General features: G+C 45.4%; 6 protein-coding genes and 2 long non-coding RNA genes across 22 annotated transcripts; 5 read left to right on the top strand and 3 right to left on the bottom strand.

Moving 5' to 3' along the window:
* Positions 1 to 483: 483 nt before the first annotated feature.
* MSRB1 (methionine sulfoxide reductase B1) lies at positions 484 to 9,961 on the top strand. The gene is made up of 4 exons (XM_080981635.1): positions 484 to 640; positions 4,272 to 4,414; positions 5,153 to 5,267; positions 5,373 to 9,961. Exons 1-4 carry the CDS (start codon positions 586 to 588, stop codon positions 5,399 to 5,401), a joined length of 342 nt encoding a protein of 113 aa, XP_080837761.1. The 5' UTR covers positions 484 to 585; the 3' UTR covers positions 5,402 to 9,961.
* A 1,313-nt stretch (positions 9,962 to 11,274) lies between these two features.
* LOC308463340 (uncharacterized protein) lies at positions 11,275 to 28,741 on the top strand. Of its 3 annotated transcripts, none has more exons than XM_080981625.1 (12): positions 11,275 to 11,671; positions 13,046 to 13,197; positions 14,379 to 14,502; positions 15,279 to 15,372; positions 16,213 to 16,363; positions 21,463 to 21,625; positions 22,543 to 22,668; positions 23,150 to 23,212; positions 24,524 to 24,646; positions 25,412 to 25,567; positions 27,346 to 27,399; positions 28,366 to 28,741. In XM_080981625.1, the coding sequence occupies exons 2-12, from the start codon at positions 13,098 to 13,100 to the stop codon at positions 28,637 to 28,639; spliced, it is 1,428 nt and encodes a 475-aa protein (XP_080837751.1). In that variant the 5' UTR covers positions 11,275 to 11,671; positions 13,046 to 13,097; the 3' UTR covers positions 28,640 to 28,741. The 3 variants fall into 3 exon arrangements, with proteins under 3 accessions (XP_080837751.1, XP_080837753.1, XP_080837752.1); XM_080981627.1 differs by lacking the exon at positions 11,275 to 11,671 and adding an exon at positions 11,681 to 11,738; XM_080981626.1 differs by lacking the exon at positions 11,275 to 11,671 and adding an exon at positions 11,778 to 11,928.
* Positions 28,742 to 28,835: 94 nt separating this feature from the next.
* On the top strand, positions 28,836 to 39,701 carry LOC308463345 (uncharacterized protein). Its single transcript, XM_080981633.1, has 8 exons — positions 28,836 to 29,924; positions 31,116 to 31,226; positions 33,222 to 33,311; positions 34,195 to 34,302; positions 34,568 to 34,689; positions 35,771 to 35,893; positions 36,767 to 36,809; positions 38,335 to 39,701. The coding sequence occupies exons 1-8, from the start codon at positions 29,883 to 29,885 to the stop codon at positions 38,470 to 38,472; spliced, it is 777 nt and encodes a 258-aa protein (XP_080837759.1). The 5' UTR covers positions 28,836 to 29,882; the 3' UTR covers positions 38,473 to 39,701.
* LOC308463351 lies at positions 34,556 to 44,364 on the bottom strand. The gene is made up of 3 exons (XR_013979561.1): positions 44,275 to 44,364; positions 40,383 to 41,519; positions 34,556 to 34,659 (listed from the first exon to the last, which is right to left on the bottom strand). It is a non-coding gene; the product is annotated as an uncharacterized lncRNA (long non-coding RNA).
* Positions 43,822 to 55,540, top strand: GNG13 (G protein subunit gamma 13). Of its 11 annotated transcripts, none has more exons than XM_080981639.1 (4): positions 44,414 to 44,521; positions 44,726 to 44,815; positions 53,327 to 53,442; positions 54,380 to 55,540. In XM_080981639.1, the coding sequence occupies exons 2-4, from the start codon at positions 44,783 to 44,785 to the stop codon at positions 54,483 to 54,485; spliced, it is 255 nt and encodes an 84-aa protein (XP_080837765.1). In that variant the 5' UTR covers positions 44,414 to 44,521; positions 44,726 to 44,782; the 3' UTR covers positions 54,486 to 55,540. The 11 variants fall into 11 exon arrangements, with proteins under 11 accessions (XP_080837770.1, XP_080837771.1, XP_080837765.1 ...); XM_080981636.1 differs by having other exon boundaries at positions 44,419 to 44,521; positions 44,680 to 44,815; XM_080981638.1 differs by lacking the exon at positions 44,414 to 44,521 and adding an exon at positions 46,611 to 46,810 and having other exon boundaries at positions 44,554 to 44,815.
* On the bottom strand, positions 51,015 to 102,847 carry LOC308463352. The gene is made up of 2 exons (XR_013979562.1): positions 102,799 to 102,847; positions 51,015 to 51,848 (listed from the first exon to the last, which is right to left on the bottom strand). It is a non-coding gene; the product is annotated as an uncharacterized lncRNA (long non-coding RNA).
* CHTF18 (chromosome transmission fidelity factor 18) lies at positions 55,536 to 95,679 on the bottom strand. 2 transcript variants are annotated; one of them, XM_080981624.1, is made up of 23 exons: positions 95,579 to 95,679; positions 95,309 to 95,418; positions 93,305 to 93,568; positions 92,643 to 92,790; positions 90,896 to 91,094; positions 90,652 to 90,741; positions 90,009 to 90,061; positions 88,535 to 88,691; positions 87,658 to 87,870; positions 86,265 to 86,362; positions 85,294 to 85,417; positions 85,027 to 85,172; positions 82,707 to 82,800; positions 82,118 to 82,216; positions 81,332 to 81,462; positions 80,133 to 80,304; positions 78,395 to 78,619; positions 76,562 to 76,711; positions 74,346 to 74,476; positions 65,478 to 65,622; positions 58,821 to 58,955; positions 56,337 to 56,394; positions 55,536 to 55,821 (listed from the first exon to the last, which is right to left on the bottom strand). In XM_080981624.1, exons 2-23 carry the CDS (start codon positions 95,397 to 95,399, stop codon positions 55,685 to 55,687), a joined length of 3,060 nt encoding a protein of 1,019 aa, XP_080837750.1. In that variant the 5' UTR covers positions 95,400 to 95,418; positions 95,579 to 95,679; the 3' UTR covers positions 55,536 to 55,684. The 2 variants fall into 2 exon arrangements, with proteins under 2 accessions (XP_080837750.1, XP_080837749.1); XM_080981623.1 differs by having other exon boundaries at positions 93,305 to 93,571; positions 95,579 to 95,677.
* Positions 95,699 to 107,232, top strand: RPUSD1 (RNA pseudouridine synthase domain containing 1). Of its 2 annotated transcripts, XM_080981631.1 has the most exons (7): positions 95,729 to 95,806; positions 97,319 to 97,540; positions 98,126 to 98,318; positions 99,441 to 99,564; positions 105,168 to 105,270; positions 105,415 to 105,516; positions 106,552 to 107,232. In XM_080981631.1, the coding sequence occupies exons 3-7, from the start codon at positions 98,137 to 98,139 to the stop codon at positions 106,956 to 106,958; spliced, it is 918 nt and encodes a 305-aa protein (XP_080837757.1). In that variant the 5' UTR covers positions 95,729 to 95,806; positions 97,319 to 97,540; positions 98,126 to 98,136; the 3' UTR covers positions 106,959 to 107,232. The 2 variants fall into 2 exon arrangements, with proteins under 2 accessions (XP_080837756.1, XP_080837757.1); XM_080981630.1 differs by lacking the exon at positions 97,319 to 97,540 and having other exon boundaries at positions 95,699 to 95,806.
* Positions 107,233 to 118,891: the final 11,659 nt, after the last annotated feature.

Raw genomic sequence — 118,891 nt, 5'->3', positions numbered from 1 at the left:
GGCTGCCCTTTACAAAGAGAGAGAGAAAGAGAAAGAGAAAGAGAGAGAGAGAGAAGTCTCTCCATGCCCATCTCCACTCTCCCATCCGTGTGAGCCAGCAGGGCTTTGAAAGTGGTGGCCCCACTACAGATCACATCCTTCCTTCAAAATGTGGCTACTACTCCTTCTGGTGACTGGGGCCCTGGAAGCCACCCCTCACAAAAGGACACAACTGCCCCCTGCATCTGGTAGGCCACTAGGAGGAACGGAAAAAGGAACTAAAGAGGCCCGTTTTGACTTGCTCCAGCGAGGCAGTTAAGCCTGATCTGGGCCCGATCCTACGCCAGCTCTTCCGGGAATCCCCTGAGCGCCCCTTCTCCTCCCCCCCCCCCCGGCCCGTGCCTCTCCGCGCGTGGGCTAACGTTGTGCGCTCGGTTTCCGCGGGCGGCCGAGTGTTGCCCGGCAGCGCCCCCTGGCGCCACTCCCGCTGGAACTGCAGGCGACGGAGCACACAGAGCCAGGAGGAGGAGGGACGGAGGGCGGCCGCTTATATAACCGGGAAGCGGCCGGAGCGGCGTCAGGGGCCGGGAGAGAGCGATCGCTGCCATGTCCTTCTGCGTCTTTAGAGGAGGCGAGATCTATCAGGACCACTTCGAACCCGGTAAGGAGAAATCATCCCACGGGGAAGGATCGAATCCACCCTGCGCGGGGCTGGATCTAGCCCGCAGAACCTCCACCCCACTCACTACCCGCGGCAGGCGCCGGCAAGCGGGGAACTGATTTCCCCTCCACATCCCGTGGGTGGATGGATCGGGAGGATCCACGATGTGGGCCACACGGCGCGGGGATTGCAATCTCTGGGGTAGCGGCGCAGTCAATAAAACTCTGGTCATGGTCGTCTTCTTACATCAGTCTTCGCCAACCTTGTGCCTTCCAGATACGGTTGGACTACAACTCCCATCAGCCCCCGGAGGGCACCAGGTTGGAGACGCCTGTCTCAAAGGGACACCCCCATCCTTCAGTTGTGTTTTTGTTTGGTCACATATTCATAGAACATCTGGGTGGGACAACTAACTTGGAGAAAGCTGGTTGCCCCCATGATTTATAGGGGGTTATGCACCCCCCTCTCTATAGAGGGTAGATTGTTGGGGGCACAGACTCAGCTGGCCCCCAATATTGTACAAAGAAAAATGTTTGTATAAGCACGAAGAACCTTAAGCGCCCTCCCTGTTATTTATGGAAATTTATACTCCCAGAAGGTAGATAGAAGGCACAGCATCAGAGTGAGAAAAGGGACTGCTTTTGTTGTTGTTAAAATTTATATACAGTACCATCCTTCATCCAAAGATATCAGGGTGGTTTAGAAAATAAACAGTACTTGGTACCTGTTGGGGTTATGATGGGGCTAATCAATTAATTCTATTGTCTTAAAATTATTTATAAGATTTCTTACTAACCTTTCCCAATAAGGTCCCAGGGTGGTTTAAAATAATAAAATATACAGTTATAAAAACAGATGATAACATTATGAGGATAATATGAAATGAGTGACAGTGTGGTTAGAGTGTCCGGCTAAGACCCGGGAGACCAGGGTTCGAATCCCCACTCTGCCATGAAGCTCACTATGTGTGGTCTTGGCCAGTTACGGCTTCTCAGCCTAACCTACCTCACAGGGTTATTGTGAGGATTAAATGAGGACAGGGAGAACCATGTACACCACTTTGGAGCTCCCTGGAGAAAAAGGTGGGATAGAAATGCAAATAAATAAATGAATGAAAATAAAACCGTTCCAAATGGAACGGTAGTGCATAAATTGTGCAAAAAGCTGTCAAAGGCTGAGGCAAAAAGAGGTGTATGTTCTGCGTATGGCGAAAGTCATACGATTAAGGTTCTTAGATATACCTCTGTAGGGAGAGAGTCCCACAAATTGGGGGCTGCTACCACAGAGAAAATTGTCTCTGGGACCGCCATTGCAGCAAATACTTTTACCGTTTTTCAAGGTCACATTTTGCTTCCCCATTCCCTTTCAAAAATAAAACTAGCACGGTGATGAAACTTATTGCTGTGGTTTCAAAAGCATCCTGTGGAAGGAATTAATTTCTCCTCCATTACCCAATGCAATTGTGTCAGGTGGATCACACAAGCCAGCCGACAGAAGTTTACTGGCCCATGAAAATAATAATTAGCTGTCTCACAATTTAGGGACCCTTCCGGACTGGTGTTTTATGGTCGGTGTTTTGTGTGACATGTAATGGACACGATAATCCTGCATCAGTGGTAGGTTTATTCTGCTCGATTGGCTGTTCTGCAAGGCTTCCCTTTTGCGATTGCATTATTGTCATCTATTGTCACTACAGTACGGTGCAGCAAAAATAGGAAACTTATGGAAATGTTCAGAAAAGGGCAACCAAAATGATCAAGGGGACAGAGCAACTCTCTAATGAGGAAAAGTTGCAGCATTTTGGGCTTTTTAGTTTGGAGAAAAAGTGAGTAAGAGGTGCATGATAGGGAGTTTATAAAATTATGCAAGGCACAGAGAAAGCAAAAGTCTAGAACTTGTGGATATCCAATGAAAGTGGATGTTGGAAGATTCAGGATGGAGAAAAGGAAGTCCGTATTTACAACAGCATATATTTAAACTACGGAACTTGCTTTCAAAGAGGATTGGAGAAATTCATGGAGGAGAGGGCTATCAGTGGCTACTAACCATGGTGGCTATGCTCTGCCTCCACAATCAGAGACAGTATACAGTGGTGCCTTGCAAGACGAAATTAATCCGTTCCGCGAGTCTCTTCATCTTGCGGTTTTTTCGTCTTGCGAAGCACGGCTATTAGTGGCTATTAGTGGCTTAGCGGCTATTAACGGCTTAGCGGCTTAGCGTCTTTAAGAAAAAGGAAACAAACTCTCGCAAGAACTTGCAAGACGTTTCGTCTTGCGAAGCAAGCCCATAGGGAAATTCGTCTTGCGGAACGACTCAAAAAACGGAAAACTCTTTCGTCTAGCAAGTTTTTTGTCCTGTGAGGCATTTGTCTTGCGGGGCACCACTGTACTTTGGAATCTCAGTTGCTGGAAACCACAGGAGGGCAAAGGGCTCTTGTGCTCAGATTCTCTTTGAGGGTTTCCCCACAGGCATGTGGTTGGCCACTGTGAGAACAGGATGCTGGACCATTGGCCTCATCCATCAAACTCTTCTTGTGTTCTAAGCAATTCTCACTTGCTCCAGGCCTGTAGGTGAGCGGCTATTTGCAAGCCTAATAGAATCACATCTTGCCACCCTTCCAGTGCCTGCTGAGTTGTGAAAGAGGTTTATTCAGTGTCAGCAGTTGTAAAGATGGAATTGGCACAGAAGTGGATAATGTCTATTCATTGATACAGAGAATAGTACAATACAGTAAAAATAAAATAAAAAATAATTGGTTTAGCTGTAAGCCATGACAAAATATTAAAAGGCATTCAGAGTTGAGGCACAAATTGGGCTCAATTTCCTGGCTCCAGTTAGGAGACGTGCAGTGTAACATAATTTTCCTTGTCTAACAGCCAAAAGCACACAAATGCACTGGTGTCATAAAATGCCTCTGGTGGTTATGCTCAGCCATATATTTTCCATGGGGATCTTTACGATACAGGACACTGGGTAAGGTAGTGAACAATGTCATGTTATAGCCATTTTACAAAACATACAGAAAAGCTGTTTCAAAGGTAATTTCTTACACCAGCCATCTGGAAAAGACAGAGGCCATAACATTAAGTCTTAATTCTGGAAAAGCAATTCTCTGTGGAGCTCTGGTAATTACCTCTGATGCATTATGATGAACACAGAGAATTGGGGTTGAGGTAACTCCTAGGGATGCAGGAAGCGGCCTTACACTTAGACAGACACAGTGGTCCTTCCAGCACAGTACCGTTGACACTTACTGAAAGTGGCTCTCCTTTTAGGCAGGGGACATTCCCAGTTCTACCTGCAAGTGCCATTGAGGATTGAACCTGGGACCACTCAGCTATTGCCCTTCCCACAGGTTTGATTGCCTATGAAGGCAGCATTGAGGGGAGAAAGCATCTCTGCCCCATAAGTGACCGATACCCTGATCCTATTTCAAGCAGGAGGGGAAGGGGTTTGGCATGGAGAGATGCTTGCATAGTTTGGACTGGATGCTGCATTGAGATGAGCTTCTGTAAGCACTCTTGCTTTGAGTCAACTTGGGTATGGCTTTGTTCAGCAGATAAATCACGGCCAGTTTGAATGTATATCTTCCTCATTCCCTTCTTCTTCCTGCTCCCATCTTTGTGCACAGGTATATATGCTTGCTCCAAATGTGGCTACGAGCTGTTCTCGAGCAGGTCCAAGTATGCTCACTCATCTCCATGGCCGGCTTTCACCGAAACTCTCCACGAAGATAGCATCTCCAAGTACTTAGAACGGCCAGGAGCCTTCAAGGTGAGTACTGAGGAACTGTTGCTGGGTTGAAATGGAGCCCAAGGTGAGCAAAGGGTCCAGCCCTTCAATCTGCTTTCAGTGCCTAAGAGAGGAATGTTCCTCAACGTCTTCCAGAGAATTCAGCCAACATTGTTGTCAGTGCATTGCGTTCTCGTAGGTTTCTTTTGTCCTGCCATCCTCTTTTATACCTGATCTATGGCACTGCCTCCACCAAACCCCCCACCCCACTCCCAAACCAAAAATATCAGTTGCAGCAACAGGCTGTCCAAAGTGACCTGGCAAAGCACTGTTGCGGCATTGAGGGGCTACTGTGCATCTAATTAGAAGTTTCCTTGCAGCAGCTATTTTGCAGTTTTAAAAACAACCACATTTTAAAAGCAAACAGGAACTGATTGGTTAAGAAGCTATTCATGAGGGATACTATGTAGCACTACCCAGAAAGATGTTAGGGGCAGACGACACCGAGGAAGCTTCTAATTAAAGTTGCAAGGGGGCTGTGCTGAGAGAGACTTCTTAGTGAATGTTAGAGAAGGGTCTTCACTATGGGGATGGTCAGTGCTAGGTAAATAATGTGCTCTATTAAGTCACATGTGTGAACACCATTTTAATTCTGCTTTCAACCGGCTGTGGAAAAGCAGTGCTAAGACTCTAGTGTGCAAGCAGCCATGTACAGGGGAGTGTTGAGGGCTCTGGAGTTTTGTCTCTTTATTCCCTTTGCTTCATATGCTTCCCTTCTAGGTCTCATGTGGCAAGTGTGGCAACGGTCTGGGCCACGAGTTCATCGACGACGGCCCCAAAAGGGGTCAGTCTCGCTTCTGAATATTTAGCAGCTCTCTCAAGTTCATCCCTAAAGGTGAGCTTAATTAACTGTGCATCTATTTGCAACTTTGCCCATTGACAAAAAGCCCTTTTGAAATGGCAGCTGTTGGATCCGCATTTCTCTTTCTGTGTTTTCTAGACAAGAAGGACAAGGACCTGAGGGAGTAAATAGGCTGGAACACCCAGCCAATCAGATGCTGCTTCTAGCTGACCAATCCAACTCCACACCAGCCATCTAGGAGCTGTTGAGCACAACCCTTCTCTGTTGGCTGGGAATCTTTTACCTTTGGTCTGGCAGGATGGACGCTGGCAAATACGAAGAGAGAAATGAAGACTCTTTTCTTCTGGCTTTCATTTCTGATTGATACTCCCTGCATTTGCTACCTCCTGCTTTGAGGTCTTCCATTTCAACCTGTATCTTAGATCGAGTCTAGTTTGGAATGTTCTTCCCATCACCCAGATGCTTTTCTTCTCCTCTTCTTCTTCTTTTTCCTTAGGTGTGACCACCTTGCACCTGTGACCCCCTACCAAAGTCTGGGTTTTTCCTCCACTCAAGAGCAGAGTGCTTGTCTGGCTCTGGAATGAGTTGCCCCAGAAGATGGTGTGATTCTGAGCAGGACTCTAATCATATCAATCCAGATTCACTCTGCCCAAACTAGCGTTGGATCCAAGGTGCATTTCAGATGCTACAAACCCCAGGGTAGCTATGACCCTCCTTAAAAAAACCAAACCATTTTGAGATAGGAGTAAAGAGTGGTGGTAGAAGCCTCCATTTCCCCCAAGCAGCCTGCTGGCAAATTCTGTTGCCACAGCTGCTGTTTTGACTTCACTGCAGGGGCTTCTAGAAGCCCAGGTTTAGCTTACTGGCCTCCAGTTCCTAACCCCTCTTACAGGCTGTTGTGAATGTTAAGTTGTAACAGCTCATAGCCAGGGCTCCAAAAGGCCTTACAAAGCCCTATTTGGCCTAGCTGCGACTTTACCTGCCTCACACCTGATGTGGTATATGGCGCCAAGTGTTGGGCAAGTAAACATCCTTTGGCCAAACTGACTTGGTGGAGGAAATGGGGAGGCCTGAGCTTCCCCACCCTTAATGTAAACAGTTATCCAACAGCCCAGGATCTTTTGAAACAGCAACTACAGTTCAGTAGCTGTGTTCTCCAGTATGAAAGCCTTCTTCAACCTTGGGTCCTCAGCTGCAGCAGCACTACAACTCCCATCATTGACTATTTGTTAAGGTGGCTGGGGATGATGAGAGTTGTATTCCAACACTACCTCAGAATCCAAGGTTGGAGAATTCGGAACTAGGACATGGTCTCCTGGAGCAAACCTTTCAGCATCACAATGCTGCTTGGTTTATGCCCCATAGAACTGCTAGGGTTGCTTCCGTGATTGGGTCACTGCGATTACATCCTCAGAAATGTCCTCACACTGTTGTGTGTCCATTCTTGCCCTTCCCTTGGATCAAACTCTACCATTTCCTGGCCTCTTCAGAAGAAAGTCTTTGTGGCATCTGAAACCAGAGCCTAGCTTTGGGTTGTGCCCTGCCCCACATTGCCTTGGGGCATTTTCTGGTGTGGTGTCATTATATGAATTGCCCCATGTAAACCCGTCTTGGAGAGCAGGGGTGAGGACAGTTTTTCTGAGCTACCCAGAAAATGCTCCAGGTAATTAATATTGGATTCCCAATATTTCCTCCCCAGGCAGGGTCCTTGTGCTTTTAATGCTGCCATTAAACTCAACCCCCCCACCCCAGTTATTTTCATGGCCACAAAAGTTTCGCCTGCTAAATTTACCTCTTTGCAGTCACTGTTAAAGCAGGCGAGGGGAACGTGGTCCTCAGGATTTGCTGGGAATCAGCCCCAGCCAGCATGGCAGTGGTCAGGGAAAATGAGAGCAACATCGGGAGGGCCACAGTGTTCCCACCCCTGTGCTAAAGGCACAAGAGCTCTCTCAGGAAACAGAAGCTGGCAACCTAGTTGTCCTATAATTTTTGCATATAATAGAAGTGATTCTCTCTCTAGCAGAGAAATAGATCAATTGAGCATCATTCTGACACCAGTTTGCATCTTTGCTGTTGCGCTAAGATTTTGTATGTTTGTTATAAGCAAAGGCCACAGAAGGGCTAAGGAGTCATATTTCCGAGTGCTTCATTTTTGAAGTGATGGATGGATTTGTCCAAATTTTTGGTGGTGCAGTCTAAATGCAAGAGGTAATCTGCAGTCCCTGAATTGCATTTCAGGTGAGACCTAAGAACCTCCAGTTTGGAAATACGAAGCTAATACGTTCCTTGCTCTTTTGAAGCCCTTGTTTGTTGTAAATGTACCAACAAATTTTATGCCTTGACATCTGAATTTCTCTGGGTGCTCCAGAAGTCAGAATGAAGCCTCTTGCCTAACACTGCATATCACTCAGGCTTTAGAAACAAACATTAGAAACCAAGATTACCTCTCAGTGCTCAAAGGGCTAATGCATAAGATTCATCTGAATCGGCACATTTCCTTCTTCCTCTTTGCCTTGTATCACAACAAGCTTCCTTCCTGCACTGGGAAGGAGGACTTGCAAAACTTGCACCTCTTTGATTGGCTATTCAGCTGGAAACAGAAACTATGAATGTCCATCCAAGGCAAGGATGGAGGACCTGTGGCCCTCCTGAAGCTGCTGGGTTCCAGCTCCCATCATCCCCAGCCAGCATAGTGAATGGTCAGTGATGGTAGAAGCTGAAGTTCATCAGTATTTGGAGGGCCACTCCTTCCTCACCCCTGACTTCAGACCACATCTACAGACTTAGGTTAGAGTCGGACAAAGAGGATTTTTAAAAAAGAGCTCAAAGTGAGTAAATGAGAGTGTAGACCAGTGCTTCCCAAACTTGGGTCTCCAGATGTTTTTGGACTACAATTCCCATCATGCCTAACCACTGGTCCTGCTATCTGATGGGAGTTGTAGTCCAAAAACAGCTGGAGAAATCCCAGTGTTTGCTTTAGGGAAACAGTGACAGTAGAGTTTAGACGGTATATGGTGCCATTTGTATCAGTATCAGTTGGTTTCTGCTTAATCTTCTGTTGTTAACATGAATAGGGTGTTGTGCTGCTGCTGGACATGCAGTTCAAGCAGGATGGCACTCATCCATATTTGCACTGGTTGCTTGGCCTAATGATGGTTCCATGCTTGCCTACATCCAAAGCTGAGAACTTCAGAACAGGTGGTCCATTGTGTCTTGATGTAGCATAACAGGGGGTCTGCTTTATGAGGCGATCTGTCGAGCAAATGCTTCATGTGCTTTGCAAATCATGGTCAAGGAGCGTGACAATTCGCCACCTGGATGTACCCTTAGAACCATTTTGCACACTCCACAGTGGAGAAGCTTTTCCTGGTTTCTGAAACGGTGTAAGAGGTTTATGGAGGAAAGTGGCAAAGGTTGTTTTAGCTGAGGCAAAAGTGGGCTGAATGTACATACTGTGAACAATGACCTCTCACACCTCAAGTATCTCCGCACAGCAGTTTGGAACGCACACATGTTTTCCAAGGTACCAACACAATCTCATTAAAATGCATCTCATATCCCCCCCCCCATTCAATCCAGATTTACTCTTTCTGTGGAAAATCCATTAATTAAAAAAACAAGCAGTACAACAGAAACAGTAAAATTGTTGGGGGGAAATTAAGGGATAGCATTTTGATGACAATGAGTCTGTGTGGACACTGCATTCAACTTGCAGGTGTGATCAGCACAAAGATCACAATCACCTGCTGCTTATTGGAAGTGTTCCTCAACTCTCTGAAAAGAACCACCTGATGTCTGCCTTCAGCCTGGTCTTATGAGCCTCAGGTACATAATCACACCCTGTATGTTTTCAAGACGGTTATGCAAGCTGCACTGTAGAAGTGAAGCTTTCCACTTCAGTGGTATCAAAATCAAAGTCCAAGAAGACAAGGTTTCATGCAGAGCCCCGTGAATATTTGCAGGGAATGACCTCACGCACACTCATACTCAAAAGTAGCAGTATTATTGGGTAATCTGCCCTCTGAGAGCACTTGATCAACTCTTCTGTGCCTGTTTTGCCTCCCCTGGGAGACACAAGAGGGTGTATTAGTGATTTTTTAAAAATCAACTCTGAATGTAATGTTCCAGCTTAGCAACTTGGCTATGCTGCTGTTCACCTGTATAAATATGGATTAGATGATAATAAAAATATTTTTCTTGGAGACAAGAATGTGTTTTGTTCAATTTTGTGTTATGATAAGTGAAATTTGCTTAACTAGTTGAAAGGCTGTGGCAGACTGGGAAAGGCTTGCCACACCTTGTATTGGAGTAAAAGAGAGTCTGAGTCACTTGAGGGGTAGGGGATCTGTTGGATTCTCTCTCTCTCTCTCTCTCTCTCTCTCTCTCTGTGTGTGTGTGTGTGTGTGTAAGATTCATTCATTCCAGAAACAGAAGAAGAATCAAGAAGATTCAAGAAGTGGCAGAAAGCTTAGATTGTTTTGACTATGCAGAATATGCAATGATACTTTCTGTGGGAACTGCTCTTTGGACATTTGCAGTTTCTACAGGAAGAAGACTGCTTAACAGCATTCCGTGTAACTTGTTTTTTCTCTTGCTTGTGACCTGCTGTAGAAAGAGAGGCTTGAACTCTTGTTGGACTCTTTAAGTATGCCTTTCCACAGCTTGTGGAATTTGCTACCAGTTATGCTTTTATAACCTGTCCAAGTAAAACTCTGCACTTGATTGAATATTTTATGGTGTTCATGAGTGTTTATTGTTTTGTGTGTGTAACTTCTGATAATGTTTTACTGATTGCATTTCCTGGTCAGTCTGGACCATTCTTTTGAGATGGTAAATACCTTAGTTCCTGAATCCAGGTCAGAGGCCCACCCAATTCACACATAAGACATGCCCTTAAGACAGGATTTGCAAGTGAAAAGAATGACTGGGAAAGGTTTTTCCAAGGTATTTCCTTCTGCAGAGGAAATATTTGGGGTCATTAAGATGGCTTCAGGATTGCTCTCCTCTACTATTTCAGACATGTGGTTTATGCACTTGTGTTTTGTGTTTACCTTCTGCACTTATGAACGTTCATTTTATTCATGATGCCTTAGAATTCTTATAACAATTGGAAATGAAATTGTCAATGAGGCAACTGAGGAATTTGTTGGACCTAACATTCTTGGCAGTGTTTTAGTTCCAACAGATATCAGAGTACTGTAGTGAAGTTTCCCATGACTACTATAGTGCTCCTTTTTGAATGTTTGGTAATCCATATACTGTCAATCTGCCTTCAGTGCTCCAAATCATGGACCACTTCACAGGTACAAACTAAAACATGGTAAAAACTGTAATGTTTCTGTATCCGACAACAGACATCAATAATGAGTAGCTTTATAAAACAGGCTTCATTCATAGGAATCTCTTCTAGAACTGAAACTCAAGGCCTAAAAAACTACCAGGTCATGTAACTCCAAGAGCAGTCCTCAAATATACAAATCTTTAACATTAAGGGAGTGTCAGCAAATTACAGGCTCAATCATTACACTGTCTCTACAGGTACAAGTGCTTATGTTAAGTGAGTGTACACCAGTTGGTTTTTACAGCTCAGTTTTGTATAGAAATGGCATATCTAACGGCTGCTGCTTTTCTCCCGTCTGCAACTAGAGATGCTGCACTTAGAGGACAATCACAGCATCACTGAGCTGAAAGGGACCCCAAGGGTCATCTAGGCGAGCCCCCTGCAATGCAGCAATCACAGTTCAAGAATCCTTAACAGACGGTCATCCAGCCTCTGTTTAAAAACCTCCAAAGGAGAGTCCACCATCTTCTGAGAGAGTCTGTTCTACTGTCAAACAGCTCTTCCCATCAGAAAGGTATTCCTAATCCTATACATTGAATTGGATTTACCTGTGTGTAAGCCCCACTGAATGCAAAGAAGCTTACTACTGAGTAGAGATGTATAGCCTTACACTGTAAGATATTTACTCTCAGTTAAAAATTAACGCCACCACTGGCCAGAATTCTTTATGGGCCCCAACAAACTTAACTAAAAAAACTATCTCCCCTCCTCTCCACGCCCCCGATCTGTGTGCGTTTAGAAAAAAAGGCATGAAATCCTCTTTTGGCAGCAGCCTTTTTTTTTGCTTACGAGTGCCCTCCTCGGCCGCCCAACCCACAGACTGCTGAGCTAAAATTCTCGACGCCCGCATCTATTTCCAAAGGCAACTCCGCCTTTTGCCAATCTCCGACCCTTTGCCCCGCCGCGTCCAGGGATTCCTAAAACACACCCGGAAACACCCTCTCCAAGTGGCGAGATGTGCCGCTCTACCATTCTTATCTCTGTGTGTCTTTCCCAGGCTTAAATCCTGGAGACGGAGATTGTCGCTGGGTGGGCCGGAAGTGACGCCAATTGAAAAGCTGGGCGCGGGAATCGAAGCGGGCGGAGGCGGCTGCAGGTGGGCGAGAGCGAGGCTTGTTGCTGTGTGTTTGTGGCTTGTTTTGTCTTGCAGTTCTAGCCCGGCGGTGGTTTTGGGATGTGCAGAAAGAGTGGGGGCGGGGGGGGGAACAATAGGAAGGAAAGAGCTAATGGGAGGGAGCTGAAGACTCACCCAGTTTGCGGAATAGCAGCGAAATGTGGTGTGCGTGTGTTTGATGAGACTGAATTGCTTTGCGGGGGTTTGGGGTGCTGCCAAGTCAGAGTTTGAGGCACAAGGTGAGGGGAAAGAAGGTTGGGGGCATGACTAGGTGGGGGCTTTAGTCGGGTGGTGATTGAGGCGCGAAAACAAACTGCTGGGGTGAAGGGTTGGGGGCAGTTGCATCAAGGCAAAGTTGGGGGGGGGGCGCCAGTGTAAAGTTTGGCGTCACTTTAATTCTTGGTGAAGTCAGCAACGCTTGTAATGTACTAAAAACTAAGGTAAAATGGATTATTTAAGAAAAATAGAGAAAATATGTGACGCAGTTGAAAAAGATTGAAAATGGTAACCATGCAAGGGTGGAGGGGACTCTAAGAATTCAGGGAATCCTAAGTATATAATAATAATAATGAATAAAATAAATTTATTTATTACAGTCATACCTCGGGTTGAAGTGGCTTCAGGTTGAGCGTTTTTGGGTTGTGGTCTGCGGCGACCTGGAAGCAATGGAACTTGTTACTTCCAGGTTTCGCCGCATGTGCAGACGCTCAAAATGATGTCACGCGTGTGTGCAGAAGCGGCGAATCGCGATCCGCGCAGACGCGGGTTGCGTTCTGCTCTGGGTGTGAACGGGGCTCTGAAACGGATCCCGTTCGCATCCAGAGATACCCTGTATTTATACACCGCCCATCTGGCTGGGTTTCCCCAGCCCAGCCACTCTGGGTGGCTTCCAGCAAAATATTAAAACACAATAATTAATAAAATACAATAATAAATGATGGTGATGATCTTTAATGTTTGAATTTAAATGTGCAATGTAAAACTCAATAAAAAAGATTATAAAAAAAATGTTGGTGAAGTCATGTCTTCCCTGAGTTTCCATTTCCCCCCATGCATGTTAGGAACATAGGAAGTGCACTGCCTTATACTGAGCTGGACCATTTGTCCATCTCGCTCAATATTGTCTACACTGACTAGCGATGGCTCTCCAGGGTTTAGGCAGGAGTCCCGTCCCCCCCCAACCCTGCCTGGTGATGCAAAGGACTGAACATGGAACTTTCTGCATGCAAAGCAGATGTGCTACTGCTGAGTTAGAGCACATGATGATTGAAGCTGGTTAAAAATGGGCAGGTCGTTTTCATCGTAGAGGCATCAATGGCAAATGCCCTCTCCCCCCCCCCCCTTTCCTCTTTCTAGCCTTTGACAGCCTTGACAAGTTGCACGCTTTGGGAGTTACCCTTCAACAGTCATGGAGAAGAAGAGGGAAGAAGAGGGAAGTGTCATCTGGATTGATGAAGATGAAGCTGAGAGTTCCTTGGGGAGTTGTATTTTGTTGGCTGATGATGCAGGTAACTGCTTTTTATATATAGATATAATTCTCTCAGTAGAGTCTGAAAAGTTTCTTGTTTTGTCCTTTTGAACTGTGGGTGGGCTCCTTGTTCTTTGTATTGCTATACAGTGCATGGGATAAAAAGAAGCAGAATAAGAAAGTGAGTGTTCATTTGAAAAACAAACTGTCTTCTAAAAGCCCCATATCTAGGTGCTTGTGGCAGGCCAGGAAGATTTGGACTATTTGGAAAGAATTTGTGATTTTTGTCTTACTGTTACTTTTCTTCTCTTGCACCATCAAGAACTTGAAAAGGGAAACAAAACACACCAGGAGCATTTGTGGTCTTATTTGCAAAGCTGTATTAAACACTAAGGAGGTAGGGTCAGTGTAGAGTAGCAGATTGTACCTGTAAAGGATTCTTAAATCCTCCAAGCAAGTAGGTAACTAACTAACTAACTAACTAACTAACTAACTACAAGCCTGTGTTGTTTTCTGAAATATTTTGGGCACCATCTAGTTCTTAGCTGTTGCAAAATTTAACTGTCAAATAATCAAATATTTATTACCAACCGCTAAAGAAAGTACAAAATATATAAAACGTACAAAATCAGATCCTCAGAAGAACACAGGTAATAAGAGCTAACAATCATAGCAGGTCTAAGAGTGATTACATATTTGATATTTGTTGCCTGATCTTTGTTAATGAATTGTTGCTATTTTACTATTGGGGCCACTGGTGAAAAGCTAAACAGAGCTGCAAAGGAAGGTGTCTTTTAAATATAAAGTGATTCTTATTGAAATTTAGTCCTGACATTCTTTGTTGATGTACAAAAAAAATAAATTCAAGCAACCCAAAGAAACAATAACGGATAAGGCATAGAAACAACAATCTGGAAGACGAAAGGAAGTAATTTATACATTTTTAAGCTAAAGACCAAAACGAAGATGTCTTAAAAGAATGATGTTTCTACAGATTCTATATATTGCAATTACTACTACTACTATTAATGTTAATATTATAATTTCCAGTGAATGAATCAGTCTTTTTTTGATCAGCCTGTTTTATAACTGACCAAAATGTGGTTTATGAATTTGCCCTAACCCTCAACGCGCGCTCCTTTTTCTTTTAAAGCCTGTGGTCTGGGCAATGCCTTTCTAGAATTGCAGTGAAATGGTATTCAGTATTTTTTCCTTTTACAGAAGAGATTCCCTTGAAAAGGGAGAATACAGAAGAAGCTCTGGATGAGGAGGTGATAGTTACTTTCTGCAAGAGAGCAAAAGTGATGCCCCATGCGAGATATGACTGCCCGACCCACCCCTTTGAGTATGTATCATGCCACAGAGGAGAACAAAAGGGAATTCCACAAACACACCTTCCACTGGGGAAAAACCACCCACATTGTGCTTAAGCACAGTTGCATTGGTACAGATCTAGTGGCAATATTAGCAGCCGAGAAGAGGGGATGGGGGACTTTTGGTGCTTCCAAAGTTGCTGGACAACAGATCCTGTTGGCCTAAGTAAGTATGACCAGTCATCTGGGGTGATGGGAGTTGTAGTCTAGCAACATCTGGAGGGTCAAAGGTCCCTGCACTTGGTCCAGAAGACTGAGGGTTCTTGACTCCCAAGCATTCATTATGTCCCTCCTTCAAATAGCTCCTGTAGCAAAGAGGCCAGACGTAGTCCTCCATATATCTCTGGCCCATGGAGCAGAGTTCAACTAAGAATGGCCCCATGGCCAGTCCCATGGGCCTTTCTTAGTCCCGCTCTGCTCCATGCTCTCCTTGAGTGCTTTTGCCTGTTTCAAGGTCTTGCTAAACTGGAAGTGTGGGTGAGTGATTGTGTGTGTAGAATTGTTTTTACTTTTGTGGGGCCAGAATCTATTGCAAAGAGTGACTTTTGCCTATGGCTCCTGCCACCAATGGCACGCAGCCCCCAGAAGCCACGAGGAAATTCAGGCTTTGACTTGAAAAAAGATTCCCCATCCCTCTCATAGGGACATTTTATAACGAGGGACATAACAGAAGTTGTTATGTGCAGTGCATTGAAACCCTTTTATGATCTGCTATCACAACTTGGAGCTGTTTCTTTTCTGCTTTTAGGCAAGGGGAATGTGAAACATCTTGCCCCCTTGGGAGAAACGCAGAGACATGCAGCGAGTGCTACTGCTACATTTGTGATAAGGTTGCTGCAGAGGTAAGGACAGCTTTGGGGATGCGGAACTCCTATTTCTGCAGAGAGACCTTTGTCTCTCTAGAGTGGTTGGGTTACACCACAGGTTCCGATGTACCTGCAGACTCCTTCCTGGTGCCCACAGGATCCTGCGCTCTTGCTGCTGAAACTGGGCTTGAAAGCAGCCTTCTATTCCAGCTGATAGAAGTTACTTTCAATCCTAATTGCAGTGCTGGTGGACAGTTTCAGTGTGTATGTGTTACACACTGATAGTGGTTAATTCCTCCCTCCAGTTGTGACTTGCCTCTCACACCCTGAAAATGCCCCTGTGTCACAATTAGGTTTGCAGGGGGAAGGGAAGAGCCTTCTGTTGGCTCCATCTAAAGCAGGGCTAACATTTGGCCCTTTGGATGTTGCCGGACTACAGCTTTGTCCATCCCTGTCCATTGGTCATGTGGGCTGGGTTGATGGTTGTTGAAGTCCCACAACATTGGAAAGCCACAGGCTCTCCGTCCCTGAGTTGCCGAGTATTAAAAGTTAGAGACAAACACAAGAGACAAGAACAGCTTCCTTCTGTTCTGGATGTCAATATCCAGGGGCATCTACGTATATGGCTGCTTCTGGGAGTAGATGCTGGCTTTTGCTTTTCCCCCAGCAGGGTTGCACTTACATTATTCTCCCAAGGAAACTATCAAATACTGTTCCATTCTCTGCAGTTTCCTGTCTCTGCTTATGTCGTTCTTTAATATGCTGAGGAAATGGTAGGGGCCCTCAGAGTGGGAACCATTTGCAGGCTGCAAAGAACTTACAGATATTGTGGATTTGATAAAGTCCAACCTTCCTTTCTCCTTTTCCTTCCTCCAGTGTAAAGATTGGGTGACGCCTTCGTTTTGCCATTGCAATGCACACAACAAAAGCAAATTCTGGAAGGATCAGTGGAATTCTGCTCTCACTGGCAGTCTCTCTCAGTTCAACTTGGAGCTCTCAGAAATTGATGCCGATATCCAGCACGGGGGTGAGTGGAGGCACATCAGTGCCACCAAGAATTGATGTGTTAAGAATAGGGGCAGTTTATTGATTACATTTCTACCCCATCCTCCTCGCAAGGACCACAAGAAAGTAGGTAAGATTCCCAGGTGTTCTCCACCTGGGCAGTGACCAGATCCAAAGGCCCAACGTCACACCATTTGCAGGAGAGGGTGGAGATGCCCTCCACAGTTAAAAGGCGAGTTGTAAAGATGTTATATCTTTACTCAGTTACTTAATGCCGGTGTGGAGAGCCTTTGGCCCTGTGAATGTTGCTGAACAACAACTCCCAACATCTATTGCCATTGGCCTTGGTTGCCAATGTTGTCTGGAGCTGTAGTTCCCCCAGGCTTGACTTATGAAAGAGAAATGTCTCAATTCAGAAAATCTGAAGATGAACAAACAATGATTTCCTCGTGGGGCCATACACCATTATATAGAGCAGGGATCGCCAGATTTTGAATAGCTGAGGAACTTCTCTGCCCTGTGGGATGGAGGCATCCAGACAATGGCTTATGTCTACCCGCTGCCTGGGACAGGCAGGGTCATACTAGATTTGTAGACCATTGCTGGTTGAAGAGGCTCCTTCTCAGTTCCTTCCCTGTGTACCTCTCTCAGCTCTTTGAATAGCATCGCCATCTATCGTGGATCCTTTTTCTGGTTGCTGTGCTCTATTTCCAAGTGTCTTCTTCCACTTCACAGCTTCTGTCGAACAAGGGCCCTTACGGAACAACGCAATGCAGGAAATTGCTGAGCTTTTTTATACTTATTACCGCCCGAACTATGGAACACCGTCCTCTGGGTATGAGGCCAGCACTGCCACCTGCCATGACCACCAGGGGGCAAGCACATCCCGCATTAGGGGCAGGGAGGCTGAATATAATGCATTTCCCAGCACTTCTGCGTCTTGGTCCTTCCAAGCCTCTAATGCATCTGCTGCTCACCGGGTTCCCACTTCCACGGTAGCCTCTACCTCGGTTCTGGCTCCAGGCATCGCTCAGGATCTCTACCAAAGCATTAAACAGCCAGTGATGGGAGTGCTTGAGCAGCTGAAGGCTGCAGTGGGTCGCATGCGCCATAGGTCAGCAAATGGCGCGAGGTCAAGCAGATGGCACTCTTCTTCTGAGCCCTCTTCAGAATCCTCACCCAGAAACCACAAAAGGGCTAAGAGGAAGGCAACTGATGCGCCCGGGAAGGTTGCTGAGCAAAGGGACACCAGACGTTGCCATAAAATTCTGGGAAAAGACAAGAGGAATAGTTGTAAGCCTGCAGGCAATTTGGAGAAGGGAGCAGAGGGAGGACATTCGGACCAAAGTCCTTCCGACCTCTAAGCTTTTCAATCCCAATGACTATGAACCTCTTTTGGACAGAGTACTTTCCACCTTAGACCTTCAGGATCCAGTTCCAGTGCCTCCGCAGCAGCCCAAGAGAGCTGACTTTGGGAAGCTCACCCTCAGAGAAATTCCTTTACTTCCTGAATTTAAGGAGATGGGCAGCGCCTTCACAGCAGAAGAGCAACACAAGTGTGGCAGAGCATTTATATCCTTTCCCACCGGCGTTCATGGAGATGTTGAAGGTGCCCCTGGTAAACATTCCAGCAGGGGTGCTTCTCCCAGGTGATATTGTTCATCGGGATGGAAAGATGACCCTTCAAGACCGATTTCACGGCTCATCTGACAAAGCTTTCTGTAAGGCCCACAAATCAAAGGCATTGGCCCTTCGAGCGGCCATGGCTGCCTCCATTATGGCTCGGACTTCCTTGGTTTGGCTGCATGATTGGCTGATGAAGAATTGGAAAGCGCTACCCTTAAAAGTTCTCTCGGTTGACAATACAAAGCAGCTGCTTTGATTGCGGATGCAACTTGGGATGCCGTTCAGTGTTTGTCCAGGGCCATCGCGGATGCAGTTGTGGCACGCAGGTATCTCTGGGTGGTGCATTCTTCAGTGGACTTGGCTTTTTGGGACACCTTTCAGTGACATCCACCTCTTTGATGAAGAGTTGCCGAAAGATGTATTGAGGAAAACCAAAAGCAAGAAAACAGCCGTGCCTTCAGTTCAAAAGAAGCAGGAGTAAAGGCAACCTTGCAGGGGTGCCTCTTCCTCCTCCTCTCATTCTAACACAGTTCTGTCCTGTACTGAAGTTCAAATTGGGCAAGCCCTTCTGTCTGGGTCCAGGTTTCAAACAAAAGGGCAAGGCTCAATATCCTCCTGGGGGAGTTTGTCCCACACCTCTAGGAGAAATGGACAGTGGTTTTGATGCCACCTCTCCTGCAGTGGGAGGTCAGCCTCAGCTGTTTTCTCCCATGTGGGAAAGGTGAACAAAGAATCTCTGTATTGAGGACAATAAACACCATATAATTTTCCATCAATACCCAGAGATACATTCCAGCCATCTCCCGCATCAAAAGTCTCCCTTAGAACGGTGACCTGCCATCTCCTTGACATCCATGCAACTGAGTTCATTCCCCAGGGGGAGAGAAACTAGGGGGTTCTGTCATCTTTGCAGTGTTGAAGAAGTGGTGTGTGGCAAACCATAGTGGACCTGAAGTATATCAGGTTTAGAATGGAGGCCCAGTTTCGACAGGGGAAACCCTTTGTCTTGGAGATTTCTCAAGTTCCATAGACTTACCTGAAACCTCTCCATTTGCTGATAACAGAACCATGCAAGAAGTTTGTCCATTTCTGTTATCCGAATAAGCATTAGCAGTATCCCCTGTTTCCCTTTGTCCTGGTGTTCCCCTCCGCTCCCCCTGGATAATTCTCACAACTCATGGTCTCAGTGGTGGTCTCCTTGGCCAGGTCGTCTTGTCAGCAGGCATCTCTGGGCTAAGCAGGCCATCATCAACACCTTCCAGTCACAGGGATTTTTAAATTGAGCCCTCTCCAGCCTTCCCAGTCCATCAAGTACTTAGGAACTCAGACTGACGCTGTCATTAGTCAGTTGAGAGAAAACAGATGCTGTGGCAGGATTTCACCAGTATCTGTTCCAAAAGGTCAGACAATGTCATTATTATCCCCCCCCCCAATAAACCTGGCCTGTTAGGCTTCATGATATCCTGTACTATGGTTGTCGCATGAACCAGATTTTACATGCACCCCTTTCAGTGGCTCCTGTTGCTATTTCAGTTCACAGCAGTGGGAGGCAATCTTTCCCGTGGTGGCTCAGGCTGCAAAACCTCAATGGGGGGTGGTGGGGGTGGTGATGACAGTCGATGCCATGTTGGATGGGAAGGCACAGTGTTGGGGACAAGTATTCCCAGGATACTGTTCTCTTGCAGAGGCCCTTCACAGCATAAACTGGCTGGACTGCAGAGCTGTAGGCTTGGAACTGCAATCCTTCTCCAGCCTGGTCCATCAAGCTTACAGGCTTGTCAAGACGAATAACATGGCGGTGAAAGATGTTGGAGGCGGCGTGAGATCAAGAGCCCTCCAACCTCAAACGGAACTTGCCCTGGTGTGTGCAGGGCACCATCTGCAATAGCTCTTGGTGGAACACATCAAGGGCTCTTTGAAATCAGACAGCAGATTTTCTGAGACCCAGAAGAGTGAAGTCTGTCAGTCTCTGCGTTCAAGACTCTGACATAAAGGTTTGAACTACTTTGTAACCTCAGTGTTTTCACTCTCTCATGTCATGCTTATTGCATGGCATAGAAGACACAGCTGTTGTCAACAGCCTTGGCCTCTGGGCTGCTATAAAGTACATATTTATGCCAATGCCAATCCTACCTATGATTCTACCAAAAGAAGAAAATCCAGGTCGCACAAGCAACAGTGAGATTGGTAGACCTTTTTCGGCCATGGAGGCTGTGGTTTTGTTTTTGTTTTGTTCTGGGTTTTTTTTTTTAAGCTTGAGGTCCTTGGTTCCTGCCTCCATTCAGGATTCCTCTGTTGCAAGCGACCTCATTTTATCTGAAACCAGAGTGGCTCTGATTAGCTGGCTGGCACCTGAGCAGGTGACCCTTGCAAAATTAGACTACTCCAAGTTGGTCATCCAGAACACACTCGTCACCCTTTTACTATTAGAATGCATGAGTCTTTGTAGGGAGCATTTCCTGCACTGGTCCAAGCGCAGCGGCAGAGGAGACAGGTCAGCGGGTGTTAGAAGTGTGACTGCATTTACTCTAAGAGGGTCTGGACCTTGCACTCAGGCCAGCAATGTGCATAGGCATGAGGTGCCCCCTCACCTTGATATTGTTGCAGCCAGGCTGTCATCAGATCAACACTCATCTGCACATCAGGAGGATCCTCAAGGGGGCATCACTGATCAGCCTGACCCCTGTCCACACGCTCCCAATTTGGAGCTTGCATGTAGTTCTCGGGGCGCTTATGAATGAGTCATTTCAGCCACTGCGTTTGTCTCAACATCATTGAGGTGTGTCTCTGAACTGCAGGCTTTCTCCATCAAGGACCATTTTGTGCATTTATGAAGAGGGTGTAGTAATCCTAAGGTAAAGATCTGCCCTGTAATTCCCAAGTTATTTCTTGGTTTTGGGGTTCACAATAGGCCAGAACATTCAGAGACACAGTGGGCATACTCTGTGGGTGAATGTGGAAGCAAATAGGAGTTAATTTTTTTATTATTTCTTGTGCTCCACATTTTGGGAATTGGTGCGTGAGACTCTTTGAGACTCCTAGTGGGTGGGGAGCAGCAGGTTCCTTAATCTGTGATCTCTAACTCAGGGGTGGCTCATCTGTGCCCCCCCCCCCCGATTTTGCTGGACTCCCAAGTTCCCACTATCCCCAGCTAGCATGGCCAGTGGTCAAGGATAATGGGAGCTGGAGTGCAGCAATGCCTAAAAGGACTACAGGTAATCCACCCCTGTGTTATTTTAATCTAATTTTTATTTAATGTTAATTGCATTTGATTGCTCTTCCTCCCAAAAGATGCCCAGGGCAGGTCACAAGAGTTTAAAGTGGTTTAAAACAAATTATAATTGCAAGAGTCGGGTGGGTCCTATCAATATAGCATTGCCAGAAGCACAGGAGAACGGTGTGGGATATCAGCCTCTTTCTGAGGGACACAGCATGTATTGGGAAGAAATAAGCATTTTTGTTTTCTGCCACCCCCACCCTAATTCTCTGCTATAGGGGTACTCCTGCAGAAATTCGTGCATGATGTTTCTGTGGAATATAACAAGTATCTGTCTGGAAATAGAATTGCTCCAGACTTCCCCAAATGCCTTTGCCATCGGAATTTGCGTCCTGGGAAGTGTGAAAAATGCAGCTCCTTCCCTTTGTATACTGTGCACAGGTAATGTAGGAAACACTGTCAATACATGTTTACAAATGTATATACCTTCGTGTCTGTTGTGGATATTAAGGCTGTTGCCCTACAGCAGTGTTAGAAACTCAGATATGTAAGCTAATCACCTAATGGCACCTTAAACCTAGGTTACGTTTGGCACAATGGATTGTCTAGGCGCCTTTCTTTTTTAAGCAATGAAATTTATTATTATCATTAATTTCATTTCTGTCCTGCTTTATATTTCAGAGAAAAAGAATCTCAAACTGGTTTACAGCACATTAAAATATCCAATAAAACATTCCAGAATAAAACAAATTCAAGCCTCAAGGAAAATATTTCAAATCTTTCTCTAAGCGACATTTTGACCTATTTGTTTACCTACTTAATTTATATAGCTGCCCCATAGAAGTACTCTAGGAAGTCAGTGTGGTGTAGTGGTTAGCAGTGGCGGAGCTTCATGCTCTGGAACTGGGGGGCAGAGAGCAGGCGGGGGCGGGGCTGGCATACATCCTGGGGGCATGACGCACGTCCTGGGGGTGTGACGTGCTGCCTGCAGGGGCGTGGTGCCCAGCGCAGCAGGAGCGGTGGCAGCTGCCAGGGGTGGTGCGCTCCCCCCGTGCTCCTCTTCCTCTGCCAGTGGTGCTTAGAGTGTCAGACTAGGACCTGGGAGATCAGGGCTCAAATCCCCATTCAGTCATGAAACTCACTGGTCACCTTGGGGCGTTCCTGGACGATGTATGGATACATTGCCTAGGCCTAGTCTACAGGCAGATTTGCCTACATTTGCCCGTAAAGTGTGTTGATTTGTCAATTTAAGATTTCCAATGGTAATAGTCCCCCCCCCACCTCCATGATCAAGTGACAACTGTTGCAAAAACCTGCTCCATCTGTGACTCAGAAGCTTTTGGGTTTCATTTTTCTAGTTATGCTTCTGTTTCTGAACTCGTAACAGCCTTTCTAAATCTGGCTGAGAAAGAGAGACCCAAAACAGAGGTCATCATGCTTATGGGAGCAACCAGGGAAATCGCACTCCACAAGGACCTCACTCCGTAAGTAACCCAGGCAGATTTGCCTGGCGACCCTTGCTTGTATCTCACTGCTATTGCAACTCTTGACTTAACATACGTTGAAGATTGTTGGCTGAAGAGGTGGAAATGGAGTAAAGGGATAGGTGATGCTGCTCCCTTGGGTTTCTTTAGGGGGGGAGATTTGCAAACTAGTCTGCGAGCTTCATTCAAGTGGTTGAAGATGGGAGACCTCATATCCATTGCATTTGCTATTCATGCTGATTTTTAAATTGTATTTTTATTGCCATTTTTATTTCTTAGATGTTTCATTGTATTAGTTTGAACTCTATGGAGGGAAAACTCTGCAGAGGACAGAGACATGTTGGGAAGGGCTGGGGCCAGCTCTACTCTTGAGCAAAGCAAAGAACCAAACTTTTTCAAAGGAAAAGTTTCCCATTTTACAAAAATGCTGGCAAAAACTGAGTAATGGAGCTTGGTGTTCCTGTCTTCCTTTCTTTGTCAGCTTTGCGCAAAATGTTGGTCACTTGGTGTCGCTGAGCCAGGCTGTGCCTTGTCTAATGTCCAGGTAAGGCAATCAGGGTGCTTAGTGCCTGGCTGCTGCAAAAAGCTCTAAATCAGCCATCCCCCAACCTGGGGCCCTGCAACTCCCATCAGCTCCAGCCAGCACAGGCAGTAGTCAAGGCTGAAGAGTGTTGCTGTCCCAAACAACTGGAGGTCATCCAGGTTGGGGGAAAAGGAATAGATGTTAGACGGAATCAAGGAGGGGTGGGGAACAGAATTGAATCCATCAAACTTTTCACAACTCTATAGAATAAAAGCATTGCCATGCTTGACCTTGGCTTTGCTTTAATCTCTACAATTTTGGGGGGGGTGGTGGTGGTGGTAATTATCTCCTCTTTCCTTACTCCCTGGAGTCTCATTAATGAGGGCATTGAAATATGTGATGCCTCATGTAATCTCCCCCAGCTTGTCTTTTCCATTCACTTTCATAACACAAAATGGAATTGTAGCAAAGGTTAATGAAGAACAGACACGAACCCCTTTTGGGGAAACCTGTTCCCTTTTTTTTCTTTTAAATTAATCATCACTTTCACCTATCCTTATTTTAAGCGATTCTACCCTCCAGGAACTTTGAAACAGTGTATCGGGCATTTCACTGCATAAAGCTACTCTTGTCATTACTGAATAGAATTATTCAGAATGTAAGATCTTCATCCCAGTGGTCTGTTTAGGTGTAGACACTTTCTGGTGCAAAAAAAAATAGTTTGGGGTACGATGGTTAGTCCCACATTTGGAAAGGGTCTCCTGTGGCAGAGATCCCCTTCTGCAGAAAAATAGTGGGAGAGCCAGCTCATGGCCTCTCAACACCTCTTAGGATAAATTTAAATAAATGTGTTAGCTGCAGACACATCCCAGGCACTAGCCATAAGCTGGTTTCGCACGTGGGGTGTGTGTGTGTCTGTGAGAGAGAGAGAGAGAGAGCGCATGGATGTCTGGTGTGCAACCAGTCCCCTTTATCGCTGAGTTTTCCTGCTGTACGGAAAAGGAATTCTGGAAAGCTGTCGTGCCTAGAAATCTTTCCAAAGTCAGTGGCCTCACAGCAGCTGATGTTGGGTCATCCTGCTACGCTAGCTGATACTAAGAGAGTTTGCAGGCTGCCCCTTATCTCAGTCTTGGTAGAGCATCTGCCTTGCATACAGAATATTCCAGGTTCAATCTCCAGGTAGGGATAGCAAAGAGCCCGATCTGAAATTCTGGAGAGCTGCTGGGCTGGATAGGGGCTGGTGGGAGTTGTCCAAAACTTCTGAAGGGCAGCAGACTAGGGACAGTTGCTTCAAAGGTTCTTCTTTTGTTCTAATTAGTCATTACCTTTCAGGATCACAAGACGACTTCAGAGGCTGCTGGTGCTGAATGACTTTCCGAAGCCTTTGTATAACAAGCTCACCGCGTTTTACCACTCCATTCCTTTCCCGGTTCACTGCCATATCTTCTCAAATAGGTATGCTTCCATGCTTGAACTGTGTGTTTGGATCTGAAAGGAATATATTCTCAAGATTTTTGGTTTCCCACCATGCATATTTATTTATTTCACAAAATGTATATACCACATGATTGGAAAAAGCCAGACAAACCTCAAGGCGGTGTACGAAAAGAATAAAACAGTAACACTATCAATAAAAACAGTTTAAAAGAGCTGTTTAAAACATTTTTTATTTTTAAAAAATCAGTGATAAGCTAAAAACAGTTTAAAACACATGTCAGCATTCCTCATACTTGGGTAGGATTGCCTGAATAAAAATGTTTTTAGCAGGTGCTAAAAGAGCACAGAGATGGCACTTGCCTGATGTCAACAGGCAGGGGCTTCCAAAGTGTAGGAACAAGTATTGTGTGGCACCAGTAAATAGTGCCAGTTCTGCAGATCGAAGCAGTTGAGTGGGCATATATGGGTAAGGCAATCTTGCAGGTGAATAGTTCCTAAGCTGTTAAGAACTTTATATACTAATCATAACACCTTGAACTTGGCTCAGTATCACATCAGAAGCCAGTGCAAGTCTATGAACAAAGTCCCCCCCCCAAAAAAAACCCCACACACTCTCATTGCCGCAGTATTAGCTGCCATTGCCCTGTTGCCAGTGTGATCTCTTGAGAGCACACTCACGGCAGTTAGCCTGTGACTTGAAGCAAGGGTGACAATATTCCTGGCACATTGCTCTCTCTGATTTGATCCTAAGCCCGCATAAACACGGCCTCGTTTTCATTTCAGCCTGAATTTCGCTCCCTGGGATCACTGTTTGCTGATCTCCGTCTTGAAAGGACAAAATGTTACTGGCCAACGGACGCTGAAAGGGAAGAAAGAATGCCTTTGTGAAACAGTTGCCGTAGTAGAGGCACGAATTGAAAGGATGGAAGGCTGCAGGCAGTAAGTACCTATGGAACAGAGGGAGCATAAGAAATGACTCCAAAAAGCAAGACTAGCCCAGCGTTTGATCTCCAACTACAGTTGTTCAGTTCCCCCTGAGAAAAGCTCACAGGCAGATAAAAGAACCTAGCAAATTGGCTTGCACCAAGGTAGACCCTTGATCCATATAGCTGAATATTGCCTTCACTGGTTGTCAGTGGCTCTCCAGGGTTTTATTATTATTTATTAAATTTGTATACCGGCCTTCATCTGAAGATCGCGGTGCAGTAAAGGGGACAGTTCCATTCCAACCTGAATATGTTGTTGGAGATCAAGCTTGAGATCCTCTGCCTGCAAAGCAGTTGCTCCATCACTGAGCCACAGCCCTTTCCCTTGATGGGATATCACCCTCCCTGGTTACCTGTACGTGCCATCTGCTTGTTTCCAGTTTCTGCAGGGTCTTGTCTCAAAGGTGTTTTCCATAAACTTTCATAAACTTGCCTGATTTTGGTGGCTCTTGCTAAATCATCCATAGCAATAAAGCTTGTTGTGAGTGGAAATGTGCTCTCGGGTTGAATATTTAGTACTGTAACCACAAGCGCTAGCAATATTTTCACAGTAAAACCCAGTGATTATAAAAACAGCTAACAAAAAGGAGTAAAAAACAAACTTCAGGAAAGGAGGGGTGGAAAGTCAAGAAGAAACTATGTATGACTGATAAATGCTTTGCAATCTCTTTAGAGAATTGAAAATTATATTTTTAAAAATTAAAGCCCTAGAGGAACATGACCATCTTGGGGGAGGGGATCTCTTTGGCCCTGTGTGTTGAAAACATTATTCCTTTTGCTAGTGTGGCCTGATTCACACATCATGGTAAGCCAAAGTATGATTTTCTGGGACCATTCAGACGTGTTGACTGCCATAGGGGAGCTCCCTGGTCCTTTTAGCTCAATGTAGCAGGTTAGCTAAACCAAGGGTCTTCTCCGAACCCAGATATCTCATAAGAATATTAAGAAGAACCCACTGGATTAGGCCAGTGGCCTATCTAGCATCTAGTCCAGCATCCTGTTCTTAGAGTATCCACCTGGATGACTGTGGCAAACCCTTAAGCAGGACCTGAGCCAAGAGCCTTTTCCCCAGCACCACCGTGGATGGCTCAGTTGGTAGAGCATGAGACTCTTAATCTGAGGGTTGTGGGCTTGAGCCCCATGTTGGGCAAAAGATTCCTGCATTGCAGGGTGTTGGCCTAGGTGACCCTCATGGACCCTTCCAGCTCTACAATCCTACGATTCTATGAACCATTACTGCCACTGGCTGTGGAGGAAGAGCAGGGTCATGATGGCCGGCAGCCATTAGCCTCCACAAATTCATCCAGTTCTTTTTTGGAAGCCTTTTATGTTGGCGGCTGTCACTGCCTCATGCGGGAGCAGGTTCCACAGTTTCCTTCTTAACCACAACATGTAGCCAAGAACAAATCTTGACTATTGATCATGTTTGAGGAGGGAGCTTAAGGATTTCAGGTTCAGATGACACACTCAGCCAAGCCTGGCTTAGCTACACCACCCTGAGCCTGAAAGCTGTGAGGGTGATGAGGAGGGAATAAATCTCTTCCTTGGCAGCCAGTGCTTTTGCACTAAGCCATGGTTTAGCTTTCCTGACATGTAAATGCAGCCTGTATCAAATCTTCCTATGGCGTTACTCCATGCCCTTTGGAGTAGTCTCTTGCAACCACTTGGGGAGCCTTCATCACTGGGTCATCGCCCTCCATTCCTGTCCTAATGCCTTTCATTCTTCCCCAGATACAAGGAGCTGATCCGTTATTTGAAGGTGGTGAAATGCAATGATTCCAAGTGGTAAGCGATTTGAAATTGCTCACAACTCTCCGTGGAGGGTTTATTTTAATCTTCTGTTTACTGGTGGGATTTTGTTTAAAGCTTGCACACCTAAAATCTTTAAAACCAGGGGAATCATAGCTTGGGGCTCTCGATAAACAATAGTGGCCCTGTCTTTACTGAATTAGGAAGTGAGGAGATCAGATTTTAGTGAGTCCCAAGTGTTTCCAGGCCTAGTTAATGTAGGGCTGGGACATTGCCCACTGACACCCTCTACTGAAACAGAAAAGGGTGTGCAAAATGGACCCTTCGCTAATTTGAAAGGCTCTTGGCTGCTTACATTTCCTTTTTTCTTTACGGTTACATATTTCCACGTAGCAGTTTAGGACGCCTCTTTAGGTGGACTGTAGTCTTAAAGGAATGTAGGAAGCTGCTTTGTAGCGAGTCAGACTGTTGCTCCATCTAACTCAGAGTTGTCTACACTGACTGGCAGTGGCTCTCCAAGGTTTCAGGCAGGAGTCTCTCAGCCCTACCTGGAGATGGCATCAGGGATCAAACCTGGGATTTTCTGCACACCAGGCAGATGCTCTGTTGAGAGCCAGTGTGGTGTAGTGGTTAAGAGCGGAAGACTCGTAATCTGGTGAACCGGGTTCGCTTCCCCGCTCCTCCACATGCAGCTGCTGGGTGACCTTGGGCCAGTCACACTTCTTTGAAGTCTCTCAGCCCCACTGACCTCACAGAGTGTTTGTTGTGGGGGAGGAAGGGAAAGGAGAATGTTAGCCGCTTTGAGACTCCTTCGGGTAGTGATAAAGCGGGATATCAAATCCAAACTCTTCTTCTCTTCTTCTGTTGTTTGGCTATGACTTTTCCCCTTAATGCAACAATAAATATTGTTCATATGCCACTGGATCCCTCTCTGTGTGTCTGCATTTTGCTGCAATCAGTTTGCCTGTAGTATTTGCTGCCTCTCATTTGCCCAACTTCTAGGTTGCAGAAGTGGCAGGACAAGGTCCCCTTCTACCTGTGCAAAAGTGGAGATTTTGTGGGCGCTGCACAGGCACTGTTTATCGTCTACCCCAGAAGCTGCTGTGCGGCCTGCCGCCTTTCGCTGCTCCAATTCGAGGTCTACCTGAAGATGTTCCGATCAGGACAGGCTCCCTTTGGAAATGACATGGAGGGCTCTGTGCTGTGGGGTCCAGCGGGCAAGTATCCTTCGATCTCGTTATTGCTTCTGCTGGCTGTCTATGGAGCATCTCGCTGAGTGTTGTTTGTGAAGGGTGGCCAATGTTTTTGAGCCGGTGATCACATTTTATGATGTTTTTATATATGCTGGAAGCCACCCAGAATGGATGAGGCAAACCAGTCAGATGGGTGGGGATACTCCTCCTCCTCCTCCTCCTCTTCTTCTTCTTCTTCTTCTTCTTCTTCTTCTTCTTCTTCTTCTTCTTTCTTTTGCTTCTTAGGGGCAGGGGAGATAACACAAAATGTCTGATACATCTAAAAAGAGCAGAAAAGTAGACAGGACTACCAAATAGCGCCCCACCAGCCTCTCACCTGCATTACCGGGGGGGGGGGGGGAAGCACCTATATCAGCTACTGCCACAGTTTCTCTTACAGAAGCTTTTTGCATCCTTCCTCTGCCCAGAAGAGATGGGAGGATGAGAGTCCAGTCCATCTAGTGAAATGTGGGCTTGTTTTAGGGTAGTGGTGGTTTTTCAGTGTAGGACAGGTTGAGGCAGGGCAAACAGCCGCTCGTGTTTTATGGAGATGTGAGTGGGTATTTACCTCTAAAGTAATTTCTAAAGTCTTTAAAAACTGTTACTCACCTTTGTTCTGGGTCCTTAAAGGTAAAGGTACCCCTGACCATTAGGTCCAGTCGCAAACGACTCTGGGGTTGCGGCGCTCATCTCGCTCTAAAGGCCGAGGGAGCCAGCGTTTGTCTGCAGGCAGTTTCCGAGTCATGTGGCTAGCGCTTATGGCGAACCAGAGCAGCGCACAGAAACGCCATTTACCTTGCCACCGGAGCGGTACCTATTTATCTACTTGCACTTTGACGTGCTTTTGAACTGCTAGGTGGGCAGGAGCTGGGACCGAACAATGGGAGCTCACCCTGTCTCGGGGATTTGAACTGCCGACCTTCTGATTGGCAAGCCCTAGGCTCTGTGGTTTAGACCACTCCTTACCTCCTACCAAAGGCTGGGTGGGGGATTTCTGTTGCAAATAAAAGGAAATAAAGATCTGCCTTACTTTCACTGCCTCCAGCCATTAAGCTCTGACTAATAATGGACACTGAGTCCCTTGTTGGGGAGTTGGGCTTCCAAAGCCAACCCCAATTCTTTCTATAACTCTGATACTGTGATCATCTAGTCTAATCCCTGCAATGTAGGGGAGGTAGCGACAAGCATGCTGTCACGAAGTTGGCAGCTGTTGCTTTACAGGGTGTGATTTTTAGCTGTCCCCTCTTTCTAGGCACTCCTGTGAAACTACCTGTTCTGCTCAAACAGATGTTCAAGCTGTTCTACTGCAACATATCGTTGTATACAAGTGTGAGTACCAGTTTTATTAGTTTTGTGGCAGTTAACCTTTCCCCTCCCCAAATGCCTTGGCCCAATATTGAGCCTGTTGGCGAAGGTGGCCTATGGGTCTCTTCTAGAGCCGGGTGATATATTGACCCAAGCCCTAAGCGGGTTTGTAATCCATATTGTGTCATTGGTTTCATAATTTTTGACCTGGCAATATATCGCGAATCATTGTGCGTGTGCTGTGCGAAAATCACAACATGAAGCCAACCAGTGCCTCTACATAGCTCCATCCTTATTTCAGACACTGTGATATATTGGTATATCACGATGTTGAAAGCCAGCTATTGCCCAGCCCTGGCTTCTTCCGCCCTGCTGGTTGTCATCCAGTGGTCCAGAACTTCATGTACATGTGTGCTTCCCTCTCCATCCAGAAGATGGCAGACTCATTTGAAAACAGAAGTGCTTTCCACTTACAATAATAATAATAATTTATTATTTATACCCCACCCATCTGGCTGGGTTTCCCCAGCCACTCTGGGCGGCTTCCAACAAAATATTAAAATATAATAGTCTGTCAAACATTAAAAGCTTCCCTAAACAGGGCTGCCTTCAGATGTCCACTTCCACTCTGAAGCCTATCTTCTGCTTCTACAGTGAATGGATGTGGTCTTTTGGATATGATTTACTTCGCAGGGCAGACTGTGGGTCCCCCCCCCCAAAAAAAAAAGTGAAGAAAGAAGTCTGTAAGTGGAGAGGTCATCAGGGTTAGCTGCAGCTCCTTGCTCCTAAGGGGACCTGGACCCAGCCTCTCAACAACCCTGTGTAGTTGAGGTTAGGCTGAGAGAATGGAGAATTGGCAAACCTGTGAATTAGCCCACTTAATTTGCCATCCAGCAACCAAGAGGGGAGGAGGGGATGGCCAGTTGCCTACCTCAATTCTTTGGAGGAAGGGGAGGGATTTAAAAGGAGAGTAATAAGGCTCTGGAAAGAGTACAGCAAAGGTGCCTGCATGGTCAATTGGCAGGGAGTTTCCAAGTGTAGGTCCTGCCATGCTAAAAGGTATATTCCTTACAAATAAATAAACTAGCTGTGAAATAAATGCCATTGCTCAACCCTGTGCTCTTCTGTCTTAAAAGAGTGATTACTTTTGAACAACTTCTGGGAAATCCTATTTTGATTTCTGGTACCAAATGAGCCCCAATTTGTGTTTTTCAGCCCAAATGCTGGAGTTCTATGATCAAAATTTTTGCCAGCCACCCTGTTGTGGGAGCAGATGGCAGCCTGACAGCCATCACTTTAAAAGAACCATCCCAGGAATTCCAGCAGGTAACACCATTGACTCGGGGATATTATTCCTCGATGGGGGGGCTTGTATCTCGCTGTCATGTCAGAGGGGATGATTCCTGGGCTGCCATAAACTCACCAGGTACCTTTAATGACCCACCCTTTCTAGTCCTCAGTACAACTACATCATTCCAATTATTATTATTTTAAATTTATTAGTCACTTTTTTTTTACCAAGGTACCAAAAAGTGACTTACAATATATAAGCAATCAAACCCATATGCATTAAAACTGACATGAAAGAAAAATCTAAAAGACAATCCTGTTATTAAATGGCCGGAATAAAGCATCCCCATCCACTAAAGGAAGCCATAGATAAAAGCCTAAGGCCTAGAGAAAAAGAAATGCTTTTGCCTGTAATGATGGTGACAGGTGAGCTTCCCTGGGGAGAGCATTTCACAACTGGGAAGCTGCTGCTGAAAAGGCCTGTTCTTGTGTTGCTACCTTCCCTGATAACCTGTTGAGAGGGCACACGGAAGAAGCGTCTCAGACGATGATTGCAGGGTCCGGGTCACTTTTATAGGGGGAGAGGTGGTCCTTGAGGTATTGTGGTTCTGAGCCACGTGAGGCTTTATAGGTCAAAACCAGCACTTTGAATTGGATGCAGAATTGAAATAGTAGCCAGATGCTTGCATAAAACAGATAATGTCTGGGGAGTGCTTTGAACTTGCTATACAAAGGCTTTTAAAAATATATTATTTATTTAATGTAATGCATATGCTGCTTGATTGCAAAGAGAACCTTTAAGCTGTTTACCAAAAATCTAGCAAACGTTAAAATGGTCGATAAAAGGTGAATTTAAAAACGGGTATATAAAATCAAAATAAAATTAAAATCAACAGTTAAGCTAAAAACAGATTAAAACACATGTCAGCTTCTTCATGTCTTGATACACGTGCCTGAGCAAAAATGTTTTTATCAGGTGCTTAGAAGAGTACAGTGAAAGGGGCTTCATGGTGAAAGGGAGTTCCAAGGTGTAGGTGCATATCTATCTATCTATCTACCCAGTCTGACACACTTAAACAGTGTCAGACTGGGTATATGTATATATGCCAAGACGATCCCTCAAATAAACTTATCCCAAGCTGCTAAGGACCCTATATACTAAAACAGTGGGCCTGAAACTTATGCACAATTTGCTTACATGATTAGGACTTCAGGCGCACGGCTGAAAAATGAATGAATGGAAGCTGGGGTAAACCTGTCACGTAAATAACTTTTTATGCTCTCTGCCTTGCTTACTGGCCTCTGGGATGGATGCATGAGGCCTCTGGGACGCTCCCGGGGCCCTCGTGTGACCTTCCCAGTAACTAGTAAGCAAGGTGCAGAGCAAGGCCTGCTCTGGACAGGTAGGGGCAGTTGCATTGGGGTGGGGCTGGTTCCAGGGCTTTCCTGGCTCCACACATTTTTGCCTTTGCATGTGGACCCCCAGAACTCAACCATCACATAAGCTGCGGGCCCAGTGTAGAAAGACTTGGAATTTGGCTCAGTAATGAAGCAGAAACCAGTGCCGATCTCTGAGCAGGGGTGTTACATGCGAATGGGGGTCTCACGCCTGTCAGCAATTTTGCATTAACTGCGGTTTCTGGCTCAAGTGCAAGAGAAGCCCCACCTGGAGTGCATTGCCGTAATCCACTCTTGGAAGTCAAAAGTGACTGAACTGACCTCTGCCAGTCCAGGAATGGCTGTAGGTGTCACACCAGTTGCAGATGGTAAAAGGCAATTCTAGCCACCGAGGCTACCTGGGTCTGCAGGAAGAAATCTGGATGTAGAAGCATCCGCAGACTGCATGCCTGCTTGTTTGGTAGGAAATCAGCCCCATCCAGGGCAGACAAATTGTCAGACATTATTGCATGTTGAAAGTGCACATGGCTGCTTGTTGCTGCTGTTGTCCTCTGGCACGCAGGAGGGAAAGACTGGGAGCTGCTCTGGGTATCGAGGCTCTTCTTTTGATTATTGCGGTGACTTCACTTGCAGGTGGTCTCTGAAGAGTCACGCTACGTTGTTGAACAACTCACCCAAACCCCCCACTCTAATGTTACCTTCTCAAAACACTTTGGCCAAGATGTAAGTATACACTTGAAGTATACACTTCCTTTTGGGAAGCCTAGATTCTGGGCTTCTTTACGCCAAAGGGTGTGAGCCCAACCTTCATGCCTGTCAAATCTACTTTGTTTTGTGCTAATACCCTGATCTGCCAGCCAGAACAAGCTGCGAAAGGCATATAATTTGCATTAAAGACCAGGGCGTCCCTGAGTCTGGGAATTCTAAACTCTCCATCCTTCACACAGATGTTCCCTGCTTAGTTCTTTTTACTTCAGCAGCCTCCTTTAGGTGGAGAAAGGTCATTTTGTAGTCAAAAACCCTGGTCAGTCTATTGCAAATCCCCATCCACACCTGGCCCAAGGCAATGTACAAAATGCAATAACAGCAGTTAAACACGACATAGAAAATAATAGCCGATAAATTTTAAAAAGCCATACAAAGTGTAGACACCGCTGGCAGATACTTGTTCATGCTGCTGGCAAAGCTTGTCAGAACAGAAATGTCTTCAATTGTACCTCTCATAGCATGATGGAGATGCTGTTCTACAGAACAGGGGCAGCCATGCTGAAAGCCCTGTTCTGAGTTATTGCAGAGCAGCTTCTAGTTTGGGGAACCACTTGTTTAGCTCTTGCTGGGGAAGACTGTGTCTTATAATGAAGTATGCTCTTCCAGGTGGTAGAGAAGGAGAGATGCCTCTTCTAAAATGGCAGCTGCAATCTGCAGTTTTTTACCGGTAAATTGAAAAACAAATTCAATTTTTTAAAAATATGCTGCCCGGTTTAATCAGCAGGCATCTTTTTAATCAAAAGGATTTTGATCGTCTCATCTAGCAAATTCATCCATTCAACAGTTCATCCTTGTTTCTGACTGTTTCCTTTCTACCCTTCTATTTGTCTCCTTCCAGTCATCCTTGGAAGCTGGGCTCATTTTTGTGGTCCAGGCAGTTCGGCATATGATCCTGATGGAACACAACTCCCTGTGCTCCTTCCTAGAAATTGTGCTGGCTTTCGGGGTAAGCTTTTTTGTGTGTTCATTATCTTCCATCATAAGTTATTCTGCATATTTCTTACTACAGCAGTGCTTCTGTGGGTTTATATGTGTGTATGGATATATGTTTGTGTGTATGTACACACACGTGTACGTATATATATGTAATTCTTAATTTTTACAGCTCAAGAAAGCTTCCTTTTACAATGAAACCTGGGGCGTTCAGCCTCAGTTATGTGCTGTTAAGTTGCTGAGTTGTCCCTGCATTTCTCTCTTCTCCCTTTCTGCAGAATAACCTCTGGGCTCTGAAGCTTCTGCTGGAGTCTCTGGCTTATCACGAGAAGGCTGTCCGTAACATCGTTTCCTTGCTTCTTGCAGACCTCTGTTGCCACAAAACAGAAATGTTGGGATTGTAAGTTGGCATTTATTAAGCCCCCTCTGTTTTGTTCTTGGGATCTGTCCTGAAAGGCTGAGCCACTTCAAGAGCAGACATAGATGAGAAATCACTGCATCCCCTCCCCTCTCCTTCCTGCCTGCTTTCTTAGTTCTAGGCCGGCAGCTTTTGAGACTTACGGCAGACCTCAGCAAGGCCTCATTGACTGCCTAGGCAGACCCTGTGCTGCTTTTTGATGGCCTCTGGACACCTGTTTATAGAGCATCCATGCTCGTTTGTTTTCTCAAAGGTTACATGGAAATCAGACTGTCCGGTCCTTACTGAGCATCCTTTCAGGCCTTTTTTGCAGCAAGCTCATATAATATTGATCATCCTACTGATTGGCCTGTGAGATGTTCATGTGTCTTCCTGTGGATCATTCATTCATGCCAAACATTTTAGTGCATTTCCCTCTTCCTCTCCTTGCCTCTAAAAGTCTGTGAGTATGGAAAGGTGGATTTGCTGAGAACCTTCATCCACTTCTATTACCCAAGGCCAGATTTTTGGTCTGCACTTGATTGCTCACTATTGTAACGGCCAACTTCGGTGTTGTTTTCCTGGGCCAGCAGAAAAAAGTGCTCAAAGCTTCAGGGCATGAAAGGAAATGGTGGATTCATCCCTTCTCATCAGCCATTGCTGACTTATGTGAGCTGCACTTACTGATCACATAGAGGAGTGTCTGTTTATCAAAAGAGCTGGGTCTTTTCTCTCTCTGTCAGCCTTCACCAACCTGGTGCCCTCCAAGTGTAGAACTCCCATCAGCCCCAGCCAAAATGGTTGCACTGGCTGAGGCTGATGCAAATGGTAGTCCAAAACATGGCTGTGCTGGCTGGGAGCTGTAGTCCCAAACACCTGGAGGGCATGAGTTGGCGAAGGCTGCTCTGTGCCACTCGCTCTGCAATGACATGTGAGCTGGCATGCTCAGGACCTATTGCAAAACCAGCATGCATCACCTGTGGGACCTCTGGTACAAGTTGAAAAATGGCTTTGGCTAAGCTGCCAGTTTGGCAGATGCTGCCAAGGACCTTCGTTTTCTCTGATTCCTTTCCTTTCCCCTCAGGTGGCAACACTGGGGTGCTCAGTATGTGGGGGAGCTGCTGTGCCTCTTCCTGACATCCAGGGATAGAAACCTACCATCAGTCGGCATCTCCATCATCAATATTATTGTGGAAAACCTGCCAATGTGAGTGTCACAGTGTATGAGGGTCACAGCTACATTCCTCCCATCCCAGCAACCCAGTTTTCCAAGAGGAAAAATCAGAGTGCCAATTACAAAAGCCCTGAATCAGGAGTGGGGAGCATTTTTCAACCTGAATGCCACATTCCCTTCCGGGGGTAGGCAGGACCAGGGGCAATGCTTATGCACAGGAATGAATGTAAATGTTATCTTTGTATAGGTGCCTAGTTTCTACACACAAACGTACCTCTATTTTCCATATAGGTAGGTGTTTTGATTGTACATGCATAGAAATGCTTTTATTGTTATTAGAGTTTGTAGATGTGTTTTTTAAAGCTTTTGGGGAGCATTTCATCTAATTTTGTACTTTGCTTCAATGGCTTCAGGCTGTGAAGCAGTTTAAATAACTTCGTAAAACAAGTAAATAAACGGGAGCCACCATCAGGGTTCAAGAACGCATTCCAGGCAGGCAGAAACACTCCAGGAGGTATGTAGCTGAAGAGGGGGTGTGGCTTGGGACTGAGTCCTGCAGGCTAAATAAAGAGGCTTGGGGGGGGGGGGCTGGCTTTGGCCAAAGGTTCTCCATCCCTGCCCTCAGTAGCTTGGGACTCAGACATGGGATCTCTCCCTATATCAGCTGCCCTGTGTGTTAAGAAGCCCTCTTCAAGGTCCTGCTGTTGGGGTAAGCACCATGCGCATTGACACAGGACCTGAACTTATCTGTGGTGGCTCTTGTGGGCATCTTTGAGACTCCCATGTGTTGCGTTGTTGGTACGCAGCATCTTTGGGTGATGTAAATGGAATGCTAAAAATGAGAAGGTGGTTTTGCTTCAAGACGAGGGGGACCTGCATCTTACCACCCCCTTCCCTTTCTTTCAGGTGTCCGTGGGCAAAGGAGGTTAGCAAATTCCTTCAAAAATCAGTAAGTATGTGATTCTTTTTCTGCAGTGGAGGTTATTTAATTATTATTATTTATTTATTTATCTAATTTCTATTCTGTTTGCCTAATTTCATCTGAGGATCACAGGACGGTTCACAATATGAAAACACAAAAATACACAACATAGTATCAAAGAAAAACAATAACTCCCCGCCCCCCAGTTTAATAGGCCATAGGTTGTTTAATTAGCCAGAGGCCTCGGAGAAGAGAGATGCAACGAAGGCACCAGGCGAGTCTCCCTGGGGGGAGAGCATTTGACAAACGGGGAGACATCACAGAAAAGGCCATTCTCGTGTTGCCACCCTCCAGACCTCTCATGGAGGAGGCACATGAAAAAGCTTATCCAGGAATTGGTTGCTCCTCCCACTTGCCTTGGAGGCAGTGCAGTGCAAATGTTAGCCCTGCCGGCTCTTTAAGACTGTTGCAAGAGATGCAGTTGCCGTTAACATAGAGGGAGTTGGGGGCAGTTAAGAGCAAAAGCAGCAAGAGTGTGGCTTGCATCTAGTTCGAAGCTAAAACCAGGGATGGTGAACTGTATTCTTTGGTGTGGGGGGCGCGACCCACTTTTATTTTTGTGGAACTAGATGTCCATTGCCACACAATGAGGTCTCCCCCAAGAGCGGTCAAACTGTTGGTAACAGAGGATTTCCCAGTTATAGGTAGTATAACTCAGGGTGGGTTCAAGGACCCTGGTGATGCGGAAGAGGCAGTGAGGAATGAGCAGGCACCCCAAAAGTTCCTCCCAGGAGGCAGATTGTACAGTTCGTTTTCTGCATGAGCAGGAGTCAAGACACCATTTATTTTCACAGAATGATGGCATTCCCCACATGCCCTGTGCACTGGCTGCCCATATGCTACCAGTTCAGGTACAAGGCTGTTGTGTTGATATACAAAGGCTCAAACAATCTGAGGTCTAGGATATCCCAAAGGCTGTCCCTGAGATCATCCAGAAGAGTGCTGTTAGTTCTGTGCCATCTTGCAGAATCCCTGCTAGGCTCAAGTAGAAGTCTGGTGTTGAGTGTGGCTGGTCCCATGCTGTGGAAGACCCTTCCAGCGGATATTTAGCAGAGGGCCTCTCTTGTTTTGACTTCCAGGCCTCTCCTGAATACCATTTAATGTCTACAGGCCTATGCAGCCGCTTAAATTTCCTTGATTCGCTTTAATGATTTTTTTGTACTGGTTGTATGGGGTTTTATGGTTTATTGTATACATTGTGCACCACCTTGATGCTTCACATGAGTTGGCATATGTAAATACTCTTATAATTAATTAGATTGCTTTTGAAGCACTGGATATTCCCCCGTGGTTGTGTGTTGTGAGGGAACATCAGTTGTGTCAAGAAAGCTGTATTCATTTTGGACAGCTTGCCCACTCTGACTTATCTTATTATCAAGGACCAAAGGGTGTACTTTGAAAGCCACTGGCCAGAATGAGCCACCATTCCGCTTTTATTCCTGTTCTTAAATTCCATTTTTTTTACACCCCCCCTTTTTTCTCTCCTACACAGACAAAACCATTTGGCTGGGCAGATTATGAAGTTTCCACCTTTATAGCCATTTCACAGTCTTCCTTATGCCTGAGACTCCCTAGGGTCTGCCAGCTTCCCTCACCTCTGGCTACTTCTGAGCAGCAAAGCTCTGGATGACGTGCACCACCCCGCTCCTTGATCAAGGCACCTTGAAGCCACATTGCGCAGTGCAGTTCTGGAGGAAACGTGTGTTTGGGAGTTGTGGTTGAATTTCCCTGTGGAGCTCTCCAGGATCAAAAACAGGCAAAAACTGGGGCCCTCCTGATGCTGATGACCTCCAGCTCCCATAATCCCTGGCGGTAGCCTGTGCTCGCTGGGGCTGATGGGAGGTGGAATCCACCAGCAGCTGGAGGACCACAGGTTTCCCACTCCTGATCTGGAAGGTTTAGAGCAGTGATGGCCAAACTTGGCCCTCCAGTTGTTTTCGGACTACAACTCCCATCATCCCTAGCTAACAGGACCTGTGGTCAGGGCCATCAAGTTTGGCCATCACTGGTTTAGAGAATACAGAGGTTTATTGCTGAGAGGAGAAAGCAACATGAAACTTCTTCCTGCAAGAGTTGTTATAGACCTGTGCTATCTATGCCCAGCCTACATGAACTCCTCTCTGTCCATATGTGATGAATCTCAAGAAAGTCTCACCCGTGAAGACCATATGAAGCCGCCCAGTTTGATGCATGAGACCTCTGCCCTGTGTTTGGCGCAGGTAGTCACACAGCACATGCATAGATTTTTGCCATGGTGTGTCCTCTTCTTGAATCTGGGTTTGCTGGGTTAACCCAGAGCACAGCACCTGCCCCCCACCTTATTTTTTTCAGTCCTTCTCAAGCAAATGAGGGCGAAGGTGTTGCATGGTGCCTGTGGTACCAAATGTCAAAGCAGAAGCTGCTTCTTCATGTCACACTTTAAGGCCTTTTTCTGCAGTTGTGTTTTGCAAGCCAATGAAATGCACACAAGAGGAAATGTGCCCTCCCAGCAAATTGTTCTGGTTCTATGGAATTCACTTGGTTTCCTTCTGCTCTTTTCTTTTTGAAAGCAAAACTCAAGTTTGGCCTGGTTAGGAAAGTTGTTTTGCAAACACTGTTTTGTCTCCCCCTTTATTATTTTTCAAGACTTTCTTGTTCTATATTTAAAATGGGGGGCGGGGCTGGGGAATCAGTAAAGTTTCCTGCATTTTTTTATGCTTCTGCTGGAGTTTTTTGGACATGGAGCAAACATATTTACACTGTGTAGAACTTTAAGGACATGTCAAACTGTTGTACCTTTGATCCAGAAATGTATATAGTAGAACCACCTGTGTTCTGTCTAATTGAAATGAATTATTATTAAAATAAGGATGTGCCTTTCTTGTCTGGATTTCTGGAAAAACAGCATTTCATGCTTTGATTAGAGCTACCCCCGGTAGGACGCGGGTGGTGTTGTGGGTTAAACCACAGAGCCTAGGGCTTGGCAATCAGAAGGTCGGCGGTTCGAATCCCTTCGACGGGGTGAGCTCCCGTTGCTCGGTGCCTGCTCCTGCCCACCTAGCCGTTTGAAAGCACGTCCAAGGGCAAGTAGATAAATAGGTACCACTCCAGTGGGAAGGTAAACGGTGTTTCTGTGCGCTGCTCTGGTTCGCCAGAAGCGGCTTAGTCATGCTGGCCACATGACCCAGAAGCTGTACGCTGGCTCCCTCGGCCAGTAAAGCGAGATGAGCGCCGCAACTCCAGAGTTGTCCGTGACTGGACCTAATGGTCAGGAGTCCCTTTACCTTTACCCCCGGTGTGCTCCTCTGGTGAGCCAGATGTGCCCCCCAAGGCGTCTCTGGTCCTTGGAACTATCTTGGAACATCCCCTCACAAGCCTTCCCTTACACCCTCCCTGAGTGTTCTTGCCTGGCTGCAATGTGTCCTTAAGCTCCAGTGATACCTATTGTTTGCCTGGGTGGAGGATGGCTAATGAGTATAGAACCTAACCTACTGTTCAAAGGTAAAATTTGGATTCATTGCTCCATCTTTGTTCCTGGAGCAATTGTGGTATGGTGCTAACCTGCTGTCTTCATTCATCTCTTCCATACACCACTATGACTCCTCTTCAAGAACAGACTGGACAAAACAAATGCATTTTGCCTCGTGCTCATTTTGCCTTCAGAAGCTTACAGAATCCTCTCCAACTGTGGCTAACAATATCACAGGAGCTGGTGTGGTGAAGTGGTCTCTATGCAACATCAGTTGGCAAATGCTCTTTATTTTCTGCTTGAGTTGGTGGTTTCGGTTTTGCTCATCCTGGGAAGGAGGCAAAGGCCTGTATAAAGTCCAAAACTTCAGGTTAGGCTGCTGCAGTGTTTTGTATGTGGGGCTGCCTTTGAAGACGTTTCAGAACCAGCAGCATGTGTGGCAACTAGATTGTTAACTGGCGACAAGAAAGTTTCTAATCCAACTGCACTGGCTGCCAATTTGTTTCCAGGCCCAATTCAGAATGCTGGTTTTCACTTTTAAAGTCTTTTAAAGCATTTCACCCTTTGCTACCATGAAATCTTTCCTGGCTCGTTCATTCTCCCTTGTCCTTAGCTCTCCTTGGTGTGTCTTTAAACAGAGAATTGCTTTCTGAATGTCTTGGGAGAGAAAGAGACTATTAAAGTTGCCGAGTTTTGGCTTGTAAGAACCAGTAGGAGTCTGTGTTTGAAAAGGGCTTTTAGGATTATGGCTTCTATGTTGTTAAAGAAAGTGATGGGAAGGTTTAGCCACAATGGATGGGGACAGCAATTTGATACGATTAATCTCTTCCCACTTTATGAGTTTATGAAGGCAGCTCTGTTGCTTTCAGCTGTTTTTTCAGTAGGATCTGAATCAACAAATTGGTCCCACATGAAGCAGCTGTCAAGGAGGTTGCGTAGCCAAGCCCCTAAATGAGAGGTCACGTTTTTGTTGTTGCAAATTGTGCCTGATTAGAAAGCCCATCTTCCACTAATTCTTGATGAGTGGGAATTGGTCAGACAGACACTTGACACATGCTCAGAACCCCCTTCTTGGTTATTAGTTTACTACGTGCCGAGCCTCTGATCACTCTGCCTGCCAACCCGCCTGGAGCTCCTCCTTTCCACCCCATGCAACCACTCTTGAATGTGGGAAGGTACTGTGGAACATCTGAGGGCTCCACATCCTTTATCTCTGCAACATGATGCACCTGAGGAATGGAAGAGGGAGAAGTTTAAAATAGCCATTCCCTGCTTCTTCAATGTTTCTCCCTTCTTGCTATAGTCAGACAATGGCAAAAGTCTGAGTTAAATGGAAGTGGAGAGACACAGACGAAAATCGTGGTTTTAAATAATGGCAGAGGTTTGAGTAAAGCAGGGGTGGAGATACATCCTTTTAATGAGTTGTAATAAGGAGAAATAACTTCTTCACCAAACCTTTATTAGTCATTACAAATATAGGCCATCATAAAACATCTGCATATAAAACTTTAAAATACGGTATATACAAATAAACAGCCATGTAAAATATATAATAATGAGAATTCTTGTGATTTCTCCCTGCTAAATAGTGCCATTCATAGGGATACTATTGACAAAAACTTATTAACCTGGAAGTAACTGCAAGGGTGGGACACGGGTGGCGCTGTGGGTTAAACCACGGAGCCTAGGACTTGCCGATCAGAAGGTTGGCTGTTCAAATCCCTCCGACGGGGTGAGCTCCCATTGCTTGGTCCCAGCTCCTGCCCACCTAGCAGTTCGAAAGCACATCAAAGTGCAAGTAGATAAATAGGTACCACTCTGGCAGGAAGGTAAACGGCGTTTCTGTGCGCTGCTCTGGTTCCCCAGAAGCGGCTTAGTCATGCTGGCCACATGACCCAGAAGCTGTACGCCGGCTCCCTTGGCCAATAAAGCGAGATGAGCGCCGCAACCCCAGAGTCGGCCACGACTGGACTCAAATGGTCAGGAGTCCCTTAAACTGCAAGGGTGGCAAACAGAGAAGGCTACAATGCAAGCTAACACAACCAAGCCTTTCCCAACTCCCTTCTTGCTGTACTCAAACCTTGTTTTACACTGCTGCTTCCCCCACAGTGTCACTGCCTTCTCACTCTAGTCAAATCTCTGCTTGTTTAAAATTGCCACTTTTCTCCTTTCAGTTTTTGTCCATCCCTGAATCATAGACTCAGAGTTGGAAGGTACCCTGAGGATCATCTACAGTACTCCCTTACAGGGATCCAACTTGCAACCTTTGTGTTATCAGCACCACTCTGTAACCGACTCAGCTATCCTGCTTTCCGCAAACCTCTGCTGTTATTTTAAACCACCTCTTTCCCCTCTGTGCCAATTCCTTCTCACTCCCATGCTATGACCCACTGGTATTGTGCAACTTGTCTACCCCACCCTAAACATACAAATCCAGGACTGAGATCAGGCACTGACTTCATTCAAATCCAAGGTTATGATGACATGCTACAAATCCTCCAGTGGGAGCTGTGTGATGATAGCCTTACACTTTCTTTGTATATAGGAAGAAATACATGTTTTAATTTTGAAGGGTTCCCTCCCCCATTCATCTTTTCCAAATAAACATACCAAAACAAATTATATTTATGAACTATGTTGCCAAGCGATTAAGAGCCAACTTTGCAACTGGCTGGCAGATTAACAGATGGCTGGCAGTCATTGTATTACACACACAACGTGTATTAACACACAAATGCAGTTCATCATTCCTTAATCTGCCATGCATAACCCAAAAGCTGGTGTATAAAAGCCTTTCGGGGGATGGTTCTTTGTTAATAGAGATGCTCCATCTTCTAAGGTAAATTAACAAAAGGATGATTGTGGATTTTTGGTCTGTTTTGAATTTTACTCTTATTTTCAAGTGTGTGTGTGTATGTATGAGTTATACTCTGATATATGGCTATGATCTGCCTTCACGGTCAGAAGCAGCAATGCTTCTGAATACCAGTTGCTAGAAACCACAAGCAGGGAGAGTTGCTCTTGTGCCCGGGTCCTGCTTTCAACTGGGGCATCTGGTTGGCCACTGTGAGAATAGGATGCTGGACTAGATGTGCCACTGGCCTGATCCTGCAGACTCTTATTTTCTTGTTAGCTAGAGCTATGAGCATATTCATGGAAATGGTAAACACCCTCCCATTTAGATAAACAATCGATTCATCTAGCTCATTGTTTTTGACACTGACTCGCAGCAACTTTCTGGGCTTTCAGATAAATGACCTTGGGGATTGAACCCGGGCCATTTGCATGGCAAAACATGTGCTTCGGGCCCTGGAGTAGACTGCGGCCCTCCAAACATCTGTATCTGGCCCTCAGGGCTTTCCCCAAGCCACACTTCTCATGGGGTGCCTCAAGCACTTTCCTGTGGCTGGAATGTGCCCTAGAATTCCCTCGGGCCTCAAAAGTCTTATACGGAAATATCCAAAGCCTTTGGGTACCTGTGGTAGGAAGTTCCACTTGGTAAAAAAAAATACTTGACAAACATTTACCACACTTTAACGGTGCCCACATTTTATCATCTGAAGCTGCCACCTCTGCCTGCCGCCCGTGAGATAGATACCAGGTTGTTTTTCAGTGTGCAGAAAATCGCACTCAACAAACCCTCCGTGAGTGAGCAGCCCAGAGGCCATTTTGTTGATTGTCATTCCCATTTAAGAGGATGAAGACAGGGAGCCCTGTGGCAGCCGGCCCAACGAGAATGACGTCTTTCTCCAGAATGACGTCTTTCTCTGGGCAGCTACGTGGGGAGTTTGTGTGTGTTTTGCTGTCCCACTATAGTAAGATCTCCCAAAATCCAATAACCCACATCCCAACGTCACTTTGCTGCCACCAAAGCCCCACTCCCCAATCCCTTCTGATAATTGTTTTGAAAAGGCAGCGCTCGGAGATTATGCTGATGTCAAAACAGCTTGATAATCTGGTCTTTGGGGATCCGCTATCACTGACCTCTTTACCATAATAGCCACGTGGTGTCCCTGGGGGTGGGGAATGAGTTTTGACCTGCAGGGTGGAAGGCTCTGGAAGGAAGGTTTTGTTCTGGTGGAGGGGTGAGTGATGTTCGGGTCATGACCTACCAGCAAAAGTGTACCAGCAAAAAGCCTTTGCCATCTTGCTTTTTAATTTTTTTGCTTTATTTATTGTTCTTATACTCTTAAGATCCTCAAAGGATGTGCATTCCTCTGTGTCCCCACGGGTGAGCATGCCTTCTCCCTTAGAACAGGCTGGGGAATCTTTTTCAGCCCAAGGGCCACATTACCTCCTAGGCAGCCTCCCAAGGGCCACATGGTTGTGGTGGGTGGGGCCAGAAGCGAAAGTGGCATAGCAACAAATGAACATTTTGCCTTTGTACAGCAAGTGAGATTCTGCATGCACCACTTTCCTCCATCCTGACAAACAGGAGCCTTTATCCAAATTCAAGGACATGAATTTCAATCTTGACAGAATATGCTCTTGAATGGGAAGCTGGGCAAATAGGAGGCTTGCTCAGGTAAAGAGGTCCAGAACTATCTTATTTATTAACTTTTGTCTTTCCCGAGGGAGCTATGGATGGCAAACAGGAAAGCAGTAAAACAATACGATTACAAATGAAATATTTAAAAATGTTAATGCATAGAAATATTTTAAAACAAACCATTACTGTTAGTAATTTCAAGGTCACAAAGAACAATAATGTTTAGCCATCAAATGCCTCAGTAAACAGGAATATTTTAAAATTCCTGCTAAATGTTAGTAATGAGGGAGAGAAGCACACTCAGCTGGGAGGATGTTCTGGAAATGGGGAGCCACCACCAAGGAGGTCTTTTCATGGTCTGACAGGCTTGATAATACTGGAGGCACTCTTTCAGGTATTTTGGTCCCCAGCTGTTTAGGACTTTTGTACACCAGTACTAACACTTTGAAAAGGGCTTGGTAGCTTGCTACCCAGTTAGTGAGGCATTCTCAGAAGAACCAGTGGCCCATGATCCCACTGGGCCAAGCCCCTCACCAACTCAGCAGCCACATTCTGCATTAGCTGCAGCCTCAAGACCGTCTTCAAGGGCAGCCCGATGCACAGGGGGTAATCTTTCATAATAGGGCGCCCTGTGTGAGGCCAAAATTTGTTGCTCCCACATGGATCTCTGCAATTTTGTGCCCCCTTGGTCCGGTGCCCTGTGTGAGGGAGTCACTCGGACCACCCTAAATCTGGTGCTGGCCATGTCAAACACATTATATAAATCCTATAGGAGGGGGTGATGTTCTTCTGATGCTCCCAGAGGTTAAGATCAGCAAAGAGGACCCTCTTGACAGTTCCTCTGCCCTCATAAGTAGTCTGGGAGAGGGACTTCTCTGTGGCTGCCCCAGGTTGCAGAATTCCCCATAGAGCTGTGTCTGGCACTTCATTGTACAACTTTTGGTGAATGCTGAAAATGCACCTCAGATCAGGCCAGAACAGAGTGGAGTGGCCAGATAGACATGGGACTATGATTTTGAGAGGGGTCTACTCCAGGTCCTCCTGATAGAGGCAAAGGGGGGACCTTTTGGTAAAGATTATTGAAACTGGGCTTACATTTCCTATCCTGGCTGGGCCTATTGGTACTAGCTTTGCATGACCCTGCCTGAGATGTATGTTTTCAGAGCCCGTCCTATTCCCGTGACTGTGATCTGTTTTAACTTTTTAATTCTGGATTTTAAATTGCTGTAACCCACCCAGGAAAGTTCTAGTGAAGGACGAGCAATCTAGTAGTAGTAGTAGTAGTAGTAATAATAATAATAATAATAATAATAAATCAATCGGCCTACAGAGCCTTTTGGTAACTTCCCTGCTACGATGGCGATTGGTTTTATTTATTTATTTGCTAGGCCTAAGCAAGTGCACCAGAAATAGTGATATATAACACACTTGTTTTGCTTTTGCACACAGTGTGCATCTTTAGGTGTTCCTCACCCATCCCTCCAGGCCCCAGGGATGCAATTAAGGTGCTGTTCTTAAGAGAGGGGAAGAGGTATCTATGGCAGCCCAAGCATCCTTTGCCTCCATCCCAATCCCTCTAATGAGACAGCCGCCTCAGCACCTTATCCCCATGGCTTTGTTTCAGCAGAACCTGTTGTAAGAGGGCATTTGGAGCAATTGCTACCCGCGGAAGACAAAGGGTGCACTTTCTCTTTCTCAGCTTATCTGGGCTCCAAGCTGCTAAACAGAGCACCCGCGGGAGGGAGGAGGCTGGGGGGGGGGGGATTTCTCATTATCCCTGTTCTTTCCCTTTTGGGAGGCAGCTGGGCAGACTTTAATAGATTACATTCAGGATTTCAGATTGTTAACAGCAACGGAGGGTTCTGCTTGGAGAGGCAAACGTACGGCTGAAAGTCCTGGGAAGCTGTTTTGAGCCTTTCTGTAGGTGGACACAATCTTCTTCAGTGGGGAAAATCTTCCTTTCAAAAAGAAAAAGAACAAACACACAACTTTCCCCCTTTGGTCTTTTAAGCCCATACTGCTTCTTCCAAGGTAGGTTGCTGGTTTTGACTTTTTTTATTAATAAAACATCATGCCAAATAGATGGGGTGAATATTTCTGGTTACAAAAAAATGGGATTGGTTTTGACCTCCAGACCAAGGCCTTTCCCCATCTCTGCTCTTACAAATTTCTGACTTTTTATCATCGTTTCGCTGAATCCAACCATGTTTTACTCGGAGTCATTACATTGAAATGAATGAATCCAAGCTAGTTGTGTATTAATTTCAGTGGATCTACTCTGAGTAGGGATAACATTGGATGTGGCCCATTGACTGGAAATTAATGATAATTAAAGGAAACTTCCATGTCTGGGAATAGTATACCTTTTGAATATCAAGATGCTGGAGGAGGGGGCAAGCAAAAGCAGGTAGCTGCCACCTTCATGCTCCCAGAGACATCTGGTAGTTGGAATGTGGGAAGCTGCCTTATACCAAGTCAGATGGTTGGTTCATCTAGTGTTTTCTACACTGACCGGCAGTGGCTCTCCATGAATTTAGACAGGAGTGTTTTCACAGCCCTCCCTGGAGATGCTGAGGATTGAACCTGGGACCATCTGATGCTCTACCATTGAGCTAAAGGATGCAGCACTAGATAACCCCTTAAATCTCACCTGTAGGTTGCTTCCTGCGAGAGAGAAATGTATGTGTATAGCTGGCCTGGTTAACAGAGAGGGATGTTACTATTGAAAAAGGAATTTGTTTCTGCTTGGCATCTTCTAAGCAATGCTGACAATTATTTTTACTTTAAAATATGTATCATCTTTTCCAACAACAAAATGATGCTCATTCCTATGCCTTTTGGTGTTTAGCAGCAGAAGCAATCCCCATTTTTATCCTTGTAGACATGATGGTGTTATGATTTTTTAAGTGAGTTTAAAATGAAAAATTGCACATATTTCTCAGGGTTGGCAAATGCTCCTTTTCCATTTTTTGTGTGTGTTCCGGCATATCAGCAATGTAGAAGCAGTTGTAAAGCATGGTATTATGGGTGAATGATGAAATGTTAAGTGTGTGCACATGGCTGTCTTACAGGGAGGCCCAGTGAAACCAGTAAGTCCAGGTTAGAAAACTCCCTAGATGCACTGCTGTTCTAGAGCAAGATCTAGACTCCTCCGCCATGCCACACAACCAGAGACTGGATCCCGGGATGTGCCCCAGGATCTACTGCAGCCCCAGAGAATGGCATCTGGGGAGGGCGTCTGAAATTTGCTGTCCTGTGTGGATTCATTTGAGCTCTTAAAGCTTGTTTGTTTTTCAACTGTGCCTTCACCCAGAGGGAGATGAAATGCAATGGACTAGCTGCGTTGGCACGGCCGACTGATGCACTCAAGGTCCCCGATGCTCTGGTGTGTTTGTTATGGAGGATGTTGTGCTGGGCATGGTTCTGCTAATCTTGGGTTAGCTCAACACTTGGGTGGAGTCTGGACTCCTGTTTTGGGCATAAAGCATTTGATTGCAACTGGGAACCTCTGCATGTGCAGAGCTGGTGCTGTACTACTGATCTAAGATCCCAGTCCTCATGGTTCTGAAGAAAGGGACAATTTAAATAGGAACATAGGAAGTCACTGAATACTGAGTTGCACCATCTTGCTCAGTTTTGTGAACACTGACTGGCAGAGGTCCTCCAGGACCTTGGCCTGGAGCCTTACCTCAGCCTTCCCCAGAGATGCCAGGGATTAAATCGGGGACCCTCTGCATGTAAAATTGCAGTCCTCATGGACCTGCGACCTTCTGCATGCAAAGCACCCGTTCCACCACTGAGTTTACCACCCTTTCCCAGAATAAATGGGCTTGGCTGTGCCTAATGGGGAGTTGTAGTCCAAAATCATTTGGAGGGCACCAGGTTGGGGAAGACTGCAATAGATGGTTGGGCTTATATCCACCTAAGTTAGGCACAGCATAGACCCATTGAAATTACTGAACTTGCTAGTCATGGCCAGTAATTTCAGTGGGGCTACACTGCTTAGAAATAAGTTTGGGTACAACCTGATGTCCTTCTCCTTAGCAGATGTGATGCAGCATCTCTCTTGACCCGATAGCTTTTCATACTATTCAAATTGCAATCAAATCAGACCCGGAGATTGCTTAGTTAAATGGCAATGTGTGTGATGCATGCAAAGTGGCAGCCTTTTCAAGCCCTGGTGTGAGAGGGCTGAGTTTCTACAGGGCAGGAGCTGGACTGCTAAGGTAGGTGTTTGTTCTTGTTTACCCCTGCCATCTAGCCATTGAGACAGTCCATAATTGTCCAGAATCAGGTTCTTATAAAATTTATGATCTGTTTATTTCATAAGATAGTTTCTCATTTGTCTAGTCTTAAGTTTGGTTTGAGATTTTTTTTTAAAGCGTGTTTAAAACGTTTGGCATTTTAGTGCAAATTTCTCTCAATATGCATGTTTGTATGCAATTTGGCTGAAATATACACATTTTGAAAAGCATTTCCCCCTCATGTATATCCTTTGCATGCTGTATGCATTGTTATGTACACTTTAGCTGAGCTAGGGAATCAGGATTGTTTTCAAATTCTTCCTGAAAGTTGATAACGATGGAGACGGTCACACCTCATTAGGGTGGGAAGTTCATAACCGGAGAATTGCCATTGAAAAGACCCTGTCATGGGTCAAATATGAAAGACATATTTGCAGAAACAGATAGCAAGGAGACCTTAGCTGCAATATTGCTGGCATAGGCTGTCTCCTCTCCTCTCCTTGCTTGTTCCCACCCCCACCCTGTGCCAGTGAAAACTCTGGGGTTGGGAAAACAGCAGCTGTGCTTGAATGTAATATGTGGCCTTTCAGATTTAATGATGACTCTGTGTGGTTTTAGATATCAAACATACGTCGGTGTCATTTGCCCCTTCCTCTTTGGAGGCTTCCTGGCCAATACATTAGTTAGAAAGAAATTAATTTCTGGTGGTTCCCTTCAGATGTTTTGAGCTAGAGCAATGAGTCCCATATGCTGGCTGGAACAGATGGGTTTTGTGATCCAGAACTTCTGGAAGGTATCAAGTTGGATAAGACCTCAATGGATTCAATAGTTGGCCCCTCAGTTGAAAGACAGGTATAGAATTGTAGAGTTGGAAGGGACCCTCATGATCAACTAGTCCACCCCCCTGCAATGCAGGAATAAGCAGCTGTCCCATACGGGGATCAAACCTGTGACCTTGGCATTATCAGCACCACACTCTAACCAACTGTTACTTGATTCAGTAATATAAATGTGAACGACAGTAATATGAACAGATGCCCTTTGGGAGATAGCTCTGGTGTGTTATACCCAACTCAGAGCTGACCCATTAAAATATCGGTACATAGACCTAGGCTAGCCATGCCCATTATTTGAATGGGTCTACTCTGAGTAACTTCAAAACTGGTGACAACCCATTCTTAGCAGGAAATGGCACCCCAAAGGATTTATTTTTCATCCCCTAATCACAGAGCCAAAACCATCTTAAAAATAATAATGAAATATGGGTGGCATCCAGTGCCAGTCCTTCACAGGGTAGACCCAGGGTAGACTAACATTCATTTCAGTGGGTCTGCTCTGAGTAGGATTCCTTAATGTACAGCCTCCCATTGATTAAGGAAGTAGTAAACCAATGAATCAAATTTCCATTGATAAACCAACCAACAAAAGCTGCTCAGGCAGAACTGTTTGGCCAACAACTTGCAGTGTGTGGCTGTGTTAAACTGCGCCCCCTGGAAACAATCTGGCAATATGTTGGTTTTGTGGAGCATAACCCCTACCTCCCCCCCCTTCGTTCACCATCAACCACAGTCCTGCCAAACAGTGATTTGCTTAGGGATTTAATCTCTCATTTCCATCAAGCCAGCAACAGCTGCTTGCTCTCTTCCCCTCCCCTTCCTCAGACTTTCCTGCGGGAGACAGCATTTAGAAGGATTTGTTAGTTAAATGCTAATGCCACCAGATAAAACTATGCAAATCATAGGATGGGGGGGGGGGGAAGCATCACTTTCCCATAAGCCTGTCCCCACAGCCTACTTTGAAATACTGCGTATGCTGGGGTCATCCCCAGATAGAGAGCGCCAACCTCAAAGGGCTTCCCAGCTCTGGATTTCAGAGTCATCACCAGGGACTCTCACACTCACCCCACAGAATTATTTGCAAAGGAGACATAGACTCCTTGTCTAATAGTGACTGCCAGTCTCTGCAAGGGCAGCAAAATAACACACTTCGGCTTCCAGAGAAAACTTTGCTTTGACTTTTATTTTTAACAGATCCATTTTCCTAGACCTTATGAAAACTGGTTTCTCAAATTCCATTTGCTTGTGTCCACAGCCAATGAGAGGCTGTGAGAGCCTTTGCTGAATGAGGATCCCAGTGGAGGTGTAGAGGGTGGCTTTCAGGGACCAAGGCAGTTCCTTACCCCATAACTAAACTAACTTTTGCCATTTAACACTATGCAAACAATGTCTAGTTTACTAAATGTATTCAGGACACAGCAGTCACTCTAGGGAGGCAGATTATGTTGTTTTAAAATACACATAGTCCTGCCTTTACTCTGGGACAAAAGGCTCATGCTAGCTTTCCCCAGGAGTTCCTTTGTTTTTTGAGTTGAGGGCCCTGGAAAATCTCCTCTCTGTACAATTTAAAGCAGGAGTGGGGAACGTCAGGCCCAGGAATCAAATCTGGCCCTTCAGATTTCTCTTTCCGGCCCTTTGGACTCTCTCCAGGCCACACCCCTCACTTTCCTTTCTTCACATCCTCCTTGAGTGTTTTTGCCTGGCTGGAACATGCCCTTGAACTCTTCCGACAGTATCTCTGGCTTGTCTGGATTGAGAAGAGAGATGTATTTGATCCCCACTCCCGGTTTAAAGGCATAGGAACTCTTTTTTTGCTGGGCATTTGCCCACCCTCTCAAAGAGCCCCTCCACCAAATCCAACAGGCATAGGATGGCAACCTCTGACCTGAAACAAACCCACTTAGCACCATTAGACTTTGTGTGATTAGCAGAAATGTAATAGGTGAGATCATGGGAAATAATGTGGTGATGGGGGAAGAGCTTGACCTGCTGAGGTTATAGTGCCAAAGGCTTGTGGAGATGCAGAACCAGGGTAACCGGAGGCTCAAAGGGAGATTGATCATTACACCAAAGTTTGTCACCAGATGCACCGGCTACATCTGTCGTATTTCCACTTGTCAGCTTGCCCACAGCAACAGGCACTGACTCCTGTGGTTACCATATATACGGTCATGAAAGATGACGTAGAATAATAGAATGGCAGAGTTGGAGGGGGACCCAAGAGTCATCTAGTCCAACCCCCTGCAATGCAGAACTTAAGGCAGCCTGTACCAACTTGATGCCCTCCAGAAGTTCTGTACTACCACTGCAACATCTTTTGCCCCTCCCAATTTTATTTTATTTTTAAATTTAGTTTTTGAGCTTTTAATTTTTGCTTTGGGTAGTTGCTTCCTCTTTTTGTCTGTGTTTTTGTGGGATGGTAGATTCCCCCCCCCCCCCCCGCTTTTGTGGGTGTGATGGCGGAGGATCTGAGCATCACTAGTTTTTCCTTTTGTGAAATGGGTAATTTGTGATGGATTCAGGGGCACTGAGCTCAGACGGCTGACTGGAAAGAAATTCCATCTCAGAGGGGGGAAGGTTCCTTCCTAGGGCCAAGGTTTCAACCTGCGGTTGTGTTGGAAGCAGCAGATGTTTTAGGATGGTTTTGCAAACTGACCCACATCCAGTCCTTCCCCATCAGTGCTTGGGGAAACAAAGTATATGCAAAGGCGCAAGATCCAACATGGCCATTAGTCCCAATTTCCCTGATGCATCAATTGTGGGTGTTAACACCTCCTGTTCCCTCTCTAGAGCTGTCCTTTGAGAAGTTTTGCTTGATGCAAAGTCAGGCTATTTTACTTGATCAGCAGGCAGCCCGCCCTAGAGACAACTTGGACCAATTTTTATTTTTAGTTCAATCTTTCTTTAACCGACATTAGTCCCTTTGTAGCAAACTCGGGTGCCAAGAGTCAACAGGATGCTGGGAAACGTGTGTGCACTGGTGTATTGTTGTGGGTTCAGGATTTATCTCATTTTTAGGACATATTATTGAATGCTGTTGGTATGTTTGTTTTTATGTAACCCGTATATTTTATCCTCTCTCTCAAATACAAGCTCTGAGGTTTGCAATATCTATAAACAATCTTAAAAAAATAAAACTTGGGAGTGAGGGAAGGGGAGACTCAAAACACCACAAAGTCCCGGGAGGGTTGAGTATGCTCAGGAGCCATGCAATGTTTAGTGTTAGTTGGAAAGGAAAGCATGGTTCAAAATCTCTGCCATGAAGCTTGCTGACCAACCTTAGCTCAGTCACTACTTCTTATCCTCACAACAGTCCTGCTAAATAGGTTAGGGTAATTTCGTGTGTGTGTGTGTATGCGCCTCCAGCATGCACTCCTTGGAAGAGGGACAAACAAGCCCATTAAAATCTACTCACCATTTTTAATTTTCTGCCTAGGTTGACGCTTCTCCTTCTCTGACCCGAACAGCCACCAAGCCACATCCCCATGGATGAATGGGAAGCCCCTCAGTGGAAGAAGGAAGTCGAAAGCCTTAAGTACCAGCTGGCTTACAAGAGGGAGATGTCCTCAAAAACGATCCCCGAGTGAGTCCACAAACAGCTTCCTTTCTTGCTGTTTCTCCTTCCTACCACCTTATACACACACGGCTAAGTGCATTCCACATAAGTGGAATCCAGCATACTAAGAACATCAGGCTTACTTTAAACCTCCCTCTCATGTTTCCAGTCCGAGTAGTGACAAAGATGGGCTTGAAATGGAGTGGGGGAAAAACCTAAAGTTGGGCACCTGCTTTGAATGCAGATGGTCCTGGGTTCAATCCCCAATGGCATCTCTGGGTAGGGCTGGGGCTCTGGCCTGAAACCCTGGAGAGCTGCTGCCAGTCAGTGTGGACAATACTGAGCTGCCAGCACCATTGTGCATTGCATCCTTCTCTCTTGAGAAATCCTGGGGGCTGCTGTCCTATGAGAAAGTGGAGGCTTTTGAGGGCAGAGACACTCTGCCACCCTCAGAATCCTCTAGCTGTGTTTCCTGCTAGCAAATGTATTTCAAAGCTACTCAGGAACATGAATCTTAAGAATGAAGAGCTTTCCCTGAGATATTTGGCTCTAGAAATATACATCACAGCAACAGAAATAGATGCAGGCTTGGGATCTTTCTAGGTACCCGAGAAGCTTCAGTTCACAGGCCCACAAGTTTTCATCCATGTACAGAGTGCCTCTGGGTACAATAAGATGGTATGTGGTTGGGTCTCATTGGCCCAGCACTCTGCCGTCAACCCATCTACCTTGTAAATCCGGTGTACTTAGCCTGTGGCCTTTAGATGATGCTGAACTTCAACTCCCCAGTGAGTATGGCCATAGATGATGGGGAGTTATAATTCAGGAGAATTTTTTTTTTAAGTTTAAAAAAAGGAGAAGGACATGAGATTTGGGACCAGGCCCAAGATACTCTGGACTCAGCCAGACGTTGGCCTAATACTGCAACGAGGAAAGACCCTCATGTATTCTCTTTCCACCCTAGGTTTCTTAAGTGGATAGAAGATGGCATTCCAGAAGATCCATTTCTGAACCCAGAGCTGATGAAGAACAATCCGTGGGTGGAAAAGGGGAAATGCACCATCCTCTAACCCACTGCCTCTCAAAATTTCGTCCACGATAAACAAAAATGGTTTCCTTTGGAGATACTCAAAATTGCATGAAAACTTAATGTATAAAGTTTTTATTTTAGTTCCTCACTATGGCTAAACTCACACTTTACCCCCCCCCCCGCTAGCACAGTTGAGTTCATATAGTGGCTAATTAAAGGTTTACCTCATTTGTATGATTTGGGGAAGAGCATTCTCCCTCCCCCTGGGTTAAAATGGGAGGTGCACTTCAAACCACCGACATACAGATTTCACAGAACAGGCAGGCACCCTCCCTGCAAATGTACAATCAAGTCCATTGCACCCTCTTCCAAATCCAACTTTCCCCCCTTTGCCTAGGGAGATAGGGGCTCAGGAATACCTATGTACTTTCTGGAGCAATGGTGATGCTTCTGGGGGTTCCCAGCTATGGTCTAGGCTGCATGAGAGAATCCAGGTGCATGTAGAATTGCTTCCCTCCTGTTCATATGTTGGCAGTGCTGGGTAGCAGAATTGGTGCTGAATAAGGTCTTCCAGTCTTGACAGACGAAGGACATATCTAAGAGTGGATCACCCTTTCTCAAGGCATGTCACACTCTGTCCTAGTTGCACACTGGTGGGTGCCCCTGATCACCATTTGGGAACAATCACTGAAGAGAGTACGGATGTGAAAGAGACCCCACTGTTTTGAATTTTGGCACCACCATCTGGGAAGATACAGGGACATTGGATGCAGCACAGGATAATAAAATGGTAGAGTTGGGAGGGACCCAAAAGAATACTCTAATCCAACCCCCTTCAATGCAGGAATCACAACAAAAACTAAACAAAATTTGCAGCTTTATGAACCCTGTAGTTTCTCTTTCCTATATACCTGCAATTCTTTTTTTCTCTTTTTAGGGGGGACTTGTAAAGGAGCAACACAAGTTTTATAAAAGAATTTTTGATTACTTTAAATACTTTTTTTGTATCTTGTAGGATATACTGTTTTGCAGTTAAAAAAAAAAGCTAAGCAAATGTGACAAGGGCTTCTAAGCAAAATAAAGAAAGTGATACTGTGCATGTCTCAAATTTATTCCTTTCTTTTTATATATAAAACAGGATTCAATACAAAAGCACACATAAACATTTTTGTTCAAAATATCCTTACATGGTACCCACATGCTAGCTGACTCACGTGCTGCCTGCCCACGTTTCAATCACTAGAACAAATCTTTAATGTAAATATTTCTCCGAACTGCATTGGAGACACCTTCGTTGAACCGGAACCAAACATCGCTCTGCCCAACAGCCTTCCCAATTTGTTTTTCTATTCGGTTTTTCTCAGGTTCCTGATTGGCTGTTGAGAAAGAGGAAAAAGAAAGATGTAATATTGATGAAGGAATTTTTTGGGATGGGAGCCTGTGGTCCTTCAGATGTTCTTAACCTCCAACTTCCATCAGTCCCAGCCAGCATGACTAAAGGTCAAGGAAAATGGGAGTTGTAGTCCAATAACATGTGGAGGGCCACAAATGTTCCATTAGTGCTGCAAACTGATTATGAAACAGACTGAGTGGGGATTTGAACCCTGATCTCCCAGGTCTTAGATCATCACTCTTAACTACTACACTACAGAGGCAAAGCCTGGACAAAGAGGTTCAACCTCAGCATTTGCCCAAAGCTGTATAATGAAGGCACCAGGTGGACCTCTGTGGGGAGGGAGTTCCACAACTCAGGGGCCACCACAGGGAAGGCCCTGTGTGTATGTACCAAGGCAGCTAAACCATCTTCTCTGCTGGCACCATCTATCCACTTCAGTAAGCCCAGTCTCCCTCCCCCTGCTAATGGAAATTTCGTCCCCACCCCAGAACATACCTGTCGACGGAGACACATTTTTCTTGACAATTGCACGGCCGAAGAAATCTGTTTCTGGCTGCGGAAAGGAACAGAAGCCATTATGAGAGTGCACCATCTACTCCCCACATCACCCACAGTTGTTAAAGGCAATCCATCTGCCTGGTTTCCTCGGAGAAGCCCAATGTCACATGGGCATGGAGCTTTGCACAGGACTTCCAGCATAGCTACAGAATGCGGGTTTATTCTGGAATGTGTTCTGATGCATCTGGAGACATTTACTCATTGATAATTACCCATGCAAATAGCTACCAGGCAGACCCCATTGTGTTTCCTGGAGAACAACTCTCCAAACCAAGGAATGTCTTGCAGCGGACACTGCAAAACCAGCAAAGTATTGCCCAATCCTGGAAGGCTTTTAACCTTAATAATTTGGATTGCTGGCATTCAAGGGCTTGGCGAATTGCCTTATAGAAAAGGTATCACATATACTAAAGGGCAGAGAGCTTGAATGACAATTTTTTTAGTATCTATGGCATCATTTTATTTCTTATATAAATAATGAAGTGCATGGTCACTCAGCGCCACCAGTATGTCAATGTCTAGCTTATTTAAGACAATACAGAAACTTTATTCTCAATAATGATGGAACTCACAAGTAGAGAATACTTGTATTTTTATAAAGCTTTATAACGGGAATTTTTGTATTTATTAATATCTTTGTACTTTTGCCCTTCTAGGCTGTGAGGCTTTAAAGTTTAGATTTCTGATTCTATGGGTTTTTTGTTAGGGTTGCACTTTTTTCTTGGTTAACAAAACAATAAAATATAAAACAAAACAAAACAAAAACAAACAAGCCCCCGCCCCCAGCAAAGAGACATCTAGTTTGCAGGCATCACACTATAGCATTGCACAACTGCACGTGAAGGACCATCTTATCCATGGCACGGCAGCAAGCAGCCTCAAGAGAAAGGCTGTATAGCTCAGTGCATCTGCTCTGAATGCAGAAGATCTCCATGTCAGGTTGGGGAGAGACTCCCTGCCTGAAACTCTGAAGAACCGCTACCAGTCAATGTAGGCAATACTATGGGGTCTAACTCAGTGTAAGGCAGCTTTCTATAGGTTCACCAACCCAGTGGATAAAAAAGCCAATGCAATTCTGGGCTGCATCAATAGGAGTATAGCATCTAGATCAAGGGAAGTAATAGTGCCACTGTATTCTGCTCTGGTCAGACCTCACCTGGAGTACTGTGTCCAGTTCTGGGCACCACAGTTCAAGAAGGACACTGACAAACTGGAACGTGTCCAGAGGAGGGCAACCAAAATGGTCAAAGGCCTGGAAACGATGCCTTATGAGGAACGGCTAAGGGAGCTGGGCATGTTTCGCCTGGAGAAGAGGAGGTTAAGGGGTGATATGATAGCCATGTTCAAATATATAAAAGGATGTCACATAGAGGAGGGAGAAAGGTTGTTTTCTGCTGCTCCAGAGAAGCGGACACGGAGCAATGGATCCAAACTACAAGAAAGAAGATTCCACCTAAACATTAGGAAGAACTTCCTGACAGTAAGGGCTGTTCGACAGTGGAATTTGCTGCCAAGGAGTGTGGTGGAGTCTCCTCCTTTGGAGGTCTTTAAGCAGAGGCTTGACAACCATATGTCAGGAGTGCTCTGATGGTGTTTCCTGCTTGGCAGGGGGTTGGACTCGATGGCCCTTGTGGTCTCTTCCAACTCTATGATTCTATGAGTTTTATTATTCGCACCTCTCCCTTAACTGTCCCAGGTACTGTTCTCTTAGTGAAAAAGAATGCTATGCACAAGGTCTGCAACCTGGCTTCAGCCTTGTGGAGAGGGCTGTTTGGGATGCAGCATATTCCTGTACTTTTGAGCTGCACCTAGAAGCCAGCATTGGCTCTCATGCTAACATAAAAGTGACCTTGCTGATCTTTAAAATCGCCACCCACCGGTCCTCAAGAAGCCACCATCCCGCTTTTACCGCAAACCAGTGGACAATCAGGACTGGCTCCCCAGTGCAGTGGAGCTGCAATAACAGCCTCCCAGCTGTGGTGCTGCTGCCATTTACTGGGAGGATGGTGAATACGATGGCGGCCAGGTGGAAGTTGTGCAGGTGGCACCAGTTGGACTGTTGCATTGGCTCTGCCAGTGCACCTGTGCAGCCTAGACCTCGTCACTGATGCCCATGGGTTTGAGCTCCACACTGGGCAAAAGATCCCTGCACTGCAGGGGGTTGGATTAGAAGGACCTTGTGGTCCCTTCCAACTCGACAATTCTAGGACTAGACAGCAAAAAGAAGAAAGGAGAGCTTGACACATGCACTGGGACAAGACCCGGCAGAATTGCTGCCCTGAAGATAGGGCCCTTTCTCAACTATGCGAGACAGAAACACAGCAAAGGGAATGAGGCACAAGCTGCCAGGCTGTGCTGGCACTGCAAGTTGCCCTGTGCTATGGCCCTCTGCTGCCTGCAGTCCTTGGACGCTGCCCTCACCTTCTCCTCAAATGTGGCTCTCTTCACAATCTGGTCGAGACGCTGTTTGTGGTTCCGCACTCTGGATTCGGGCAGTGCTGGCTCATGGCTCGCTTTGTGGTTGCCTTCTTTCGGGAGCAAAGTTGTCTCCATCACCTGCGGGGAAGATGGAGACAGGCAGAGAAGAGTTAGTTAATTTATTGTATTTATTTGGAGAATCTTTCTGTATCTCTTGTCAGTTCTGTTGAGGTGCTTTACGTGTTATGTATTCATCACGTCCACACCCCGCGTTTTCCTTGAGGGAGCTCAAGGTAGCGTACATGGTTCTGTTTCATCCTTACAACTCCGTGAAGTAGGTTAGGCTGAAAGATGGCGACTGGCACCAGATCAGCCAGCGAGCTTCACAGTGGAATGAAGATTTGAATCCCAGTCTCCTGGGTTCTAGGATGACACTCTAACCATCATTCATTCATTCATTCTCTGTCTGTCTGTCTGTCTGTCTGTCTTTCCCTCTCACACACAATCTACATAATCAATAAATTCAAATGACTAAAACCAGAAAAGTAAGAAAAAAGGAAAATGCAGAATCAACACCAGGCCCTATTTTGGACTGTTCTGCTTACCATAGTTTCCTGGTTTGGCTGTAACAGAAAGCTATGGTTAACTGCTGCTTCCTGGCCTGTTTACTCTACTTGCAGAGAGGGAGGATAAAAACAGCTACATTTTGATGCATGAAGTTTGTGCATATCTTGGTTTATTGTAAGAAGCCAGTCTTCACCAGCCTGGTGCCCTCCAGAGGCTTTGGAGTACAACTTCTGTCGGCTCCAGTATTATATGGCTGTCTTGGCCAGGGCTGATGTAGTCCCAAACAACAACCAAGATTTGATTGTTCAAAAGCAGCTGGTCTCTTTTATTCTTTTCCCTTTAAAGTTTTAGAATTCTAAAATACCATTCAATATGGTCAAATAATTTTTCCATAGCTTTTTTCTTTCTTAAGAATCACGTTTGTTTACTCTCTCTCTCTCTTTTTTAAATGATATTTATTAATTTTTTTTTAAATTACAAAAAAGAACAAAGTAGAAAAAGAAAAAGAAAGAGCAAAAAAAACCACACCACATCAAACAATACAAATTCAAAAAACAAAAATACACCACAAACATTTAAAAACAAATCCATCATTCTCAAATCCTCAACTGTCATTACCTTCTTTCTTTGACCTCCTCCTCCTCCCTTTTTTTGTATCCTGGTTGTTAATTGTCGTAGCAAATCCTTTCCATATTTCATAATATTCTGTCATTACATTACCTTAAACTATTTTAATCTTATCTTACTATAAAAAACCTTGAAACTTAAAACTTAAATCTTATTTTTACCAACTTCTCATAACCATAATATTCTTACATAATTCTTTAAACATTTTTACTAAAGCCAAGTAATTTCATTCCAACATTTTTCTAACATTCATCAATTTTATAAAACAATCCTAGTAGTAAAAAAAAGAAATAAAAACAATCCAATCTTCATCCAGCGTCCCTTCCTCCTGGTCCCGGGTTTTGTCAGTCCTTATTATCCCATCGATCTAGCGCATTAACCTGGTAACCTTGTATCTGAGGCCCTTAAGTCTCTTCCATGTCCCTTCCGCAGCTCTTCTTCATATTTATAACTGTATTTTCCCTTGTCTCCTGCTCATTTCACTCGCGGGAACTCCAGCTTAACAATGTTTTTGACCCTTCTCGACAAATCAGCCCCTTTCCATGATCCACACTAAACTCCATGTGGTATTTAAGAACATGTTTCAAAATCCCTCCAAAATTAAGAGCCCCCACAACCCCAAACATCTCACGGCCCATTGTCAGACTTGAAAAGTCCAAACATCCCTGCATAGGGGGGTCTATCCAGCCCCCCATTTCCAAACCAAACCAAACTTTTTCTTTCCAAATCTGGCTTTTTCCAAGTTCATTTGTCAAATCCAAAAGCTCATGTTCCTGTTGGGCCACAGCTCCCTCCATCTCTGGCACCCAAGATTCAGCAACATCCTCTTCCCTCATCCGTTCTGTCAGGGCACACTCCTGATTTAATTCCTGGGTGGGCTCCATATATTTTCCCACTGCCTGTTCAAATTTTCTGATCGAATCAGTCATCAAATCCGTCTTCTCATGTAGCTGTTCCAGTAGGGCATTTGTTTTACAGAAAGCACACAACAGAGCTTCTGAATACATTGTCCTGCAAGGTCAGAAGTCTATTCCCACGATTGTAATCTGTAACAGCTGCAAGCTCCCTGGAGTTGGTTACAGTTTCACAGTCTCCCTCTAGAGTGAAAACTTCTATTTATTCTTTCTTTTAAAGACAAGTCTAGCAACAAAGTTTCCTTTTTCAGATATTTTGTCAATATTTGTTCCTTTAAAAAGTGAAGGGGAACAATGGAATCAATGTTTCTCTTCTTATAGCTATCTGTCAAAAACGTTATCTCTGGTCAATGAGCTTCAAAAAACGTCAGTCCTGACACCCCGCTCCAGGATCAGGACGGTGGAAAGTTACTTTACTTTACCCTCACTTCTGCAGGTTTAAACAGTCCGAAAAAATCCCCCCTCTTCTCCTGCTTCTGAAGGGGGTTCAACAATTTTAAATGATGAAAGTTAATCTTTTACAGGCGATTTTCTGAGCTCTAGTTTGCCATGTCTTTGCTTTAATCTATCTACAAAGAAACGGAAGGCTGACTTCCTGTTTAGACCTTCCCGTTTCAGTGCCAAATTGAAATAAACTTTTAAGTCCAATTTTCCTTTCTGCTCACAAGTCCTTATTTAAAGTCCAATTGTCCGAGTTTAAGTACTCACGGGTGATTATTTTAGAAGCCAAATTGTCCCAGGGAAAAGGCAGTGCTCTCCGGCAACGGCTGTGCGGCTTCGCTCCACGGAAGAAGCAGTTGACTCTCAGCACCGCGCCACTTCCCCCTCTTCACTCCGGAGCCCGTTAATGGGTTCTTTTGCGGGTTGGGGGGGCGCTAAGGGCGCCCGCCGAGTCCCATGGTCACAGGCTTCATCCGCCTGTGATTTTTGAAAGGGTCCCCGCTTCGCCGTAGCGGAAAAGACCCGTTTCGCGTGGAGCTAGTCCCTCCAGATCAGAGGGAGTCCGCCATTGCCGATGGCGCCACCCCGGAAGCCTCTCTTTCCCTTTCTTGTATAAAAAAATACGGGGGGGGGGTCGTCTATTATTTCATTTCCTTTTGTACTATATAAATTCTTCCCTTATCAGCCAGCCCATATGAAACCTAATTAAACCTGCAATCCCACAGCCTGCTTAATTAGCAAGGCTGTTTGTATTCTGCATTTAAAAAACGAAACAGCAACAAGGAAAGCTGAGCTCTGCGGCCTGTATAAATTATGCAAATCTACAAATTTTCTCATTTTGCAAATCAGGGGAGTCATTCCGCAAGAGCTACACAGAGTCCCAGCCACTGATAGTCTTACTGAAGCAAGTCTTGTCTTCAGAGATTTCAGGAACCATTTGGTACACAATTTCCAGCAACTCACTGCAGCCATGAAGACTAGAAACTCAACAGATGTCAAAGATTCTCAGACAGCTTAATTCTAGGACCAATGTTGGATGTATCAGCAGAAGGCACACTGCACAACACAACTGTGGCTGCCAGTTTGTACACCAGCATTACATATTAGGAACAAAAAAGCAAACACCTGGTGTGTCTGCATCATGCACTGCATCTTGGCATAAGAAGTCTATCGCCACCCAAAACACAGGAAGAGACCCGTGCGATTCAAAAAGCTTGCATCTTGTATTTTAATAAGTAGCTGGCCCAGATTCTCAATTAGTCTTTGGCTCCTTCTTCCCTTGGGCGTTTGCCAAGAAAGACTGAGCTCATTTGGTCTCCGCAATTCCATGATTGCTGCAAGCCTGCAACTATTTCCAGTTTCCATCACTATTGGCTAACAGTATATTTAGAGATCTGGTCTTGGACAAGGAAATGCCACCCTCTAGGGGACAGAAGCTTACAATGCTCTCTTCCATCATCATGATAATTTGACAGTAGACTCTCCTCTGTTGGATGTTTTTAAACAGAGGTTGGATAGCCATCTGCCAGGGATTCTTGAGCCGTGATCTCTGCATTGCAAGTGGTTAGACTAGATGACCCCTGGGCTACCTTCCAACTCTACTATTCTACGATTAGGAACGTAAGAATGTTCTCTTTGCTGAGTCAGACCACTGATCATCTAGCTCAGTACAACACAGGCTGGCAGCAGCTTTCTAGGTTTTCAGGCAGCAAATCTGTCCAAGTTTCAACAAATTAGGTGTGACTAAGCTTAAGGTACCAGCTGCCAACTAATTTTTCAACTCCACGCGGACAACTAGTCTGTTCTTCATAGAATCATAGTGTTGAAGAGTTGGAAGGGGACCCTGAGGATCATCGAGTCCAGCCCTCAACAATGCAGGAATATGCAGCTATCCCATACGGGGATCAAACCTGCAACCTTGGCATTATCAGCACCAAACTCTAACCAACTGAGTTACCCATTGTCCATGCTGTGATCTCTTGGGTAGGATATATTTAGCAACACAAAAAGGCCTTAAAGCCACAGAAACTGGGCATCCTGTTGCCACCCTCCTCTTAGTTTACGTTGGCCTTACCATCTTCAAAAAAAGGGCCTTCACACAACAGGTTTAGGGTGGCCTAAAAGACACCTGCTTCTTGGGAGAAAAGTGATGACAAACATAGACAGCATCTTAAAAAGCAAAGACATCACCTTGCTGACAAAGGTCTGTATAGTTAAAGCTATGGTTTTCCCAGTAGTGATGTATGGAAGTGAGAGAAGGACCATAAAGAAGGCTGATCACCAAATAATTGATGCTTTTGAATTAGGGTGCTGGAGGAGACCCTTGAGAGTCCCATGGACTGCAAGAAGATCAAACCTATCCATTCTTAAGGAAATCAGCCCTGAGTGCTCACTGGAAGGACAGATCATGAAGCTGAGGCTCCAATACTTTGGCCACCTCATGAGAAGAGAAAACTCCCTGGAAAAGACCCTGATGTTGGGAAAGAGGAGAAGGAGAAGGGGACGACAGAGGATGAGATGGTTGGACAGTGTTCTCGAAGCTACAAACATGAGTTTGACCAAACTGTGGGAGGCAGTGGAAGACAGGAGTGCCTGGTGTGTTCTGGTCCATGGGGTCACGAAGAGTCAGACAAGGGGGATAGCACCTGCTTCGCCTGCAGAAGACCCCAGATACAATCCCCGGCATCCCTGGGTAGGGTTCAGAGAGACCCCTGCTCAATTCCTGGAAAGCCACTGCCAGTCAGTGGGGAGAATACTGAGTTATATGAATCTCAACAGTTTGATTCAGTATAAGGAAACTTCCCAAGTTTCTATGTATCACTTTTTATGATACTGCTTTTCTTGTTTTGATGTTGCATTTTTTGCATATCACATAGAGATTTTTAATTCTGAGCAGTTTATAGATGCTTTTGAATAAATAAATAGGAAAGCATTTTGATCTGCATACGGATTAATGCATTTCTTTTTCGTCCTGTGTCAAAGTTTTAGAATGCTCTACAGTGCGGTCATCGACTTCTTGCTGAACTAGAACTACAGTATACAGACTGAGGGCACAAGGAGAAGGGGATGACAGAGGACGAGATGGTTGGACAGTGTTCTCAAAGCTACCAACAAGAGTTTGACCAAACTGCGGGAAGCAGTGGAAGACAGGAGTGCCCGGCGTGCTCTGGTCCATGGGGTCACGAAGAGTCGGACATGACTAAACAACAACAACAACAACAGAAATTTTGAATGCACTTGAACTAAGCAGAAAGTAGCACCAGGAGCCTCTTTAATCTAGATTTCCACTAGAAATTATAGTTAAAAATTTCAGTCTGCCACATACAAAAAAACAGCTGTGTCTCTCTTCCCATCCCACAACAGATATCACCAATCTTTCCTGGAAGAGGACGGAGACATGTAATGTCAAAGGATCAGTGCCAATAACTCGTGTGGTGGCAGTAATAGGCACTTGGGCCCACCAGAGGGCAGAAGAGCTTTCTAAAAGAATTTGACAATTATGACTGTCCTCATGTAAACCTCAACATGAATGTTATGGGTGTCAATGAACCGATGCCAATCCCTTCAGCTGCAGTTGAGTAGCACTTAAAAAAAAAAAAAAAGGTCAGACATTTGCTGAGTTTAGAAAACAGCAAGCTTTATCACCATGGTGGAGAAAAATGACTGCTAACACATTTGCAAAGCTAGGCAGGGCTTTGCGAGGGCTCAGACACGATTTCTGGTGCTTTGCAAGGCCCCAGAAGTCGTGCTGGAGGCCCAGTAGACCGGGTGCTTGAGCACCCACAATTTTTTGTGGGTGCCCGGACCCCCAGAGCCCCCTATAGTTGGCACCAGTGGGCCCCATCCACCACTGGCATGTGACCCACAGGCGGTTGCCCAAAAGGGAAAGAGGTCATCAGGTTGGAAAGGGGTCCTATCCCCTTCTCTGGACCACTAATTTTCAGGGATTTTTCTCCTTGGGGAACCTCTGGTGCAGAAGGCTTGTTTACCAATGAACCGTTGCATGCTGCAAAGGATTCTGGGGCATACACAAGATCTGTAGAGGGGCCTAAGCCAGACCCACTTATTCTTTGATCCACTTGCTCTCCCCAAGCGCCGTCCAGCCACTTACCTGGCCAGAGTTCCGTGCATGAAGGAGGGCTTCCGTCCGCCTCATCTTCTCCAGTTCAATTTCTCTTGCGATAAGCTGCTTGGCTTGGTAAGTCAGCGGTTTCCGAAGCGGGAGATCTGGGAACCTACACACTTCCTCCATGTTTCTAGGCATTGCAGCGGAATAGATCAGTGCAGAAGAATTATAAACAAGAAGAAAACCACACTAAAAAACAACAACTTATCTATCTCTGCTCATCTGTGGGGGCCACTGACTGCCTTTCAGCCTAACCTACATCACAGGGTTGTAGTGAAGATAAAATGGGGGGGGGGGAACCATGAATGCCACCTTGAGCATTAAGTTGTACACCTGCCTACACTTGCCCCCCATTATTCTTAAAAGAGTAGATAACAACGATTAAAATAAAGTTATTTTTTAAAAAACCCAACAGAAGGTATATACTTGCAGCTAGCATTTTGGCAGGTTTGTTCAAATTACGGTGTGAAATTCACTTGTCCCAGTTTCCCAGCATTCAAAGTTCTCTTTCTTGTGTACTGCCTTCCTAACACCAACCCGAAACAGCTCCTTCCCAGTTTTAGGGCCTCTGTGAGCAGTGCTAGAAACTGGGATAGAAAAGCTAGGAGCCAAATGGCTTCTGGGACCTGGGTTGTGGGCGCCAAAACAGAATGTCTAGTCGCCACTTAGGTGTATGTGTTATTCTGATAAGCATGAACTAACACGTAATTCACACGAGCACACATTGTTAAGATCACATTTTTAGCAGAAAATTGTTAATAAATGTTTAATTTTAAAATAAAAGTATTGGTACTGTACTTCAGTTTTAAAAACACTCTACTCTTTATTGTTAAACTCCTTAACATATTGTCTATCCTTAACATATATTTCAAGCACATACATTTTAGTAATCCTTGAGTGTCAGCCAGGTGCAAAAAAATGGCACCCAGACTTTTTGAGGTGCTTGCAAATGGAGAATTTTTAGGTGCAAAATGAGCCTGGCGCCCTCTTAATTTCAGACCATGTCTGTGAGTACCCTAGTCAAAGTGATCTTTCACTTCACCAGAACCTATTGCTACTTGCCAGCATCCTGTTGAAGACACTTTCACCCACCAGAAGTCAGAATGTTTGTGAGGGTTCCATGGCTCAAAAGAAAAAAAATAATGCCCATAGCATTTGTTCCCCACTTCTTAACTCGGTTTTGGTTTTTGGAATTGCAAGTTTGAAAGAAATCAAAATGTGCACTGTATAAAGAACCGTTATAAATTTCTCTCCAGAAGATGAAGATATCAGGTGTTAGAGTAAGAAAGGAAAGGAAAAGGATACCGCTAATCAATGCACAGCTAAAGGAATTAACTGAGACAGACACTGACAAGGTAGCCTTGGCTGAACATTGCAAGGTTTATTGGTCTTCTAGAGTTTTCAAGCAGAGACTTGGAAGGAAATCACTTTTAATACAGCAAACAGGAAGAAAGAAGGCAAAGCTCCTGAGATGCAAGGGCTGTCACTACTGAATGTGCCAAGCAAGTGGATAGAGACAATCCTGACAACACACACAATTTCAACATTTGAGCCTCAGATGCAAAAACCAAAATGCCTAGTGAGAAATTTGAGATTTCTAAAGTGTGGAATTTTAACCTCAAATTTGAAGTGGAGGTGAAATGCGCCTCAAAATTACTTCTATGTGAATTTTGGTGGCAAATACTCTTGATATATTTTCTGGAATGTACAAAGCACTTAGCAAATCTTTGATATTCTGCATCAGCCTTAAGACGCTGGAAGAATCTACATCACAGAGTCAACCCGGAAAGCAGCAGATCACTTTTTAACAGTGCTGGACTTATAATTAGTTGACAGCTAACAACAAAATGGGCAGCTTATAGGCAAGAAGGATACTGGCATGTATTTGACAGTTTCCAACAACAGTCTAACTAAATCCAGCCAACTATGGGCAGGGCAATTTGGAATTTTGATTCTCGAACTCCGATGTCAAAATTTCGCTGCGATTTGAAACTGAGCCTTTTATTACATGAAATTCAACCAAATATGCTTGGTGGTCTTCCCTTATTACTAGAGTTTGGTTAACGGCAGAATGTCTCCTAAACTGCCTACTATCAAATACTAGAAGTACCAGCATGTCAGAGTCAAATACTGTTAAGAATCTGATCCAATATCAGTACTCAGTCACGGGTCACTGAATGTGAAATACCCACTTCAAATATCTGATGAATAACATTGCATTAATAATAATACCACCACACCTGCTGTGCCTGTTTGCTACTTACTATCTCATTCCTCAGAACATTTACTTAATATAAAGTTGTGTGAATTAGCTGCTGAAAGTCTGCCTCTTTTTCTACTGACCCTCTCAATTTAGGTGGGCCCTCTTGGTAGTTTCTTGGTCCTCAGAAGCTTAGGGTGCAGTTGGCGATAATGGGCTTGAAGAGGGCCTTCTTTGTGGTGGCCCCTAAGCTGTAGCACTCCCTCCTCACAGCGGTGCATCTGGCACCTTCATTATACAGCTTTTGGGAAATGCTGAAGACCTCCCCCCTTTTCACCTGGCTTTTGACACTTGAGATGTATGGTTTTTTAGGAGTCAATTGGCCATGCCTCAGTTCATGGGGGAGGGAGTCAAGGAGGCTGGCCCATCAGCCCTCACTTAGTTCAAAATATGGGCACTGTGAAATATTAGAAGCTGGCTTTCCAGAGCCTTCCTTAGACTGGTGTCCTCCAGCTGTTTTAGACAACAACTCCCATCAGTCCCAGACCAAAACTCCTAGCCAAACACATCCCTTTACTTTGAGCTTTTGACATCTGGAATGTATATTTTTAGAACCCACCTTGTTTCTGTGATTCCAAGTTGTTTAAGACTGCTTTTAACATTATGTTTTAATTGTTATAATCCACCCAGGGACTTTAGGGTGAAGGGAAAGTAAATTATAACAATAACCATAATAATCCCCAGCCGGAGTTGCCAAAGGTCAGGGATTATGTGAGTTACAGTCTAGCATCATCTGGAATAAATCCGGAAAGAGGACCTGCCAGGCCTTCACTCCTCTTGTGGGGGCCAATAGTTCAATCCTAACCGTTAACTTAGGACACCAGGGTAAGACCAATTGTCTAGAGAGGCAAGCATTCCCACAACACACAAAGGTAACTTTTGCAGACACATTTTGCCTACTTTGCAGATTATCTTTCCATCCCAAGGAATAAAACTTTGCTTTTAATTTACTTGTATTTACTCTAATTTAATGCTTACCCTTTTTGGCCAAATTATGTTGCGAAAATGTAAGGTGTGCATTAGATTCGATGGCACATTTAGATTCGCCAGCAAATACTTTTTTGGTTCCAAGGTTCTGAAAACTGAGGTGCGCATTAGATTTGATGGCGCATTAAGACCTGAGTAAATATGGTAATATAAAATAAAGCAAGCAAAGCTAGATTCTTAGATCTTGAGACGAATCCACGTTAAAGAGGAAGAAATGGTAACAAGCAGGTAACAAGCAGCAACCCATCTACTATGCTGGATGTGCCAGATATTAATCAAATCTAATTATCTCCTTGAGAAAGAAACACTGAATCGTCAACTGCCTCATTTTGACACCTGCTGCAGACAGACAGAGCTCCACTTTTAAAGAAAAACAGGAGGCTTAGCATACTAGCAAACTCAGAGGAGTGTTAGAAGGGAGCAAAAGAACTAGCACTTTAATCAAGTAATTCACAAAAAATGGTGTCACAAGAAATAAGTTAATTAAAATAGTTAGGGGCCCCCTATGAATCTGAAGGACCCCTTTGCACTAGAGGCTGCCAGCAGTGTCTCTGAATGAGTTGCTGCTCTGTCTTGGCTAAATTGATCGATCAATTTCCACCAAGGGTGGGGAATTCTGTCCCACATCATGCAATCTTATCTTTCCATCAGCTCCATCTAGGTGGAATTAACCACCCTCCGAGGAGTCTGCCTGGTGCCCCTCTGCATGAGTCAGTGCTTTGGGCTTGCCTCCTTCCAAATGAAGGATCTTCCCTGATTGGTGACTCATGCAGAAACACAGAGGGTGGGATCCTCTGAAGGCAGCTGATTTGCTTTTGCTTTCCCGAAAAAGAATCATCCTTTCAGCTCTAAGAAGCATGGTATGTGCCCTGAAAGTTTAACCCAGGAAAAAGAAAGGGTACCTTTAAAGCTCTTTTAGGAAACACTGCCATAACCACAGCACAGCTGACAAGTTTGTGCAAAAAACCCCAGTAAATCTAAGCCACAGCTATGCATTAATTAGACAAACCCTCTTGTGGCCAAATGATACACAACATATTTTGCCATTTTTAGTCAGAAAGCTTTGTTACAAAGATGGTGGCCAGCAGTGAGGTGGGGGCTCAATGAAGAGTAAAAGTCAAGGACCAGTGTCTTTTCAAGTGCTGTTGCCTGCCTCTCAAGAGCCAGAGTTTTCCACACACGGGTCTTCAGCCTTTCTCAGTGATGCCAGCCACCCAGGTTGCACCTCTTCCCACAACGAAATGTCTTGGTGAGTTCTTCCTTCCACGAAATGCCCAAACATAGCACCTCCTCCCTGCTTTCTGCTGGCAAGACTCAGCTTTTCCTCCACGATACCCTGCAAAGTAAGACAACGGAGCAGCGAGGCTCAGAGACTTGGCTCCTGGGTCAGCCAATTGGAAGAAGAAACCTGCCGGTCTCCTCTGGCGTAGACACCCAAAAATGCAGCTGCTCCAAGGAAGAACGGCTCTCTTGTATATGATTCTTTCTATCCAAAACCGGAGTGGAAGTTTCGTCTGCTGAGCTCACATTTGTGCCTGCTGCTCTTTGGCCTCAAATGGAGCGATGGGCTGGCCGCTGGTGGACTTTTGTGCCTCCTGGACCTCACTGCTTGACAAAGCCCACCCCGTTGTAAGTGTACTTGTCGCTTAAATTCCTCACTGCCTCTTCCACCGACGACGACTGCTGGAGGCTGGCTGGCAGGTAAATGAACAGATAAATTAGGCCGAGGAGGAGTAGGGCGATCACCAGCGGCACCCCCCAGTCAGTCACGAACAGAGTCTCCTGGCAGCGGGCTTGAAACATAGAAGCGGAAGGCGGGCTGGCATCCTAGTGGCCCGACGAGGAGGGGAGAACCGGAGGCATCTTCAACTTCTTCACGCCTCTCCGTCAAAAGCCAAAAGGCAGCTGTTTTCTCTTCCTCTAATCCGATTAAGGCCAAACAATCTTGGCTAGGCTGGTTTTGAGCCCAGCGGCGGGGAGAGATTCCAGTGATGAGAATATGAATAGAAGGCAGGAGAAGGTAGCAAATCAGAAGTCTGTCCCGTTGATCCCCTCAGCAGGGGGGCTGAGGGTGAGGGTGGGAGGTGGGCAGAAATATATCCGTGATTGAAAGGGTGGGGAGCTCTGAAAACTTAATATATTCCTGGAAAGAGTGATATCTGATAGGGATCAGGGTGCAGAAACCCAAACTAAGAGAGCTGATATGATACAGGAAAGAAGAAAACAGAAATTTCTCCCATCCCCTGAACACGCAGACATGAGAGCAAACCACTAAGCCCTTTGAATGAATGTAAGGGATTTGGAGTGAAAAAAAACATTTCTAGCTGTATTAACCTTGAACCTGATTTTGCAGAATGGAGGGATATTGTTTCTTACTTATAGTGACGGGCGAATCAAGGACAAAAATTATCATTAACGATTTGAGTGAAAGGAGCACCCAATGCAGTCTTGTGTTAGGACAGGTGGCTTAGAAGAAAGAATACAAAACTTGGCTCAATGGGAAATCCAGCTTGAGTCTTGACATGATGATTGCGGAAAAAACCCACTCTAACCTGGCTGCCTGGGGTGAGTTCGGGGTTGCCTCTAGGTGATTAGGCCTTTGGATATCGGAAGGCAATTGACCCTCCTACCCTGGCTATTTACTACAGGGCTGCAGAGAACCAGTGGCCTTTCAGATGCTGCTGAACTATGACTCCCATGAGCCCTAGCAAACGTGGCCAATGTACAGGTATGCTGGGAGTTGTAGTTTAGCAACATCTGGAGGGACAGACTTAAGACACACAGGAAGCAGGCTTATACCAAGTTGGACCACTGACCCATCTACCTTAGTATTGTCTGCACCGACTGGCAGGAGCTCTTTGTGGTGGCAGGCAGGGAGTCTTTTTCCCAGTCCTGTCTGGAGATGCCATCTGTGGGATTGAGCCTGGGACCTCCTCCAGGCAAAGAGAGATGCTCAGCTATGGCCCTTCTCACACTGTTTAGTATGGGAAGGCTGAACCATCTAGACCATGGAGGGTGGGAAGTAATTAACAACACAACCCACTAAGATTTTCTTACCCTCATCACTTTAACATCTAGGCCAACCTTGGTAAAATTACTAGTCCAGGAGCGATTTTACCAACTTACCTAGCTCAACACATTTCTATTAACCATTTGGAGACTAACAGAAAAAAGTTAACTAACTCTGGACAAGCTAACTGCTTCAAGAGTCGCCTAAAGGTGATTTTTTCCTTAGTGTAGGTGACTAAGTCAATATACAAGCCTGATATGGGCCATCTCCCACATTATGGTTTTGCTACAAGAACTGAAATGTAGAAATGTAGCACAACTCCAGAACGCTTCCCTAAACTACCCATGATTTCCACAAAACTCAACACATCCATGCGTGCATTCGCTCACAGGAAGAGAGAAGACAGATTGGGGGGGTTGGGAATCAAAGAGGATCAAACCTGATTAAGTGAGTGGAGAGGAAGTGGCGGGGGCTGGATCACAGGAAGGGAGAAGTGATGTGTTTAAAGTCGACATACCCAGAAAATGAAGAGGATATTTTCACCATCTGCTCAGGGAGGGCTGGAAACAACACGCTTGCTTCCAGATAATTTAGGCACAGAGAGAGAGAGCGTGCGCTTAAGCCGAATCCTTGAGTTTCTCTTCTACCCTGGATTATCTAATGTCACACGTGATGATGGCCGATGCCACCTCTGGGCTGGTGCCATATTAGGTCTTTTCTGAAAAGATCACCTGATAAATCAGTTTTAACTGGTTTTTATTATTATTAACAAACACAATAAAAAAAGGAGGAAGAAAAACACTGTAGTCAGAAACAAGGGTTCGGGGTGCTAATTTCAGAGGCATCCAAGGTCAAAAAAGCAGAAGGCGATTAAATGCTGCTTCTCAGCAATTCTGTACAAAACCTGCTAATCTCTTAGAATCAGTAATGAGATTTCTGCTCAGAGTCAGAGGGTCCCTCGTGCCTAAGTGAAAATCCGAACATAATATACAGAACGTGGAAGCAATGTGGATAAAAATATGACTCCCCAGGCACTGGATACAATTCTGAATCCAGAATTCAGATTCTTGGATTCCCAGCTTTTTCATAAAATGAAATGGTAGATCATGCCTGCCGAAACCTCAGCAGTCAGAGGGAGTGTTGCTGAATAAGACCTGCCAATTTATTTTTAATTATTTATTTGTCACATTTATACCTCAACTTTCCTCCAAGGAGCTCAAGGTGGCCTCCATACTTCTCAAGCTACCCTTTTCATCCCCACAATGACCGTGTGAGGAAGGTTAGGCTGAGAGTGAGTGACTGGCCAGGGTGAGTGGGGATTTGAACTCTGGTCTCCCAGGGTCCTGGTCTGGTTAGGGGTTGGGAATTAGCATACTTCCCCCCCCCCCCCATGAATAGCAAGGTTAGAATAAATTATGGAGGACTGCTCAGTCTCCCATGACTTCCACTCAAGTGTGTCCCAGGCAGCAAAATCTGGGCTGCAAAACAGAGGACCACTCCGCTTCCGAGTGAAATGCTGCCCCCAGAATGGAGTCACAAGGAAGGATGAGTGAGCCATGCTCTGAATTGTGAATGTCAAGGAGGAGCTCATGGATCTAGGTGCTCCTCATGTGGTGGGCGTGAGGAGAACAGCCGAGTGACCGTGTGTGAAATGCAACAAGATCAAAAGGTGCAAGGAGACCGAGATTTCGTTTCTGTGTCAAACACAATGCTTTTCTAAAGGGCAACTGTTTGCAGAGTTTACACCAGGGGTCCCCAACCTTTCTGGGCCTAGGGGCCCATTTGGAAATAGAAGAAACTGCTGTGGGCCCATTTCACAGAGAAAAAGACTGAGAGCGCTCAGAAAATACAAGCAAGAAGCAACCCTTTCTGGGCCCAGGGGCCCATTTGGAAATAGAAGAAACTGCTGTGGGCCCATTTCACAGAGAAAAAGACTGAGAGCGCTCAGAAAATACAAGCAAGAAGCAACCCTTTCACCACACACATACCCAAATGAGTAAAGTGGGGGAGAGGGGAAATGGAACCCCCACCAAACAACAACAACAAAAAAAAAAACCTGCCTGAAAAAAAGGAAGGGCACAAAACCTTGGTAGATGCCAAGGAAAGGTGTTGGCGGGCACTGTGGTACTGAGGAACCCAGGTTCACACCAACAGCTGCCACTCACAAGTGGCAGGAAACTGGACCCCAGGATCTTTAAAGGGTTTACCCTGCTTTGCAGTGGAGAGTGGCCCTGCAACAAGTAGTGATGGATTTATAAGCTGAGAAAAAATCCATGGAGCATAAGGCTATCAAAAGCTATGATGACTGTGTTCTGATGGAGGCAGTAGGCTGGGAATCACAGGCAGGGAGAGTGCTGATGCACTCATGTCCCCATCAGAACAAGAAAACAGGGTGTTGGACCAGACAGTCCCCAGCAGGCAGGCTCTCCTGATGCTCTTATACCAGGCATGGCCAAACTTGGCCCTCCAGCTGTTCTGGGACTACAATTCCCATCATCCCTGACCACTGGCCCTGTTAGCTATGGATGATGGGAGTTGTAGTCCCCCAAAAAGCTGGAGGGCCAAGTTGGCCATGCCTGTCTTACACAGTACTCACGGGTCAAGCGTGAAGACATACTGCCCTTCAGGGGTCCGCTCCTGGTGGTAAGTAAGATTATACGCCAACATGGTGTTGATTAGCTCCCCCAGCTGCTGCTTCTCTTTCTGACTGTACAGCTGGGTGTTCACCTGGAAATTGCAAATGGAAGACAGTGAGTAGGAATCTCTCTTGCTACTTCATGCTACTAGACCTCAAGGCAACATCTTATGGCTGACTTGGACTAACTGCATACATTGATTTGCTAGAGGATGCCCCTCTCCTGCAGAGCACAGGGACCGGCGGGTTAAATAAGGAGTAAGACGCACTTTTGGGTGGCCTTTCCTTCACTGGATAAGGGCAGAGAGTTAAGAGAGGACCCACACAGTGGGCAAAACTATAGCCTGGGGACAGCTTTGTTGTATCTGGCTGCCAAGGACAGGGTGGGGTGGGGGAAATGGCTGCCTGCCCATTTGCTTTTACCCCTCTTCCCTCCGTGCCCGTCTTTCCTTTCATGTCATGTCCTTTAGATTGCAAGCTTACAGGCACGGACGGTCTAGTTTTAGTTGGTTGTATGTAAGAAGCTCTGGGAGCCTTTTTGGCTGGAGAGTGGTGTAAAAACCCTCTAAATAAATGTAGGCACCCACAGGGAAACCCACTTACTCCAGAGCAACTTTAACCGGCAAATCTGCACCACGTGTGAGGAACCTCTGGCCTGCCAGATGTTGCTGAACTACAACTCACATCAGAGCCAGCATGGCCAATGTGCTAGGGAGCTGTTCCTCCCTACACCTGATCTAAAATCTCTGTTCTGCTGTTAAGAATTTCATCACATATGAATGTAAGAAGAGCCTGCTGGATCAGGCCAATGGCCCATCAAGTTCTGTTCTCACAGTGGCCAAACAGATGCCCCAATGCGAAACCAGCAAGCAGGATTTGAGCCCTCTCCCCTCCTGTGGTTTCCAGTAACTGGTATTCAGAAGTACTGCTGCCTCCAACCATGGAGTCAGGGCATAGCCACTGTGTCAGATTCCTACTCCATGAATTCCTCTGACCCTCTTTTAAAGCCATCCAAGTTGGAGTCCACCCCTGCCTCCTGCAGGAGCGAGTTCCAAAGTTCCACCCATCAGATGCAGATGTGCCAGGAGAACGGCCACTCTGCTACCAGCCTCAGAGTGCTTCGAGCATTATGCGCAGTGTAAGCAACGAGGCCCAAAGGACTCAAGCAAGCCATGCCTGCTACTTCTTTTTTGACCTTCAAAGATTCCCAACAGCCTGTTCATGTACCGTGATTTGAAGGGCAATGGACACCAAGCAGACAAAAGATTTTTGTGACACAAACAGGATGGCGGGGGAGAGAAGGACAGGACAGGACACCTGCTGTCATTTTATTTTTTCGGGTACAGATCTCATCCACGGAATTAATTGTTTCCCTTCAGGTCTTTGCTTCTGCCAGCACTTGCATAACTGTCCCCTTTAGCCTTGCAACGCAAGAAGGTCCCCTGAGGTAAAGCTCAGGACAGAGGACCGGGACGGGATGGCCTTGGCAGTCCACTTGGGCAGGGAGGGTGTCCTTTGCTCACAGTTTCAGGAATGGGCAGACAATCCTCACGTGGCAAACAAAAGCAGCTGGCAAGGGACACAGGGGTTTCAAAGGGTGACGAATGAAGCCTGTGGAATGGGGAGACTCACCAAACTAACATCGACTGCCATGCCCAGGAAAGCAGCCTTCACCAACCCAGTGGCCTCCGGATGTTTTGAACTACAACTCCCATCAGCCTCAGCGAGCATGGCCACAGTCAGAATGGCTGTGCTGACTAGAGCTGATGGGAGTTGTAGTCCAAAATTCCCAGTTTTCATATTCACAGGGAATGTTTGAGGCCTAAGGGGCACTCGGGGATAGGAACTGGGCAGTTCCACCACCCTCAGCAGCCGGGGTAGAGATGGCCAGTGAGAGGGTGTTCTCTGTGACAGTCACCAAGTTGTGGAACTTCCTTCCCACAGATGCACGTCTGGGAACTTCATTATACAGTTTTTGGCGGTATGGTGAAGATGTGCCTGTTTACCCTGGGCCTTTGACACATGTGATGTATAGTTTTATGACCCAGACTACTTTTGTGAATGTAATTTGTATTATGGCTGTGATCAGTCCTGGGACCTTAGGGTAAGGGGTGGGCAATAAATCACATATATATGATGATGAAAATAAAATTCTCATAACAGAAGGGCTTCCTTACCGGTCTCAGTTTCGGTGAGATAATCTCCAAGAGGAGGCAAAGGGCCTCAAGGACGAGAGATTGCGGTCCGGCACGGCTGCGGGAGGTTGGCGTGATCCCAGACATCATGGAAGCAATGAGGTTCTGCATCTGAGTCAGCTTCACCAGGGACTTGAGAAAAACAAAACAAGCGGCCCAAGTGAGCTGTCAGTCTCCAAGTTATGTTTTATCATCATGACGTGGAATGTTGTCAGACTTCCGCAAGATGTGAAAGCTCAGCCTAGCAGAACTTATGCAGATACAAAGGAAACTGCTTTGTACCTGGTCAGTTATTTGTCCACAGAGAGGCTGGGAATTGAACCTGGGAACTTCTTCATGCAAAACAAGGTGCTGGGCCACTGAGCGATGACAATAGTAGGTACACCAGCTTTGGAAACTGGTAAGCTCCAGGATCAAGGAGAAAACTGAACAAGCCTGGACTCAGGATTAATTAGGAATGCCCCTTGCTGCCTCAGGGTCAGAACAAATACAATACCTTGTTATGCAGATGCAATAGAGTGCAACAGGCTGAGTGGTAATGTTTGTAACAAATTTCTTTACTGGTTATTTCCTATCATACGAATCAAGTCCAGGATGTATACCATAAACAATCCTTAAGCAAGGGATATAATCTGTTTAATTAAATCCAATGAAGATATATTTCTTCCTTTCTTCATACTGTACAGTGGAACCTCGACTTACATCCACCTCTTCTCGCGGACGTTCCAAGTTGCGACTGCGGCAAACCCAGAAGTAAACACCGGGTTTGCCACGATTCGCACATGCGCGGAAGCGGCTTCTGCGTCTGCGCGTGCACACAAGCGGCTGCTGCCATCTACTCGTGCACAGAAGTGCGCTGCCACTGAATGTGCACGTGCACAATGACGCCTCTACTAGTGTCCGGCTTCGCCCAGCGGACGGGCCTCCGGAACGGATTATGATTGTAAGTAGAGGTTGTACTGTACATTCTTATTTTAGTTTATATGTTACAGTCCTTGAATGTGGTTAAGGAAAAGTCCCTGGAATGTTACGGACAATGATGAGTCTGGCTAGCACAGGTAGCAGACACAGGCAGGCTGGCTCAGGCAGCTGGGTAGGGTAGAGGGTAGAACAAGGTTTCAGGATTACTTCCTTGTTTCGCCCCGAAGGACTTCCTCAGCTATTAATAGTTCTTCAAAGTCTGCAACAGGTTACCTAAGTAATGATTCTTGGACGATTCTCAATACTGTAGCACCTTGCTGCCTCAGAGCATAAAGAAATACAACTACAGTGGAACCTCAGGTTGCTAATGTGATCCGTGCAGGAAGCACGTTCGCAACCCGCAGTGTTTGCAACTCGCAGCGTTGCATCTGCGCAGGCGTGGGTTGCGACTTGGCGTTTCTGCGCATGCATGAGCACTGAAACCTGGAAGTAACCCATTCCGGTATTTCCGGGTTCGGCACGGTGTGCAACCCGAAATCGCGTAACCTGAAGCATCTGTAACCCGAGGTACTACTGTAGTGCAGAGCAGTCTCACATTCCTGGATGAACTGAAACTCAGGTTTCGGGTTCTGCCAAGCTCTTCAATGCATGAATCTGAGCGATGTATAGGCCCGGCTAGGGTTAAAGGGACTGCAGGTGAACTGCATGGCTAAGTGTAAACTCCAACAAGCTCCACACACCCTGCCTCTTCCTTTTGATTCCAATTGGGCCCCTGGGAGTTCCAGATCCTGATCTCTCGCCCTCCCCACGGGATCTGCCCACCCCCGCCAAGACATCGCTGCTTGGCTTGTGACACCTGGCTCTGCCCACGACCACTCCTCTCTCAATACATGCCTCGTGCTGGCTGTTGGGGTAGGCCAGGCGGGGAACGCTGGAAGCGGCAAAGAGCAAGTGGAAAGCGACGGGGAGGAAGGGCAAGTAGCGCATGAGCTGGAAGTTCTGCCTGTGCAGGACTGCCTTGTTCACCAGGTCGGAGAAGCCCAGCCACTCCAAGGCCAGGCAGAGCGAGTCAAAGGCGGAGTCCTTTATCTTCATGTTCAGAAAGTTGTCATACAAGCCCTGCCAAGGGAAGCAGAGACAAGCCACAGTCACAACCATGCGCTTGTGAAACAGTCATGGCTCACCCCCAAAGAATTCTGGGACATGTAGCTTGTTAAGCGTCCCGAGAGTTGTTAGGAGACGCCCTATTCCCCCTCATGGAGCTACAATTCCCTGAGTTCCCTGTGAGAAGGACTGACCGTTAAACCACTCTTGGAATTGTAGTTCAATTCCTCTCAGAGCCTTCAACAAAATACAGCTTCCAAGACATTGTTGTATGCTACCCCAATTTCTGAGTGCTGCGAAGTTCCAGGGTTTATGTTTCCTTTGGAAATGAGGCACAACAGAAACTGTGGCATCTTCATGATACAGTGGTACTTTTGGATGAGAACGGGATCCGTTCTGGATCCCCATTCGCATCCTGAAGCAAACGCAACCCGCACCTGCGGGTTGCGATTCGCCGCTTCCGCGCATGTGACGTCATTTTGAGCTTCTGCGCGAGCAGAGAACCCCAGAAGTAACGCGCTCCGTTACCTGCGGGTCGCTGCGGTGCACAACCCGAAAATATTCATCCCGAAGCATATTTAACCCGAGGTATGACTGTATATGATTTATTTACACATATATAGCATCTTAGCCTACGATGGAGGGGCTTAAAGCATTGACACCCCAAGAGGTTCTGCCTTCTCCCCTAGCCACAGCAGCCTTTTGTATTCTAACTCACTCTGATCTGAAGGAGTTACTGCTCTCTCTGGTGAGATTTCTAATGGCTCATCACTTTCCTTTTGTTCTCCTTAATGGCCCATTCCAGATGATCCCTTGAACATGGGAAGCCAATCTGGCTTTACTTTAAAATGCTAAATCCAGTGCCTGTCACCCAGGAATTAGAAGGAGTGTCCATGAATTAGAAGCAGGGAGTCCAGGCACCCCGCAAATTCATAACAATACTTGTGTGGGGGGGGGAGCCCATGTCTGTATAAAACAGTATTATACTGCTTTGAATGTATGGTGTGAATGTGGCCAGGGTGTCAGCCAGTATCTTTTGTTGAACTGCAACCCCCAAATGCAACACTGAAAGGCATTCACAGAGGCTACCCTACAGCTCTGGGCTTTTCATCTGTATGAAATTCACCAAATTCAGAACCTGACCAACTTTCAGAATCACAGCTTTTAACTGAATAAGCTTTTAAAAGATGGTGGAATTCTGAAATCCACATGTAGTGTTTTTCTAAGTTTTAGGTTTCATTCTGAATGTCTTCAAGTCATTATAATTTTGCGTGCCTCTGTATCTGAAGAAGTGTGAATGCACATGAAAGCTCATACCAAGAACAAACTTAGTTGGTCTCGAAGCTGCTACTGGATAATTTTTTTTAAAAAATAATATATTTCTGTTTCTTAAGTATTATAACTTGGCCCAAGCTCTAGATAATATATATTTGGGGGTGGGAAGGACATGGGGAGATAAGGATCTGAACTAGTGGTCTGAATTTTGCTTTCTCACACCAAAGCGAAAAATGAAACACAAACTACATGCCTGGGTAAGCTTTTCATGCTCTCCTGAGGACATGCTTAGATGCAGGATGTGGTGAAACCTTTGGGCATTTGGATTAAGGGAAGCTCTAGCTGAGGTCGCATGGAACAGGTTGTCATCGCCCCCATTAGCAAGGAGGTGAGCCGGAATTGAAGGGTCCAAACTGATTCTCTGCCTTGGAACAGAAGCAGGAAGCAGAAGGGTTAAGATTGGTCATGCAGTTTAAAGCTTCCCCATGGTGGTTGGGAGGGAAAGGCAGGGGGGAAATCAAGCAACAGTGAACTTTGCGGTTGTCAAAATGTGGAGACGGGATTTCATTATGTACTTTTGTTTTCAAAACAAATAATTTTTGCTATATTTTCATAATTTTTAAACACCATTTAAAAAATAATCAATACCGTACAGCATACTACTTTACGTAAACCACTTAAATTCTAAGCAGTATTTAAGCATTGCCAAATAAGTAATTTTAAAATTTATCTCACACTGTTCTACCAAATACAGGTCCTCCATGCACAAACATCAAGAAAAAAAGAAAGAATCTGCAGCTTTTGACGGTCTAAATAACATAATTAAAAGGAGAAAAAATCAAATAGATGTCATGTCTGAAAACATTAGTTCAGTTTGCAAAATCCCTTGCGGCCTTAAAACCTGGTGCATTTTTGCACTTCTATTAAAAAATATACCCCAAAATCCACCTTGGAAGGGACAAATTGGCATGGAGAAAGTGGCCAGATAATTCCCCCCCGCCGCCCTGTAACACTAGAACTGGTGGGCAGCCAATGAAGCTGAATGTTTTTGGAGATTCAGGATGGATAAAAGGAAGTCCATCTTCATGCACTGCATAGTTAAACTGTAGAACTCATTTCCGCAGGAGGCAGCGATGGCCACCAACCTAGATGCCTTTAAAAGAGGAGTAGACAAGTCCATGGAAAAGACTATCAATGGCTACTAGCCAGGATAGCTATGCTCTGCCTCCACAATTGGAAGCAGTAATGCTTCTGAATACCAGTTGCTGGAAGCCACAGGAGGAGAGCGTGCTTTTTAGAGTTTGGGTCCTCCTTGAGGGTTTCCCCCCGTTACCCGTGTGGCCATTGTGAGGACAGGACACTGGACTAGATGGGCCATTGGCCTGATCCAATGGGCTCCTCTTAAGTTCTAAAGGATCTGCCGAATGAAGCGCAGAAGCTCCCCCTCCTCACCTCTGCACTTTTGGAAGCTGGAAGATCTCCTGCCAGATGGAGAACAGCCCTTTGTTCTGGTCTTTAGAGCCAACCTGCGTGGTCTGCACGGTCCTCGCGTTCAGTTCCTTCTTACCTCGACTGTGCAGGAACTTAGAAAGACAACAAAGGGAGATTTGAGGACATGGAACGGGGTTGACGGGCCTGTCAATTTCAGACTCTCCAAGTTTCCTCTTTTACTAAGCCCTTTTACTAAGTTCTCCACATTTTCACATCAGTTTGCAATAAAGTGTTAAAGTGGTGCAGTGGTTAATGTTGGAAGAGGACATAGGAGAGACCAGGGTTCAAATCCTCATTCAGCTATAAAGCTCACCGGATGCTCGTGGGCCAGTCACAAATAATTTTTACATTTTTATTTATTTTATTTCTCTCATGAAAATTCCTTGGCATTTTGGTGCAAAGTTCTCCTAATAAACACATTCCTCTATGCAGCTTTGATTAATACACACGTTTTTCTGAAAGCAATTCCCCCCTAACAGTGCACATTTTAACGTGATTTTCACCCAAATATGTGTTTTTGTACACATTTTCCCCTAATGTATGCACTTCTGTGCCTTTGTTGTGGTTAATCAAATAGAGAACTGCATCACAAAACTCAGGCAAGTGTGAATTTCAAAGGAGGGCTAAGTTTTGGTTTGTGCATAGATTCTTGAAGTGAGAATGAGGTGGTTCCTCATTAAAATGCAAACAAAATAGAAATTCTCGTCCATCCCTGATATAAGAGGAAAGTGGGGTATGTGAAGTTACCTGCAGGGTGTTAATACAAGAGCGAATGTCATTCTCTGCCTTTTCACACAATGCCAAGAGGGCCCCTGTGTCAGCCTTCATGCCTTGCTTAACGGTGATCTGAAATGCAAAAATATGTATATTAGAGGCAGCTGCACATGTGAACATTTTTTTTTAAAAAAAAACCTCAAAGCGGTTGGCAGAAAAGTTAAATATAATAAAATTAGCACTATGAAAAATTAACCCTTATATTTTAAGACTTTCAAAAAGATAACATAACAACGGAGTAGAAATAGGTTAAAAGTCGAATCAACTTTCCAAACATATACTGCTTAATCAACAAAGACCTAAGCGGTCTACACAAAACTGTGTAAAATATTTATTAAAAATAATAAAACTGAATGGATAATAAAGAAACATAATGAAGAAGTGAGCTAGCTTTTGCCAAGCTTCCCTGAATTGCTTGCCTGGCGGCCATGTTCCTCGCCACAGAAAGAGCCACCAGGCCAGGTGAGTTCTTTAAAGGCTGACACAGGTACAAAGTTCATGCTGCAGGGAAATATAGTCCCAAGGCAATGGAAGAATAAATTATATTGGGTCTGGGTCTTACTTCGTGCAGCCTCTGGACCAGCCTGGAGGGGGCCGTTGAGGGGAAGTTGAGAAGGAAGGCTTGTTGTCTCAGCAGACGCAGAGAAGGGACATACCTAGAAAAAGAGAAGAGGCATAGATGTATATTGGCAGGGAAATAATTTGTTTTTCGAAATATTTTTTTATTTTATTTTACAAGTGTAGAGTTATAACAATACAAAATGGCAATATCCATTTTTAGCGATTTCTCCGAATCTTTAGACTTCCCACTTTCCCCTCCATGGGTCCTATTATAAACCTTTTCAACTGCATATTATTTCATCATCCAGATTTTATGTCTCTGCATTTTGTCCATAAAATCTTCTACGTTACAAGTGTTATTGTAATCCTGCTAATGTTTGCATCAGCTGACAGTGGTCTTTCAAGTAAATTATAAAAATTTTCCCATTCTTTGTTGAAGTTTTGGTTTTCTTGGTTCCTGTGCTTTCTGGTCAGTTTTGCCATTTCGGAATAGCCCAACAGCTTAGTTGGCCATTCTTCCTCATCTCTAGTTTGTATGTAGTACAAGTTTCTGGCTGTCATTGTGGTGGACAAAAAGGTTCTGAGAGTAGAGTTAGTCAGGGCTGAGAGGAGAGAGGGCTTTTAGTCCAGAGACAGAAGAATACAGAAATCAAAGGGTGGGTGGGAGTGACACAAAAGATACACATGTTCAGGGTTTGAAATCTAATAACAGGATTTTTCAAGTTTCAGCTTTGAAAATTCAGGAGACTTTCTCCTCAAGATCTGGCAGGCCTAATGTGGGAAATGAAGTTTTTAGGCCCCTACCGATAAACAGTAACGATTCCCACAATGCTTTGCTTCAACCTCCGAACAGGTAGTGTGGCAATGCTCCCATCTGTGAGAATTTATTTATTTGATTACATTTATATCCCACTGTTTTCTCCAAGCTCAAGGTGACATACATGGTTCTTCCCCATCTGAATTAATCTCCACAAACACCCTGTGAGGTAGGTTGGGCTGAGGGCAGTGACTTGCTCAAGGTCACCCGGTGAGCTTCACAACCCAGTGGGGATTTGTTTTTTGTTTTTTAAATAATTTTTATTAAGTTTCATATTACCAAATTAAACACATCAAACCAATTAATCCAAATTATAACAATACATATCATGTAATCCAATTATTTTCCAAATTATAAATTTTTGTGGGGGGTACCCATGCTTCTTGATCGGCAGGAGTCCAATCCTCAACTGTTTTCTGCTGCTTTCACATTAAGAATGATATTTCCAGACCCCTCTTCTCAATCCTTGTCATTACTCATTTTCCTTTTCATTCACCTCTGAATTGCTCCGCAAGTGGGTTGAAAAAAACAGTCTGGTTTGTATTTCTGTGTGGACTTTGTACTGCTCTCTCGTAAATCCCAATAATCCAGGCATTTCCGCTCGAGCAAGCACTCGCCATCTTGTCGTTCCGATGAAATACAGTCCAAAAGCTTGCTCTTTAACTTTCCCGACCTGTTGCATCGTAAATTAGTCTTTTTCCAGGAGGGCTGCCCCTTCCAGTTCGCAATCTCATCAAAAGTAATAAATCTTCGGCTCGCCCTCCCCAAGACCAAACCTCCTGCAACACAGGTCTCGTATCAAATCTCCATTCTAACTGCGTCACAAAGAGAGCCCTTCTTCTTTATCCTTTACAGAGTAAAACCTTTAAATTCATATTATTCCCACACAGTTCATTTTTAGTCTCATTTGCCAATTAGTTGCTGTGACGGATCTTCTAAGAGGGAGGGTTATTAGTTAATCACATAGAGCAAAAAAAGATAAAAAGTCATCCCCCCCCTTTCAGTTCCGTTGCACTCCAATCCACATACCAGCATGTCTGTAGTACTTTGATGTAATCTTCCGTCTCAATCTTCTTCATTTCAGTGGTAAAATTGTTAGCAGATAAAACCTCCTGCCTCTCTTGAAGCATGTGCGTTATCTTTCACCAATTTTTTTCCTTTTAAGTAACGCAACTAGTTTCGCTCCTGGAAGTAGCTTCGGAGGAGTTCTGAGGCCCGCCGAGGGTTGTGCACCCAGTGCCTCACCCCCTCCTTCTTCCGAACTCGGGGGTGATTTATGGCAACAGCGGGTGAAAACTGCATCTCTCCCCCCTGGAGAGATGAGGGAGACTGATTTACTCCCCATAATCAGCCTCTAATTACCTCATGCGAGCTGGATAGATGTTAATATCCGCCATCTTCCAAGGCGCCCCTAGCGGCCCCCCACCCAGTGGGGATTTGAACCCTGGTCTCCCCCAGGTCCTAGTCTGACCACTATGCCACACTTGCCCAGACAGAATCTTACTGGTCATTGCAGATGCAGATGATTGGCCGCAGAAGGAGCCCTCCTTCTTTTCGTCTTTTCTTGCCGCTTGCCCCACTGGTACTCCCGCCCGATTCCACCTCTGCTGCTTTACGGTTGATGATGCCCAACAGCACATTGATGGATGCCTGAAGAAGAGAACAGGGAAGAACAGAACAGAAGGAAAGTTAAATTCTTGGTGGGGAAGGGATGGGGTCACCTCATGGCCAACACACACTCTCCACCTTACATGAAGAAATTCTCTCTCACCATAGGAGCCCCGTCAATTTCATCAATAATCAGGCAGTTGGGCTTCTCATTGGCTCCTAGCACAGACTTCATCTGGGTGGCTGCTTCAATCCGCGTTTTGAAGACATCGGGGCTACGGTCATCGCTGAAACAAAAACCTTGCCTCAGAAAGTTTGGCAGAAGTGTGCCGATAGAGGATAATTGAATTCCATAATTTAACTACGCTCAGCATTAAGAAGTACTTCCTTTTATCTGTCCTGAATATCCCAACATCTGCTGGATCCAAAGTTGGCCCCTTTTCTGGGGAGGGGCTGATACAGAATTGCTGGCCTGGAATTGTCTCCCAAGAGAGCTGCGTAGTGGCACCTTTCATGCTACTTTAAAATTCCTGCTGAAAACCCAACATTTCGGTGAAGCCTTTGACTCAACCTACCACCTCTCATGCCCTACTGTGTAAATCTAATCCGATCATGTGCATCTGAAACTACACACTGCTTCCTTGCCTTGCCTTCTTTTGCTGCTCCTGCTGTCAAATATTAGATTCTGTACTCCTCGAGGCAGGATCTTGTCTTTTTGTTACTCTGCATAAAAGCAGATGTGAGGAACCTTTGGTTCAGTACAACCTGAACTACAACTCCCATCAGGCCTAGCAAGCATGGCCAATGACCAGGGATGATGGAAGTTGTAGTTCAGGTTGTACTGAACCAAAGGTTCCCCACATATGAAATAAAGGAATACAGCCTGTAAGGTGGCTTAAGCCAAGCCTGTAACTTATGTCATGACTTGCACCCATTTCACAGATGTGACAAGGAAACAACTGAGCCTCCAAAAGGTCACCCACAGGGCCTAGAGGGGACATGAACCTGCGACGCCTGCATCTAGTACTCTAGCCACAGTGCATTTGTAGTCTTGCAGTGGCTTAGCCTGAGCGCACGAGAACTGCAGGTGGCAGGGAACGCAGAGAAAGGCAAAAAGCTGCTTGGCTGGCTCACCTGGCATTCATCTCCACTGCGTTGTACCCAGCATGTTTCACAATGACGTGAGCCAAAGTGGTCTTCCCCAGGCCGGGTGGTCCGCACAGGAGGGCAACCTGCAGGCAACAACAAAGAGAACATCAAAATCCAGGGCTTTACAGCAAACCTTGCAAGCACTTTTTACACCTTAAAAGGAAAAAGGGAATTGGAACATATTCCCCAAACATTTTATCCATGGAAAGGTCAGCCTCAGCTTTCACTTTGTTACGACCAGGTGTGGATCTAAGTTCCTATTCCAATTTTTGTAGTGTAAGAGGTTAAGAACAGAAGAACAGCCTTCTGGATCAGGCCAGTGGCCCAACTAGTCCAGAATCCTGTTCTTACAGTGGCCAACTGGATGCCTCTGGGAAACCCACAAGCAGGACTCGGGCACAAGAGTCTCTCTCCTCCTGTGGTTCCAGCAACAGGGATTCAGAATCATCACTGCCTGAAACCATGAAGGCAGAGCATAGTCACTGTGGTGAGTAGCCCTCAAAAGCCTCCTCCATGAATTTGTCTAATCCTCTTTTAAAGCCATCTAGGTTGGTGGCAAATCCTGCCTCCTGTGGGAGCGAGCTCCAGAGTTTAACTCTGTGCTGCATGAAAAGTCCTTTCATTTATCTGCCCTGAATTTCCCAACGTTCAGCGTCATTGGATATCCACAACTTCTAGTGTGGGATGCGTGTGGATAAATATGCATGGGATCAGCCTGCACATTCATTTTGCAAATTTTAATCACTGCACTGGCTTTCCATTTTGCACCTTCTCCCTCGGTGGAGAAGGGTATTCCAAAGAGAGGTCACAGCTCTCGTTTCCTCCACACTTAGAACATCAACGACTGCAGCTGTTTGCCTTTCCGTAGGACTTTTCCGGGCCTTTCCAGATCTGCCTGCTATGCGTTTACAGTGGTGCCCCGCAAGACGAATGCCTCACAAGACGAAAAACTCGCTAGACGAAAGAGTTTTCTGTTTTTTTAGTCGTTCCGCAAGACGAATTTCCCTATGGGCTTGCTTCGCAAGACGAAATGTCTTGCGAGTTCTTGCGAGTTTGTTTCCTTTTTCTTAAAGCCGCTAAGCCGTTAATAGCCGCTAAGCCGCTAATAGCCGTGCTTCGCAAGACGAAAAAACCGCAAGACAAAGAGACTCGCGGAACGGATTAATTTCGTCTTGCGAGGCACCACTGTACTGTGAGAGGCCAAGGCCGCGTGAACTGGAAATGATTAGGCCAAGCAAACAGCCTCTTATGGATTTTTGAGGGGATATTTGCTGAGACCTTTTGCAAGTGCCCTAGAAGTTGCCCAGCTGCCTACAGGATCCATGTGGACAACCCCCTGGCCCCAACGCCCTTCTCCACCGCAGCCAGCCTCCCTCACTTTGTATTTTGGTCGGTTCTGATGGTCCAGCTCAGCCTCCAGGGCCTCTTCTGTCAACTGGGCTTTGCTCTTCCATTTGCTCTGCTGCTCTTTGGGGTGCCTGGATGTCTGGTGAGCCTCGGTGCTTGTCTTGGGCTTCTTGGTGGGCTTCTCCTTCCCAAACACAACAGTGTCCCAAAGCTTGAGCCACTTCAAAAGGCAGCGGTTTGTGTACTGAGGGGTCAGAGAGAAGACGGTCAGGTCAACCTTCCTCAGATGAGGCAAAACACACAGAAATTTCCAGTCAGCTTCAGAGGCCCTCCTCTGAGTACCACTTATGATAAAGAGGGCCTTTTTGGTGGTGACCCAACTGCTTATGTTAATTATTATTATTTTTATTTGTGAGTTGCCTAACATAGGGCAGTCTTTGCACCAAAGCCTCCTGGCAAATTGCAAAGAATAAGTAGCAATACTCAGGTAAAAAAAGGGGGGTTAAGAAGGCTTAAAATAGATGGAGACCTGCACATTCTTTCATTAGAAACAAACTGCTTTACCTATTTTGTATTGGGGCCAGGCCCTGTTTCTGAGAGAACATGCAAACTTCCAATTATATACTATTCAGAATGTGTTTGGTGGTAAAACTGTGTTACAGGAGCACTACTGAACGATGAAGGAAAACAGTCTCCAATTAAACCTTCTTAGCTTCCACTTTCACCAGACCATTCCCCCCCTCAAGCTTTTCTTTACCACCACAGGGACTAGAAACTTAGAAAGGACATCCGGGTTCCCTAGAGGAATTTTATACTCAGCTGCAACTGCTGCACTTCTGCAAGGCAGCTGCAAGCTGCATGGAGAAATGGTGCCCCCTAAAGAGCAACGGTTGACAGTAAACTCTTACATCATCACTGAGCAATTCCACGTAATGCCTGGGAGCGAACCGATCAACCCATAGGGACCCCTGAGCCTCCTCCCCGTCCTCTTCCGCTGCGCCAGACTTCCCTTCTTCCTCACTGGGGGCTGAGGCTTCGATCTGAGTCTCCTCATCCCCAAGACACCTGCAAGAAGGAAGACTTACTTTGAAAGCACTATATTGCTGGATGGGGAGACTACCTATTGGCAGAGCTCAAAAACTTCCTGCTCATCTACTAGAACATCCTGCTGCATCAGGCCAATGCCTCATGTAGCATCTAGTCCAACATCTTAATCTCACAGTGCCCACCCAGATGCCCCAATAGGAAACCCACAAACAAGATCTGAGCACAAGAGCCCTTTCCCCTCTTGTGGTTTCCAGCAACCACAGAAGCATTGCTGCCTTAGACTGTGGAGGCAGAGCCTAACCCAGGGGTCAGCAACCTTTTTCAGCCATGGGCCGATCCACCATCCCTCAGACCATGTGGTGGGCTGGACTATATTTTTGTGTGTTGGGGGGGGGGGGGAATGAACGAATTCCTATGCCCCACAAATAACCCAGAGATGCATTTTAAATAAAAACACACATTCTACTCATGTAAAAACATGCTGATTCCCGGACCGTCCACGGGCCGGATTGAGAAGGCGATTGGGCTGCATCTGGCTACCCCTGGCCTAACCATCATGGCCAGTAGCCCTCAAAAGCCTTATCCTCCAAGAATTTGTCCAATTTTCTTTTAAAGCCATCCATGTTGGTGGCCATCACTGCTTCTGTGCGAGCGAGTTCCATAGTTGTGCTGAATGAGGAAAAACCTTCTTTTATCTGTTCTGAATCCAAGCATACGTCTCTGCCTGTGTATTTATACAAGGCTGAACTTGCCAATCCAGGAGAAAGAGAGAAAGGGCTCTAGTTGAGTGGTAGAAAGTCCCAGGTTGTGTGTGAAAGCCACTGCCACTCAGAATAGACAACCTGGGGGAATATGGCCCTCCAGGGCTTTATCTGGCCCTTGGACTCTCCCTGGGCCACACCCATTTGCAAGTCCTATCCTCCATCCCCTCTTCAAGTGCTCTGGCCTGGCTGTGATATGTCCTTGAGCTCTTGCCTGCTTGGATGGAGGACCACAATGTGAGAAGGCGTACAGAAACCTCAAAGACTTCTGCGCAGCGCTAAGAAGCTAAGAACTGGGTAACAACAGTTATCAGGATCAGAACAAACTACTGTACAAAAGTCTCACCATCACTGCTCCACCTACTTTGCCTCTGGTCTCACCCATCACTGGACAGCAGCCCCCAGAATGTTGCCTACCAGCTAATGTGGTCCTTGAAGCAAAGAAATAAACAAAAATGCTTCCCACCTTTGTCATAGGTAATACCGACCCATTTCAAGCAATGGCTTGACTCGGGATAATTCAGCTTCCTATTACCCTAGAAAAGCCTTTAGGAGGAAGAACCACCAAGCCCACCTGTTCAGAACCTCTGTCAGCTTCTGTGAAGACTCACGGATCTGTCTCCGGCGCTGGAATGAAAAGGAGAATATAAAACTAAAAGCAAAAACACTCACGTAGTGGAGGACGAAGAGTGTGTGCTTGTGTTGCATGACAAGAATTTCATCCTTCACTTTTAAGGTGCATCTTCATTTAAAAGCAAAATCTGAACTGGATGAAGCTATTCTGTACTTCAGGAATGTGGAACCTGTGGCCCTCTGGATGCAGTGGGACTACAATTCCCATCATCCTGGGCCATCCTGGGAGCTGGAGACCAACGACATAGGGAAAGCCACAGGTTCTTCACTGCTGTTCTCCATCCCATTTTGAGTGGGCTATCAGGAGCACAGTGTTGTCTCATGCTCCACTCCACTGTGGTTTGCTCAAAAGGGGTTTGGCTGATGCATGCGTCTACCAGGAGAGGTCAAAGCTCCCAGTTTGGGTACACATCTCAGCATATTAAACTCACATGCACACAGGTCTCGTGCACTTCCTTCCCCCTTTTTGTTGCACCACGACTGAAGGTTTAATTAACCATAGTTTCTTGTTGCATCTGAACTGGGTAACAACAGTTATCAGGATCAGAACAAACTAAGGATCTGAAACCACAAAAGGACAATACCTCTTCAGTAACTTGTTCCTTTACATAGGAGAATGGGACGCCCAATAGCTGAAGCGGCCTCTCTCTGTTCCACCCAACTGAGCTGGAGAGCTGCAGAAAGAACAACAGATTTTCACGCAAATTAAGTGCCAGTCTCGTCAGGAGGATAGAAGGCTGCCCACCTCCCCCTGAGCTTCAGCAGTGAAAGGAAGAGGGTGGATGTAGCGAGCTGTAGAAGAGCTCTGCTTCTTGGTCCTGCTGGTACCTGCGTTCCCATCCCATCGTCCTTCACAACCATGAAGACTCGGGTGCCGTCAGTGGAGGTCACGTTGATATAGTCCCCCAGGATGGGCGGTCGCTTGAGGACCTTCCTGCTGTATTTTTCTTCTGGTGGTGTAACATGCAGTGGGAACATGTCGCTCACCCCCGTGCCATCTGGGATCCCAAGTGCTTCGAGATGAGTCCTTTGAGGTCCAGGAAACACAAGGAGAAGAATCATCAGAGGGCTCAACACCATCCTTCAAAAAATGACGTCGGAACAGATTTTGGGGAACAAGTACAAGCACTAGACTTGTTTGAAACTTTACTGTGTTCCAGGGTTGCGTTACGCCTAATGCTGACCTAACACCAGACATGAAGTCCTCAGAGTTGAGGACCTCAAAGTCCTACAAGACCTTGAGGAGCAGGCAGTGCCTCTGAATGCAATGTGGAGGATCCCACTGAAGATCCCTCTGGGTGAAGACCCCTGAAACTGTCAGAGGAGAAGGTGGAGCAGCAACGCATTTCTCAAGAAGTGCTGGCTTCAAAAGCTTTGGGTCCAGGTCAGTGACAATATAGCATATGTCTATGGATTCAGAGTTAGTCTACTCATGCATAAAAAATCCCTGACACTCCTTCACTGCTGGAAGCTGAGGTTAGGGTGTGGTCTAGGAGGCCTGCATATATAAGGCCTCCATCTTTAACCTTTCTGTTGCTGGAAACAATACTGGTCTCTCCTCCTTGCTGAACTCCCTGTGATATTGTCCTTAGGTTGTTTCCTGACAACGTTTCTGCATAATGTTTAGGACCTCGACTGATTCTCTGTGCTTTACACATTGGGCTTGTTAAGATTATGATGCACCTTGAACCCTGCTCTCTTAGGTGTTTTGGTAAAAGGCTTTATTCTCTTTGAACTGAGACCCTAACCCCCCGCCCCTCAGGGCCCCATCTGGAGGACAACAAGCTGGGGAGCCTGTACGTTGCTGGGACTACCCAAATCAGCTTGGCAAATGTTGTTATAAGAAAGCTGCAGAGATAGTGCAGAATAGTGCACACCCTGGAAATGATCTCTTTCAGCTTTTGCCTTCTGGAAGAAGGTACAGGGTTATAAAGACTAGAACTAGGTGCCTGAGAAACAGTTTCTATCCAAATGCGATTTTGGTTTTAAATGCAGTGTAAGGTAGTCTCTATGGGAGTATATTGTATTTAATTATGGGGTATCAGAGTTTTTAGGGGGTTAACCAGGCTTGTTGGTTTTTGAATGTCTGATGTAGATTTTTTTCAATTTCTTTGTTCTGTATGGGACAATGACAATAAAGAGTATTGTATCGTATCGTTGTTACAACATACTGAGATCCTTATGTCATAACCTGATGGTAACCATGATCATAGGAAGAACCAATGTTACAGTCCGCAAATCACCAAGGAGCCAGCTAAGCCACCAACCCCATGTCATGCTGCATATTTCATACAGTGCCTAGTTTTAGGCACTTGATAAAAGCTAAACAAAAAAACCACCCTACTATTTAATCAAGAACCTGGTGCCCTCCAGACCTGTCAAATTACGACTTCCATAATGTCCGGCCACTGGCTGTGCTGGCGGGAATTTTAGACAAAAATATCTGGAGGGCACCAGGTGGTCAGAGAAGGCTCCTCAATTACTTCAGCAGGGCTAACTGAGATTTTGAAAACTGTGCAATGAGGGCAACATACTGAGTCAACAACACTCTCCCCCTTCCCACCAGAACGCTCACCTTTCATCCTGCAGTTCAGAACTGGCACCTGGAGGACAAGGGAGAGATGCTCCATTCTGAAGTGGCTCTTTGATGGCTCGCTCTTCCTCTGTCCCAAAATCCAGCTTCTTCACGACTTCGAATCTCCGTTGGCGCTTTGGCTTTGGAGCTGTCAGACCCAAAATGAGACGAACAGCTATTACAACAATGTGGGCTATTGGTCTTCAGAGGGATAGCATGCCGCAGCCGGAAGAAAACTGACGTGCCAGAAGATCTCATAGAATTGTAGAGTACGAAGCGACCCCTATGGCCATCTAATCCAACGCACTGCAATGCAGGAACCATGGCTAAAGAGTCCCTGACAGATGGCCCTAGGAAAGACCCTATCGCCCCCACACATTATAGGGACAGTGGGTATAGTGGTTAGTGTTGGACTAGGATTGGGTAGACACAGGCTCAAATCCTCCACTCATCCATGGAATAGTCTTGGGCCAGTAATTGTCCCTCAGCTTGGCCTACCTCACAGGCTTGTGAGGATACAGTGGAGGACTAACGAAACACTATGCTGCTTTGAGTCCTGCAGAAGAAAAGCAGGATATAAATAAGATGATCTCCTGCCAAGCTGGTATCAAGCAAATTAGCACTACTTGTATGAAAAACTCACAGCACACAGCAAAACCTACTATGAGTAGCAGAATTCTCCTGGAGAAGCTGACTTGGAGAGATTTCTGGCTCCGCTGCAAGGCATTCTCGCTTCCTAGACTTCAGACCAAGATGCCTGACGGGCTCCTCAGAGAGGACCTGGCCTTGAGAAGCCTTTCCCACGCATGGCTGGCTAGCTACAGGACTGGAGCCCTTAACCAAATCCCCGGCAGCGAGGGCCTCTTCAAAAGTACGCTTTCTGCTTCGGAACTCGGACACTTTATGGGAGGGTGCCGGATGTGCTTCTTCTGAAAGAAAGGAGTTAAAAACCACAGAGAGCATGACTTTGGCCATACCTGGTAGGGCTGCAGGACTTTTCTTTATAAAGAGAAATAGGTCAGATTATCTAACAATCCATTAGGGCTTACAGTGGGGTCCCATACCAGCTCTGTGAGGTAATTCAGAGATGAGCTCTGCTAAAAAAGGGCTGCTATAAAATTTGCTATTAACTGTACCAAACCTGGTAGCAATAGCTGTAACCGTTATAGCTTGACCACAGCAGTTCAAGTATTGGTAACGCAATGATTCTTCAACATCAACTTCGTTGGACTGGTCATGTTGTTTGGATGCATGATTATTGTCTTCCAAAGCAACTAGTCGTACCTCTACTTAAGTATCCCTCCGGATACATAAACTTCGGGTTGCGAACGCAGGAACCCTGGAAGTGTATACTTCTGGGTTTTGCCTCACGCGCTTGCACAGAAGCGCTCTATCGCACCACACGTGTGTGCAGAAGCGGCGCCTCCAGATACAGACTTTTCAGGTTGCAGACGGACCCCCGGAATGATTTAAGTTCGTATCCGGAGGGTCCACTGTACTCTACTCTGAACTTAAAAATGGAAAGCGTAATGCTGGTCAACAACGGAAGTTTAAAGACTCTCTCAAGGCAAATCCAAAAAAATGCAGTACAAACACCAACAACAGGGAAACACTGGCCCGCAAGTGTTCCAATTGGAGAACGGCCTTTACCAAAGGTGTCATGGACCTTGAAGACTCAAACTCAGGACGAAAGGGAGAAACGTGCCGAGAGGAAGGCATGTTTGACAAATCCTCACCGTAATCAACTCCCGTGCAGAAACCTATGCCCCACTGCGGAAGGAATTGGCCACCACTGTCACTTACGGACTCGTTAAGACTATGTTCATGGAAGACAATCTTTCTCTGCTACGTGTGATCGTCAAAGAAGACTGGTGCTCAAAGATCTGCACTGGCAGACAATTTGCTACTGGGCCAAGTTCAAGATTTTACTATTTGCATATAAAGTCCCTTATGGGTTGAGTTGCCCATACTTGAGATTGACTGCACCACTTTGACTGCTTTGATCTGCAGAACTTGCATTTTTAGAAATGTCAGAAAATATCTGTTCCAATTTTACAAGAAGTCTGCCTTTTAGTAGGGCTGCATCTGCACACTGTTTTATATATCTGTTTAAATAAGTTTTCACTGATTTTATGGGTTTTTTAAAAAAAAGTTTCCTGGATTTTAGTTGCGTTTTAGCCACAATTTTATTATGAACAGTGCTTGGAGCTTTGCTGTTTATTGATTTATGCAGCTCTATAAACCATTTCACTGATGTAATGATGGGGTTCATGAACAGAGCTGATGTAATGAGGATAAAACCCTAAATATATTTACCTGGAAGCAAGCCCCACTGAACCAAATGTGATTTACTTCTAAGTGGACATGTACAGTTTAGAATTGGTCACTGGGGACAGGTCTGCTTTCCCCCCTCTGCTGAATTTTAGAATGGAGCCTCCTCAGGGCCAGGACCTGTCCCCCAAGTATACTGGTGGAGTTCTTTAATACATACTACTGGTGAGTATTTTGGATTGTTTTTACTCTTGGCTATACTTATGTTCAGTAAATGCAACAGGAGGTCTTGGTGCTGTTGCTGCAAAAAAGCGACAAACCCGCCCCTCCCATTTCGGCCTCTCCTTCTCAAGCCAAAATTCTCTGACCATCAAGAGAAACCCATCAGCCCCCACCTTGCAGCTCAGCCAGCGCCTCCAGCTCGTCCGCAAACTGCTCCTCAAATTCATCTTCAATGCCATACAGCTCGTGCTCATCTTCTTCCATATGCAAGATCTCCTCCCTCCTTTCCGAGGCGGACAAAAAAACGGAAAAGGAATATATTTCTTTAAAAAGCTCAGTTCCACAAACTCTCTCGCTTTGTTGCTTGATAGTATGCAACGAAAAAGCAACCCCCTGCAAGAAAAGAGAAAAAAGCAAACCCGCTTTGCAACTGCAAACAGTACCTGCAACAGCCCAGCTGACTTTTCCTTTTTGCAAACTAGCGCGCGCGCTGTTTCAGTTCCGGGTGAACGTTCCATGCGGCGGAAGGCGCTGATTGGCTGGCGGGTCTCCTCCACGCGCTGCTCCGCGGCTGCTGCACTGCCCGGGCCTGCTAGCTGCAATGTAGCGCCGCCGCGCGCGCCTTTGCATGGCGCACCAGCCCTCTGCTAGCGCCTTGCGCAAAATTGCAGGTCGGTCGATCGATCCGCCCGGCTCGGTGCACTCCTTGCGGAGTGGGGCCGGCAGGGATGCGTGCACGCGCGTCTGCATGTCTGCATGCACGGGATGCATACGAAGGGCGCTGGAGGCGCAGCAATTTTTGCAAGCCTCCCAGTGCAGCGTGGGCGTCTTTGGGGTGGGAAGGGTGCATGTTGTTTTTCTGTCCCTTTATCCAAAGGATTTGGTAGCCGCCGATGTCGTGACGATGGCGGTGGGGAAGGGGTGAGCAGCCTCTACCTCAAAAGAAGCGCTTCTTTGAGGGGCTTCTCTTGCTTGGCAGCCAAGCAGCCTCATCTGTCTCAAAGCGGGTTTAGGGCAAGTCTGTTAAAATAAATGTAAAGCGAGCATAATGGGGGGGAAAAGCAAGATCTGGAGGCTCGGTGCTCCCTCCCTCTCTTTCCAGACTCTCCTGTCTGCGAGTTTTGTCAAGAGTCAAATAGGGCAGCCATTTAAGAACACAAGAGCCTGCTGGATCAGGCCACTGGCGCATCTAGTCCAGCATACAGTTCTCGTAGTAGCCAAGTGGATGCCCCAGTCGGAAGCCTGAAAGCTTTGTACATCACCACATCTATTTTAAAAAATAATAATTTCCACATGCACAATTTGAAATAATTTTTTAAAATAGAATACATTTCACAATAGCAAGAAAAATTCCAACCAGGTGAGCTGTGTGCCTGCACAGTCTGTTGCACAGGTGCTCAATGTGGATAGCTTTGAGGCCTCTCTTCCTCTAGGTGTGTGTTTTAAGCTATATGAAAACAGCTGCTTATTGTTGGATAGTTAACTTTTTTTATTAAGGGACCACAATTTTACCTCCGCAGGAGAATACAATAGTACCCTCCCCAGCAGTCATTCCAGAAAACAGCATAACAAGATGCAAAAGCAGCAAATACGTATCTATTTATTCATTAAAATTCATATACTGCTTGGTTGTAAAACAAACAAACCTCAAAGTGGTTTCCAAAAAGAATAAAATAATGAAATTATCAGTGAAAGCACTTGATAACTATTTAAAACCTTATTATTATTATTATTATTAAAATCAATGACAAGCTGAGAACCAGATTAAAACATGCCAATGTTCTACATGCCTGAGCGGGCTTACCTAAACAAAATATTTTAAGCAGGTGCCAAAAAGAGTCCAGTGATGTCAATACATAGTGAGTTCAAAAGTATGGGTGATGCCATACTAAAAGATTTATTCCATCAATCAATCAATCAATCAATCAGTCATTTACTGTGTTTGACTAAAAGTCATTACAAATTCAATTACAAATCCAGCAAGTCAATTAAAACCTGTTAAAAGAAATCCAGAGATATACATCCACTTACAATAAGTCAAATTAATAAATCACCTGCACAGTCTACAGCATTGTCTTTTATATAGTTAGCATGAATGTTTTTAGTGGCTTTTGCAAATAAGGCTGTTTTATATGTGACAAGCGGATCACAGTCAGAGAATAGCTAACATATTTTCACTTCAGGGTTCTGTCCCTGTAGCGGTGCCAGCATCTGCTCCAAAAAATGTCTTTCTGAGGTTTTGATAGAGTTGTCAATGGAGTATATAATGGGGGAGATCTGCCTCACCTACCCCACAAATACAAAGTCTTAAATGCCTTGGAACATTTCTGTATCTTCCATCTAAGACTGACGTAGGCATTGTTTGAAAACGGAGAGCTGTAAATGCAGTTTTCAGGGAGGCAAAGGTAAGTGACTGCAAATATTGAGCTCTGGTGTGGTGAGATTTCAGCAAATAGTACCAATGGGAGAATTTTGAGATATGGATTAGAGATAAATCTTGCCCGTTAGCCTGTTCATAAACCCAATCCCCGAGCAGTCTTTTCACACCAGGGAATATAAAATCTGTTGTCAGGTTTTTTTGAGGCTGGCAGGTCTTGTACTAACTTGGCCCAACCACCCTTCTTCCATTGTTCCTCCAGGCAGAGTCTAGGCAAACGGTCCTCTGGCATATCCAGCCAAAAAGCAGTCATCTCTGCCCTAGCCTTTAGACTTTTCCTCAGCATTTGATACAATTGACAGATTGATTTATTGCAATTTCTTAAGCACACCTGACATTTGTCTTTAGGGCTTCATCCAAACCTGGGCTTTAGTTCTCAACCCTGATTTCAGCAAGTGTCCATTAATGCATTAACCAGTGTTGATGAGCATGCACAGAGTGATTTGCCTCTCCGACAGAATTACTCTGAACAACTTTCCCAAATCTAGGTCAGAAGGGAACAACACTTTCTGGATTAGAAACTCTGAACGGCATCTCTCTTTCCCTCTCTAAGGGTCCATCGCTATGGAGCCTGTGAGCATCGATAACTTGTCCATTCTGTACCAAAGTGCGGACTTCATTGTGGTTAACAAACACTGGGATGTCCGCATTGACAGCAAAATGTGGTATGAAAAGCTCACCCTGCAGAGCCAGTTGAAATATCGGTTCCCTGAGCTTGCAGACCCAGACACATACTACGGCTTCCGGTAAGTAGTTTGTAAGAAGGCTCTCTGTTTACTTAATGTGTGGGATAACAGTACAGTGGTGCCTCGCAAGACGAAATTAATCCGTTCCGCGAGTCTCTTCATCTTGCGGTTTTTTCGTCTTGCGAAGCACGGCTATTAGCGGCTTAGCGGCTATTAGCGGCTTAGCGGCTTTAAGAAAAAGGAAACAAACTCGCAAGAACTCGCAAGACATTTCGTCTTGCGAAGCAAGCCCATAGGGAAATTCGTCTTGCGGAACGACTCAAAAAACGCAAAACCCTTTCGTCTAGTGAGTTTTTCGTCTTGCGAGGCATTCGTCTTGCGGGGCACCACTGTATGAAATAGTTTTATTCAAACAATTTATGAACTTGGTTATTAGCAGCTGCCAGGTTATGTAGCACAGAAATGGGAAACTTTACAAGCACTGACTCCTGCATTATGGTAAAAAAATGTATGGACCCTTGCAATTGCTGAAACCCATAAATGTATAGACCCATAAACTACAGGCAACGACCTCTTAGCACCCAGGCACAGACCTCCTCTGTAAAATGGGTATTATATGGCTAGTGTGATGGCGACAGTAATGTGAGCTGGAAATTTTCTAGAGCAATAAGTGGATGCTGATTGCAAAAACTGTACTAGGTAAGCCTGTCAGTTTTCAGTGTTTTTTGCTTTGCTTACTAAATGCAATTAAAATAAACTTGTTACATTAGATTGCTCTCCAGAGCAATGCAAACTGGCGACTCCCAGATTCAAATCATTCTATGCAAGCCTAATTTCAATTCTAAATTTTGTGGAAAACCCAAGATGACAAGTGCAAAGTGCATTTTAGTATAAATGAGGAAGGTGTTTGTTTGTTTTTTGAAGTGATTTGAGGGCAAGGCCAGATTTTCCAAAGTTCACAGAACCTTTGTTTGTAATTGTTTTACTTCTGCTACATACTTTGAAAAGTTGTTTGTTTGTTCACTGTGATTTATATGCCTCTTAAGACATTGTAACCAAATCAGTGAGGTCAAGGATAATCTTTCCATTTGTACTTGGATACTGTTGGAAGCCATTTTGAATCAAGATGGCAGACTGAACCTTTCAGGCTGTTTATAACAGACAAATCTTATGATCTTCCAGGTTTTGCCACCAGCTGGATTTCTCCACCAGTGGGGCCCTTTGCGTGGCGCTCAACAAGGCAGCCGCTGGAAGTGCCTACAAATGCTTCAAGGGACGGATGGTGACCAAGGCCTACCTTGCACTGGTGAGCCACCATGTTTGTCAAGTTCCCTTCTAGCTATCAATCAGATGAAAGGCTGTGTCCCATTCTGGATGCTGCACTTTATTTATTTATTTTTTTAAATGATATTTATTAAAGTTTCAAAGAAAAAATTACATATATATATATATATAAAAAAAGAAATAAAAAAGAAAAAAATACAAAATACAGAAAAAAGATAGAAAACACTTAAAAAACCAAAAACACATCAATCTTTCCATAACTTACATTTCATTTCCTTACTTCCCTGACTTCCTCACACCTCCCTTTTTTGTATTCCAGTTCTATTAGTTAATTCAGCAATTCCTTTCCCTCTTTGTTTTTGTCTTAATCCTTTAACTTAACATATTATAACTTTAGATTCTCATCTGTTAACAATCCATTTGTACATACACCTTTATAACATTGCTGCTAAGACCATTTAATTTCATTCTGACATCATTCTAACATTCATTAATTTTGCAATATTTCTGTAAATAGTCTTTAAATTTCTTCCAATCTTCTTCCACCGACTCTTCTCCCTGGTCTCGGATTCTGCCAGTCATTTCCGCCAGTTCCATATAGTCCATCACCTTCATCTGCCATTCTTCCAGAGTGGGTAAATCTTGTGTCTTCCAATACTTTGCAATAAGTATTCTTGCTGCTGTTGTGGCATACATAAAGAAAGTTCTGTCCTTCTTTGGCACCAATTGGCCGACCATGCCCAGGAGAAAGGCCTCTGGTTTCTTCAGGAAGGTATATTTATATACCTTTTTCATTTCATTATAGATCATCTCCCAGAAAGCCTTAATCCTTGGGCATGTCCACCAAAGGTGAAAGAATGTACCTTCAGTCTCTTTACATTTCCAACATTTATTATCGGGCAAGTGATAGATTTTTGCAAGCTTGCCTGGTGTCATGTACCACCTGTATATCATTTTCATAATATTCTCTCTTAAGGCATTACATGCCGTAAACTTCATACCTGTGGTCCATAACTGTTCCCAGTCAGCCATCATTATGTTATGTCCAACATCTTGTGCCCACTTAATCATAGCAGATTTAACCGTTTCATCCTGAGTATTCCATTTCAACAGCAAGTTATACATCTTTGACAAAATCTTAGTTTTGGGTTCTAACAGTTCTGTTTCTAATTTTGATTTTCCCACCTGGAAGCCTATTTTCTTATCCAAATTGTATGCCTCCATTATCTGATAATAATGAAGCCAGTCTCGCACTTTGTTTTTTAGTTTCTCAAAGCTCTGCAATTTCAGTTTATCTCCCTCTTGTTCCAGAATTTCCCAATATTTCGGCCATTTGGCCTCCATATTGAGCTTTTTCAGAGCTTTCGCTTCCATCGGTGACATGGATGCTGCACTTTATGAATGGTGAAGGCCGGGCTGGCTGACTCTGTGGCCCCCTGTCGATATTGCTGCTCTGCAAATTCAGAAGTGCAAGATCCCTGCATGATGGTCATACCCTTCTATGATTATGCAGTAATCTTAGAAAAATACAATAAAAGTTAAGGATACACTGCCTTCCAGCTAGGTTACTATTTTCTGTGCACATATAGAGGCAAATGATTTGGAGTGCTCCAATACAGTCTTCCAGAGTGACTGAAGTTGTGTCTTCCTTGAAGTTCCATTGTATGTAACATCATTCTCTTGAATAACAATATTAATTTATTATTTATACCCGCCCATCTGACTGGGTTTCCTCAGCCACTCTGGGTGGCTCCCAACAGAATATTAAAAACACGATAAAACATCAGACATTAAAAACTTCCCTCAACAGGGCTGCCTTCAGATGTCTTCTAAATGTCAAGTAGTTGTTTTTCTCTTTGACATCTGGTGGGAGGGCGTTCCACAGGGCGGGCGCCACTACCAAGAAGGCCCTCTGCCTGGTTCCCTGTAGCTTTGCTTCTTGCAGTGAGGGAACCTCCAGAAGGCCCTCGGAGCTGGACCTCAGTGCCCGGGCAGAATGATGGGGGTGGAGACGCTCCTTCAGGTATACTGGGATGAGGCCGTTTAGGGCTTTTAAGCTCAGCACCAACACTTTGAATTGTGCTCAGAAACGTACTGGGAGCCAGTGTAGCTCTTTCAGGACTGGTGTAATATGGTCTCGGAGCACCTTGTGCTTTCAGTATTCCTAAATGCTTAGCTTTGGAGCATACTGAACAACTCTTCCTGCGCACCTTCTCCAGAGTTACCCTAGGGGTCAACCCCTAATGGCTGACTTGCCTTCTTTCACTCTGATTGGCTTTGGTCAGCACAAAGCATGAGAAGACTTCTTAGCAGCTAAAAAAACTCCCCTTTCTTGCTGGTTGGGGCTCTAGGATAATGGAGACAGGGAATCTGCTGTTCCAAAGTATGGGTGCTGCTACACTAAAAGATGATCTACTGGATCTGCTATGATTCACCCATCTTCCCACAAAACACAAGGTCACGTTTATGTGCCCAATCCATACTTTCCCACAGGCGGTGAAAAAGATTTTCAATGAGCACTTTTAACATTTATATTTCCCCCCCCACCCCAGCCATGAAAATGGCTTGTGTTTCAGGCCACCACTGTTGAAACAGACCCAGAAAGCCAGTAGGGCGTCAGACGTCAGCTGGCGTTCATAATTTTATCTTGATCCCTTTTGGGTGTCCCACTGACACGCGAGGCAAGGCGAGCCGGCCATCTGTAGGATGGGTGCCTAGTGACCGGCCGCCTGTGACTTAAACATTAGTTCTTTGAAAGGGAAAGATTAAAAAAGGCATTAAGTAGAAGTGAGTAGCAGATTGGCAGGAAATGAGGTTGCTTTTGCAACTGGTCGCAGCTAGGAAGAGAGAATCCTTGCATGTCAAAGAGGACAAAGAGGACTCAGGGTGTGTGTGTGTGTGTGTATGTATATATATGTATGTATGTATGTGTGTATGTGTGTGTGTGTTTATATATATATATATATATATATGTGTGTGTGTGTGTGTGTATGCCAGTTTTGAGGCTGTTCGTCACCTAGGTAATTTTGTATTTGTGGGTTGAGTACCCAGCATCTTTCAGAGGTGCATTACCACTTCCCTAAAGAAAATGATACAGTCCGTGATGCTTTTTCCTTTTCCTATCCTCGGATCTTGTTCCCCACTGCTGATCTAAAGCTTTCTATTCCCTGCCTCTCCCTGTCCCAAGAAACTTCCTGGGATTTTCGTTAGCTAGAATAACGATAATATAATACATTATTATTAACAGCATTTATACAATGTATAATACAGTGGTACCTTGGGTTACATACACTTCAGGTTACATATGCTTCAGGATCACAGACTCCGCTAACCCAGAAATAGTGCTTCAGGTTAAGAACTTGGCTTCAGGATGAGAACAGAAATCGTGCTCCGGCAGCGCAGCGGCAGCAGGAGGCCCCATTAGCTAAAGTGGTACCTCAGGTTAAGAACAGTTTCAGGTTAAGAATGGACCTCCGGAACAAATTAATTACTTAACCCGAGGTACCACTGTATAGGTTTTTTGTGACCCTTAACAACTACCCTGTAAGGTAGGAAGGAATTATTATCTCCATATTGCATAAAAGGGTGCAGTGAGATTGAGATGTCTTAGGCCATGAAGTGAGTTCACTGCATTACATGTACTGTCACCATCGGCTCTCACCGTTATGCCATGCCTGCCTCTGGCTATGTTAAACATCTGACGTGGATGCATGATGTAGCCACAGGATGAAAAAGCCACAAAGCAGAGCATGTGGAAGCACATTGTGTGTGTTTTTCCTACCCCTGTGACATATTTGACCTCCCCTTCTTACTCCCCCACATCAGATAACCTGTGACTCACACCTGGGATTCCCAGCGGAATTCTGCACACCTGAAATTAGGACAGGCCTGTACGCATGCTGTACATGTAAAGCACATGGCTTCCCCTCAAAGAATCCTGAGAGCTGTAGTTTACTCCTCACAGAGCCACAATTCTGAGCACCGCCAGCAAATTACAGTTCACAAGATTCTTTGGGTCGGGGGGGGGGGGGAGAAAGCTAGGTGCCTTCCATGTGTGTTTAAATGTGGTTTTAAGTGTATGATGTGGATGTCACCAAAGCTTGCAGTGGCTTTTTGTTAAACGGCCTTCCTGGATGGTGAGAGACAAAAAGGGTGGCGCAAAGACTCTGCAGATGCTGAATCCGTTCAGGAAGCAGAGCTAATCTGCCGCAGATGAAATCCTCCCGGGCCAAGCGGATTATGTGTCTCTCAGCTTCTGTGGATGGGAAGAGCTTAACGCAGCCTGGTCACGGGGAAACCATGCTGATCCGCGCAGTCTGGAATGAAACAAAGCTTATTTTCTGAGGACATGGATCTTCAAAGGAAAAAGATGTGCCTTCCCCTGGCAGTGTTACATCTCCCCCAAAGCCAAGAGTCTGTTGCCCTCTTGGCTTCGGGATTGAAGAGCTGGGCAAGTCTGTCAGTTTTGGCTTCTCTGCATTTCTCACTTTTGTAGTCTCATGCTCCATTTGCCCCATTTCTGCATCAGTTTGCAAACTTAATTTTAAACAAGTCATCCTGAAAACCTTACATGTATCAATCATCACAGTGTGATTTTTTTTATCTCCCAGTAAAACACATATTTGCAAGCAAATTTATTTTAATGTACTGTATTTTTCGCTCTATAAGACGCACCAGACCATAAGACGCACCTAGTTTTTGGAGGAGGAAAACAAGAAAAAAATATTCTGAAACTCAGAAGCCAGAACAGCAAGAGGGATCGCTGCGTTCTGGCTTCTTGCTGTTCTGGCTTCTGTGATAGCTGCGCAGCCTGTATTTGCTCCATAAGACGCACACACATTTCCCCTTTTTGGGAGGGAAAAAGTGAGTCTTATAGAGCAAAAAGTACGGTACATGTTTTTGTGCACACAATTCCCTGATAGCCTCCCCCCGCCCTTGGCTTGGAGAACTGCATTACAGAATTTGCAAAAGTGCAAATTCCAAAAGGCAGCTGCATGTTCATGTTCAGGCCTGGGAATTACAAATTGATTCACATTGAAATGCATATTAGACAAATTTCTCCCCCATCTCTGTATGGACTACCAACAGGGGTGCCCAAAAGCTCAACAACTCTGAACTCCCCCCCCAAATGGGTAGATCACTTCCAGTCCCCACCCCGGGAGTAGATCGCAGTCTCTTGGGAGTTGGTTGTCCCTAGACTACAACTCCCAACAGGGCTGCTAGGAGTTGTACTCCAAAACATCTGGGAGGCACCAGGTTGAGGAAGACAGGTTTAGAGGAACTTACTTCCAGTAAGTGTCTGAAGCGAGGATGAGGGTGGGGTGAACTTGTGGCCCTCCAGATGTTCTTGGACTCCCAACTCCCAACAGCCCCAGCAGCTAGCATAGCCAGTGGCGAGGGATGATGACATGCTTTGTAGTCCAGCGACACCTGGAGGGCCCTAGGTTCCCCAACCCTGATTTAAAGTAAGGGAAGTTAAGATGTCCCTGTACAGCAATTCTGCAGGTATATGGCTTTGCAAGTGATATTGACCTGTTCCCATTTTACAGTTGGGAAACTGAGGCTGGTGTTTTTTTCATGTTAAGACTCAGGGTGTTGTGACAAAATGCATCCTCTGCTTGGCAGGTGAGGGGCCACATCCAAGAGGCGAGGATGACGATCCACTACGCCATCGGGAAGAACACGACAGAAGGCTTGACACACATGATGTGCATCGAAGGGACGGAGGGTAGGGCTGTCACCACCCTTTCATGCCCCCTTTGTCATTTTCATTGTAGCACTGAGGCATTGCATCGTCAGAAAACTTTGAGCTTTGCAGATGTTTTGAAAATTGACTTTGCTTTTAACACGTTGATTCCAACATTTCTAACAGGTTGTGAAAACCCCAAACCTTGCCAGTCAGAGCTAACAGTGCTTGAACATGGCCTTTACAGTGGCGATCCAGCGACGAAAGTTCTTCTGCAGCCCCTCACAGGTAAAAGGACTCCAGCTCCTTCATTGCATGGCTCTGGAATGGTCTTTCCCACAATGCAATGTGTGCTTCTGTTTCCAGGCTGTCAAGTCAGGCCAGTTCAGCAAGGCCAGTTCTCCACTCTTCTGTGCCTCAGAGAAGTTTACAGTGGTACCTCAGGTTAAGTACTTAATTCGTTTCGGAGGTCCGTTCTTAACCTGAAACTGTTCTTAACCTGAAGCACCACTTTAGCTAATGGGGCCTCCTGCTGCCGCTGCGCCACCAGAGCACAATTTCTGTTCTCATCCTGAAGCAAAGTTCTTAACCTGAAGCACTATTTCTGGGTTAGCGGAGTCTGTAACCTGAAGCGTATGTAACCTGAAGCGTATGTAACCTGAGGTACCACTGTATTTACTTGTATATCTAATTGATTTTTATTGAAGTTTTTTCATACAAACAAGAAGTATATAATAACAAATGTGGCATGCATAACAAATCTTGAATGTGAACTTAGTCCTTGTACTGCTTGTTGACATACATAAAAAATACACAAAAATAGACAAGGTGCAGAAACAGCAGTCTGGAAGACCAAAGGAAGTAATTTATACATTTTTAAGCTAAAGGCCAGAAGTGTTTCAGTATAATACATGCTTCTGCACTTCTAGAAAAGAAAATTCAAGGCAGAGTACAACTTATTAGAACAAAAACAGCAGAAAAGCTTTGTTAAGACATCAGTAAATACCAATTGGTTTTTAAAAAAGAGAGAATTCATGTTACACAGGCCTGTCTAAAACAGTATTGTTTTCAGAAGCTGCTGCCAGTCCGTGCAGGGAATACTGAGCATGGACTGATTGGTCTGACTCAGTATAAGGCAGCTTCCTAATGGAGATGTGTGACGGGTTTGTTGGTGAAACATCAACACCAGAATTGGATGAAACATTTCACGTGTCTCATGGAAGCGACCTATGTCTCCTTGTCCTTGGAGGAGGGTGGGCTGATAGCCGAAAGGGTCTCTGTCCTAAAAAAATAAATGGCATTGTCCTTTCCGCCCCTCCTCAGGAAGAACCCACCAGCTCCGCGTCCACTGCAGCGCCATCGGGCACCCGGTGGTGGGCGACTTCACGTACAGTTTCAAGAAGGACAGCGGCCCTTACCGCATGATGCTCCACGCCTACTACTTGCGCATCCCGACCAGCAAGGAGCTTATTGAGGTGATTGCGCCCGACCCTTTTGTCCCCACCGTGGACAGCAACTGGGCCCCACAGCGTGCCACGCACCAGCTGGAGGAGCTGATCCAAGAACTGAAGGACCAGAGCGTCCTGGCGGAGGAAGGCCGTCAGGGGAATCTGCTTGGGAGCCCAAGCCCTGAGGCCCCGCAGGAAGCCAAGAGCCCTGAGGTGGAGGAGTTGGAGCAGGAGCAGCGAGGGAAATGTGAGCAGTGGCTGGCCGAGTGGGCCCTGGAGTGACATGGCCCATGGATGCCTCGTGGTCGGGAAACCCCAAATCTTTGTACCTTGTCACTACCGCTGATTCCTGCCAGAAGCTTTTCCAGGCCTGACTCCCAACACCTGTCGTCTTGTTCACTCCCAACATTCCTCGGAAATGCCTCTGTGAGGGTCGCGTTCCCAAACTGGAATTTTGACTGTGTGCTTGATCAGCTTTTTAATCCCGTGCTCTCAAGCTGGCTCGTTTTAGTCGCCGGATGTGGAAGGTCACGGACTGTGGTCAGACAGGCCAGGTTTGTGCTCTGAAATTGACACTCTTAAGCCATTGGATTAACGCGATTGGGGCACTGTCTCTCAGGGTGATGTCAAGTCATACTTAGAGTAGACCCATTGAAATCAGTAGCCTTAAAATTGCTCATCAGTAATACTAAACATTTTCTTTGTTACTATATAAGCCATACTAGAGACTTTCAGAGACGAGCCACATAGTTGGCTCTGAATTTCCTAGCAGCCAGTGCAAATAGAGAGGCACACAAGGTAACAGAATTTGATTGGTTGATTGCGTCAGATCCCACCTTTTTCTCCAAGGAGCTCAAAGTGACAGATATGTGCATGGTCCTTTCCCATCTCATTTAATCCCCACAACAACCCTGTGAGGTAGGTTTGGCCGAGAGGCAGTGACTGGCCCAGTGTCACCCAGTGAGCTTTATGGCTGAGTGAGCACTTGAACCCTGGTCTCCCAGGTTTTAGTCTGACACTTTAACCCAGGGTTTCCCCAACTTGGGTCTTCAGCTGTTTTTGGACTACAGCTTTCATCATTCCTAGCTAACAGGACCAGTGGTCGGGGTTGATGGTAGTCAAGAAACAGCTGGAGACCCAAGTTTGGGAAACTCTTCTCTAACCGCTTTGCCACGCTGGCCGATTTTCCTTGTCCCACAGCGAAAAGCACACAAACTCACTTGATGTAAAAAAAGTAATAACATTGTGGCTAAACTCAGACAGGTATTTTACATGAGGCTATTTGTCTAGAGCAGGGACCTCCAACTCCCAAGAGACTGTGATCTACTCCCAGCACAAAAAAGTGGCAGGGATCTAACCCATTTTAGGGGTTCGGGTCAAAGTTGAGCAAAGTTGAGCTTTTTTTAGGAGTTCAGGTCAAAGTTGTTGAGCTTTTCTTAGGGGGCAAGGTCGGTTTTGTGGAGATTATTTGTGGGAGGGCACAAAGCAGAGGTTATTATTTTAAGACGTAAATGCCGAAAAACGCTTACCTAACAAAAGCCGGGCGGTGCTAACTCCAAATTCCACTTTAGCAATCCTGCACGACTGAAGGAAACAGTGAGGGGGCAGGGCCAGATACATTCATTTTACAGCTACTCTTCTCAAGAAAACAGAAATGAACTAGCAATCGACTGCGATCTACCGCTATCACCTGGGGATAGACCTGGACATCCCTGGTCTAGAGGATGCTGAGTAACGTAGTGAACAGCGTCCTCTATAACCATTTCACACAAAAGACTCAGAAATGCTGTTCCATAGGTAGCTCCTTCTAGCAGCCTTACAAAGGTAATAGCACTAAGTCTTAGCTTTGCAGAAGCAATTCTGTGCGGAGCCAAAGTAACTCTCAGCCTATTATTAGTCTGGGTGTTGGAGACAGTTCAGATTTCCTTTCTAAAGGAAGCATTGACCTGTTGGCATCTCTGCTGTTTGCAGACATGCTGTTCAGGCTAGAGTGCAAATCCAGCCACCAAACGACCGTAACGGGATGCTAATGCTTCGCGTCTGGTTTCCGTCGCTCACCCTTCAATTTCCCCAAACAAGTTACTGCTTTGTGTATGACTGCTAGGGAACCTGGTAGTGAGATGATCACAACCCAGTCATAGTGGCTGATAGATGTCAGTGGGTCTTCTCTGAGGGCGATGCATGCTGGACGTCGCCCTCAGCCTCTGCTGCCCTCAGGGGAATCTGTGGGGAAAGTGTCAGAAAAAAGGGACCACTTGACTTGCTGAAACCCCACCCCCCGCCTGCCTTCAGCCACAGAGATTCACTCCCCTTTTCATCTGTCTTTCATTTTGGATAATAACCAATGCATGAGGAGGCTTGTCACATAACTGTCTCTTGGACTCTGAAGCAAAAAAATGGATGAAAGAAACCAGGAAAATCTCCTTTCCTTTTTTAGTGGGGTCCCCCAGCAGGGCACCCATAGGTATCTCAGAACCCTTAGATAATACTCTGCTCCCCAACACCTGTCAAGCATTCTTGACCCTCTTAATTTTTTTAAAAAATGAGGACTTTGGGGGAAATTACTTCCTTGAGGGTGCCTGTTTTTTCACCTGTGTTTTGTTTTTTTAGGGTGGGTGGGGAACACGGTTTAGATGCTTTCCTTGTTGCTTTGAGAGAGAAGTCTGAGTACCAACAGTTTTTCTTCTGCAGATTGGGTGCTTTGTGGTGCCCACACCTATTCCTTAGATTTCCAAATGTGCCCCTAGGCCTGAAAATTTGCAGATCCCTTTCTGGTTAAGGTTTTCTCCCCCCCTCCCTCCCTCCCTCCCTCCCTCCCTCAGAGCTCTTTTCCTGACTGACCTTTGCCTTCACTTCCCATAGAAAGCAAGCTTTTGGCAATTTTAGATCAGCCATCTTGCTTTTTTTCATGTTAATTGGATGTCTGGAAGGCTATATATGTGGGTTTCAGCTTTTATCTGCCCTGCAGTAGCAGCTGATGGTGGTGATGATAACAATCCTTTTCTAGGGCATTGTAACAACTGCCCCACAGCATATTTGTGTGTGTGTGTCTTTTTAAAAATCACCTTTGAGCTCATTTTCCTATGCAGGTTTTAGGATGACTTTACATCAGGGGTTTCGGTGCCCTTGTTCTTTTTATTGTGCCCATGAAGCTTCTGAGCCCCAGTGCCCCATTTGCCGTGAAAACACATTGAGCAGAAAAAAGGAAGTTGGAATAGTGACACTCTTTCCCACTTCCTCCTTCAGCTCTATGTGCTTTACAGTTCCACTGGACCTGACTTTTACCAGATCCTTTGAGGAAAAACAATGTTTGTCCCTGTGCACATCCTCTCTTTCTGTCTTTGGAGAGGGGAGCTGATCTGGGTTCAGAAGGGGAAGAGAAGTGATCAGAGAGTGTCCACAACACTTACTGAAAAGTCCCTATGTGCTAATTGGTTTCTTTAAAGATGGTGACCCCTGCCTTAAATTGACACACTCTCTTGTGCATAGACACACGCGCACACTGCCTTCCTTCCCCATGTCAGATCTAGCTGGCGAAGCTAACTTTGTGCTCTTTGAATCCTGATTTGTGCCTGGAGACCCATGCAGTCAAGAGGCATGCATTTTCTCATTGTGGCACAGAAAGGGTAGTGTCCTTTCCCTCATCCATCTTTATTTTGAAACAAAGGGAGCATCTGATCTTCACAGCTAGGGTTGAAAACGTGCCTTACGAGGGATTCCAGGGAACTGCAAGTCCTACACTGCATGCAGATCCTGTCTCTTTATTCCTGCATGTGTCCTTCCAGCCCTCACAATAGAGACCTTGTTTTTCTTGTGAAATCCCATTTCCTTGTGAAACCTCTTAAAGCCTTGCCAAATTTTCCCAAAAAGGATGCTGCATCCAAGTGTAGATTGTGCTCTTGATATTTGTGCACATTATGTTATGAAAGTAGAATTTAAACTGATCATAGGAGGTGGGTTTTTTTGGGGGGCAGTGCTGTGCATATATAGAATATTGCTCATAATGCCCACTAACTTACCGTTTGGATTTGGGAGGGAGGGACATGGAACAGTTCTCACCACTAGAGGGCACTATTCATATTGTAAAGATTGTCCTGGTTCTCTGACTGCCATCCTTTGACAGAGATGATTATATGGAAATGATTAATCTCCCCCATTTATTTTGCAGAAGACCCTTTAACACACTTGTCAGGGGTGTCAGGGTCAGCCCTGACAACACTCTTAGAAGAAGGAGAGCAGTGGGGAAAGAGAAAAAGGAAGATTTAAAGAGTTTTTACAAAAATATGAGCTTAAATTGTTAGTAAAACATGGTTGATAAAAAACAGTTAGCATTTACATTTGCATTGTAAATTAAATCAAGGCACAAACTTTAGCAGCTCGAGGGTTTTTTGCAAGATGACCAATTTTTATTTATTTTCCAAATATGCAGAAATAACCTTCCATGAGCTGCCTGCACTAAATATTTATACTGTATCACAGTCTTAAGCATCCATGCTTCATTATGTTTCTGATGCAATAGTATGCCCTTGTGGCAATAAAGATGGGCTTGTCAGTAATTGCAAGTGATTACTGGATCTCCCAGAGGATGGGGCAGAAATCTTCCAAAGTTATTCTCAGGGCACACAAACTCTGGGTCGTTTATTGCTGTGTCCACCCTGTTTCTTTATAGAAATTTCCATGGAAGTTGTTCTTATTTTTCAGATGTCTGTTTTGTAGCAAGTTGTATTTAAGCACATTGGGGAGAGGCCTTGATTACGCTGATATGCAACAATTATCACTTTGCAGGGCTGACCATATCATTAGGCAGAGCAAGGCAGACTGCGTCCTGGCCTGGCCTGCATCTCTTACAGAGATTGTCACAAGAAACAAGTATTTTTCTTCAAACAGGATAGGTGAACCTCTAAGAAGAACAACTCACCCCTTGAGCGAAAGACCAAAGCCAAAGTGAAACCCCAAAGATGGGCAAGATGGGCCATTTCTCTCCAGGGAGTGTCACCACCTAGCTATGGGGTGAGCTCCTGTTGCTCTGTCCCAGCTCCTGCCAACCTAGCAGTTCAAAAGCATGCCAGTGCAAGTAGATAAATAGGTACCACTGTGGCAGGAAGGTAAATGGCGTTTCCGTGTGCTTTGGCACTCGTCACGGCGTCCATTTGCGCAGAAGTGCTTTAGTCATGCTGGCTACTTGACCCAGAAAACCGTCTGTGGACAAACGCCGGCTCCCTTGGCCTGAAAGCGAGATGAGCGCAGCAACCCCATAGTCACCTTTGACTGGACTTAACTGTCCAGGGAACTTTTACCTTTTTACCTCCCTTTACATGGGATATTGCTTATGGTCAATGAAAGCCCAACCAGGGATTGATACTGGAGGAGTAGGGCCAGGAGGCTAACTTTGACACCTGAGAACACAAAAAAGCAGAAGCAAAACAAATACATATTTCATTTTAAATGGACTTTCCTGCTGAGTGTGAAGCATAGACCCTCATTTTTAAAGGGAAAAGGGAGAGAAGTCTTCTCCCAAAGTGTTGAATGCTACAAGTAATTTAACAAAACAACAAAACAAGATGCGCTATTTTATATGCTTACAGGTAAACAGATGGGTGATTTCCTGCAAGATCTTGCGAGATCTCATCAAAGTCTTGCAAGATGTCTAGGAGAGCAAAATGTCTCTTGAGATTTGCAGAGATCTTGCAAGCTCTTTCAGGGACCAATGCCAGCAGTGCGTCTCCACAAGCGGCGGAGGTGACACAGATGATGGTACAGCTACGGTGCCACTGACAGTGGTGGTGAGTGTCCCACTGGAGATGGTGCTGTTGTGGTGTGGCAGAGCAGGGTGGCACTTCCTGTTTTGCCTCGAGTGGCAAAATGGGACATACCACCCCTGACCTTGGGATTCCAGAACTGACAGCTGTCAGTTCGGAGGGAAAGAAGGCAAGGACCCACAGCCCAAGTGAGGCTCGCTAGCTTAGGGAGGAGTTGTGTGATTCCTCAGGCCTGCATCCTGGCCAGGCCTATATATACGTAAAAACACTTCATGGGAAAAGCAGCCTAACATCATCTCACCTGAAGCTCAGCTGGGATGACATTGGACCACGGGTGCCATTTTGTGTGAGTTGCGTGCTTGATTGGTGTGAGCCTGTTTTTCTAGGGTTGGCAAATATTATATCTCTGGAAGGCGAAACCATTCCATCTTTAATGCCCCATGGACCAAACTGCAAAATAGCCTGACTTTTCCCATAGCATGTTCCAAAATAGTTGGGCTAATTTTTTGCTGTGCTTTTATCCAATGTTGCAAGGAGAACTAGAAATGAATATATATTTTCCTTAACCTTTATTTTGTTAATTGTGAGAAAGAGAGATCTATTTTAGGATAAAATGTTCACAATGGTCAGTGCACACTTTGAATGGTGACATGACATCTGTTTCTGCTATATATTATCACCCCGGCCTTCTAAGTTGGCATTGTTGTCTGTTTGCTAGCAACTTAAAGTCACCTATTTGTATATATATATTTGTGTGTGTGTATTTTAAAAGTGATGTGATGTGGAACTTCATGTACTCATGACACTCTGTAAGATTTCAAAATACTACTTGTTATTTATTGTTTTGCATTTGTGGACATTACCGAAATAAACCACACAGGATAAACGTTATCAGTGGCTTATAAATCTTACACAAATGGGGGCACAGTGCCTTTTAGTGGCACACCTAGATGTGCTGTCATTAGATCAGGGGTTCCCAAACTCTGACCAGTGGATGAACTTCCTTCATGTGGTCCGCACATTTCTGTAAAAAATCATTTAAAAATTATAGCACAGTGCATTACAGTTGCTACAACAGGAAGAATAACTACCAAGTGGTCCTTAGCAGTTTTCAAGTGGTCCATAGGGGCAGGGAATTTAAGAGCCACTGCACTAGATTCTTCAATGTCAGCCCTAAGCTCCTTTTCACTCTTGTCTTCAAACAAGCAGCAATTATTTCATAGTGTGTTGGAAAGGTCTTGGTTTACGTTGTTAAAAGGCAGTTAGCGTTCTCAATTAGCATTTGTTGGAAGATCCAGGGTGGGTAAAAGAAAGGACTTCTCCATACAGTGCATAGCTAAACTATGGAATGCTCTCCCAAAGCAAGGCAGCGATGGTCACCTACCTAGACTGCTTTAAAAGAGGATTAAGCAAATTCATGGAATGAGGGTGGCGCTGTGGGTTAAACCACAGAGCCTAGGACTTGCCGATCAGAAGGTTGGCGGTTCGAATGCCTGCGACGGGGTGAGCTCCCGTCACTTGGTCCCTGCTCCTGCCAACCCAGCAGTTCAAAAGCACATCAAAGTGCAAGTAGATAAATAGGTACCGCTCCAGCGGGAAGGTAAACGGCGTTTCCGTGCGCTGCTCTGGTTCGCCAGAAGTGGCTTAGTCATGCTGGCCACATGACCCGGAAAAACTGTGGACAAACGTCGGCTACCTTGGCCAGTAAAGCGAGATGAGCGCCGCAACTCCAGAGTCAGTCACGACTGGACCCAATGGTCAGGGGTCCCTTTACCTTTACCTTTAAGCAAATTCATGGAAGAGAGGGCTATTGGTGGCTTCAAGCCTTGATGGCTATGTTCTGCCTCTGCAGTCAGCAGCAGCAATGCTTCTGAATTACCAGATCCTGGAAATCACAAGAGGAAAGAGGACTCTTGTGCTCAGGTGCAGCTTACTGGCTTCCCACAGGCACCTGGCTGGTTACTATGAGACCGGAATGCTGGTTTAGATCAGGGGTCAGAAAACTTTTTCAGCAGGGGGCCAGTCCACTGTCCCTCAGACCTTGGGGGGGGGGGGGTCCGGACTATATTTTGTGGGGGGGGGAGGATGAACAAATTCCTATGCCCCACAAATAACCCAGAGGTGCATTTTAAATAAAAGCACACATTCTATTCATGTAAAAACACCAGGCAGGCCCCACAAATAACCCAGAGATGCATTTTAAATAAAAGGGTACATTCTACTCATGTAAAAACACGCTGATTCCTGGACCGTCCGCGGGCCGGATTTAGAAGGTGATTGGGCTGGATCTGGCCCCTGGGCCTTAGTTTGCCTACCCATGGTTTAGATGATTCCACTTATGTTTAAATTACATTGCAAATGAATTTAGCGTGTACTGTGGTAGGAAGCTAGAGTTGTACACATGCAGTCCAAAGAACCTCACGACAGACTTTATGATGGATAGGCATTTCACAGCACAGGTGAGAGATTGCATGGTTAAATTCTCTTTTTAAAAAACTTCTTGGACTCAGAAAAGTAGCGTGGCAGGAAAAAAAAGATGTACTAGAGGACCTTTTCTCCCTGCTGTGCTACCTTCCTGCATACAGGGTGTGCTTCCCTTTAAGCTTCTCGCCCTCCTCCAGAACAGATAAGGAAGAGCCAATGGTCTGGGAGACTAGAGAAATGTTTAAGGTCAAGCACAACCCATGCACTGCTCATGCTGCCCTTGCAATGATAAGGTAAGCTCAGCATCATGCCAACGCCTGCCTGAAACACTGGAGAGCCACTTCCAGACAGTGCAGAGACAGTACCGAACTGGATGGGCCCAATTGACTTGGTATAAGGCAACTCCCTGTGTTCCTATTTAAAGCAGCCTTTTCAGAATGATGAGGACTAGAATCCTACGTTTTAGGGGAAGGAAAACAAGTGAGTAGTACAGCACTTGCTTCGCATACAAAAAGTCCTAAGTTCAATCCCCAAAGGCACCTCCAGGTAGGACTGGGAGAGAGCGCCGCTGCCTGAAAACTGGAAAGCTGCTGCCGCTCAGTGTAGACAATACTGAGCTAGATGGCAGCTTCCTGTGTTCAAAGGACAGATTTCAGCACAGCACAATGAGCGTGAGAGAGGGAGGCTTGCCTGAGGCTCCCTGCTGAATTCCTAGGAGATTCTCTCTATCGTTTGATTGCTCACTCTTTTGCTCCACCCTAACACAGACCATCCACCCCGGCACTGACTAATATTCGAGATATCTGCCATGGGCATATTATGTTCTAAACATAGAGTTCCTCTTACAGCATTTCCCACCCAGTTTTCTCTGTGTCGCTTCCTGTGCTAGGAGTTCACACTCAGGGTCAAATGTCCACTGGAGCCCTCCTGCAATGGAGCACTATATTTTTGTTTTGTTTCCAGGTGTGCAAAATGGGTGGTTCGAAAATACTGTTTCCCTTAGGTAAATGACCACGAGAATGGAGGCCGTCTGTGTGCTCGAGCCTTTGGTCAAATGGCCTTGCAAAGCCAATCATTTCTTTGGAGGGAGGAAGCCAGGGTGACCCGAGGAATGCCAGGGCACACTAGGAGCGGCCAGTAAAGAATGAGCCCGTACTGGCCAGGCTGGAATTCTCTGAAGCCCAGGCAAAGTTGGCTGACCTGCTTCAAAACGAACGAGTTTCCCCATTATCAACAAGCTGAGGAAAATTCAACAAGGCAATGCCAGAACATAAAAAGACTGACTCAGTGGAAAGCAGCTGCTTATGTTTGCTTGCGTACGGATAATGCGGGGGTGCTGCTACTGCAACAAAAAAGTTGCAGTGTATCAACACGGTCTCTGCCAGCCTGGAACAGGAATCTTGTAGCAGGTGTTGGCTGGTAGGATAAGGTAGTATAGGGAAGGGGGTCTTTCCTTCCATTCTGAGGCTTTCTGCTTCTGTGTTAACATGACAATGCAGGGTCAGGTTTGGGGCTGGGCAGGAGCATTATTATTTTTTTTTTTTTGCTATATAAAAGAGAGGAAGGGCAGAGAGTGCCTCTGAGAAGTGTCCTTTCCCCCTTTCCTCCCTCCTGAAATTGTCCCACATAGCACACATAGAGGACAGGTTTTTAACTTCCTGGCATGCTCCTATCCAACTCTTAATTCTCCCCTTCCAGAATACTCCTACCTGGTAGGGCAAGGCTGGGGAGACCTTTTTTTCAGACTGAGAGCCACATTCCCACCAAAACAGCCTTTGAAGGGCCACATGCGAGTGATGGGTTGGGGACAGAGGCAAAAACAGGTGGTGCAATTGATGTACAGTATAGCAAGGTAGTTTCTGCACACACTCAAACACCCTTCTGCAGCCTCCATTCAGGCAAGCAAGAGGTCAGAGATCCAAGGACACTTTCAAGCCAGGGAAAAACACTCCAGGGAGTGAGGGGTGTGGCTTGGGGAGGGTTCTAGGGTGCAAATATGGACCCTTTGAACTCTATGGTTCTATGTAGGCTCAGGAGGATCTCTCAATTTCTGTTTCTGATTTTTCAAGTGTGAAGTTCTGGACTCCACATTTCTACATCAGTTTACAATTTGTTCTTAAAAAGAAAAACAACATGAAAACTTGTCAGTGTTTTTGTGTGGTTTTCTCCTACCACACACGTATTTGTATGCTATTTTGCAAAAAGCAAAATTTCCCTTAATGCAATCTTTTAATTATTTTGTTCCCACCAATGTAGACATTTCGACACACACTTAACCAAAGTATATGCGCTTTTGTACACATTACTTGCCTGGAGAACTGAACTGCAAAATCTGGAGAAGTGCAAGTTCCAAAAAAGAGTTGGGTTTTGATTTGCGTATTGTTTTGCAAACAGTTTTAAATGCAAACTGCACCAATTTTCTCCCCCTTTCCTAAGTTCAGGGCAATCATTTTGCACATTCTCTGAGGCATTCAGACCATACCACACTGTATGTCTATAGCAGGATCATACTGCTTTTAACAGTCATGGGAATGGTAGATGTGTGAGGGGAATAGGGGGGCTCCTAGTAGTTCTCAGTACCCTTCACAAACTACAGCTCCCAGAATTCTTTGGTAGAAGCTATGACTGCTTTAACCAGGCCTTTGGCTGATTAACATTCTATGCTCTTTTAAATGTGCTTGTGGGAGAGGGGTTCTTGGTTTATTCTTGCTCTAGTTTTAGTATGCACTTTGTTTTCTCATTTTCTATTTTTATGTTGTGAACTGCCCTGTGATTTTCGGATGAAGGGCGGTATACTACTGCTACTATTAATAATAAATAATGTGGTATCATAATGCTTTAAATGCATGGTATGAATGTGGACTTATTCTCATATTTCAGGGAGAGACCTTGGCATGGGAGGAGGAGGGTTTGGGGCTGGCTCAGATTAGGTCTGCTCCTTGTCGTCCTGTTTTTATAGATGCTGCCTTTTTGGTAAGTAAATAAGGAGCAGCCAAGGTGCCCATTCTGAGTTCTCATTCTCCCTCACACACAAGGCCAGAGGGTGTGGGTTATCTCCCTTGAGATAACATCAGGTCCAGCAGGTTTTGAAAGTTTTATAACCAGGGAGTTGTCTTTGCAAGAAAGCATGAAGAATCGCACATACCACACACCACCGGAAGCCGGACATGGGAAGCAGGACTGACCCCGCTATTAGGATTGGAGGATTCTGATGAAAATGGGTCTGGAAATTGCCAGTGTTTGCTTTCTCATCTCAGGACCAGAATGGAAACCAATCCAGTGAATGCTATTGGTGTTTGCTGCTGCTGTTGCTTTTAAGTCCACAAACAATACGTAATTGATGACCTCCCCTCCTTTTGCATTGCGTTTCCTTTGGGTTGAAATGAATGGAGTGGAATAACTTAATGGCAATGTAGTTACAAAATTAATTATGTAATGTGTTGCCACAGTGGACAGCGGGATGAATAGTTGCTGGCAGGAGATGAACTGCAGCAGAAGGGAAACGGTTCTGCGTGTGGTGAATTCAGAGCTACAATTTCCAGAGTTCCCTGGGAAGAGGGAATGAGGGAGTCTCCTAATAGCTCTCTGCACCCTTAACGCTTTACAGTTCCCAGAATTCTTTAAGGGAAGCCATGACAGGAAATGTGGTATAATAAAGCTTTAAATGTATGGTGTGGATGTGGCCTGTGGCAATAGTCTGACTTTGTATACATCACCTTCATATGTGTTACTAACCACAAATAGTTGCCGCTTTTGGCTAGCTCGCAGCTCCTCTGCCTTCTGTAACAAGTGAAATACGTAGGCAAAAGTTTGAGAACACACATTAAAGTGATCTGATAAGCTTGTTTCAACAGCTGTGGGGCAGGCCATACCACTAGGCATAATGAGGCAGCCGCCTCAGGCATCTGATCTTGGGTATCATGAAAGGGCATCAAGTTGACTGTTATTTACAGTTGTGTCCCATGCTAGTCCTACTCAGAGTAGACCCAGTGAAGTTAATGGGCATGGTCAACTTTGGTTCTTTAATTTCAA

This window comes from Podarcis pityusensis (genome assembly GCF_964106645.2).
Source record: "Podarcis pityusensis genome assembly, chromosome: 14".
Lineage (NCBI taxonomy): Eukaryota > Metazoa > Chordata > Lepidosauria > Squamata > Lacertidae > Podarcis > Podarcis pityusensis.
Note: the sequence above shows the minus strand (reverse complement) of the source record. Positions and strands in the feature narration are given on the sequence as shown.

Excerpts from the sequence above, each read along its gene's own strand:
- LOC308463340 (XM_080981625.1), top strand. The coding sequence starts at position 13,098 with ATGGAGAAGAAGAGGGAAGAAGAGGGAAGTGTCATCTGGATTGATGAA. Across the intron at positions 24,647-25,411 it reads TGCCATATCTTCTCAAATAG|CCTGAATTTCGCTCCCTGGG; the intron begins GTATGCTTCCAT and ends TTTTCATTTCAG. Across the intron at positions 25,568-27,345 it reads AGGATGGAAGGCTGCAGGCA|ATACAAGGAGCTGATCCGTT; the intron begins GTAAGTACCTAT and ends ATTCTTCCCCAG.
- LOC308463345 (XM_080981633.1), top strand. The coding sequence starts at position 29,883 with ATGTTCAAGCTGTTCTACTGCAACATATCGTTGTATACAAGT. Across the intron at positions 33,312-34,194 it reads CAAAACACTTTGGCCAAGAT|TCATCCTTGGAAGCTGGGCT; the intron begins GTAAGTATACAC and ends GTCTCCTTCCAG. Across the intron at positions 36,810-38,334 it reads GCAAATTCCTTCAAAAATCA|ACAAAACCATTTGGCTGGGC; the intron begins GTAAGTATGTGA and ends TCTCCTACACAG.
- GNG13 (XM_080981639.1), top strand. The coding sequence starts at position 44,783 with ATGGGAAGCTGGGCAAATAGGAGGCTTGCTCAG. Across the intron at positions 44,816-53,326 it reads CAAATAGGAGGCTTGCTCAG|CCACCAAGCCACATCCCCAT; the intron begins GTAAAGAGGTCC and ends TGACCCGAACAG. Across the intron at positions 53,443-54,379 it reads TCCTCAAAAACGATCCCCGA|GTTTCTTAAGTGGATAGAAG; the intron begins GTGAGTCCACAA and ends TTTCCACCCTAG.
- CHTF18 (XM_080981623.1), bottom strand. The coding sequence starts at position 95,399 with ATGGAAGAAGATGAGCACGAGCTGTATGGCATTGAAGATGAATTTGAG. Across the intron at positions 91,095-92,642 it reads TCTGAACTGCAGGATGAAAG|GACTCATCTCGAAGCACTTG; the intron begins GTGAGCGTTCTG and ends TGGACCTCAAAG. Across the intron at positions 87,871-88,534 it reads TGGAATTGCTCAGTGATGAT|TACACAAACCGCTGCCTTTT; the intron begins GTAAGAGTTTAC and ends CTGACCCCTCAG.
- RPUSD1 (XM_080981630.1), top strand. The coding sequence starts at position 95,764 with ATGGCGCACCAGCCCTCTGCTAGCGCCTTGCGCAAAATTGCAG. Across the intron at positions 95,807-98,125 it reads CGCCTTGCGCAAAATTGCAG|GGTCCATCGCTATGGAGCCT; the intron begins GTCGGTCGATCG and ends TCCCTCTCTAAG. Across the intron at positions 105,517-106,551 it reads TCTTCTGCAGCCCCTCACAG|GAAGAACCCACCAGCTCCGC; the intron begins GTAAAAGGACTC and ends GCCCCTCCTCAG.